The sequence below is a fragment of the Opisthocomus hoazin genome, chromosome 1 (assembly GCF_030867145.1).
Source record: "Opisthocomus hoazin isolate bOpiHoa1 chromosome 1, bOpiHoa1.hap1, whole genome shotgun sequence".
NCBI lineage: Eukaryota > Metazoa > Chordata > Aves > Opisthocomiformes > Opisthocomidae > Opisthocomus > Opisthocomus hoazin.
In genome coordinates, this window is record NC_134414.1 from 21,009,497 (window position 1) to 21,138,896 (window position 129,400).

At 41.4% G+C, this 129,400-nt stretch overlaps 1 protein-coding gene across 2 annotated transcripts; it reads right to left on the reverse strand.

Annotated features, from left to right (window-relative positions):
• Positions 1–16,334: 16,334 nt before the first annotated feature.
• Positions 16,335–113,793, reverse strand: CWF19L2 (CWF19 like cell cycle control factor 2). Of its 2 annotated transcripts, XM_075418271.1 has the most exons (18): positions 113,720–113,792; positions 93,304–93,405; positions 92,478–92,597; positions 90,964–91,071; positions 88,442–88,561; positions 86,153–86,246; positions 84,897–85,012; positions 82,607–83,325; positions 77,538–77,634; positions 74,491–74,580; positions 50,570–50,695; positions 49,214–49,351; positions 28,855–29,067; positions 27,608–27,724; positions 23,261–23,416; positions 21,808–21,888; positions 17,792–17,893; positions 16,335–16,873 (listed from the first exon to the last, which is right to left on the reverse strand). In XM_075418271.1, the coding sequence occupies exons 1-18, from the start codon at positions 113,783–113,785 to the stop codon at positions 16,733–16,735; spliced, it is 2,706 nt and encodes a 901-aa protein (XP_075274386.1). In that variant the 5' UTR covers positions 113,786–113,792; the 3' UTR covers positions 16,335–16,732. The 2 variants fall into 2 exon arrangements, with proteins under 2 accessions (XP_075274386.1, XP_075274394.1); XM_075418279.1 differs by lacking the exons at positions 90,964–91,071; positions 92,478–92,597; positions 93,304–93,405 and having other exon boundaries at positions 113,720–113,793.
• Between the last annotated feature and the right edge of the window lie 15,607 nt (positions 113,794–129,400).

The following is a 129,400-nucleotide window of genomic DNA, read 5'->3' on the forward strand; positions in this document are numbered from 1 at the left end:
ATTTTTCCAGTTAAAAAAAAAAATCTTTGCTGGGTGTTTAAGATTGCTGACAATTTTTTCCCCATAATAATCATACTGAATTTGGCCTCCTCTGGTGTAAAACTGATTCCTGGATTATTTCTTCACTTTCTCATGAAATGCCAGAGCACAGGATGTTCTGTACAAGTAAGTGACACTGGAAACTCTTACAGATGCTTTTTTGCCCCCACATTCATGGCTGGCTGTTATCTGACTTCTCGCCTCTTTGTATCATGAGTCATACTCTATTCCCAAGCAGCATCCATTCTCGCTCCTGCTAAAAAAACCCAAAAACTAACTTGATGCCACTTTTATTTTCTCTTGTTTCCTGTAAAAATGCAATTGTTTATAGCCTTTCTGGATATCTGCTAATCACTTTTTCTTTAGACTTACAAGTTGTAAGTAAGTGTAAGAAAGTGGCTTGTAATATGGACAGTCAAGACCAATGTTTGTGGATTGGACCCCTGGAATATGTGACAAAAATATCCCTTTCCTAATCCTATGCTCCTGTGACAAAACAACGGAACTGTCAAGCAAAGGAGGTGTGAAAATTACCCAGAAACCAGAGGCCACGGGCAACGAGGGACTCTGAGGGTGATTTAGTGCACTCTGCTCCAAAACAGAGTCACCCCACTGGTGCCACTCCCAAAAAACACTCTTCAGCCTGTTCTCAAAACCCCCAGGCCCCAGAGCTGTGGAGCCCAGAGCAGGGTGTGCTATTCCTGCTCAGGCACTGCCACCACTGGCTAGAGAAGACGTGTCACATACGTCCAGATATGCTAATACAACATATACTAAGCAAATGTGGATGAAGGAAAGGCTCTGGATGTCATCTACCTGGACTTTAGTAAGGCCTTTGACACTGTTGCCCACAGCAGCCTCCTGGAGAAACTAGCTGCCCATGGTTTGGATGGGTACACTCTCTGCTGAGTGGCTGAATGGCCGAGCGCAGGGAGTGGTGGTGAATGGAGTTAAATCTATCTGGCGACCAGTCACATGTGGTGTTCCCCAGGGCTCAGTTTTGGGTCTGGTCTTGTTTAACATCTTTATCAATGATCTGGATGAGGGGATTGAGTGCTTCCTCTGTAAGTTTGCAGATGACACCAAGCTGGGTGGAAGTGTCGATCTGCTTGAGGGTAGGAAGGCTCTGCAGAGGGATCTGGACAGGCTGGATCGATGGGCTGAGGCCATCTGTATGAGGTTCAACAAGGCCAAATGCCAGGTCCTGCACTTGGGTCACAACAACCCCATGCAGCGCTACAGGGTTGGGGAGGAGTGCCTGGAAAGCTGCCCATTGGAAAAGGGCCTTGGGGTGTTGGTCGACAGCCAGCTGAACATGAGCCAGCAGTGTGCCCAGGTGGACAAGAAGGCCAATGGCATCCTGGCTTGTATCAGGAATAGTGTGGCCAGAAGGAGCAGGGAGGTGACGGTGCCCCGGTACTCGGCACTGGTGAGGCCACACCTGGAGTACTGTGTTCAGTTTTGGGTCCCTCACTACAAGAAGGACATTGAGGTGCTGGAGCATGTCCAGAGAAGGGCAAAGAGGCTGGTGAGGGGTCTGGACAACAAGTCTTACAAGGAGCGGCTGAGGGAGCTGGGGCTGTTCAGTCTGGAGAAGAGGAGGCTGAGGGGGAAATTTATTGCTCTCTACAACTACCTGAAAGGAGGTTGTAGCGAGGCAGGTGTTGTTCTCTTCTGCTGGGTAGATGAGGGGAGAGCTGTGGCTGTTGTCTACCTAGACTTCAGCAAGGCTTTCGACACAGTCTCCCATAATATCCTCCTAGGGAAGCTCAGGAAGTGTGGGCTGGATGAGTGGTTGGTGAGGTGGATTGAGAACTGGCTGAATGGCAGAACTCAGAGGGTTGTCATCAGCAGCGCTGAGTCTAGTTGGAGGCCGGTAACTAGTGGTGTCCCCCAGGGGTCAGTACTGGGCCCAGTCTTGTTTGACTTCATCAACGACCTAGATGAAGAGTTAGAATGTACCCTCAGCAAGTTTGCTGATGACACAAAACTGGGAGGTGTGGTAGATACACCAGAAGGCTGTGCTGCCATTCAGCGTGACCTCGACAGGCTGGAAAGTTGGGCAGAGAGGAACCTGATGAGGTTCAGCAAAGGCAAATGCAGGGTCCTGGACCTGGGGAGGAACAACCCCATGCATCAGTACAGGCTTGGGGCGGATCTGCTGGAGAGCGGCTCTGTGGAGAGGGACCTGGGTGTCCTAGTGGACGACAGGTTGACTATGAGCCAGCAGTGTGCCCTGGCTGCCAAGAAGGCAGTAGGTCAAGGGAGGTTCTCCTTCCCCTCTACTCTGCCCTAGGGAGGCCCTATCTGGAGTACTGTGTCCAGTTCTGGGCTCCCCACTTCAAGAAAGATGAGGAGCTACTGCAAAGAGTCCAGCAGAGGGCTACAAGGATGGTGAGGGGACTGGAACATCTCTCCTATGAGGAGAGGCTGAGGGAGCTGGGCTTGTTCAGCCTGAAGAAGAGAAGGCTGCGAGGGACCTTATAAATGCTTACAAATATCTGAAGGGTGGGTGTCAGGAGGATGGGGCCAGACTCTTTTCACTGGTGCCCAGTGACAGGACAAGGGGCAATGGGCACAAACTGAGGCACAGGAAGTTCCACCTGAACATGAGGAAGAACTTCTTCCCTCTGAGGGTGGCGGAGCACTGGAACAGGCTGCCCAGGGAGATTGTGGAGTCTCCTTCCCTGGAGATATTCAAGACCCACCTGGACAAGGTCCTCTGCGGCCTGCTGTAGGTGACCCTGCTTCGGCAGGGGAGTTGGACTAGATGATCCACAGAGGTCCGTTTCAACCCCTAACATTCTGTGATTCTCCCAGGTAACTAGCGATAGGACAAGAGGCAATGGCCTCAAGTTGCGTCAGGGGAGGTTTATATTAGATATTGGGAAAAATTTCTTTACTGAAAGAGTGGTCAGGCATTGGAACAGGCTGCCCAGTGAGGTGGTTGAGTCACCATCCCTGGAGGTATTTAAAAAACATGTAGGTGTGGCACTTCCGGATATGATTTAGTAGGCATGGTGGTGTTGGGTGGATGGTTGGACTTGATGATCTTAGAATCATGGGTTGGAAAAGACTTCTATATTCTATGATTCAAATGAAACAAGGAAACAAGCTGCAACCACTGTCAGCACTACCTGCCTGGGTTACCACACGCCACGTATTTGCAACATGGATGTGTTTTGCTCATCTTTCAGCATCTTTCTTCCAGCCTCTCTGAGTACTTGGGGGGGGGGGGGGGGGGGGGGGGGAAATGTCTTTTTCAGGGACTCCTGAGCCTCTTTGAATGCAAATGTGTCCCATACTAATTTCAATCTCTTTCTGCTTTTTGTGCTTCTCCATGTAGAGCCCTTGCAGACTAGGGTTGCAGGTACCAGTGGGAATGCAAAGGAAGACACTGATGCCTGACCTCTTATACAAATGAAGCCAAGATTCTGCCACCAGATTGCCAAACACCTCAGGAACTAGTCCGTTCCTCTTAGTTTAGAATAAACCCTTATCATCATATTTTCACATCTCTCATACCTCAAAAATAATTATTCATGTTTAAATCACAGCAGCTTACAGAAACCAAATATAAAGAGGCTCAAAGATGGATGGGAGGAGTGAGCATCCTCGCTGCACAGCAGACTTGCTTCCTATGAAAGAGGTGGCAGATCTTTAAGGATGCTTTCCACAGAGCGCAAGAGCTCTCGATCCCCAGGTGTAAGGAACCAGGAGAGAAAGGCAAGAGAAAAGCCTGGTATGGCTGAGTTGAGACCTGCTGGTCAAACTAAAGTGCAAGAGAGAACCGAGAACTCCAAGAACTCCACAGACAGTGGAAGCAGGGACAGGTATCTTAGGAAGAGTATAGGGACGCTGCAGGGTTGTGTAGGGATGGTGTCATGAAGGCCAAGGCACCGATGGACCTGAACTTCCCAAGGGACCCAAAGAATCATAAGGGCTTCTATGGGTATGTTCACCAGAAAAGGAAGGTCAAAGAATGCGTGCCCTCCATGATGAGTAAGACTGGCAAACTGAAAACAGACAAGGAGAAGGCTGAGGTACTCAACATTTTTGCCTCAGTCTTCACTGGCAATATCTCTTCCCACAGCTCTCGAGTCGATGGACCACAAGACAGGGACTGAGGGAGCAAAGTCCCTCTCACTGTAAGAGATCAGGTTCATGACCACCTGAGCAACTTGAACATACCTAAGTCTATAGGACCTGATGAGATGCACCCCAGAATCCTGACGGAACTGGCTGATGTCATTGTCAAGCCATTCTCCATAATATTTGAAAAGTCATGGCAGTCAGGCAAAGTCCCTGGTGGCTGGAAGAAGGGAAACATTGAGCTCATTTTTAAAAAGGGTAGAAAGGAGGACCCAGGGAACTACCGACCTGTCAGCCTCACCTCTGTGCCTGGGAAGATCATGGAACAGGTCCTCCTAGAAGCTATGCTAAGGCACATGGAGGCCAGGGAGGTGATTCGAGACAGCCAGCAGGGCTTCACCAAGGGCAAGTCCTGCCTGACCAACCGAGTGGCTTTCTATGATGGAGTGACTATGTCTGTGGACAAGGGAAGAGCTATGGATGTGATGTGTCTGGACTTCTGTAAAGCCTTTGACACAGACCCCCACCACATCCTTCTCTCTAAATTGGAGAAATACAGATCTCATGGGTGAACTGTTCAGTGGCTAAGAAATTGGTTGGAAGGTCACAGCCAGAGGGTAGTGGTCAAAGCCTCCATGTCCAAATGAACACTGGTGACAAGTGGTGTCCCTCAGGGGTCTGTACTGGGACCAGTGCTGTTTAACATTTTCATCAATGACATAGACAGCGAGGTCAAGTGCACTCTCAGCAAGTTTGCAGATGACACCAAGCTGAGTGGTGCAACTGACATGGCAGAAGGACAGAATGCCATCCAGAGGGACCTGGGCAAGCTCGAGAAATGGGCCTGTGTGAACCTCACAGGGTTCAACAAGGCCAAGTGAAAGGTCCTGCATGTGGGTCCGGGCAACCCCAGCTATCACTACAGGCTGAGGGATGAAGGGACTGAGAGCAGCCCTGCCGAGAAGGACTTGGGGGTACCAGGGGATGAAAAGCTGGACATGACCCAGCAGTGTGCACTTGCAGCCCAGAAGGCCAACGATATCCTGGGCCGCATCAAAAGCAGTGTGGCCAGCAGGTCGAGGGAGGGGATTCTGTCCCTCTACTCTGCTCCGGTGAGACCCCACCCAGAGTCCTGTGTGCAGCTCTGGAGCCCCCAGCACAAGAAGGACATGAACCTGTTGGAGTGGGTCCAGAGGAGGGTCACAAAGATGATCTGAGGGTGGGAGCACCTCTGCTATGAGGAAAGGCTGAGAGAGTTGGGGTTGTTCAGCCTGGAGAAGAGAAGGCTCTGTCCTCGCCAGCCTTTCAGTATTTAAAGAGGGCTTATAAGAAAGATGGGGAAAAACTTTTTAGCAAGGCCTGTTGCTATAGGACAAGGAGTAACGGTTTTAAACTAAGGGAGGGTAGATTTAAGCTAGATATAAGGAAGAATTTTTTACCATGAGGGTGGTAAAACACTGGCACAGAATGCCCAAAGAGGTGGTAGATGTCCCATCCCTGGAAACGTTCAAGGCCAGGTTGGACGGGGTTCTCATCAACCTGATCTAGTTGAAGATGTCCCTGCTCACTGCAGGGGCGTTGTACTAGATGACCTTTAAAGGTCCTTCCAACCCAAACTATTCTCTGATTCTGCGAATACTGCACAACTTTTCTGTGAATCAAGAGCAAGAAAATGGTGAATTGGAGTCCTGAAAACCCGCTTGCATGTCCTCTCTTCCCATCATTAAAAGACAATGCAGGCTTTCTAGCACTGCTCTTTTGTTAGGCAGGGACTCACTAACCTTTTGAAATTTAATTATTTAATACGCCACAATCGTATCACTGTTCTCATCTACCTGCATTCCCAATTGATTTGTATAAAAATGTACTAAGACAGACAACTGCACCACTTAACTGCAAGACTGAACTTGTTTTTCATTAGTGGAGAGGAAGACAATGACATTATCACAGACAGCAGTTCCCACCAAGATTTGATTTGGAAGCTTTGCACAGAAGCTAAAAATAAAAGACTGTACAGTCATAAATCACTGGACAAGGAGAACTTCAAGCAGGATTTGATCAACCAAAGTGAAAGGGAATTATGGGGTGCACAAGGAGCTGGGATCTGAGGACCTTCTGGGCACTCTCAGCAACCCCAAGCCCAAGCGCTGGGTTGGGGCATGGGGGCAAACTCCCCTGGTCCAAAGGGACAGCGGTTTCACAGCTGTCAGAGGAAGCTATGTTGGTGAAAGCCTTCAGACATATAGAGTTTATGCTTGTAAAGAGCTACGAAGATGAAAGCCCTGAGCATTAAGATTTTCTTGGAGGGCTTTACTCTTTTTTTTCAGTTTTGAACAAAGTTTTTAAAAGGTTTTGTATACCTTAGGAAATAGAAATGCTATATAGCTAGTCTGAAAGACTGTGTGGATAAATAAGAGACATGAATTGCTCACACAGAAGCGAGGTGAATTCCATATCATCTGCTTATGTTCTGATACTGGCCAAAATCTTCTTGCTTGAAAGAGAAAAAAAAACCCAAAAGCTTCCCACAAAAGAATACACATCAGGAAAAGTGGAGCGCTCATTAACAGAAATAGCTCAAGAAGCATGTGCTGTTTGTAAAAAGAGACAACAGCCAAATTTTCTGTCCACTGTCTGCCTTCAAAAGGGTATTAAGTTGTTTTGGGCTTTTAAAATCCTGAATCTACGTTGTAATTACAGGTAACATTTTCCCTGGACTTCTCAGGAATGGCCAGCAGTATATGCTTTTAAATTCAACCAACCTGTTTGGAAATCACTGCAAGTACTCATGGCGCACAACTTCTGTCAAGTTTCTCAAAACTTCTGCTGGGTGGTGGTCCTCTCTCTTTGCCCTTTGCTGTCAGGAGAGAGCAAATAGATACTTGGCCCTGATACAGGTATGGGCCAAACTAGGACCCACCTCAAGCTTTTCAGATGAGTTTTAGATGGACAGTCGCTTTCCACTCACTACAAATGCAGTTGGATAAAAATTCTAAATACTAAAAATACTAAATATCAGAATACCCCATTAATTTTCAATTCATAATAAGCAAAGAGAGAGAACTGCTGAGAACACCAGCCACGAAATTTAATCCAGTAAATTGTTTCAATAAAGCTGAGCCGTTTCACTGAAACACATTGATTTTGATGAAGTTTTCTTTGCTGACGGACTATGGTTCAGTGCTCTGATCACTTCTGATTAGAGAGAACTCAAGCAAAAGAAACCTCGGATTTCTGACTAAAAAAATCACTATTTGTCATAGCGGTACCCTGCAACATTCGAAAGACCCTTGCATCTGCGTGGAACAAAGACCAATACCATACAGAGATAGCTGCACTGCTGGCTAAACCTCTCAAAGTGCTTCTCGTGGCGAAGACTCAGACGTTTGCCAAATTTAGACTACTTCGACATAATTAAGGACATGGAGGTGCTGGAGCATATCCAGAGAAGGGCAGGGAGGCTGGTGAGGGGTCTAGAGAACAAGTCCTATGAGGAGCGGCTGAGGGAGCTGGGGCTGTTTAGTCTGGAGAAGAGGAGGCTGAGGGGGGGACCTCATTGCTCTCTACCACTACCTGAAAGGAGGGTGTAGTGAGGCAGGTGTTGGTCTCTCCTCCCAGGTAACTAGCGGTAGGATGAGAGGCAATGGCCTCAAGTTGCACCAGGGGAGGTTTAGATTGGATATTAGGAAAAAATTCTTTACTGAAAGAGTGGTCAGGCACTGGAACAGGCTGCCCAGGGAGGTGGTGGAGTCCCCATCCCTGGAGGTGTTTAGAAAACGTGTAGATGTGGCACTTCGGGGCATGGTTTAGCAGGCATGGTGGTGTTGGGTTGATGGTTGGACTTGATCTTAGAGGTCTTTTCCAACCTATGATCCTATGATTCTATAATAATAGGTACTGGTCCCTAACCAACAGTCACTGGAGCCTTGTGAATGATTCTATTAACCCATCTGGTCACCTACAGCAGCGTAAGAGGAATCACTCCCTAAGGCTTCACTGCCTAGGCCAACACTGTTCTGTGAACTTAAGCGACACAGCTCACAGGTGGACATGTTCAAGCATTCTAACGTTGGGCAGTGTGTAAAAAGGAGCTCTTCCCATTTCAAGAATATTCACAAACCGCAATAGACGGAAACAGCAGAAGTGTCGCTTTGCAGCAAAGAGGCACTCACTTAAGTCTGAGATAGACAATCCAGGGCATCCTAAATCTGCTGAAACATAGCGATAGGCTTTCAAGGGAGCAAACCAGCTCAGGAATTAGAGCTCTTCCACCTTATCTTCTGATCCTGTAAAATTACCAGACAGTCAAACTATGTAAAAGTCTGAGTAGAACCGTTTGTTCTTCTCATAGAGCCCTGCAAAAAATACATGTATCTGTATCACATTTGGCTGGGATGGAGTTAATTTTCTTCACAGCACCTCATGTGGTGCTGTGTTTTAGATTTGTTACCGAAACAATGCTAATAACACACTGTTTTAGCTATTGCTGAGGAGTGTTTGCACAGCACCAAGGCCTCCTCCTGTTTATCCCTCTGCCCCCCCAGTTTATTCACTGGAGGTGCACAAGAGGTTGGGAGTGGACAGCCAGGCAGATGACCCAAACAGCAATGATATTACAGGAACATTTGACTTTCAGCCCATTTCTTCCCCATGGAAATACACAACATAATCCTAGAGTTCTATTCTACCTCACCTTTCCCAGATGATATCATTTTCTGACTCTTCTAAAGCCAACAACCTTCCTATTGTTTTTGCCACTTGTGATGCCCACAGCTTCCACACCCATAGTAAGAATAATACTAACAGCAGTTGCAGCAAGTCCATCTGCAATGATAAGAAGTGATCGAAGGGAAACAGTTCTACCAGTGTACACAAACACTGCAGGGCACACATGGATGTGGCATCAATTTCTAGTTGCCACAGTATTCTGCTTAGTTTTGTAGATGACTCAAAGGACTCTCAAAAAAAAATTCATTTAAGAGCAGAAGTAGAATTCAAATTTATCTCAACAAAATGGAAAAATGGTCTATGAAAAAAAGTCATCAAAGGTAAGAGCAAAAACCTAAACTTGGGCAAAAATATCCAGTTCTAACAGAAAACTATTGACTTCAGAGCAGGAGGGGATCTGGAGATTGCAGGGAGTCCTGGGCTTCAGTATGCCATACTCTTATGAGAAAGGCAAACACTGCAGGGAGGGAACAGGAGGGTATGCCACCAAGAATGGCTGTAACCCTTTCACATCAGGCACACAGACAACCCCTCACTATCATACCCACTCTGGAGACTTCCATCACATCACATCTTTACGAACCAGAGAGACTCCAGAACACAAAAGAATCATAAGAAAAATAGAAAAAAAAAACCCTACAAGAAATACTGAAAGAATATGCACAGTTTAACCTGAAGACTAAAATTTGGAAAAATTACTTAATTGCAGTCTTCAAACATAGGAAAGAAAGCTCCGAAGAATGAAATAATGTTTCACGCATTCATAACAGACAAGATAATAAATACTGGACTTGAATCATGGACAATTCAGATTAAAGAGTAGGAAGACAAATGTTTAATGATGAAAAGAGTGAATAGTGGAATAGGGTCTCCAGTAAGGCTGTGGATTTTCCCTCCTCAGAGATTTTCATAGAGAAAACAGATCTAGGAATGCCACAAATGTACCTGATCTTGTCTTGGGATCAACTAGATAAAATTATCTCCTGGCCTCCTCCTCTGATTCTATGGATGTCACAAACCACTTATGAAAGGCTTAAGGTTTACTTAATACATTTCACAAATCCAGTGTTAGCAGACTAAGTGCATGAATAAGTAAAGTTGCAATTCCTTTCATGTACTTAAAACTACCTCCTCCTCATAAGGGACATTCTGACATTTTTAATTGTGTAAAGCCCACTGTAACTGTAGTGAAACCATACTAAGTCTCAGCAGCTGGTCAATAAATGTGATCAATACATATCCTAATATACACAGTCGCATGGAGAAACGGAGTGCTGGTACTACTCCAACAAACAGCTGGCACGCCAGTTTTTATACCTTTTTTACTATGTAGCAGTAGCAAACCTTCAGTACTGTCAGCCACGGGAGAGGGTGATTCAGGCCCAGACCCAGTATTTAGTACAGACTGGTCAATCTTAGCAGCTGACTGGCTGAACCAGCCATTCCTGGCAAATACTTGCTAAGTCTTAGTATAACTACGATGATCTACCTAACGAAAGAGCAGCTTGGATAAGACAACGTAAAACTAATTCCTGCAACAGCAGCCAGGAAAGAAGAGAAAGGGACTAACAGAGCACAAGGTCACCATTTCTGATAGAATTTGCCCATGTTAACTCTAAACTAAGAGCCTACACACTCATTCCAGCTGGAGATGCCATCATCCACAAAGCCACTGTTACTGTCGGTTGTCGTCTTCCACCTCACAGGCAAGTTCTTGGACCTACTGAACTTGGGCTGCACATTCAAAGAGTTGTTCAACACAAAGGGAGAACGTTGGAAGAGCTGGAAGAGCTATAATGCTTTCCAAAAACTACAAAGCACACGCCTGGGGCTGGCTATAAAAAGCATCCAGAGACACGAGGAATCAGTTGGCATCCCCAAATGGAGCCCTGTAAACCTGTGACAACAGCAATGAGGAAGCTGTGCAGTGGTAACTGTGTATTTATGCCACATTAAATGCATGTCAGCTCTGTTAGCTGCTCATATCTTGTCTTACAAGTGCTGCTCCAAGCCATTTTCACATAAAATATCAGAATTAAATAAGATCTTAACATCACAGAGGAAAGAGCTGGGAGAGATTCTGAAAAGTCATCTCGTCCTGTCTCAAGACCAGACAAACTGTACCTACCTATCATTCCAGATTGACAGGTGACCAGCGGTTGTGCATCGATGACCAGAAATCACAAACCAGAAAATCTTGGATAAACATGTCGCGCTCAGACACACTGGTGCATGAAGAATGCCTCCAACTTTACTCAAAAACGTTAATCACGGTTGAATTTTTTGCTAAATTCTTGGGTTTACTGCATGTATGCTCCAAGATACTCAATTTACAAGAGCCAAAAACTGAAAAAGAATGAATTGATGGATTTTCAAGAAAGAACTTCAAGGAAGTTCAGCAGAGCCATTTCAGGCCACCAGCTGCCCTCAGACCATAGGTACAAAGGTTCACAGAGCTTTGGCACTATGGAATGTTCTTTTTACATCTACTCACACACAAAGAGCTCAGACTGTGCTTTCTCTGATGCCACCAACACACTCATTCCATGTTGCACAATGTGCCTCTGGGCTCTCTGTGTATAGTGCTTAGGTCATGCCTAGAAGGCAGGACACCAGGGAGAGTAAAGATGCTTGTAGTTAAAGATGTCCTGCAACTACACAGTCCTTTTAAAACCTAGTTCTATTACTTCACAGATGCTTGATCATCAGTCTCAGAATAAACACAAACAGCTGGGCAGTTGTGCAAGGTTCATCACTGAGGAGGATACAATGTTTAAAACTACAAAGCCTTCAACTTCTACAGCAATAGATAACTCTTTTCCAAGGATTTCCCTGGGACAATCCTGGGATTGTATTATTCGCTTTGAAATCTGGGCCCCAAGGAAAGATTTAATCTTCTTTTGGAACCAGCTTCCATCGGTTCTTAACTTCAGGGTTAAATTTACACCAGCTTCCCTACAAAGGGTGGAGCAGCACAACTTTTTGAAGGAACTATGTTACCTTTCCTTCTCACTTCAACTACATCAATAAATGCAACATGTAGAAAAATAACGTTACCACACAGCTACATCAATAAGCACATGAAAATTACAGTGTTAGTAAGCTTGGATTTCTAAAGTCTGTTCCTTCATGCTGGATTAGGTTGCCTTGATTTATAAGGGCTAGAAACGACACTTTTAGCTAGGATATTAAGGATCTTGTTTCCAAAATAGCTACGCTTAAAGCAAGAGTATAGCAGCCTGCGTTTCCAAATCTCTCCATCCAGCAGTCCAGCTGGAATTAGAGAAAACACGCTTTACTGATAAAAATACAGATGCAGAAGTCAGAAAATGCTGAAGAAATTTCGACCAAAGATAGAACCCTTAAGGCACCCATCAAAATGTTTCTTTCATAGATCGCAAGAGATTTGTGATCTCTTGCCACAAGAGTTACTATTTATTTTAACATGTTATTTTCCAATCAGAACTCGTATGAAATTTAAAACAAGTTGGTTGAACTCAATATGTAAAATCCCACTAAATCACATTTGATTATGACTCTGGGAATAACTCATTGTTTGGATTCATGAACTGAAAATAATCAGCCCACACAGACCTAAGACTGAATGTTGCTATATTGATTTTGTATCAAAGCAACAAAAATCTACATCATTCTTTTCCAGGTAATTTAACTAGCACAAAGCAACAATCCACCACTATTTCACCAAAACTACACTAAATGCAACATCTCACTGTCTTACTCTAAAGGAAAACACAAAAGTGGAGGGAAAAGCAAGTGGAATATGGACATATATGAGAATTATCTATCTGGAAGAACACCAGTAACTAGCAGAAAGCCTTGCTTTCCATTTTAGCTGAGTTTACTTCAGCTTACACCAACCTCATTTTACATTACCTCAGTTTACATCAATGGATGACCTCAGGCAATCACCTTGACATCAACCAGCTGCTGGTTATGGATCAGCATAATGACACCATGGCAGCTTTTGCACTTTATTTTGCAGCTAATGGTGTGGTACAAATTCATAGTGTTTTCCCTCAATGTGAGCAAAAATAACCGCCTCAAAGTGTGGGTCCTTAATATGAAGACAACTGCCTCACGCATCAGGCAGCTTTCTACCGCAACTGCATGGGCCTGAGGAATAGCTGGTTCAACAGCACAGCCTGAGAAAAAGCAAAAAAGAAAGTGAACACCTCACAGGAGCCTGTTTAGCTGATTTTCCCCAAGGCAGACCTAGGCTGGGAATCTTCAAGGTATCTAGGCCTGAGGCAGATGATCTGCTTGACTGTAACACCCATCCTGGCTCTCTAGACAACTTAACAGCAAACATAATTGAGTAAAAAGCTCTGGAGTCCAAGTTGCTGCTCAGACCTCACATGGGGCTTGAGCGAGTAGCAGCAATGGTGCTGTGCTGGTGCCGCACACCTTCCCTGAAACCACCGCAGGACCTGGAAAGCAGGCGAGAGGACACAAATCCTCCAGCACAGCAAGGAAATACACAGGAGGGGAGCACTCGGAGTTGGAAAAAGCTAACTTGACAGCAGCAAATCATTGCATTCTATGCCAGGCACTCAACAGAAGAGTAGTAGCGCATATGACGCATAAGAATCTTCCTGTCTGACAGGGCAGGACATGACTATGCTCCAACACCTGTTAAATCGCACACATAGATTCACTTGAAGAGATAAAGCCCCTTTCCTCCCCACTTACACCAAAGAGTACATAGGAGCACATTTATAGCAATGTAAGAAATCCAGCTTCCGATTCATGTTCTCCCTAAGGACACATGAATTTGCATTTTCCACCTCTTAGTGACAAAATAATTTAGGTATTGGGTATTCTTCCAGATGAAGGAGGTCTATTTAAAATATTTTAATATTTATAAGAGTAAGGACTGAAGTTTAAGCGTACTATGCCTTCCACATAAGTGCCCTAACAAGCTGTGTTCACTCTCATGACCTCATGAATATTTAAAGATACTTTATGAAGAGGAACAGCTTAACCTGAAGAAATGCATCTGGTCTGTGACCAATTACAACAAGATATGATTCTTAGTGTATGTGGTAAGCTCAGTCTCTCATTGTGAAAACTTCTAATGGGGTAAAACACATTTTCCTGTATCACTAGCTTGAGATTGTTACCCTTACTCCATATTTAAGGGTCCTTTCTAGTCAAAAGAATATCAGTAGCTTTGCTGATACCAGAGTATTAAAATGTGCACAGACCACGAGTCAGAGAGGAAGACTTTTCTACGTACAAGTTAGATATCCTATGGGAAACACAGCACTTCCCTTGAGGAACACAAACTTTGAGAGAAGTGGTAACATTTAGAAAAACTGCATCTCCAGCACAGCATTGGATAAAGACTTTTCAGCAGCCTTAAAAGCCAGTCACCTCTGCCGCTTCCCGGCTATCTCCCTGGGGGGCCAATGGCACCTTCACCATGAGGGTGATGAAACACTGGCACAGGGTGCCCAGAGAAGCTCTGGATGCCCCCCTCCCTGGCAGTCTTCAAGGCCAGGTTGGATGGAGCTCTGAGCAACCTGGTCTAGTGGAAGATGTCCCTGCTCATGGCATGGGGGTTGGAACCAGATGATCTTTAAGGTCCCTTCCAGTCCTTACCGTTCTACGATTCTATGATAACGCCTTCAGAGAAAACGATTTCTAATCGTGCTTTACACCACTAAAGACTGCACCTTACCTAAATTTGTTTCAGTGTTAGCAGATTCTAAGTAACTACCAGCAGCTACTGTTTCATCTCGTACTTGCTCTGTAATCTCCCCAGCAGCTTCAGGAAGATCAAAACTTACTGAAGAACAGTAGAACTGCCCCTTTTATCCACAGCTCACTGGTGAAAAATAGTACAAATCACACATTAAATCACTAAAATTTTCATGACAGCTTATTTTTAAGTTATTTCTCTTGCAGTGACACAAATTTATAAAGATCCTATAAAAAATATTCACAACACAGTAGATTTCTACCTCTAAAAGATATCTATGCCAAAAAGGAAAAAAAAAAAAACCACCAAAACAAAACCAAAAAACCCGAAGTACTAGCTCTTCAGGAAAGCTGCAAAAGATCACCAAGGGACTAGAAATGAACACTTACTCAACCCTGTAAAATATTTAGTGATCAATTTCTTACTGTGAGCAGTTCACCACAGGTAACAGAGCCATACAGGGCAACGGCTCTCAACCCCTGCTGTGCTAAGGGCCTTCCCCTGGCCGCTCGGAGCCCTTCCCTGCAGTACCGCAGCCTTTTGTTTGCAAGTCTGCACCCCTTCCCCTATCCTCTGGCAGGACGCTGCGGCAATGTTTTCATCCTTGTCCTTTAGTCCTTTTTCTCCCATTTTGGGTTATATTACCTACAGAAATACAAGTCGTCTTTTACCCTGTAAAAGTTGTTTTACTGCCTACTTTAACCTGCATTCAAATACTTTCCAGAAGTGTTTTAACTAATCTGACATGTGTGAATAATTTCCTCATCCACTCTCCAGAATAATTTGTGTGTGCAACACAGAAATTAGTTTCCTGTTAGATATAAAAATGCTGTTGTTACTGAAAATTCCCTTTACACAGTAAGAGGGATGTGGGATGTTCTGCAGCGATCCACGCAAGCTGGGGACTTGAGCTGCGCTCCCAGCTCTGCACCAGCAAAGCCCGAGCCTGCTACAGCAGGTTTCCCATGTAAAGTGATTGACATTGATGTGAGAATCTCCCTTTTCCCCCCCTCACCGTTTCCCACCCCTATTTTTATACAAGAGAAGAAACAAAACCTAGTGAACAACACAGCAGAGAGTAGTCCTTTGAATAGCAGACAGGCATTTCCCAGTGACATCCACACACAAAGCTTAACAAGCAATTAATGCGCAACTCGTGCCCCTGATCAGAGCGCGCTCCAACCAGCGCTAACAGCACCACAAGCAGGAACAACCAGCAGGGAGTCTGAGCGAGTCCTGACGAAAACAACACTGTTGTCATCAGAAAAGCACTGTGGCAGGCTGCCCGCTGCACTAGAGAGGATGCCCGGGGAGCAGAGTCACCTGGAGAGATCCATGAGACTATTTTCTTCTTTTCTGGCCACCGGAGAATGGTTTTCCTTAAGGTTCTTCACCACTCCTCTCTTTCTTTAGTGTTTTTTTTTGTTGTTTGTTTGTTTTTTTACTGTCATCATAAGTAACTGTTACCATTAAAGCTGTCATTTACCACCAGCTATGGACTGTCTCATAATCCTTCCTGCAACAGGTCAGCTTGAAAATACTACTTCATATTGAAAGAAAGTACGGAAAATGGCATTAACTCTTGTGCAGGGGGCAGCAGCAGGTTTAGCAATCACATCATACTTGAACATTCGTATTACTGCAGTGACCTCAACATAAAGAACACAAGGACTCAAAATCAGAAAATAATTTTCTGTACAGTTTCCTTCTGCAACAATGTATTTGTATTCATCAAAATGTTCTTAAAATTTACACCATTTTCTACAGAAAAGTCACCGTGATAATTAAGCACTGGCTCCATGCTAAATACAATATAAAAAAAAAAAAAAAAACAGTTGCCTCAAAGATTATAAAAACTCCAAAAGCAGAGGCTACATTTTGAAGAATTCCAACAGCCACATGGATATTATTCTTTTGGCTCAGCTAAAATATAAAAAAACTAAAACCACTATACACTCCTGGTTTGTCACGCTTGCAGGTTCACGTGATCCACACAGCATCTAAACCAGAAACAGGGAATCAGCAATTAAACAAGACCCTTAGTTTTAAAATATATTAGCAATACATAACACACCGGTGTTATTCTTAACACATGAAATATCCTTTTAATATAATTTATGGCTTATATAATCCTTGACTGCAGGCATGTAGTCATTCTTTCTTTTTGGTAAAGTCATACGGTTTCCACCACTGTGCAAACTGCAACACCTTCTTCCTGTGTTCCTCAAAATTCTGTCGGATTCCTTTTCTCCAGAGCTGCGGTTCCAAGTCCAGCATGCCACCAATGATTTCCTTGGCAAGCAGAACAAAAACACATAATGATAAATGCAAAATTACCATATTACTTAACACTATTTTAAAATAGAATATGGAAATATATTTTTTCAAATGATGAGATTATTTGTCATTGCTTTCTTCTAGTGCTAGCTGTTAAAACTGGAAATTCTGAAAAATACACCAATTCAAAAATTAGAACTGTAGTTGTTAAATGGTTGCCTCAGCAAAATTCTTTTAAGTACAGCATGGCAATGCACTCCATATATATCCTAACATTGCAAGACTGCTAATATATTAGTAAATTTGTGACTAAAAAGAGAAAAGTTCAGGTAACAGAAAACTGCTCACTTTGCTCTTAAATCTTCTTGAAATAAATGTATTTCTCCCCTCTCACTGTTAATGTTTTTACAATATCGACTCTTTCAATAAATGACTGCTATGACATAATAAAAATAGGAAGCTTTTATTGCAGCTCTTCCTGTATATACTATACCCTCTATAGAACATGCAGTTATTTAAGCACACATGTACTGTGCTAGGACTTGTGAGTTTGAGTTTGTATGCATCCTAATTTATACAAGCAGAGCCAGTGCACCTATATGAGAACACTATGGCTGTGAAAAACTTGGGTGTTTTTCCTTCTTAAATAGATGCAAGTATTTTCCATCTATTAGACTACATGCCAAATACCTAGAGTTCCTATTAATTCCAAAGAAACATGCATCTAGAATCACATTCTGACTATCAGCCAGTGAAGAAATCAATTATTCCTTTATTCAACAAGCTAAGTTACAATGAGTCACCAAGAAAAAAGCCAGCTAATAAATTGGCATAAGGTACATCAAAGTGACTCCTCTGGCAGCATCTGTTTTACTTACTTAAATTTTACAAAATACAGTAAAATTGATAAACTGATCTTTTACGTGACAATACCTTTCCAAAGTAATGAGGGAACTTGTGTTGATCTTCAATGACATGAGCAAATCCTCCTTGCAGGCCAAAGTCCACAGAAAAGTATGGTAATCCTTTAGGAACCTGCACACACAAACCCACATTTTTAGATATCTAACAGACTGTAGGCGTTTAGTTAACCTCCCCACAACTTCAGGAATTTGAAAGTGGTTTTACAGTTGACAGTACCACATTTTCTTTTAAACCACCATGTTGATACTCAGGGGAGGAAGGGGAAGCACCTCTATGGAGAACACACTACCAGAATACCCCACTACGTGCCTGGAAGTTATCAGTAACTTGCTGAATCGGGTAATCTAGTAATGCAGCCAGCCTACAGCGGAGACGCTGGTTATCCTGCGACAAGGAAAGACCCTTCAGTCTGACACAGTAAGAAGTGACTTGAAATCAGATTCGTTTATTGCTACAGAATTGCAAACAATTTCTTCTGCAGGAAGTTATTTCCCACTCTAATTGTTGAGGATGTTTTTGTACAGTTAAGATTTACGAAACCCCAAATTCAAAAGCATTTCCTCTGCTAAAGTCCAAACAACTGCAATTTTCGCATGGCATGTTTCATACACTGCTTCAAAATTCACTCTAAAAATAAAAAATTAATATGGATGGGCAATGTAGTATAGCAAAAAACACAACACATTTTAAACGAACTAAAACAAAAATCATTAAACACGGAAAAAATGGGTCAGCAAGTAACACCTTAAGGAAAATGGCAGCTTTCTCTTATTTGTGTCTAGCAATGTATTAGGTCTGGCTGGGATGGAGTTAATTTTCTTCACTGCAGCTCCTATGGTGCTGTGTTTTGGACTGGTGACTAAACCAGTGCTGATAACATGCCAGTGTTTTGGCTGTTGCTGAACAGCGCTTGCCGCCGGGGCAGCCCTTCTGGCTGTGTGCCCCCAGCCCATTGCGCACCCACAGATTCCTCACTGCAGGGAGCAGAGAGGGCCCCGACGCTGTGCCAGGGCTGGGTGCTTAGGCTCTGCCCCTGCACACCATAGTCCCAATTTCTGCAGACAGTCCGCCCATTAGATGATGTCTCAGCCATGTCTGACCCTCCTTCCAGGCACCACTATCTCCTAATACAACTGTCCAACTTCCCAAACCTCTGCTCAGTCTCTGAACTATACTCTCCCATCTTTCTGAAGGCTACAGACATTTCTTTTACCCTAAAATCATGTTAAAATCACATAACTGTGTAATGATTTACACTCAGATGCATTTTATTAATTTAAAGAAGCGTCGTGACTTAATCTGAAACCTGTGTATATAATACAGTCACAGAAATGTATGGCTAAGAAGATTCTTTAAGAAATCAAATGTCCTAAAGTCCTACCGTGTGTCAAGAAAATTACACTTCATTTACTTGTGACATAGTTGGCTTTCCCTGTTCTGAAACACCAACAAGTCTGTTTTTGTTTTCTGTTTACATCCACCTTCAGTTTAAAGTCTTCCCTAAGTGCTTGCTACAAATTAACTGAATTCCTTCTTGTCTGCATCCAACAGTGCTAGTGAACAACTAAGTACCATCTTCTTTAAAAATATCTCCTACATACAAAACACTATCAGCACATCAAATTTCAGCCTTTTTTTTCCTAGACTGCACAACCACTAAACCAGGTTCTTTATTTAAGTTTTCTAACCTATGCTCTCCTCTTCTGCAACTGTCTTGAAACGCTGTACCCAAAACCAGACCCAAATTTTCCAGGTGAAGCCTCACCATAAGGTGACCAGACTGGTTAGACCAGGTGACCAGGTTGGTTGGAGGAACCAACAAGGAAACACACTCTGCTGGACCTTGTACTAACAAACAAGGAGGGACTGGTTGAGGATGTGAAGGTTGGAGGCAGACTTGGCTGCAGTGACCATAAAATGGTGGAGTTCAGGATCCTGTGTGGAGAGAGCAGGGCGAAAAGTAGGATCAAAACCTTGGACCTCAGCAGGGCTAACTTTGGCCTCTTCAAGGAGCTACTGGGAGGAAGCCCAGGAAGTGTGGGCTGGATGAGTGGTCAGTGGGGTGGATTGAGAACTGGCTGAATGGCAGAACTCAGAGGGTTGTCATGAGTGGCACTGAGTCTAGTTGGAGGCCGGTAACTAGTGGTGTCCCCCAGGGGTCAGTACTGGGCCCAGTCTTGTTTAACTTCTTCATCAATGACCTGGATGAAGAGTTAGAATGTACCCTCAGCAAGTTTGCTGATGACACCAAACCGGGAGGAGTGGTAGATACACCAGAAGGCTGTGCTGCCATTCAGCATGACCTGGACAGGCTGGAAAGTTGGGCAGAGAGGAACCTGATGAGGTTCAACAAGGGCAAGTGCAGGGTCCTGCATCTGGGGAGGAACAACCCCATGCACCAGTACAGGCTTGGGGTGGACCTGCTGGAGTGCAGCTCTGTGGAGAGGAACCTGGGTGTCCTGGTGGATGACAAGACGACCATGAGCCAGCAGTGTGCCCTGGTTGCCAAGAAGGCCAGTGGTCTCCTGGGATTCATCAAGAGGAGTGTGGCCAGCAGGTCGAGGGAGGTTCTCCTTCCCCTCTACTCTGCCCTAGGGAGGCCTCATCTGGAGTACTGTGTCCAGTTCTAGGCTCCCCACTTCAAGAAAAATGAGGAGCTACTGGAGAGAGTCCAGCGGAGGGCTACAAGGATGATGAGGGGACTGGAACATCTCTCCTACAAGGAGAGGCTGAGGGAGCTGGGCTTGTTTAGCCTGAAGAAGAGAAGGCTGAGAGGGGACGTTATAAATGCTTATAAATATCTCAAGGGTAGGTGTCAGGAGGATGGGGCCAGACTCTTTTCACTGGTGCCCAGTGACAGGACAAGGGGCAATGGGCACAAACTAAAGCACAGGAAGTTCCATCTGAACATGAGGAAGAACTTCTTCCCTCTGAGGGTGGCGGAGCACTGGAACAGGCTGCCCAGGGAGGTTGTGGAGTCTCCTTCCCTGGAGATATTCAAGACCCGCCCGGACAAGGTCCTGTGCAGCCTGCTGTAGGTGACCCTGCTTCAGCAGGGGGGTTGGACTAGATGATCCCCAGAGGTGCCTTCCAACCCTGAACATTCTGTGATTCTGTGACCCATAACTGACTCCCATTATATTTACGTGACATTTCAGCTTACGTGGCAGAATAAATTTTGTCTTTTTGCTACAGTTGCTACCACTGTTGGTTTAGTTCAAGAATCATCACAATATACAAAACATCTTCTGCTATACAGCCATCCAAACCCTTATTCTTCTGCATTTAACTTCTGCCTCTGTCATATCAGGTTTCATTTCTCATCATTAAAACCCATCTCCTCTTTCTCCTAAACTAGGATTTTTTTAGTGCAAAGGAGCTGTATTTACCAAAAGACACTTCCAGAAATTAAGTATTATTGCTACATAGTAGTAAACTACTTGTGGTAAAGTCTATATACCACACATCTTTCACTTTAATATTAAAAAGATGGAAAAATCTTAGAACCTAACAGCTTCAATATTATTCCTTTAAGATTTGTATATACAAAGATGTTTCAGTTTAGTATCCAGAAGACAGACAGTGTACTGTTCCCTTGTTTTAGGAAAAAAGTCTTACAATACTATTTATATTTTCGCTTCATAAACTTAGCAACACAAAAGGCTGTTCCAGGTCAATGAAAAAGACACATCGTATTTTTTCCAGGAAAGTAATTTGCAAATCTTTGATCTACCTTAATTCTTAAAGTTAATCAAGAAAATTATGCTGGTACACATCCTCAAGGCGCCAGCTTTGTTCTCAACCAATGCTTGCAGCTCAGTCCCCCAGCTGTTGAAATAAATGGGAAGTTTTTCCCTAATATCAGTAAGGAGTTCAGACAGACTCATTCTCATCATACTTCTGCCATCTTCTGATACACTAATCTAATTGTCTTCCCTTTCTTCTTTCTTTGAAACAGTTAATAATGAAAAAACATAAAAAGAATCTGCTGAGAAATTCAGTGTTCAATACATTTCATTACTTACAGACTTCCGAACATCCTTTGATGAAAGATCAATTAACTTCTTGTTCATGGACCACTCTTCATCAGACTCCATTATAGCTTTCTGTAAAATCATTTTATCTAAATGTGAATTTAGTCCTTCACAGAGCAAGCAAAAAACTAACTTTTCAATGTAGTGAAGTACATTGAACTGCAAGTATCAATTCTTTCTTAACAAAGTAACTTCATTTTTGGCAACCTTTCTGATTTCCAGAACTTAGGTACTTTATAATGCATCATATAATATCTTTAAACTCACTTAATTATGTTCCTCTTTTTTTTTTTTTAATTTACCTTTTGCCTGACAGAAATTTTCTCTAACAAGTTTCAACTAGAAGGTCATATTCTCTTTTTACTAAGCTCACACAAAACCTCTTATGAATTCATTACACTATATTAGCCTTTCTTCTTTATCTTCTTTTTTAAACACCCAGAGGAGAATCCAGCTTAGAAGGTTGATTGTACTTAAAAACCTTGAAAACTGCCTCTGTATCCTCCATAGTATGGAAGTGGGTATCATGTAGTATAGCATAGGTAACTTCTAAATTTCATTTGCTGTGTATTTTAATTGTGGAAACTTCTGAAAGAACTTTTATGCAAATGATATTGCATGAAATCTTGTACTTCATCATTCCATCCTTCAGACAAAACACAAGTTTTACCAGCAGCTGAAGCACAACAATGAAACCAACCAGGTGGAGAGTTTCAAACGTAGCAGCAGTTACTGCATTGCTGTTTGTCATACCACCTGCTCCACTTCATCAGAAACCAACCACAGAAAATAAAAATAACATTTCAAAGAACAAATAAAACAATTCACTTATAAAAGGCAAATCATGATCCAGTTGCTGAAAGCCAAAAGGCCTCAGTTCCAGGCAGAAGTTTCAATGAGCCTTTCCTTACAGGATCAGTGGAAAGAGACCAGAAAAGCTACAGAAGAAATGCCTATCATGCTGTCAAATGTTCATCAGAGATTTAAGACACATGTAAAATTTCAGCCTACTGAAATAACATGGGGGTGGAACATCATACATTGGTATTGCTTAAAACAGTTCACAATATTTTCTCATTTTATGCTTGCCAAGGCACATGTACAAGGTTTAAAGTTTATACTACAGGACTTAAGTGAGAAGTACTGGAATTCTGCAGCACTCACGAAACTATGGCGCTCTCGTGTTCTTCCAGTATTTGTCAGTGCAGTCATACCTAAGGCAACTGCACACTGACATACAGCTCATCCACTGACTACCTGAAAACCAGAATCACCTCACAGGGCTTGTTTGAAGATCAAGGAATAGGATCAAAGAATGGATCGAGAGGTAGGATCAAAGAATCCATCTTTTCAAAAATAGTACTTGAATATCAAAAATTTTCCAGAAATAGATGAATGACGATAAATACATTCAAATAACCTCCGAAAAAACATTTTTGTGTACCTTAAAGTAAATTGGAGCCATATCTCCTACTTCTTTTGGAACAGGAATACATTCGTATACCATGTGATACCGTTTCTTCACACTCGTGTTTGTTTCTAGGAACACACAGTCCAAGTCTTTAGCTTCAAACATTTTCACCAACGCATTTCGGAACATCTGTTTCAAGCAAACAAAAAAGTATAATTTGAATTAACTTTTCAAAGCTTTCAGATATAATATTTTATATTATTTCACTAACATTATATTCAGAATAAACTCATAGTAAAAATGGATAACAGCAGCGATCATACTAGGAAAATTCCACATTATTCCACAACTTAGTATGAACTATATCTTCTACAATATGAACACACAAAGTCTAGAGAACTATTGTGAAATACGCCTTATAATTAACACTACAAACTCAAATTTTAATAAATACTGCATATTTTTACCGTGGAAATTAAAACTACGTTGAACTTCATAACTGTGATGCTCCATAAAACAACATGGCTTTAACAGTAGGTCCCAAGCTTGCAATTTCTAAGAAGGTAATCTCTTGGCTTGTATTGACTGCAGATCTCGTTATACTTTCACTACTCCTTCCAATTATACATTTCAAAAAAAAAAAAAAAAAAAAAAAGACTAGGCGTGCTTGACCTTTAAGGAAAATATTAATATTGCCTCATAAGCAAGCCACAGCTATAACCATCCTCGCTGTACGGAAGCTGACCAAATGCAATAGTGTAATACATCTGGCCTCACCTATTCACAGTGTGTTTCAGCTTATAATTCCACCAGCTCCAGCACCAGGGCCCTGCCCACGGCCCTGGCTGCCCGTGCAGATGGGCAGCTCTGACATGCTGCAGCTGTAAACTGGGATCAGACGCAGCAGAGAGAGATTGGGGAAAAAAAAAAAAAGAGCTGTAAGAAGTGGGGGTCTGCCCCCCCTTCACTCAGGAGCTGCAGTTCAGCTCAGGCTCTCACTTTTGGTCCTTGCCTGAGCTAAGTTTCAGGGATGCTTGTGCTCAGCCATGTACCTGGCAGATCCTGTCCCTGAGTTGCTGACTTGACCTTGAACCTAAGTCATCACTGCAGACTTGTCTGGCCATCACTGGGCCGTGGCTGTTTACCGTCATGGGACCTGCTCTCTTCTCCTGGCTTGGGCACCATGGGACTGTGCCTTGGCAGCGAGGTGACTTTCCCCACCTGCCTTGCCTGTCACCTTCTGCCCTTGACTTGTCTTCCTGCGGAGCAGCCACTCTTGTTGGGCCCTGACTCCCGGCAGTTGGTATTCGCACCCAAGAAACGCAACAAGTGCATCATTCTACAGCTTACAATGCAGATGCTGAACTCAACTATCAAGCACAAGGGATGACTTCTGAGACATTCAGGCTCATTTTCAAATGCACAAAAGATCTGGCTTTGTGGCAGGGTGAGCATTTCCCAAAGTGTCTCAAGATCTTGGAAAGTGATTTTTTTAAAATTAAGATCTTTGTTTTATACATGCTCTCTACACCATTTCCACTTCGTAAGCTAAGAAATCACTGAAACTGCATGAGCCTCACAGACCACAGGTACTCACACAGTACTCTAGGCTGTCCTTTTTGCACTGATCTTTTTTTTTCAATTAGCAATGCTTAGAAGTACAAACAACACCATTAAAAAGCTAATCCCATCTAAGGGTTTAAGCGTTCCTATCTTAATGCAAATGAGCTGATGAATAAGCTAACACACATATTCACAAACATCAGCAAGTACTGAAGTAAAACAGATGCAAAGCAAATCACCGCCAGGACCTCAATGCAACAGGAATAGAAACTGAGCTCTCTTCTCCCCACTCCTTTGTCATCTTGCACAGTATGAATCAAACCAAAATGCTAAGAAACTTGGCCAAATACACGTATCTTAACCACATATTTAAGCTCTCCAGAGCAGGCCCTTGTGTCCCGAATTCCTCCTCACAAACAAGCTGCTCCATGCGTGACAAGAAAACGCTACCACTCGCCTCACACACGCACAACTGGTGAAACACACAGCTGGAAGATACTGCCTGGTGAACAGATCGCTGTACCGCGACTGATAAGGGACCTGGCTGCGCAGAGCAACAGACAGCTCTGAATTAATACCTTGTTGTCTTCTCCCCCTCACCCTGGCCCCCCAACCTCTACTTCTGAAACACACCAAAGCAAGCAACTGCGGTGAGATCCGAGGCTGGCAACCACAGGTTGGGAACAACTGTTACTTACAGTTGCTACCCTGCAAGATCAACCGAAATACAAATCCACTGAAAAGCCTTTGTCTCTGCCCATGGCAGGGGGTTGGAACGAAATGTTCTATAAGGTTCCCTTCCAACCCAAACCATTCTACGATTTTGTATCTACAGATGTTTGCTAACATTTCCCAGACTGCAGTTTCTCATTTTTAAATACACTGCACTTTTTCTCCAAATTCTGAGTGGGCCAAAACATCAAGGATAATTAGCATTGGAAAGTACAAAAGCACTCATGTGAGCAAATAAGAGGGCTTGGCTTATGCTTGGATGCACAGAACATCGATACATATAACAGTTCAGGCAATACAGAACACGTAAAGATTCATATCTTTTTGTATTAAAAAAGTGACATGCATATTTACTTTGGCAATTGAACACATCAGTCTAAAACACACAACATGCTAAATTCAAGTGCCTGAAGGCATACAGTATAAAAGAACCCTTCTTGCTTTATTCCAATACATCTTAACAAAAAATAGTCCAGCAAAAATAGTTAACTAAAACATGTGCACAAGACAACGTTTTATGGATATTTGAAGTATGATAATTTTTTTTTTTCCCTCAACAGCAGTACAAAATATGGCTCTGGCATCAGAAAGGCAGTTTAGTCACTGAGTATGTGTATGCTTATACTCCTGCTAAAGCCTTCCAGACTCCTCCTACTGAATTACATAGAAGCTGAAAAGAACAAAAAAAAAATATCGGTGTCCATCACCTCCCAAAGTACTTTGTTGCAAATGAATGCTTAAACTGAATATGAATATATTCACAGGGTCAATGGACAACTGTTTTTACCAACTAGCTGCATTGTCTAGCAAGGAATGGACTAGTGTTGAATACAGCAACTACATTTGCTTACCTTTTATTCATCCTATTTTCCTTCTCATACAAATTTAGAAAAAAATATCATCAATTTAGTTAAAAGAGGTTAAGATACATAGAAGATATAGAATAAACAATATTGTCACTTTTCCCCATGCTCTGTTGTTCCTCCTGATCCTACTTGTTGCTCTTATTTGCTTCTTATCCACCTTTATCAGGTATTTCTGTCATATGCAAAAAACTCCTTTCCCTTCCTGCTTGGGAGGAGCATAATTTACTAGGAAACACCATACAAAAATTAGATCAGCCATGAGAATCAATGCGGGGAGAAAATTTGGAAAGTCAGAGAGTCCATCCATCACGCCTGAGGCAAGACCAATGTTACTTAAATAATTTCAAACTTGTGAATTAACCTATTTTTAAAGCTAAGCCACTGCAAGCAACGAAGCCTTTCTCTAGTCTGAAACAGTATCCAATATTCTGAGATAAGAGATTGCAAGTTGTTTTCCCCTGGTAATAATCCTGATGGGGGGAGGGGAAAACCAATCCCTGTCAATCTCTTTGGCAGAATCTTGTTACATTCTTTCCTTGATTTTCCTTTTCCAAAGAAAACAGAACTCAAAACCCTCAAAATGTCTTCATAAGAGAATTGGAAAGCATGACCCATCATGCTTGGCACTTTATTCAAACAATTCTTTTCAAAAAAGTAGGAAACTGGATTCTAACTAGGACCTCCCTGATTTGAAGAAGAATGAGGTAGTTCTCACTCAACTGACATCCACCCAAAACCCAGATTAGTTTAAAAGAGCTGAAGATACGTAAACAACGTATTTTCAGCCTACTTTTTATTACTAGTGATCTTTGTGCCCTGATAATCCTTTTCTTTTCCTTGGCACTCCCAAGGAAATCCAAAGCGCCAAGCCAGTTACTCCACTTCGTGTAAGGGATCAGCTATACCTACGTCACCCCGAGAGATGTTCCTCTAACCTGGTTTCAAAGACCTCCAACAACAGAGGTTCTGCAGCATTCCAGGCAACTGTTTCTAATTCTTATAAATGAGAACTTTTCTTCAGTGTTCAGCCTGCATCTCCCTTTTTCAATTTTTGACCACTACTTTTCATCCACAGTGCTAGAATGTTCTTCCCCTTAGTGGAATAAGACAAGAGCTGCCAGTCTGGAAATTATGAAAACAGGTATTCATGACAAGTGTATTATTCAAAACAACATTATTTTACAAAAATGTTAGAACATGCAACAGTTTCTCAGCTGACCTGGATTTCTTCCCAGATGTCTTCATCCAAAAGAGTGGCTGCAGTATGGTGCTGTAGAGGGGCTATCAGGCAGTGACCTTCAGTAAGGGACTGGTGCCTTGGTAGAGACAAGTATACCTACAAATAGCAAACAAAAACTGAAGCGTCCATTTTTCTAGTGTTAAAAACCTTCCCATTGCTAATGCTAAGAAATATATCACTTACTAAAATTCAAACCAATAGAAGCCATTACCTTCTAATTTCAGCATGGTATTAGTGATATTAATGTTTTTAAAAAGGTCCCATTATCCATCAGCAGCTCAAATGAGCTAGTAGTATCCAGGCAGCAGCTCCACCACCAAGGCAGTAATATCAGCCTTATAGACCAACAGGTATCCTAACTGTTATGAAATCACACCGTTTAGTCCATTACAATACTTTTTGTGTATATATATTTGCATTTATTTTAGTAGAATATAATATATATATTAAAATGCATATACAGATATAGATATATCTCTATATATATCTGTTAGATATATAAGCATATACACACAGATATATATAGACACAGAGATACACATCTGTATGTATTTTTATATGTATATATATATAATCTATCTATATAAAAAAATAAGTGCAATGTACCATAATACATATCTATGCATTTAATTCCTTGGCCTACAAAAAGTTTCAAATCATATGAAAAACATCAATAATAAATGAAAACTTTGGAGAAAGAATGACAAAAAAGCCTATATTGAAGCTTTTCATATGTTAAAAATCCAAATATTTGTGCAACTTTTCAAAGCATTAACAGAAACAAGGTTCCCCGTAGCAAACTTTTGTCTATTTCAAAGGATTTTAGGCTTAAAAATTGAATTTTCCACTTAATTTTATTTTATATCATTGAGATACAATTCTTCACCAGTTCATATTTCCTCCAGTGCACTGATTTAGTCTTCCACAAATCCACCTACAGCCTAATCTCTGCACTCAGAACTTTTGCTTCCATTTTCCACAAAACCACAAACTTAAAGTTCTGATATCAAAGATTACCTTTATAATTCGTGACAGATTTGTATCTTTCTCTCTCACCCTTGAGGAATTTGTGAAATCAATTGGAAGGGCAAGGAAAATAAGATGCAAAACAATAAATCATTTCACAGAAGCAATTTCGTTCTTAATCTTAGGCATTTGAACATTAACACTGCCCTCCTTTATTTCTTTTTTATTTTTATATTTGTGTTAAATTGCTATTTTCTTACCTTGGTGCCAATTGCAATAATAAGATGTTTAGAAAGTTCACTGCTATCAAAGCAGTATGGGCACTTTTCCATGCGTGCAGCAAGCTGCTGGTGTTCGTGGATTGCTTTTCTTCTTTGCATTTCTTCCTCTTCCCCACTGCGTGCTCTTTTGGCTGCTTTGGAAACAAACATGTCATCCAGAGTATAGTACTCTCTGTCGGTTTTTTCCATGAGCTGAAAAGATACACAGAAAAATTGTGTATCTATATAAATAAGCAAGAAAAACTACTTGGCTCTTTGTAGGACCCTTTATTGAGAAAAGCATAAAGCACACAAGCAGTAGCACTGGTTTCTTCCATATGGCATTTGCAGCACATGCAATCATCAGGTACGTCCCCAAGAGCAGTCGTACACCATCTCAGCACAGATATTAAAATATAGACCTGCGATAGCAGTGAGAAGAGTATATTGCTATATTCTGTCTCAAGTTAAGGGGTATTTCAATATTATCTTGACATAAATTCAGCTTTAAATAGATGTACAATTTTTTAAATCATATATTATCATATATTTGATTTTGGTCTTCCCCCTCCTCCTCTCACATTACAACTATCGCTATCATCTTTTGTGAAATAACTAGACCATGCCTCCGCACCTCATATTTGTATTCTGTGAAAACATGCCAACAGTTATTCCTACCAAATGAAGAGTACTAACCCATTTTGTGAAGAAAACAGTCTTTGTCTTCAATACTTAGTCTTTCTTGAGTGCACCTCTTGCTAGATACAGATGATGAACCCAACTACCACATTAACAGAAACAAGGCTAAATGAGCCACAGGTTTTTTGTTTGCTCATTAATTTCTACATTTTAAGTAAACATGCCACATTTAAAAGGAAACTCTGAGAACACCAAACTTGTTATGAAAACATGCTTGAGGGTCAGTGGCATCTCAATAGTGGAAACCCACGCAAACTGGATACGACTCCCCTAGACAGTATTTTGGAGGGATGGAGTCTGTAGACAGGAACTGCAGGAACTGAAGGTGACACAAGGTGACAGAGGACATGGTAAGAAGGTGGGCTTACAGCAATAGCAGCAAGAGACAACGAATGGAAAGCAAGAAAAGTATGGGGGTCATGGGACCCAACCCAAGTGACAGAAGATTTCACTAAGCTTCATAAGTCACAGAACACTGTTTTTATAGAGATATAGCATTAGGCTTCATCAACATTTTTTTGATGACAAACAAATCCCATGACACCTTGCCTAAATCAAGACCTATCAAGTCTTAAGTGTAAAGATAAACTTTTTAAAGGACTTAGGAAAGTACTTCTCCATTTTCTGCTTTAGCTGCTCTATACAACTTTTAAATTATGTGCCATTAATACCCTAAACATGCAACACTTCTAGCTAAAGCAAATGTAAAAAGCATTCAAAATAATTTTTTTAACTTCTTCTCTTTAAATGAAATCCCACTGCTGCAATACTTATGCTATACTTGACTGTAATTCTACCTTGAATAGTTTCAGTAATCTCCTTATCAAAGTGACAGGGAGGAAAAAAACCAGCACACTAAATAGATTTCTTGATATTGGAGGTGCTGGTCCTTCAGAGTCTTGGCAGATTTACGTACGAGTAGGTTTGCTCCAAGAATTGCTAAGGAAATGGCAGCAGTGTCTTCGCAACAAGTCCTAATATATTTAGAATACTGACTGGGGCAGCCCTAGCAAAGTATTAAAGTTAGCTGGGAGCATTTTGAAGGCATACTGTCCTAATTGAAACACAGTCTCCAAGTAAAAGAAAATCTTCCAGATATTCCAGGTGTAGTTTGTGTAGACAATCTGATGTGAAAACAAATTAAGACTTTATTTTGTAGGTTAGATAAGTAACATTCCCCCCCTAAAACACAGACAACAGCTCTTGCTTCTCCTGAACACTGCAACTCTCTAACACAGACCAACAGCTTATTTTATATATGCTCAGTACTTTCATTACTAAACAACTGAGGAGCAGCCTCCTTAATATTACTTTATTTAGCTATAATACATTTAACTGCTTATGTGCATTTTCTACTGGAAGCCACCGCAGACTGAAATCAACAGTTCAATAGTTCAAATCTGTTCTTGTTTTACTACAATGCTATAAATCTGTATTTAAAATAAACAGGAGATTCCTGAACTGTAGAAAAAACATGAGTGGTTTGGGCACCAAAGATCAAGCCTCTGTTCTTCTGCCATATATGCATAAGAGAGGTAAAACTGGAGCTTCAGTAGAAAAAACACCAATAAGCACCACCTGCAGAACTGCACCATTTTGTTATTACCAAAAGTAAACGCGTATTTTTTTTTAAATTAAAAAAATCTGCCATAAGAATGCAAACACATGTGAAACAAGGCAGCTGGCAGACTACAAAGAAAAGAAGAATGGAAATCAAAACACCCTGGATATCAGGAATATCACATGCAGCACAGAATACCACTACTATTTTGGGTTGCTTGCACTTCGAAGTAGTCATGGAAATTCTGGTTTGCTATGCATGACTTCTTTTAAATGGTAGTAATTTTCAAAACACCTTAAAAATACTCTACAGATCCTCTTATGTCACAGGAACACAAGACAAGAATTCTGTCTAGTGCTGAAATAAACATTCATCTTATTAAAAGGACTGGATGATGCCTTTCTTCAACAGTGGATAAAGTGCTACACAAAATAAGACAACTGGGACCCAGAAGAGAATGTTCACCTAAAAAGTAGTAAAATTCAAAAAAAATGAATGGCTGTCTAAAGAACACATTTGGTTTCTCCTGGTACAGCCATGACCAACAGAAGATCACTACATTGCAAATGGTAATTCAAAGATGAAGAAGAAATGATGCTGCTGTTCTTCAGGAACTGTAATTTTCTGCATCATGTTTGACACAATTTGAAAAAACATTCATAGTTCAATAGCTCAAACCTAAGAACAGGTTTGAAGCACTAATTTCAACACATGACTGTGAGTGGAGTCAATGAAAATAAGCACAATTCAGGAGACTTAAACAAGGTATAAATGCAACAAAAAAAAAAAAAAAAGGAAAACAAAAAAACCAAACCAACCACCCAGCCACTGGCAAAAGTTGGAGTCACACAAGTCATCCAAAAGAACAACGAGAAAGATTTCCCAGTTGCACCAGAGAGTTCTCCTAGAGCTTCCTGGAAATCCAAAATTCAAAATTCAAAGTCCTCAAAGTGAAGGGAAACACTGTAAAAGATTAAATAGTAACTTCACTTCTAATATTACCAAACAGGCTATATACATAAGAGGAATCATGTGCATACATCACTTGTTCAATGTAAGCTCCTAGGGCAGCCTAGGTCTCTGCATCAGGCTAGAGTAAATCAGAGGAGAGTCTTAAACAAAATATTGGATTTTTCCTGGAAATAAAAAATTTTGTAGAAGACTGCTAGAGAACATGGGAGCCAGACAACATTGCACTTCCGGTTTAAGACATAATATATGTTGGTCAACAGAATTAGATGAAGCACATTGGGGAAGGAAGTAAAGTAAACAGAAGATTACTTCAGAAAAGTAAAGGAACAAGAAAGGTAGGTAGCAATGCAGCATTTCAGGGCAACAAACCGTAGTAAAGGGATATTTAGAGAAGTATTCACAGATGAGGTTCAGATTACCTCCACCACAGAGCCTCTGCCATCAACAAAATTCTAGATCCCATTGCAATACTAATGAGGAACAGAAGATAATAAGGAATGCAAGACAGTTCAAGAAATCAACACCTCAGCTTCAAAGACATTAAATAAGTGCTTGAAAGAAGCAGGGTCTAAGAAAAAAAAGTTATTTTAAACATTCCAACCTGCTCGTGCAATAAGAAAAGCCTAGTCACTAACAACTCATGCCCAATTGGATGCTCTTCAAGCACTACACCCTCCCCTTGCTGAAGAAAAAAACACAAGCACAAAGTGGAAAAATGAGGGGTTATTTTTTTCACCTTTTTCACACCTTTAAGGGGAAGTCTATGACACCTTTATTCAAGTTGTAAGTCTAGCACATCAATGCACCGTGCCATTATATTGCAGTTCTGAGACAAAGAGACCAAGTTACAGATGGTCACCCTGTCCCTGAATCTTCGTTTCATTTTTTGCTGTGTTTTATCACATCCTTTACATGACTTTAAAAGCATGTTAAAACAGGATATATTTTCACCTCTAAAAACACCAGTCATGAAAGGAATAAGATTTCTTTGCAACTCCTGCTTCACCACAGCGTCCTTTCAACATACCTCAAAACAGTTCAGGAAGTACAGAAACCTAAAAACAGGCAAAAATATTATCCAGCCAGAATTGTGTATTCCTACTGAAGTAAAATGTGATATGAATGTAAGTGGGAAAATCCATTCAGCGATATTTTCTGCCTCAAAAACAAACAGAAAACCACTAAAGACATTTAGTCTGCGATATTGGAATAACAGCAACGAACATCCGTGAAAGTGTTCATGGCCAGGCTGGATGGGGCTTTGAGCAACCCGGTCTAGTGGAAAGTGCCCCTGCCCATGGCAGAGGGGCTGAAACTAGATGATCTTCCAACCCAAACCACTCCAATCCAAACCATTCTATGACTCTATGCTTCTTTGCCAGTAGCAATGAAAAAAAATGTAAAGGGCATAATTCCTTAAATATGCTTATCCCTTGAATCCTACAAATGCCAAACATCAATGTGTCAGAACTGAAATAAACTAAAACGTAGCTTCTACCACAGACTAGACAGTACTCTTCAACTGCTTCTATAAATATTGGCTTTTTTGAAAAGTTATTTTAGAAGAAATTGAAATTCTCTTTCAAAAAATTTGTACTCTTACAGTAAGATGCCCAGTGTGTTCTGCCAATTGCATTATTTGGCTATAACAAAATCTCTCCAAACAAATCAAAGGAGAACTGAAAGAACAAGAAGAGAGTGTTCTCCAAAATGCCAGAAGGAAAGCAAGTAATCATTTAAAAACTGATTTCTTTCACACTTTTCTTCTTCCATACAAAAGACAGAGCTAGCACAAACGCAAAGCAGGAACTATGCTGATGTATTAGATTAACTGGAAAGCTGCTGTTCTGCACCAGCTGAAGTATCACACCTGTTAAACGTGAAAGCCCATGCATTCTGGAAGTTGGGAATTAAGTTCCCTCACTGTGCTGGACGCTGCACAGAGATTGGGAAGAAGCAGGTAATCACCTTCATCTACCAGTTTTAAGTTGGGATGTTCTAAAAAAACATCACTGAACTGCCTAAAGTTAATATAAGGAATTCAGACATCTATCAAGACAATGCACCTTACATCCTTGTTTCTACCAGACACTGGCCAAAACCAAGAGCTGACCTAAACTGATGCTCTCCTACAACAGATCATCTCCACAGCCCCTTGTCTTCTCTTTTCCATTTCACTTCTCTATTCTGGGCTCACCTGCCACATTCTTCCTTCGCACGCGTCCTCTATTTTCCAACTTTTCCTTCTCTTTTGGCAAGCACTGGTTAACCAGAGAATACACAGGACTCTTAGCACCATGTAAAGTGACATAGCCATTGTACAGCTGTGAGGTTTCTACCATCCACCTGACAGGGGATCCGTTTTCCACAACCAGGAGGCAGTTTTGGTTTAACCAACAGGGACAGCGCCACAGTTTTGCTTGCCCTGGCCAAGAAAGGCCTGTAACACACTAACATTCAAACAGCAGTCAGGGAAGGCATCCAAACTTCTTTCAGGAGCAGATTAAAAAAACATCCTTTGGGCTCTCTTTTGGACAGATATAATGTGTGCAAACGTGGCCAAAACCCAAACCAAGGAGACAGATCGCTAAGGTTTCAACACAGGAATTCAGAAAGAGATCAGCATCTGCCTATGTATAAACGAGAATGACTTGAGAGAGGGAAAGATTACAACATTGCACTTGCTGATGAAATCCTCAACATTATCATTAGCATGAATAATATGAATATATTACATTAATAATTTCATTATATAAGATTCTTTTCATAAAATAATGTCTTTTTCATTTTTTACATTACTGAAGCCATCAGGCACCTTGGCACGGGGCTACCTCCAAGAGCAACTCTTGCAGGTCTGTGTCAGGTACACTCCAGGGTCAGTCTCATTTTTCTGCCACGTGCTCAGATTGCTGGAACTGTATCTCATAGCTTAATTTTAAACTGATTCTGTTTTTCTTATTGCTACAGTGAACCCCCTGGAGTGTTATCCACTGCTGGCTGCCTACACACTCCACCCGAAGTGTGCTGCGTGTTGTGTCTCCTGACTCTCCCTCTGCTGCTATCACTTGCTCTTTGGATGTGCCCTGTGGAAAGCAAGCCCTACTAACGAAATTTAAATCTTTGTTATACTGAAAGGAAACCTCAAGAGACAAAACTAATCATCAGGGATTATTCCTACTTAACACCCTGAGTACACTTTTCTGCCCTCTTCAAATTTCCTCCAAAATTTGGGCATGAAACAGGAAATTCCATTAAACACATATTAGCATGGTAACAATATACTTGCATCTTTCTAGTGTGGGTTATTTTCAGCTTTTTTTGCATGCGTACTTTTCTGCTCATTTTCTTGTTCTATTTTATATGCAACTATTGAACTTCAGCTTTTCCTGTTTTCTCGCTAACACAATCATAGTTAAAGTTGCTTCCATATAAGCTAATCAAAGTGCATCTGCTTGGAAAATTTACAAAAAAACTCTATAGATCATATAAAACGAATTAGTTTGGTTTTAAATTGCCATGGCAACACTAACGTCTTCAACTTTAAATGACAGAGTTAGTATTTGTGGAATGTTGTACTCACAATATATTTTGGGAAGCTGTAATAAAGAAGAATAACCTATTATTTTAGAATAGAAACCTAAGTGACATATGAATACATCTCATCATATTTAAATTTATTCACCATCCAGAACTTACTGTTTAGAACAAAATCACCTCAGAAAACAGTCTTTGTGATCTCAAACAGCATTTACTCAAGCCAAATCAAGGCAGAATTTTATTATGTTTATTTTATTAGAACTCTGATCTCCCTACGACCACAGACATCTGAATTTATAGGTTTGATCCACCATGTAAATCAGCATATAGGCATTTCCCAAACCTATCATCCCAGTGAAATAAATACTATGTTAAACACATAGTATCAAAGGATTTTAACATACCAATGCACAGAGTGCTTTTACAGCCTATGCCACTGACAGGCAAACATTATGAAACACGTTGACGAGCAAAGTAGTTCAGGATTACCTCTGAGCAGCAGAAGTCAAGCAACAAGCAAACAGCAGAGTACTGCTCCATGGTTAAGGACCACGCTCCTTTTTGCTTCAGTTATTTGAAATGAAAACTGTAGAATTTTGCTGTAAGTAGTTATTAGGACGGATAAAACTATCTATGCAAGTCAAGAAATGAAATGTAAGAAAAAAAAAAACCTTCAGCCACAGAATTCTGATGTGAAAAGTGCGATTAGCATCTAACTTTACAGTTATCCCTGGCCATAACTTATATGCCTAGAAAAGACTGTCCTGCACTAGTCTATATTTGCAACATATCTTGTAATTTTAACATAATTAATGAAGAATGCCAAATGCTTATGCAGTCATTTAATATGGGCTGCTTCTATACTGTTCCTCCTGGTCCAAGGTTTTCTTTCCTAATCCAGCTGTTACTGCTGTTGATTTGTTTCCACATGCAGGAATAGCTTTAACTTTGTGTTAAGTAACACAATATGCACAGAAAGTTGTTTAGTGCATTGAACCGAAATGTAGCAGAACACAGAACAAGGTGTTGAAAATTATTTTCTCTTGGGTTTTCTTTTTTTTTTTTTTTTACAGCAAAACATGCACATGCTTAGATCTCTACGTAAATGTAAAGAGCAACCGCGCACCAGAGCTTTGTTAGTTCTATCACGCCAATTATATGCTGTGCTAGAATGGCTTCACCATGTGAAGAAAGAGAAGAAAAAGGTTTATTACACAATGCTAGCAGCAGCAAGATTCTGTGTTTTTCACTTCAGCTTTTTAAATGTTTCTACACTATTATTTTGGTTTATGGTGATGGAAATGTAAAGATGTGCAACAGGCACGTTTGCACAACCAGTAAAAATGACAAGGCTGAAGGCAATATTCCATCTTACAAACTTCAGCATCAAGGAAACGCAACTGCAAATTCCCTTTTTGCAAACCTGTAATACCAACATACCTCCTTACTAAATCCACAAATGAAGGTCAGCATTACTAATATGGTTCTGTGGTTTTCACTGCTTAAATTCATGTTGTGGATTACTGCAGAGATTTTGAAATAAAATGAGTTTATGGCCAAAATTTAAATGGTGTGATGAACCACACAAACTTTCTCACTTTCTTTTAGTAAAACATAATAGAAAAAAAAGTCTTAGTAGAACTTCTGCGTGCAAATGGAAGGTAATTTCTATTGAGGTAGTGTTCTAGAAATAAGTCTCTATACACCCACAAGCATCTATTGACATAAGTGAAAGAATTACATAAGTCTTAACAGCATGAATTTGGGAAAATTGAACACTTACAACAGTCAAGGGCAGAAGGAACTACAGACAGGGTACTTAAAGCTATCAGCGATGAAAAACTAAGACTTCACACATTTTTTACTCTGAAACTGGCATGGAAAAAAAACCCACGGTTTTCAAGTATTTTGTATTTTGTTGACTTTTTTGTATCCTATAGTCATGCTTCTGTAGCAGTGAAGAAAGTAAAAAGTAGAAATACAGTAACTTCAAACAGTCTGGGGTTTTTTTAGGTGTAACCATGAAATACGAAAGAATCAGGCTTTAAGGCCTGCTTTTTGTTGGGTTTTTAATTTCTGTTTTAAAAGCTTTTCCACCACTGAAAATTAAAGATTTGGGGCTTTGTCATGATGTTGGCAAGTCTGACATAATACAATGCATGGGATGGCTGGGGGAGAGGCTGTCTTTCAAACTGAGATAACGGACATCCACATCAGCCTGCTGTGAATAGAAGTCAAAAAGTAACAGGAGATAAGACCCTCAAGGACAACAAAAAGAAGAATGGACAAGAGGGGAATGATAAATCGGCATTTGCTTTTCATCTACATTTAAAATATAGGCTTAACAGGCAAACAAGGAGATGGCATTTTCCCTCCATCTGATCTCACTGAGCTCTTGAGAAAAGGAAACTTTACAGGTGGGAAAGAGACTTGTAAGGACAAGCATGACTTGATCACAACAGATGTTTAGTTTGTGAATCTGAGTGGGAGTCAGGCATGAGGTAACATCATATAAACCTTTATTTGCCAATGGGATTAGACAAGTTTCACGGACAGAGATTTTTGGGCCTACGTACTGACGTTTCTTCCAAGTCTCATTTAAGAAAGCAAATCCTTTTATGAATTATCTCTTTCCATTTCAACATCCCTATCTCCCTGTACAAAACTGCAATTACAACATTATCTTCAGAGATGCATAACAACTAGCCTATATATCATTTTAAATACCATTAAAACACTAAATGTCAGGGAAGTAACATTCATGTGGAGCTGAGCACTCAGCTTTGCAAAAGCTGGAAAATATGCTGGTCTGTCTTTCTCGTTTCATTCCCGTTCGTGAGAGCAGTGCCCATTTCCTCCATCCTCAACCGCTGTGTGGCTGGAATTTCCTTCTTGGCATAGTCTGGGAAAGTAATAAAAGCCCTGGGAAAATCCATGAAGGAAATCAAAAGTTCTGTAGTCTATGTACTTGGTGGTAACCACAGCTGGCCACAGCCACAACTGCATGGGGAATTACACCGCTGGCTGGTCCAACACGTCACAGGAGCAGGAGCAAACACGCTGCACAGGACTGAGGTGAGGAAGGCAGAGAAGGGTTGGGCTCCTCTGCTCACAAGGGTCAATTCACACTGGATTAAAGGTGGCAATAAGGGTGATCACACTGCAAAAGCGAAGAGTTGTAAGGACTGGAGAGCCACCTTGCTGCCATACACTGAACATTCACTGGACTGAACAAGATACAGACAATATGGAAAAATATAATCTGACCATAAGACAGAAGCTCTGAACAAAAAAACATGAGACATATAGACATATTTGGCTCTGTTATAGTAGCAGAAGCTTCTTAAGTTTGTAGTTTACATTTTCTTTCTACTTGCCTGAGCAGACAGCAATTTTAAGACAACTAACAAATGCAACAGATCAAAAAAAAATTATTTTTGGTAATCCAAACAAATTTTGGGTTGTTTTCCATTCTGCTGAAAAGAGGCATCCAACTGAACCTAAGGATGAGCCACCCAAACATCTGTTTTCCTGCAAATCATGCTGGCAACGGATTTGACATTAAAACTTATGGAAGCAAAACCAACACTGGAATTAGAAGCAATTGTAAAGTACAGATCCTTATAAGAAGGTTGTGGTAAAAATATACCCTACATTTCATTCTTCAAAAGCAACTGCCTTGTCTGCAGTGGCTAACTCCTCCTATCCCAGTAGCCACTCCTAGGAAATCACAACAATCACTCAACAAAAGCAGTTCAGACTGATATTCAACAGAATTTAAGTGGTAGGATTCTCCCTTCTCTTACCCTAGGTAAGATACGATTCATAGACTTTCAGCAGTTTCCTCCTACCGCTCTTCTGAAAGATGACAGATTCTTTTTTGCGGACAATATTTCCACTTGTCAAACGAAGGCACAAAGAGAAAGTAATTCGTATACATCAAATTTGTGTGTTACGTTATCAAGCTACTAAAACTGGCAAAAGAGGTTAGGTTGCCAGACTTCCTGCTGGACGTAAAACACCTTGCTGAATCCATTTAGGAGAGATGCAAGATTTGAAGATTGTCTCACTGAGCCCCACATCACAATGCAGATAACTCCACGTAGTATAGATTTATAAAGTACATAAAGAAACCATCTAGAATATCTGTGATCACACAAATTTTTGAGACTGCTGCCAACACTTCAGCACTAACACTGATCTTGTAACGCTGTGAACAAGAATGCGTTCAACAGACATGGAAAACTCAGGATGCCTAGGAGCCAGTTTCTTCATTCAGGATCAAGAAACAATCACCATCTGGGGAAGACCATCGCATTTCATGGTGACAAGACCTGGGAATCACAGAATCACAGAATGGTAGGGGTTGGAAAGGACCTCTGTGGGTCATCTAGTCCAACCCCCCTGCCGAATCAGGGTCACCTACAGTAGGCTGCACAGGATCTTGTGCAGGCGGGTCTTGAATATCTCCAGAGAAGGAGACTCCACAACCTCCCTGGGCAGCCTGTTCCAGTGCTCCGTCACCCTCAGAGGGAAGAAGTTCTTCCTCCTGTTCAGACGGAACTTCCTGTGCCCCAGTTTGTGCCCATTGCCCCTTGTCCTGTCACTGGGCACCAGTGAAAAGAGTCTGGCCCCATCCTCCTGACACCCACCCTTCAGATATTTGTAGGCATTTATAACGTCCCCTCGCAGCCTTCTCTTCTTCAGGCTGAACAAGCCCAGTTCCCTCAACCTCTCCTCGTAGGGGAGATGCTCCAGTCCCCTCACCATCCTTGTAGCCCTCCGCTGGACTCTCTCCAGTAGCTCTTCATCCTTCTTGAAGTGGGGAGCCCAGAACTGGACACAGTACTCCAGATGAGGCCTCACCAGGGCAGTGTAGAGGGGAAGGAGAACCTCCCTCGTCCTACTGGCCACACTCTTCTTGATGCACCCCAGGATCCCATTGGCTTTCTTGGCAGCCAGGGCACACTGCTGGCTCATGGTTAACCTGTCGTCCACCAGCACACCCAGGTCCCTCTCCGCAGAGCTGCTCTCCAGCAGGTCCACCCCAAGCCTGTACTGGTGCACGGGGTTGTTCCTCCCCAGGTGCAGGACCCTGCACTTGCCCTTGTTGAACCTCATCAGGTTCCTCTCTGCTCAGCTTTCCAGCCTATCCAGGTCACGCTGAATGGCAGCACAGCCTTCTGGTGTATCTACCACAGCTCCCAGTTTGGTGTCGTCAGCAAACTTGCTGAGGGTACATTCTAACTCTTCATCCAGGTCGTTGATGAAGAAGTTAAACAAGACTGGGCCCAGTACTGACCCCTGAGGGACACCACTTGTCACCAGCCTCCAACTAGACTCAGCGCCGCTGACGACAACCCTCTGAGTTCGGCCATTCAGCCAGTTCTCTATCCACTTCACCGACCACTCATCCAGCCCACACTTCCTCAGCTTCCCTAGGAGGATATCATGGGAGACTGTGTCGAAAGCCTTGCTGAAGTCAAGGTAGATAACATCCACGGCTCTCCCTTCATCTACCCAGCCAGTCATGCCATCGTAGAAAGCTATCAGATTGGTCAGGCATGATTTCCCCTTGGTGAATCCATGCTGACTATTCCTGATAACCTTCTTTTCTTCCACTTGCTTCATGATGGCCTCCAGGATAAGCTGCTCCATCACCTTACCCGGGATGGAGGTGAGGCTGACCGGCCTGTAGTTCCCTGGGTCCTCCTTCTTGCCCTTTTTCAAGATTGGAGTGACATTAGCCTTTCTCCAGTCCTCGGGCACCTCTCCTGTCCTCCAGGACCTCTCAAAGATGATGGAGAGTGGCTCAGCAATGACATCCGCCAGCTCCCTCAGCACTCGTGGGTGCATTCCATCGGGGCCCATGGATTTGTGGACATCCAGATCACTTAAGCGATCCCTCACACAGTCCTCCTCAACCAAGGGAAAGTCATCCTCTCTGTAGGCTTCTTCTCTTACCTCCGGGGCCTGGGATTCCTGAGGGCCAGTCTTAGCACTGAAGACTGAAGCAAAGAAGGCATTCAGTAGCTCTGCCTTCTCCGCATCCTCCGTCACCAGGACACCCGCCTCATTCAGCAGTGGCCCCACGTTGTCCCTAGCCTTCCTTTTGCTGCTGATGTAGTTGAAGAAGCCCTTCTTGTTGTTTTTGACATCCCTTGCCAGCTTCAATTCCAGGTGAGCCTTGGCCTTCCTCATTGCATCCCTGCATGCTCTCACTACGTTTCTGTACTCTTCTCAAGTGGCCTGTCCCTCTTTCCACATTCCATGGACCTTTCTCTTCTGCCTGATCTCTGCTAGAAGCTCCTTGTTTAACCATGCAGGTCTCCTGCCTCCTTTGCTAGATTTCTTTCTCAGGGGGATGCATTGCTCCTGTGCATGGAAGAAGTGTTGTTTAAAGAGCGACCAGCACTCATGGACCCCCCTGCCTTCGAGAGCCCTGGCCCACGGGATTCCTCCCAGTAGCTCCTTGAAGAGGGCAAAGTCAGCCCTCCTGAGGTCCAGGGTTTTGATCCTGCTTATCACCCTGCTTCCTTCACGCAGGATCCTGAACTCGACCATTTCATGGTCACTGCAGCCGAGTCTACCTCCAACCTTCACATCCTCCACCAGTCCCTCCTTGTTTGTTAACACGAGGTCCAGCAGTGCGCCTTTCCTTGTTGGTTCCTCCACCACTTGCATCAGAAAGTTATCATCGATGCTCTGTAGGAACCTCCTGGATTGCGCCTGCCTAGCTGTATGGTCTTTCCAGCTGATGTCAGGGTGGTTGAAGTCCCCCATGAGAACCAGGGCCTGTGACTGTGAGGCTGCTTGCAGCTGCCTGTAGAAGGCCTCATCAACCTCCTCCTCCTGGTCAGGTGGCCTGTAGTACACACCCACAGTAATGTCACCCTTATGAGCCTGTCCCTTAATTCTAACCCACAAGCTTTCAACTCGTTCCTCATTTGCCCCCAGGCCAAGCTCAATGCATTCCAGTTGCTCCCTCACATACAGAGCAACTCCCCCACCTCTCCTTGTTGGTCTGTCTTTCCTAAAGAGTCTGTAGCCATCTATGACAGCATGCCAGTCATGCGAGTTGTCCCACCACGTTTCTGTGATGGCAACCAAGTCGTAGCCGTCCTGCTGTATAATGGCTTCCAGCTCCTCCTGTTTATTGCCCATACTACGTGCATTGGTGTAAACACACTTGAGCTGGGCTGTCAATCTCACCCCTGGCCTTGGCACTCCAAGCCTAGGCTCATCCCTAGTGAGCTGGGCAATATCCCCTTCCCCCTTCGAACCTAGTTTAAAGCCCTCTCAATGAGCCCCGCCAGCTCGTGGCCAAGAATTCTTTTCCCCCTTTGTGATAGCTGAGCTCCACTTGTTGCCAGCAGGCCCGGTGCTGTGTATACCTCCCCATGATCAAAAAAGCCAAAATTTGACCGATGGCACCAGTCCCTGAGCCACCTGTTAACCAGGTGAGTTTTCCTGCCCCTTTCAGTGCTGTCCCCTGCCACTGATGGGATGGAGGAAAACACCACCTGCGCCCCTGATCCCTCAACCAGTCGCCCCAGTGCCCTGAAGTCCCTTTTGATGGCCTTGGGACTTCTTTCTGCTACCTCGTCCCCGCCAACCTGCATTACCAAGAGGGGGTAGTAATCAGAAGGCCGCACCAGACCAGGGAGTTTCTTCGCAACATCCCTAACCCGGGCCCCAGGGAGGCAGCAGACTTCCCTGTGGGATGGGTCCGGTCGGCAGATCGGGCCCTCTGTTCCCCTCAGAAGGGAATCACCTATGACAATGACCCTCCTTTTTTTCTTAGTTGAGGCAGTCGTAATTCTTGGGGCTGTCTGACTCGTTCTAGGCAACCCCCTGGATGGAGCCTCACCTTCACCCACATCCTCTGTGGCCGGTCCCTCACATTCCAGAGCCCCATATCTGTTGCTTAAGGGCAACTGGGCAGGTGAGGGAGGCCAGGGGGAGATTCGCTTGCCACCCCGAGCAGGGACCCGTTTCCATTCCCCCCCATCTCTTAGGCCCCCTCTTTCTGCTCGGTGGCAAGAGGGTTGGGGGTCATCTGCTTTCTGTGGAGCCGCCTCCTGCTGCCTGGGCCTCAGGGAGGGAAATCACCTGTACAGAAACTACAAAAAGCATTTCAGATTTTAACAGAGAAGAAGAACTGGCATCTATGATGCTTCTCTTTATGAAAGCCAAAGATACCTTCAAAACCTAAATGTGACATTGCACGGGACCGGAGGACTTCAGTACCATGAACTAAAATTCGGACAACTAAAAATCCATTGCAACAGTAATTGACAAAAACATCAACTTTGGCCACATGCTCCAGCACACTTAGCTAGTAAATTAATAATACGGCCCAATCTTAAAAGATTCATCAAGAGCTAGCTATTCATTCAAGAAGCTTGTTCTAATAAAATAATGTGATGTAGTGCATCTTTACTTAGTAACGAATACGAAACACAGTACACAGCGTCTGACCCAAAGCTTATTGAAATCAGCAGGAACTTCAGAGCCTTCCCAAAATGAAATAAAGCAATTGCATAAGCCAGGACACACAATACATTCTTGTAACATTATTACAAAATCTTATCCTTAAACAAAACAAAACCAAAAAAACAAAAAGCAAGAAATCTTTAGAATGAAACATACTAAACTGAGCTGCTTGCTCTAATCCAGCGTGATCACTTTGTGTTGCAGAATCAATCTCCAGCAATGGCTAAAGCATATGGGGAAAAGCATAAACAAAGCACACGGAACTGATACTTCTGCTACGCACTTGAAGCTCTCAGCATTTCACTATGGAAATCCTGAGTCAAAAGCCTATCTAGATCTCCCTATTTAACATTTACCAACTAAACTACACTTCACAAAGTTGCCGTATCTTTTTTCCTCCCACTCACAATTAAGGCCTCCATAGCATCTCATGCTCTACAGTACAAGTTCTACACTTTCCTTCTCGCTGAAAAAAAAAAAAAAATCACAAAACCCTCCTTCATGTTACAACTCTGCTCTTTAGCGGTGCGACCACTTTGCATATGAGAAGTGAAAATAGTTGTTTTCTATTCAAGCTTTCTTTATGCTAACCATGTGTTCTAGTCTATCAGCTGCCTTTCGCCCCAGCCCAGGCTGAAGAGATTTTGCATGCTTAGGTTTGCCCCAAACGGCCACCTTTCTGTGCCTTAGACCACAGGGGATGCTTTACGAGCTCGGGCAGCATTCAAGCTGTGGGTGCACCATGGGTGCACTGTAGTAGCTTTATGTGGTTTAAATTGGTCCTAAATCCTCTTTTTTTCCACAATCCCAAAAATTCTGCTTCTCTTTTTAATCACACCAGCACTGAGATGATGTCTGCAGACTCGCAATGACTCTCAAAGCAAGCAGTAACAGCCTCTTGCGGTTTACGCACAGTTATGGCTTCACTCGGCTTCACGATTACCATCATTCTGCATTCATCAGCCCCAACTCTCATCTGAATTTATTGCCTCGATACCTACGGTAGGATGTCTTTCTCCTTATTTGAAAGGTCTATAGCATAATCTCCTGTGTCTGAGCTAGACATCTTAATTTCTTTTATACCCATCATGTCTTTCAGACGGCATTCAAAATAGGACAGATGACTCACACCACTAAAATATGTACGTCTTTACAGCAACTCTCTAAAGTGAATCTTGGGAATCAGTTCAGATATAAGTTTCACAATGTTAGAAAAATCCCAGCTTTGTATTTTGAAATTCTACAATTCACAATGTACAGTGACCTCTATTTTTGACAGTGTTAAATAATTATGTCACAATAACCAACTGTCAGGTCATAAAGTATCCCTTTTATGCATGTGGTGAACAGAAGAGATTCCTGATGAATCCACTGGTAACCTCTTTTTATTATAAAAAATAACCATCTCCTCCTGCCCTCTGTTTTCCTTTTAAAGACTGCCATTATACTTGCCATCTTCCATTCCTCAGGATGAATAAAGATTACACTCAGCAGTTCAGAGTTCAGCAGGTCACACCTCACTTCTTTTAGACCACTTCAGTGAGGAGTGTTCGGCTCTACTCACTCATTATTCATGTCAAATTCAAGTTTCTTATTAACAGGTTTCTATAAATCTGAGCTAAAAATAATTTCACTGACACTGTTAACTTCAGTTAGTTTTTCATTTATTCCCTGTAAATAATGGCTCATGCAAAAGAATCACTCTGACCTCATTTATAGAAGATATTAACGCAAATAGTTCATTAGTTTTTCTGCCATGCACTTCATCTTTCCGAAATGCTCTAATTATACCTTGATCAGGTTTTTTCAACATCACAGTCCTACAAGGTTCTTGCTTCCAATGAGTTTAACTCCTAGTTTTATGCTTTAGTCAAACTCAAACTAATTATTTAAAGTAATTCCCTCCAGACAATTTTTCCGTCTTTCTTATCAAAGCTTACATGTAAGCCTGCTAGGTTCATGCTCTTTTCCATTCTCCTTACTTGGACATGCCGAGTACTATTTCAGTAATGGTTGGGTTCTGGATTTGACTTTTCTTTTAACCTTCAGAAGCTCTTTGTTCTTCTGTTCACCCACCCTTGGATTTATTTAAAAAAAACAAACAATTCAATAAAATTTTATCCCATTTTGGGAGGGTGTTCACTCTCTTAGAATCTTTTCATCAGTGGCATACATGTGCAATTCACACTGAGTACTCACAAATTGCAAGCATTTTCTCTTTATGTACTCATTTTATACTTTCACTAAACAGACTCCACATTAACTTCTATAAAGAGGCAGCTATGAAGAAAACACTATATTGCATTTTCCTCTACTCTATGGATGCAGCACTTCAGTTCCCAAAGGTCAACCTCATTTCTACAGAATCTTTGTTTTCAGAACAGCTCCATACTGAGCCAAGGCCATTTCTGCACCATTCCTAAATGGATCAAATGTCACCACTGTCCCAGAAATCCTTAGAATGCAAGTAACCAGCATCTTCGAGGAACTGGCTGCAGGTACAAGAACACTAACCAAAGATGTCATGCATACAGAATTTGGTTTTCCATTTTGTCCAAATTCAATAATTATAGCTCTGTACCTAAACTTATTTGTACCTTCTAGCAATAGGTACAGACGGTAGAATGGGAGATGAGGCGCCACAGAAAGGAAGTAATGGGATATTCAGTCCAGTTCCCAATTAACATAACTATCCATAAAGCAAAAGCAGAGAGAAACCCCCGGTAAGGTGGTACCATAAAAACGTCCAAATTGCTAAAGGCCAGGAAAGTACGCAAAGGCTGCATCATCAGAAACGTGACCTGTTCTTACACACTGTCTCCTAAGCACTCGCTGTTGAACACCAAATACTGTGCTGAGTGAATCTCTCGTATAGCTGTTGTTGCGTTAAGTGTCTCTGTCATCTAGAATTTGGATAATTCACAGCATTTCAAAATTGAATAGAGAAAAAAAAAGAACAGAATGAAAAAAATACACAGAAAAATTATCAGAATTTCCCTTTGAAAACTTACAGAACCAACGCATATAAAAACCTTTGATCTCCCTTCAAGGTTGCTTGTCTTCCTCGCATTAGTAATTATTTAATATAATGTCAAAAACACAAAAACTAAACCAAGGACCGCTGAACATGCTCCAAGAGTCAAACATTACTTCCAGTTTGAAGTGAAAAAGCTTGGAATCAATAAATACATAAATACACAAACAATACTTTTCACAAAGTTCAGAAATTTCAGGGGCAGGCCAAGTACATTACTGTATAAATGCACAAATTTTTCTCAGAAAAATCCAAATGGCCTTTCATTTGAGTTTGGAAAAATCAAAGCAAAAAACTATTTCCATTTTTTAAGAGCATTCTCCACTGTGTCTTCACACGGGCACTGCAAACATTTGCTATTACTAAACTCAGGAAGCTCAAATTAGCCTGGTTTTATTTTCACATTTCTGAAAAGAATCAGAGCACAAAATACACTCCTGTAAACTGTTTAGTGGAAGCAGTCACATGAAAACATCAGACTAAACACAGGACAAATTGAGTACATTAATAATAAATTTCATAAAGACATGTTAATATTGATTTACAAGCTCACCTTTGATGCCCAGATAAGTATTTTTTCTAAATTCTATTCCACTTCTGTTTTAATATAGACACTCGTACACCCACACCTCCCAACCACCATTTTTCACGAAAGTTACCTCTTCTAAAGAAAATATTTAGTGGAGACAAGACAATACAGGATCAATAAGGTCCCTGAGAAAATAGCAACCATTTCTCTTTGTTATGCTTACTGTCACGATGGGGACAGTACAAAGTTTTATTGTGTCTTTACATTTTCATTTACTTGTAAATGTCTGCATGACAGATACACTAGTTAATCAGTGCTAATACAGGTTTTGAAGCAAAGTGCTATGTGTTTGGATTTGAGTTTTTTTGATAGGAAGGTAAAAAAGGAAATAAAATACTAGCCACAAGATGTGTTTATCTAACTGAACCCCAAGGGCTTCATTCATCTAAGTATGGCAGTGGGAGAGAACAAGAACTTCTACCAGAAGCAGCTGAATGAGAAGATGCATAAACCACACTACTTTCTAAAGTTCTGACAATCTCTCCATAAGAACTTCCTGCCAGATGGCTTATAACACCAGGTTAAATATTTTCTACTGGGCACTGTCATGGCTTTCCCAGTTCTTTCAAGTATCACCTGAAGAAGGAGAGTTTTAAAAAAAAAAAAAAAACCAAACAAACTGAAAAAACAACCACCACCAAAACCTACTCTCCGGGATCTTGTCTGCCTTCTAGGTAAATGGAAAACCAAATTTTGTCTGAGATGATACTAATTCCACGCTAACAAGCTTTTTCAAAACCTGCTCAGCGGTGCCCAAAATACTGGAGCAGTAACGTAGTAAAATTTGAACCATGTCATAGAAATTATATGTCATAGCTACTGGAAATCACCTCTGTCAATCACTTCCATATCAAGCACAGAAAGTATCCTTTATTATTCAGTTTACATGACAAAAAATAATCACTCCATTTGCTCTGCAGTATCTGTCTGTGAGCTGGTCACCCTTTTAAGTGGAATCATTCATGGAACCATAATGTAACAAATCCGTGTGGCCTGTAAGCATAAATTATCTCATTATCCAGGACATCCCAATGGAATTTCAGGTAGTTTGCTTCAAATCTCACTGATTCTTGTAACTTCTAGATGGAAGAGACATTCTAAATAATAAGAAAATGCTGCTTTTATTGATCACTAATTCTGGGGAAACTGCTTTGTTGGGCATAAGTAACCTATTAATGTATGACACACTTTAAAAGTGTTCACCTCAAAAGTGTCAAATTCTACAGGCAGAGGAACAGCACAATCACCGCTATGAAGGAACTGAACGCCCCACATTTCCTGCATACCTACAGGTTTCCATTACTTTGAGAACATTTATCAGCACCATTTTACAACAGACTTGATTATTATTCAACACATTCAGAACTCCCAGCGAAAACCCAACATACCTAGAGCACTGAGGCCTCACACCCTCCTTGATATTTCTAATACTAAAATGCTTAATTAAAAAGCCATACACACGACACCTTACCTTTGACGCCATACGCATGAACAGTGAGTTTTGATCCTCTGCTGTTCTCATCTTCTCATTTTTGATCAAATCCTTCAGGTTCATACTATCATCATCCTGAAAATACCTTACTCTTTCTTTATCTATATGAGTAGGGACCTGGAAACAAACATATTGAAAATAAATACTAACCTAGTGAGAAAGTTCAACTATAAAATTCAGATCCTAATAATTTCAACAAGTTTAAAGAACCACAAATCAAGCTAAGCACATCTGAAACAACTGGACTTGCTGCTTCATTTGACCTCAGGAAAAGAGCATCTTCCTCTTTCTTCAACTGCATCAGTAGGTCTAAATAAAAATATAGCTTCTTCCCACAATTGTCATATCCTTTATACCCTTAAGCTGTTAGAGCTACAACATTACCACTCAGGGAAGATGTACAGTAATTCACTGAAACAGTTTATCAGCTCACGAAAATGGAATCTTCCAAAAGTAATCTTCATTATTTACAGAAGCTTTTGAATTGTCAAGTCACAGACACTACTGAAAACTTTTATACGAGTGCTACGTCTGCTGGGAAATGTTGCCATCTCAGAGTGCACAAGAGAACAGAGCTTGTCCTTTAGGGCAGGACTAAACTAAGGAGGAGAACGAGCAGAAGGAATGGCCATTAACGTAAAGCAAGATGGCATTTTCCAAAATGGAAACAGGAGGATGACAACTAATTCCTCACCCTCTTGTGCCTTTCACTCCTCCACAGCAGTGTTATACACTGATCTATCCTACTAATCACAAACATACTTGCTAGAAATATGAGGCATTGTTATCTCTTGTCTCAAGCAGATCAAAACATTTGTTTATTTCCTGTTGCAACCAAACATCCTCCAGCCTCCAAGCTTTTCACTGTTCTCCAAAGTACCTTGTTGCAAAGATTAGGTCATAATTTTTACTACCAACAGTAGCAGTATTTTTGATCAGGAGAAAAGGAAAATTAGGCCCCGATACCCAAGTATCTCGCCAAATTCTTTCCTATTTTGGAAAAATTCACCTCTGCTAATCTTCATTATTTATATAACTTTGTGTAATATAAACTACTTAGCTAAGAGACTGTGATAATTTGAAAAAACTTACTTTTCCTTGAATGTGCATTTAAATAAGCCCTAAAGTGATCCCCAGGGAAACACGGTCTGAAAATAAGCTTAATATATGCTTAATAAATATGTACTCTAACACTTAATTGTAATCATCTTCTGAAAGGAACTTTTTAACTACCTATTGACATTCTGATAAGACACTCAATTATGGCATCATAAAAGTAGAACTACAAAAATCATTTCAGAATTACACTTTAATACTCACATTTGTAAAACTTACCATCTGTCGCTTTCTCCGTCCTCCTTTTGGTTCCTGTGGTTCAGCTGGCGTGGTCACAGGCCATGCCCTTCCACTTTGATCTGTTCTCACAAGGACCACTTGTTCATCTTCTTGGCGGCTTGAAGCCTGTGTCAGGTTTTAAGACGTATTTTAAAACAGATGATACAGACAAAACCAAAAGAAATGCCTAATCTACACTAAATAAATCTTTAATATCCTAAAGATTAAATAACAGATTCTTTACATTTTGCTTTAAATTTCATTAAAATTCAAAGCACACAGTATTACCTTACACAAGGTATTCTTTTCCACCTTCAAAAAGAACAGAATATTAAAAACTTCCTCACCTAGTTAAGTGCAGAGATGACAAATCCTTTCCAAAAGGAACCAAGTTTGTATTCTTGGTTCTTTCTCATAAAGCTTCATCCCCAGAAGAAATACAATGCTTCTGAAGATTTACATAGATAATACTGAATTAATACACACCACCACCATTATAACGGTGTATTCCTGAAAGCCGTCTGAAAAGCTGTAACACATTAGCACTTCTCAGCTTTTTGTGAATTGGGGCTGTTGGGGCTTTTTGTGTTTGGTGTATTTTTTTCCTTTCAAAACTTGGCTCACAAACTAGCCAGAATACTGATCTAACATGATGTGTTGAAAAGCAATAACTAGACTTTTCTTTCCTACACTGCACCTACCACCTGTACAGATCACTTTTATCACAATGTAATACTGAAAGTTTTTTGATCTTGACTCTAGGATATGCAGAATAGGAGATACAAATCGCTCAACACAAGTGTGTGTCTCTATGGTGGAGAAGATTCAGAGGAGTAGATATACATTGATTATTTAGGTCAAATTAAATTATAGACTGAGGCAGAAATGACAACGTTTAAATCGTCTGTTAGTGTGTTGAAATATATGGAAACAAAACCAAGGATTTACCTGATATATACCAAATGAGTCACTTGCCTTTAGATGACAAACTCATTCCGTCTCACATAAACTACACCTTTATTTAATCACCGATTCTACATAACAAAAGAAATCTGGGAATCACGAGGAGGATATATTCCAAACCTGACCAAACCAAGCTGTCCAGGTGCTGGAAATGTGAGGTAAGAGGCACACACAGGACAGGGCAACAAGGGAAGCTTTCACACACACACCCTCGGTCCTCACGGTGGCACAGAACCACCAGTTCATGTGCTGGAAGAGCAACGCAGCACGGCACAAGCAATCCAAATTTTGAATACACTGAGAACAAGTACTGATATAAATGCTGAACAAACAGAATAGGAGAGTTGCTCTACTGAATTTTCTACTTGTAAATTCAAAAAAACCACTCTAATCAGGGATGTAGAAGTCAGTAGCTGCCTTGGCTGCAGCAGCCACGAGATATTGAAGTTTAAGGTTCTAAGGGAAGTGAGGAAGGCAAGTAACATAACAAAGAAAAAACCATGGATCATAGGAAAATGGACTTCAATTTATTCAGGGATCTGCTTGGCTGGGTCTCATGGGAGACGGTCATGAATGACAAAGATGCCCATGAGAGCTGGTTGGTCTTCAAGGACAACCTCCACAGAGGATGAGAAGTGTCCATTTGATCTGCAGTTTGGCTAAATTAGGAACTTCTAATGAAGCTCAAAAACAAAAAGGAAGCTTACAGAAGGTGGAACCTAAGACAAGCTGCCCATGCTCTCTAGGCACGCAGGGATAGAATTAGGAAAGCCCCATCTGAAGCTGAAACTAGCAAGAGATGTAAAGAACAAAAATAAGGGATTCCGTGAGCATACTGGATATCCTTCTACAAGCAAGGATAACACACGTCCACTTCTGAAAGAGAGGAAAGACCCTGTGACAAAGAATGTGAAAGAGGCTAAGACACTCAATACCTTGCCAGTCTTGACCAGCAAGGTCTGCTCTCAGGCTTCTCGGGCCCCAGTGCCTAGCAGTAGAGTTTGGAGCAGTACTACCTGCAAGAAAGAATGATAAACTAAAGCACCACCTAAGCAAACTGGAGACATGCTAGTTTATGGATCTAGATGGTATGCATATAAAGCTGGACAAGAGGTTTCTACCTATCACACCTGAAAAGTAGTGGTGATTGGTGGATCCCACTGGAAAAAGGTAAATGTATACAGTCACATTCAAAAAGGTGATGAAGAAAGACCTGGGGAACAGGATGACCATCCTTACCTCAGTCCCCAGAAAAATTACAGAACAAGTCCTCATGGAAGCCCCTTCTAAGAACAAGCACAACAGGAAGGTGAGTGGAAACAGCCAACACAGATTTGCAAATGGCAAATCATGCGTGACAAATCCGCCCTCTGCAGTAAGATGACTAGTTCAGTGCACAAGGAAAGTACGGGGAATGTTGTTTACCTCAAAGTTTGCAGGTTTCCAATGCAGTCTCATAGTATTTTTGTTGCTAAATTGGCAGGATATGTAGACTGCAAGATGGGTGGGAAATTGTCTGGATTACCAGGCTCAAGGAGTAGTTGTCAAACTTCAAAGTCTCACTGGCACTCCTCATAGTTCAACTAGCACATTGTTACAGAAATCATTCCTCAGGGGTTGACAGAGGGATCAGCACAACTTAGCTTCAACACCTTGGACAATGGAACAGAATCCGCTCTCAGCAAGTTTGTTTGCTGAGACACCAAATAGGTGGGATGGGGACACGGTTGCTAGACTTGAGGATAGGGATGCCATTCAGAGGGAGCTCAACAAACTGAACAAATAAGCTGACAGGAACCTCAAACAAATGCTAAGAATGGCACCTGGGGACAAACTCAGGCACTGGCAAGGGTTGAAGACAGACAAGGGGGCAACTCTGCAGAAAAAAGACTTGGGATCCTTGGTTGACAGCAAGTCAAAACACAAGTTTGTGAGCCAGCTAATCACATCTTGAGCTGCACTTTTCATCTTGTAGATTATACGAAGTAGTAAGAATTCTAGAGGCCAAAATGCTGCCCTTAAACATGCATATGCAACTTATTACACCAATTTACTACCCACAGAAGAACTGCAAAAAAAGTAATTTTCAAAAGATCCCATAAACTAGTAAGATTACAGAGCAAAATGGGCAACTGAAAGAAGCTCAAAGCATTCACTCTCCCCAATCTGCTCTAGCTCTGGACAAAATAAAGTAGAAAAATATTCTGAAATAACTCTTTTTTTTCAATGATATAAGTATGTGGCGTTCAAACATGCTTGAGTGAAATAATCAGTTTTTTCAAATGCTAAAAAAATACATAAAGTTAAAATTTCCCCCCTCCATAAAACTAAACAGAAATTAATTTCTTCTAAATGTATTCTCAGATTAACTTCTTTGGTATTATCAGCTAGAAGTTTTTCAGCAATTTTCTACTCTGTATTTTCATATTTAACATTGTTACAGATACCAAACACTCTAAGCAGACTTCTTGTGTTCTCTATATAAAACATAACACAACTGCTTATTTACAATGGATATAGAGCGTTGCAAGTCTCCACATTGCCTTTGCTTTCCTTGTAATCAACAGGTATCAGCAAGAAATCTTTTATTCTTAGCAAAACCTGGTTTGTTTACTGTTACTATTGCAGTCAACAACTTCTAACCTGTTCTCTTTAATGAGACAAATAGAGCTAAATGCACATCCTACCAGCTACTTCACAACTACTATAACTTGACAAAGCATGGAGACATTTTTATGACCTATAATCTAAAAAAGTTGACTATGTATTTTTTTCAATACGCTTATTATAACTGGGGTAAGAGTTCAAAACTTCTAAACAGGAGCTACCGGATCTAGAAATACTGCAATCAGTCAACTGAATCCTTTGACATACATACATCTTTTATTTAAACTGAATAAAAACCAATAGGAAACTAAAGGTAAACATTTCGTCATTTTCCTTTCATTCTGTCTGTCATCATTCTGAACACAATTATTAGGGGCAATACTGGAGTTCACAAAGCACCATGTCCCAGAACTAACAGAAGACAGGACCCAGAATTAGTCCTCTGGTTTGAAATGCAAGTTTAAAAAAACTGAAACTTGAAAGGCAGATCACTACTATAAAAAAAAGCGCATGCCCTTTCTGCTTTATGCTCCTAACTTCTACTTCAGTTGAAGAGAGAAAGAGGAAAACACACCAACAAATACCGTATTAGCTATGACTGACAGTTCTTCTGACATTATTTTTTACAAAGAAAACCAGAGTAGCTGTGAACCCATTAAATGTCAGATATCAGAAAGAATTTCACAGAGTGGTCCTTACCATTAGACATAGATACATATATAGAAGGTTAATATTAAAGCTACTGGTAATATTGATTTTTCCTTATCAGAACCCAATCAGCAAGCCGTCAACTGCCTGGCTTCAGTTCAATCTGTCAGCCAATGACAGATGACTGGATAATAAAATCACTACCACTCGTATGAGCACAGAGGAAACCCCTCAATTTCCTTGTACAACAGGAACATATTGCCAGATAATGTAAATCCTTATTAAACCAGGCACCTTCAGAACTGTAAGGCCACAAGCAAACACTTGCCTCAAGGAATTACCTTCAAGTGAGGCCATCTTCGTTGGGACAGAAAAGTGTAATCCTAGAACTCCTAGTCTACCCTTCAGCACTTAAGGTCTTGGGGGCACCGAAGTTTTTCTCAGTGGAGTTCTGGAGTCATATTGCATTATTCTTCTGAGCATGCCCAAACCTGCTCCCATTTTGCCAGAGATGGGATGGCTTAACATCTATTCCATATCCAAACCCAATCAGAATGCCTGGACTAAGCACTCTTATCCCGAAGTTTTATCCCTGGTTGATTTAGTTCAGCTCCAGCGCTCATTAAGACTCTTGAGTTGGTTACAAAGGGCTGCGATCACAGATTTAATTCAGAAAAATAGACTCTTTTGTAAAAATATTCTAGAGGAATATCATTCACTCATTTAACGTCAATGCAGCTCAGGAAGATTACAAATCTATCTCCCACGACTCCTCTACCCACCAAGCAGAGAGAGGAGAAGGAGGGGGCCTGGAATACCTGTACAGCAGGAGTGAAGAATAAACATGGAGCACAAATTAAGCCGGACAGAATTTATCAGCATGGACAAAAAATGGAGTATTATCACATAGCTCAGTGATGAAGGCTATCCCATGGATTCCAGTCCTTCAGACAAAACACCAGGGAGCAGAATGACTATATCTATTTCCCAGATGACTGCTTACATACTTCATTACACTTTAGCTACTCCAAACTCCAGTTCTAGGTACTTACAGTTGCAGCTTACACTACCGTTGCCAGGTGCCTACAAGTAAAGCACAGGAGTGCTAAGTGCCATTCCATATCACTCCTTTTTTGCACCTAGCCGTCAGTCTTCCCACACCTTCATCTGCTCCCACCAACTATGTTCTCATTTGGAATGGAAGTTACTACCCTTCCAGCTGACAGACGTCCGTTTAGATGACAGACGTCCTGTCAAGTGTAAGGTCAGCTCGGTTACCTCCAAACAGGGACAACAGTACATTCCTACTTCATAGGGGTATTCTCAGACTTCAATAAAGATATATATATACACATACATAAAAATTTTAAAAGGCAGAAATTCTTCACCAGAAAAATAAGTATTAAACTTTCTGAAAAGATTAAGAATAAAAAAAATAAAAAGCCTGAGAGCTTCTTGATTACACTACAAAGATGTTTAGTTAAATCAGTTGATAAAATTAGAGCAAATAATGGGGAGATCACTAAATCTGGTCATATTACGACAGCCTTTGTCAAATTTTATAAACAACTTTATTAATCTCAATTTGAAGCTGTCTTCCACCAAACAACTGATGTCTGCTTTGCATCTGCCATCCTTGCCTAACGAAAGTTTGTCCCAGAAACCTCAAATAAGTCTGAAAATTCTCTAGATACTGAAGTACGCTAGCTTCAATGGCTTAATTATATTTTACCAAGAAAAGTCACACAAAGGTAGAAGTTACGGACCAAAAAGCTGTCTAGATAAGCCAAACTTCTCTCTTCTGTATCACCAAAGGCAAATCTCATTTTGCAAAGCAAACCAAGATGTCCAACACTGGTCTGGCTCCAGTAACAATAATGCTATTTTCAGAGAATATACATACAACACTACTTATTGCCAGCACCAGCCAGATACCTGCCTCAGCTGTTACTTTTTCACAAGCTAAGGGGTTTTCTCACTATTGGGAGGGGGAGACAAGGTGATTCATCGTAACAGGAGAAAAAAGGTGTGTGCCTTCACCCCACACTTGCCATGTTAAAGGTCAAACCTGGCTAGAGACAATCAGATGGGACACTGTTTTCATGTCAACACTATTCTGTTCAGCCAGGTGTGAGACCTAGTTATCGCTACAACATTAAAAGCACTGTTAATTTGAGAACATAACAACAACAACAAACCCCACTCAGCATTAGATGAGCAAAGACAAAGGACAACAGGGTGGAGAAAGAATACAACATGAAGGAAAAGCAGCAGGATGTTCAGCACAGTTTTAAATGGGATATAAATGCAAATAGAGCATTCTGGTCATAATAACCAAGAGGTAACTGATACAAGTTGCTAGGGCACTGGTCATTTCCTTCTGCCTGTAAAAAACCCCGAACAAAACAGGCAGACATTTGTGAATACTGTAACGCTTAAACAACCTATGACTTAGCTAAGCTCCGTACTGTGACAAAGAGTAGAAACAACTTCCAACCGTTGAAGGAGCTGGGAAAAAGTCAAAGAAAAAGTGAAGGTTTAAAAAACAGAATGCAGGGTGGGGGGGAAGCTTCCTAAGGAGTACTTCATTTGACAACAAGAAATACATCCATCTGCAACTTTTGGTTGAAATAAGCATAAAATTGGTAAGACAAAAATGGTGGAAAAGATAAATACACTCACAGGCTAAATACTTTAGACTTAACACAAGATAATCATGTAGAGGAAGATCATAAAAGAGCAGTACAAAAATGCAGAAAGGAGTACAAAAAGGTAGAAAGGAAACACAGAATATTTTTTAAAATTTATACACGGCAGACAGGGAAAGTAAAGACGAAGTTAACACCAAAAGAATGTATCACAGAAAACACGACAAATGCCCTAGTTCTTTCAAGACTTGGATAACTCTACAAGTTTGGAAGCTGAAGACATAGCCACAGATGTTGCAGTGAAAACTCAAAAAAAAAATAAAATCCAGAGTGCTGCTAATTAGTCTGAAATGAAACAGACCTTTGCAGAGTTAAAAAACCACCTTGTCCCCAACCTACCAAGCCCACGTGGCCAAGCAGGGATTTGGCAGCTCTCCCAAGAGGATGCGTTGAATCCACATGCAGAAGGGGTGACAAGTAACAGGAGCTGAATGAGTGAAGAGATGCACCTGGCTGGGGATTTCACACAAACAGGACCATTCAGAAATGGTTACTTGTTAAATTATTCACTGAAAACTGTGACAGGGCCAGCTGCCCCTACGGAGTCTCCAAAAAGATGCTGACTTCAGGTGAATCGGATCCCTCCCACCCCACATCTTTGTGTTTCTGAGACAAGAAAAGGGATGGAAATTTTCCACAAGGAATCACTGCACCTTTTCCATTCCCAGTCTCTAAATTTTCACCTCATTCTATACATGACTTTTCATAAAGATAAATCACTAAAAACAGCAGACATTACAACAGCAATGCTGCTTTGCTCAGCAACTGCACAGAACGGTAAATGTCAGAGTCTCATGTCAACTTACAAGCATCTAATTCCTTTTTAAAACATCCATCCCAAGTCCTCAGTATCTTCACTAAAATTTATAAAATATAGACATTTCAAAAAGATGCCATTGAAAAACAGACTTTATGTGCCTTTGAAGACAGGCTCCACAATGTTCGATCCTAACAACAGTTGCACTTTCTTTCGTCTTCTTGTTTCCGCATGCCAACACACTAACATACAAGCAGCAGCAGAGTATCTTCTGGATCTGAACCACGGAATGGGTTGGGGCAGAGGCAGAAACCGCGTAAAACAGAGCTGCCTCTGTGCCCACTCCAATGTTTCCCCTTTCTCTTAATGCATCTGATAATCAAATTCTTCACTAAGTTTTCATCCTCCGGAGGGTCAACTGTTTCATTTCAAATACCACACCCCCTGTTGGCTGCTACAAAACTTAAAACATCTGGCTCAAGATCAAGCAAAAATAAAATACAGTAATTGAACACCTAAATCCTATTTTTTTTTGTAAAAAGGCCTTTTACAGACTGAGAGAAGTAAAACTACCAAAGCTGCCCATAAATGATGATGAACTTCTGACTCAGAAGTATGATTTCGGACATCCTTCTGGAATGTTTTTAAGTATCATGTTGATACAGATACCAATGTTTATTTCCATGTTTAATGATCATCCACATAAATAGCCATGTTTCCTTCTCATCTTCTTACTGTTTACAGGCACTCTAGTTCTGCCTCAAAAATCACTTTCTCAGCTTCCTGATAAATGTTGTCCTGTGATGTCTTTCAAAGTTGTCTATTTATTCTACCAATAAGCAATCCACAATTGAACATATCACTAGAACATTTTGTTATTTTAGTATGATATAAAACTCAGTAGCTGCCACTAAATACTAAGCTGCTGTTAAGCTTCTGATTTAGAAGTAGTCCTCTCCAGATATGATCTTTTCTCCAGGTGAATCCCCTGATCCTGGAGATGCAGAATGGTTCAGAAACCAAGTAAACTTATGGTTTCGGGGGCAGGGGGAAGCCTAACACTGGAACATACACACAAGATGTATACCAGTATAAGCTGACTTTCATGGGAATACTTCCATTTTTCCACATACAAGACTTCAGATAGCCTAACACCCTGTTTGGGGCATTACACTTCAAGAAAGATGCAAACTTACGAGGAGACAAATTGGAAAAAAGCAAGAATGACGACTAAAGGACAAGAAAAATTTATTAAAAAAAAAAAAAGACTTGGAAGAGAAGGCAAAATTAGGGAACACATGTTGGTAGGTTGCAAAAACTCAAAAGGGTTTGGCAAACAGAATATGTGATGAGCAGGAGGAAAACAAAATGGTTTAAATTGCAGAAGAAATGCAAGGTAGGTATTAGAAAGGTTCTTCCAACATTAAGGACTGTAGAACAAGAGTATAGTTGCCTACGAAAAATATGGAATCATCTTCATATTTTCATTTTTTTAGAAACCAAGAAGGGCTAGAAAACTACTAAGAACCATAGATGTGTACAATGAAACTACAGAGGAAGACAGCAGGGCATTAGCAAGTTCTAAAGAGAGTTATCAGCAGGCTGCTGTTTACACAAGATGAAATGATAAACATTTAGATATAATACATCCTGAATTCTTTGAGTTGGAATCCTCCAGCTGACAGGTTTTTGTGCCTTTTGTGAGGTGATTTGTTGGGATTTTTTTTAATTTCAAGGAGTCCAGAGGCCTGACACCAGGCATATGAGACTGACCATAACATATTTAGACTTAATATTCCAAAGAAAGGGAAAAGGCAAAAAAACTACAGCGATGCTTAGCTTATAGAAGACAAAGTACAAATAAAGAAGTGGTCCATCAAACAGAAATTAAAAAGAACAGATAAAAGGATAACATAATTATAGACAGCACGAAGACTAATGTGCAGTCACGTTAGAGACTAGAACTAAATGCATACAACGAACCAGGATGAACGCAATAGATCAAATACGCCAGGCATGATTCAGAAGATTAAAGATCTTATTAGAGATAAAGACATCTTTCAGAAGTCAAAATCATGTCTAAACAGAACTGAATTAAAAACAGCATAAATATAGAAAGTTCATTCTATTAACATAAAAAGGCAAGGCAAAAACTGATACTGAGAAGGATCTTACAACAAATACTAAAGCTATTTCTAAACACATCAGAAGCAGAAATCTTTCTGGCAGAAAAAAAAAAGATGATCAAATGATTATAGCAGTATCAAAAGATGACATCTGAATAATAAATTAATTGTTTGCATCCTACATATAAGACTTTCCCATTCAACTTTTTTGTTTGTTTTAAAAACAGAATAAACTTTAGGAATCACCTTTAAATTGAAATACCAGTAAAAGGAGTTATCAAGCAAGCTGCTTTGAAGAGATTTTCACTAGAAAATAAAAGAATTACAATACGTAATGTCCTTATCCTTCAGCATGCATTAGGTCACTTAAATAAGTCAGTACAAAAACAATGGAGCGTGGCAAGTACAACATAAACTTTTTAAATGTGCCAAAGGCTGATTCTGGGAATTGCGGGGCGATGCATCTAACTTTTGTAATGGACAAACTCACACAAGTGTAATAAAGAACAGAATTCATCCACACTTCAGCAAACGTGGCGTACTGGGAAAGACCCTTTGCAGGGAAAAGGCATGACGCACAGAAGTATTAAGACTATTCTAAAGGATTTAAAGGAGTGTGGATACCCATCTAACTGAAAGACTGTACTTAAAACTCATTTTATCTGCTGGTGTTTTCTTCACACATTTATAGAGTTGCATTCCTACGACTATATGACATGGTATACAGTAACACCTGTGCACCATTCAGCATAGCACAAGAATGCAGTAACTACTTTCCTACCAACAAACTGTCAAATCGTCCAGGAAACCTTACAGATATTCCCAGGAACTGTTACCATTTTTTGTAAAAGAGGCAGTAACTATCTTTCAGCATCTGATGCATAGATTCACTGAGTCTGGGTTTTTGCTTCTGTTTTAACTTGCTTTTAATAATTGGAGAGTATATTATTTCTTCACACAGTGGCATGGCATTACATAGCTTACTTTAAATCTCTGAAGTTTCTGAATTGACTTATTAAATAAATGTTAATAAGTATTAAACATATTAACCTGTATTATAAACAGAAATGTTGGTAGATCATAATAATTATTAACAATTATATATTTATCTGATGATAAGTACAACATAGGATTGAAAATATACATTAAGTACATATTATACTACAGTACATATTATTAAATGTCAAAATTGAAACTGGAGAAGGGGCTCAGTCACTATCCCTGAATCTTGTGATGACTGATACACAAACAATACAATTTACAGTCTGAAAAGAACAAAGATAGTGTGTATTTACAGAAGAAAAGGGGAATTGTTTGTTGCCATTAACCAAGGAACATGAATTTTCACTTCAGGCCAATTAAATATGCAAAGTACATAGTTGTTCTCACCAAACGTACAAACCACCATACAGTGATAACACCGAACTGAACAAAACAAAGCAGACAAGTCTGGTTTTGAATGATAAATGCTTCAAATTAAATACATAAATAAACAAAATTAAGTTTTAAATAAGATTTCTGCACTCCCCAGAGATGATGTCTGTTCCATAATCCAGGAGGAGGAAATGGAAAAGCTCTGCCACAGGTGCACAGCTTAATTCCGGGAACAGACACTGGAGTAGCTGAACAAAGCCAGTAAGCAAGCCAAGCATCCGAGATAGGATCTACTCAATTGGAACTGGTTTTCAATGTTAATATCTGAAGAGAATAAAATGTATTTTAACAATCGGTATATTGTGGGATAGGGAGCAACTTGAGCTAGGAAAAACAAACATGTTTTTTTTAATTACTGAGCCAACAAAAAGCTGCATGCTGCGTGAGTTGAGAGCTGGCTGCAATGATCTACCGAGAGCTACACTGAAGTGGTACAAGCACAGTGTAATGAAGGAACAACAAAGCTCAGCAATAGTCTTCAGCAAGGAACAAACCTCTACAAGCAAACACTACAGACAAATTGGATACTGGACTAAGCATACAACCTGTTTCTTTTCTCTTACAGTCTGCGGTTAATACAAATGCTTTGAATATTGCCTTATTCCTCTACTGGAAAAGTCTGTCCTTATATTCTAATATCAAACGAGTGGCTAGAAAACATCTAGCACGTCTCAGTGTGCTGGACACAGCTATTTGTTCCATCTGCTGTCTCTTATTCTTTAAAATTACTCTTTCTTATCTCATTTCAGTGACCCTTTTGTTCAGTTCTGAGTCTGTGTTTACACACGATCACCACAGTTATCAGAAGGATGAGTCAATCCCAGTCAGAAGGAGCAGTCTGCCTCTGAGTGCTGGCTACTTGTAAGAGCACCTCTCCCCACCGAGGAGCTCCACATAGTCACTACCTGGAGCCCCCATGCAACGTAAGGGCCAAAGCATCGAAGCTACCCTTCAGGGTCTGTCATTTACTGTGAATAATCGAACTGTCCACCTCAAGGTAATGCCTATAACATCAGCAGGTAGACTACTCTCTATAGCAAGACCAAAGCTTGGATCTCACAGTAAGATGAAACTAAACCAGTCACAGGTCTGTAACAGCAGTCCACTGTATAAAACTTATATCTTTGATTTGGATTTCTTACAGCAGAAAAAAAATAAGATTAAGGGAAAGAGCAGCATGAAGGTAAGCAAAAGCAAACTTCAACCTAGGTTAAAATATTAGTATTTCAAGAAAGACTCAGTAAACATAGTAATAAGAATCACTATTACAACTTCAAAACGGATTAAGATAATAGAGAAATAGGATTAAGAAAAAGTTTTACAAGATCAAAAAGCTGTTCTGCCATGATCAGGACCTTGCACTTAAGAGTGAGGAGAAGCATCAGAATATCTAATACAGGCTGTAACACAGAAATGCACTAGCCTACAAAAGAGTATATTCATCAGGTAGTGCTAAGTTTATGTATAAAGCATAAGACAAAAAAAAACCCCACACAACTAAAAAACCCCGTAGCTCCCACTTATAAACTAAAACATTCATTATTATAATAGGATTAGGTACTTGGATAATCACTAATTGATTGGTCTCTATCCTTTCTTTCAGGTTACTAACATGTTATATAAAAACATAATTTCATCTTATTGCTAAAAAAATCAGTTGCCCTTTAAATTCAATAATTCTTTGTTCTTATAATATGAAAAAGGGTATTTTAGCTAAACTGTTTATTACTCAGAATAACTAACCTGACCTTCTTATTCATCTCCTCTTTACACTGAATGCCTCCAATCATCCCAGCATTCAAAAATTTTTCTGTTCACTCTCAGTACTTGTTTTCTTAGAGCACCTCTGAGACAGGGAGATCAGAATAGTATCTCGTGAGTAGAAAGGAAATGCATACAAACCTCCAATCAAATTCAGTAAGAGTCGTAGTGCCGGATTGTGGAAGTAAGATTGGAACTAGTAATGTGTAAGTTACAGCAGCTTGCAATGTGTCCAGTGATGTACCTACTAATGGGGAAAACTACAGTGATTAAGTCTAACTTAACAATAATATTGGATGTCAGCAAGCCATATTACAATGCAAATACAACCTTAAAAAAAGGTCCAAAGATGCAGTTTGGTATTTTAAATTGTTAGCTACACTCTGAAATGGTTAGGCAGTTAACCATTGCATCAGTGAGTCACTATAGGTAATGGGATGTCACAAAATATTAAAAAATGCAATTATTAGAAGGCTTGCTTCTATAGCAAGAACATCTGATACAAAACATATACACTCACACCCTAAAAAAGAAAGGTATTGCAGCAGATCTACTCTTAATATGAAGCAAGAATCTGTGGACTTATCAATGTCAAATGTAATACAAGAACAAGAAGGTGAGAAGCAGAAATTTGGTACATGTAAATAAAAATAGCATTTACTCAAGTAAATACAAAAATTTAGTAACAAGTAAGTATGAAACTCCAGTAAAAATACTGCAAGAGATTTCAAAAATGTTCTGGTCTCAGTATTCACTATCTAGAAAAGAAATACACCCTAGTTCTGGTATATGAGGCATTTTCAGAGAGTGCAGTACCAGAAAAGATAATATTCAAACTGAAAGCAACAGATTAACCCAAGCAAAAATAGTAATTCAGGCATATAAGGGAGCTTAATCATGCATTTTTATTAGAAAGAGAAGCAGTCCAATCTAAAAAATTATTATTAAAGGAGTACATGTAGAAAAGGGCCTTGAAAAAAAAAAAAAAGGTAGAGAAAGAATGCAGACAATTAGGTGTTGCAGACAAAGGTTCAACTCTGCATCCTTTTAAGCTTTTACTCAAGTACATCCATACCCTCAAGCCATTATCACTGCTGTTACTTTGGGAGACTTCAGAAAAAAGCCAAAGACTCAAAAAAGCAATGAGACTGTAACATCATCCTACCGAGAGGCAACTTCTCCCAGCCAAAAGGCAGAAGCGAAAGGGAAAGCTAACACAGACCTTGGCAGCGGCGCACCCATTGCAGACACAGGTGGAGAGCCCCACTCTCCACAGCTGCTAGTGCTGCGCCCGCGAAGAACCTCTGCAAAAACCCCACATGTACAAATACACAAACCACGCCAGCTGAAAGTGTGTCGTTATCCAGATGTGCTGGCCAAAAGCCAAGTGTCTTCACCCTTTTCAGAAAGATGGGTGCATAGTTTAATTGCTCCTCTTAAACAGCCTGTTTCTAGAAAATGTTTCTGCTTCATGGCGGCAGCAATGGCTAATGAGACCTAATCTGTGGTTACACTAAAGACCAGGTGGTCCCGACAGTCACTGGCTGATCAAATTCCCCTTTCAAGACCTCATTTTGAACACAATAGTTGTGCTTCACTGCTATAAACATCCCAAATACATTATTTATTAATGGTTCACACCATTATAACTGGTTTTACACATAAATTGTTTGAAATCCAAAAAGGTGTATTACCATGTGTCTATTAAGGATGTGCAAGGACCAAGAGCAGCATCAGTGAGGTTCTACCTTTCCATTTCAACTATGAAGTATCTACTACACCAGAAAGGCTTTCCAGGAATGTTTTTGTTTATGTGTTTTCTTGGTGTAGGGGTGTCAAACTTGTTAAAAACTGAATTCACTCTGAGCAAATAGAGTGACAGGGTAGAAACAGCCATTAAACTATGCAGAAATTCTACTTGGTGTTAGAAGACAAGCAGAGCCGAAAAAACTGGAACATCAACTACAAGTGCTGCATGGGGCCTGGAAAGGCCTTTTGCTTCCAGTGTCAAAAGCATACTCCAGAGCTTCTGTATTATCAGTTTAAACTCTTAAGAAGCTTTACTTGCTCTGCCCTTTTATACCTGTTATGTGTATTGGAAACAGTAAGATATTTTACATCATTTAATTGCTGATACAATTTATCCAGTACTTTTTAATTGCAAAAAACAATTTCCTATAAATTAAATTCAGGAAGTTGAGATAGTTTGTCTTAATACGCTTTTGTCCTATAAATAATTGCATAATCTTCTCTTACTGGAATCAACAAGTGTTCAGGAAATACACTCACCAGAAACTGCATATACCTATTATTTTTAAAAAGTATGCACTAATGATATTGAAGTTGTTCTGCAAAAGTACGCCCACTTTATTATTCCCTCTTCCAGTTAGAGCTAGTCAAGTCTTTGTATGGAAAACACAAACTTCTCCTGAAGAAAGAATGGCACAGCCATCCTACAGATGAGATTCAAGTGTGATGGAACAGCAGGAATTAGAAATTATGATGAGCTGAAAACGTCTGAGAGTAAACAGGCCAAGAGCCATCTGTTGCTGCATCTCCCCACCATCTGAAGCTCCAACTGAAATCACAGATTTTTTTATTGTGCATTTAGGGAGGATCATTAATCCCAAGCATTCTATTTTTTATACAAGTGTCTCAGTTACATTTTTCAAGAACCAGTTTTAAATATTTTTTTAAATTATTATTTTACATATTATAATTCTAAAAGTATTACTACAACTGTGTTTAATTCTGCATTTGATGTGTCACAATGAAAGGCTACTCAACCATGTGTTATTAAAACATGTTACCGGTAAATTTTGACAACCACATGTTTTTATTGCAGGAAAATATCTGTGTTTATAGTTTCGATTCTCAAATTAAAATTAAACATACCGGCACACCTGCAATTTATAATGTTAATTTTCTGGGTGATTTAGGGGTTTTTGGGGGGTTGGTGTTGGGTTTAGGTTTTTTTTAAAGAAAAAAAAAACACATCAGAAGCACTGATTATTTTTCTTCTTTCCTTTGCTTTCTATTTCAAAGTATTAATCACTACCTAAATTTTACATGTATACACACATATACACAAACACTGACGTACATACACAAACACATCATTTTACTTGTAGACAACTGGCTCTTTTTCCAAGGAATCACTGCCTTTTTTAAGCTATTTTTGAAAGGCCAATCTTGAAAACACATGAAATAAATAAACATTGCATTTTTCCCTGTTATCATTGTGGGAACCAAAAAAAACATTATTTCAGGTTTGTTCCACAACTGATTCCTCTCAGCTACTCCTAATGTCATATGGTTTACTTGCCTCAGGATGACAACTGTGCTGAAAATAATTTCCATGAGTAACGACCCAGCATGTACCATCCTGTCTCTCTTAATGCTGAACTATATATAAAGGTATGCAATGGATGCTATTTTATTCTAAATAGGATTTGAGGTATAAGCCAAGCTGTTGTATTCAGTTTCCTTTCCAAAAGTGGTGTTCATTCTTCAAAACGAAAAAAACAAAAAAAAACCAAAAAAAACCCCACCTTTTACTGAGCTAGGTGCCCCAGAATTCTGTCTCAGTCTGAACTCTATGCATCTTGGGGACTCAAATTAACCATCAGACCTTTCAATACATCAAAATCTGTGCTCAGATGTAGTTTATAAGAGGCAGTGTTGGAGAATAATCATCCTTCTTATTTATACACAGGAAGAATAATTAAACAATAAAAGCAGAAGCATTTAAAGTACATGAAGCTCTTGATATTGTGCAGGTTTTCACTAAAAGATGAGCCCTACTTGTGCCATAAAACTAGTTAAATTCACTTCTTGCACTATAAACCTTCTCCACCTGAGATGCACAAGCAATAGGCTGGAGAATGGTATTCTTACACAGCCAACAGGTAGTCTAGAAAAAGCTTTCTCTTTCAAAGCAGCATCATGTCAATCAGATGCCTACTGTAAAGTGAAACACAGTGCCTACCAGAATTGAAGACTACTGCTCTACAGAAACCTTTCATGCCCAAGAGGCTTCACAGAAGCACCAAATATCTTTTATCAGAAAAACTTTGGAAGATTTTTTTCCAAGTATTTTGCTCTGTCTTGAGGAATATATACATCTTGCAGAATATATATATTTATATATATATTTATATTTTATATATAGTGTGTGTGTATATATATATATATACTCAACCACTGTTTTATTCCTTATGCTTTAAATATATTTATTAAATGAATCATACTAGACCTGATGGACTTTCATAGAAAATTCAGTTATTCAAATGAAGATTTTCTATGCTGAAATAACTCATGTTTTCCTTACAATTTCTCAAATGTATGACAGAAAAGCCTGTGTTTCTACTCTTTCAGAACTTCACTCCTTTCTTTTAGATGCTCTACAATAGTATATCCTCTACCATGTCATTTTGCTTAATGTACCACCTTCTACCTTTCATTCAATTCTGTATTAATTTTGTATTTTAAACACAATCATTATTAAGAACTGTCTCTAGCAACTGCTCAGCAGAGACTACTGTCTGTTCCCTGCATACAGATTAAGTGCTATGGAACACAGTAACAGGCTTAGCATTGAGGAAGTTTTTTTCTCAGAGGCCACACTTAGTTGGGAATTGAAAATAGTTTTAAAAGATGCATACGCTTATACTTCATTCATCCATCACCATGAACTGAGTCTAGATTTATCTGATTTTGTATCATGTCGATATATTTCCTGATTAAAAACCACAAACACAATTAAGTCAGTTGGTAGCAACACAAAAGCAAACTTGTTTTCATTTAGCAGATTTGACTCTAATTCTTATGCAGGAACTATTATTCATGGAAGTATGACAAAAGATCGGAAAAAGCCTAAAAAAATCAAAAATGCAAAGCACACAAATAATGCAAATCTTCAATTATTTAGAACTGTCATAAAGAACTCTTCCTACATGCGGATTGAAACATAAAAGTAGCTATACTGGATCAAACCAAAGCCCAACATGCCTTCTTCAGCAGTCACCAAAAGTAAATGCCTAACGAAGAGTACAAAAAGAAAAAATGCCTCCAAACCTTTGCGACTCAGCCATGAAGAGCCAGACATCATTTCTGTATAGTCCTCAAGGGTTTTATTTTTCATGAATTTGTACAGTCTCTCCTTGAATCTCCTTAATGTTCCAATCTCCACAACATCCTGGAGCAATCATGCTGTGAAGAATCACCTTTTCTCCCTTTGTTTTCAGTCTGCCTCTTGCTCATTTAACTTTTTACCTCACAATTTTTGTACCACCAAACGCCACTGAAAATGACGTGCCTCAAAGAAACACTAATATTCCAGATATACTTTGTTAAATAGAACTACAAAATAAAAGCATAAATTACATCAGTAATTAATACTGGTAATGACACTGGCAGAGGTAACATCCTCATAACCAGCGCACTCACATCAAGAGTTGTGTAGCACTTTCAAGTAACAGATACAAACTCTACTTAGAGGTAAACCATGAACACCCGAAGTTATTTTTCTAATGCTGAAGTCTCCACAATTTTCTGCTGTCTCCTTACATTCAATAAGCACCCATTTTCATCACCTGTCCTAACTGAGAAACTCTATGGTCCAGCAGCCTTCTCTTACACAGTTTCACTAGGGCTCAAAGTGCAACTTTGTTTTTCTCAAAATGCTCATGACATTTAGACGTAAGCATCTGAACATGAGCATCATTTAATTCTATCACAAATGAAATTAAAATATTTAATTCAGGGTTAGTCCCTTCATACAGCCCAAACGCCACTTTTGCGTGTTCACCCAGTTTTTGGATTTCCATAGACTCTGAAAGTTGCCTCCTGCTCAAATGTAAAGACAAAACAAGCACAATCTACATCTGAATTCATCCTTTTAAAAAGGGTCTCTGCATATGCAGGCATTGTAATTGTATATACGTGAGTCACATATTTAAGCACGATAGCCTGTAAGGCCCCAGATCTCACTTTACAGATGCCCCAATTTAACTGTAATCCTACTAAAATGTATAAGCTTAAGGCAACCTGCAGTGAACAACCGAGGGGCTCTGCCCAAGCTGGGGCACCCGCACCGCGTGTGACAGACACACCACACAGGTAACGTCCCTCTACGGCCTTCCAGGATGTTACATTCAGACACACCAACGTCTCTCTCACTGAAGCTGAGCACACAAAACCAGCTGAGACACCTAGGCATTTTGCGCTTTTAGGCATCCTGTGCTTTTCGGCACAGACTTTCCATTTACGCCACACACACGGTCTCTACCCCATGAGAGCTATCTAATCCCATGTGGCAAAAGTCAGGCTTGTCCAGTGTCTAGAGTGCTTAAACTGTTATTTTGATCCAATTTCACATTTCAAACTGGAAAAAATTAGGATCAGAACGTTTATTTAATGTTACCAAGACAGAAAATATTCGTCATGAACTTAAGGATATCAGATATTGACTTATTTAGAGGTGCAAAGAGAAGAAATATTAATAAATCTATCTTTTACCTCCAACTATGTTCCTGTCTAGTCTGGTGTTTTGTTTCACAAAGCCTTGCTACTAAGGAGGTTTCCCAACTTACAGCAGCCTGATACAGGCGGTGTCCTCTCACAGTCCTTCTGTGTACTGTATAGCAAAAAACTCGTATTTTCTTAACTGCATTCTTCAGGCATTAAGCCGAAAACAGCAATGCTTCTTAGCCCTTCTACCACAACTAACTAGAAAAATACAATAGCACACTACTTCAATGACTACTAAAAAGAAACTTATCCTCTATTTAGGTTTCACATACATATATGTATTTTATTTATTTATTTATAGATTAGGTATTTTATCAAATAAATTAACTACAGGAAAGAAGTAGGAAAAAGTGAAATTGAGAAATTAAATATTTAAAATGATGTGAAAATGATGTAGGGGAAAAAAAAATGTGGAAAAAAAATGAAACAACTTCAGTGAACCAACATCCCCAAACAACATCATAGAATCATTAAGGTTGGAAAAGACCTCTAAGATCATCAAGTCCAACCATCAAACCAACACCACCACGTCTGCTAAACCATGTCCTGAAGTGCCGTATCTACACGTTTTTTGAACGCCTCCAGGGATGGTGACTCCACCACTTCCCTGGGCAGCCTCTTCCAACTCTTTCAGTAAAGAAATTTTTCCTAATATCCAATCTAAACCTCCCCTGACACAACTTGAGGCCATTTTGTCAAGTCCTATCACTAGTTACTCGGGAGAAGAGACGAACACCCACTCATTGTATCTGTAAAACTGCATAACACACTGAAATGAGAGGTGGAAAAAGTACCCTAATATTTTTCCTGAAGTACCAAAAAAAGCAAGATAACAGCTACTCATGCCTTCAGGAGGAATATATTTAAAAACGACCCTCTTCAGCCACTTAAGTTTTCTTGGAAAAATCATATCTCAATTCAAGCAAAAAAAATCCATTTAAAGCTACTCAAAAGCCACAAACAATTTAAGACTGGCTCAATTAATAAATTTTCATCTTTTCTGCACTTTGGACACATGGAAGTCTAGCAGTTGAAAACAAATCAAATGTTAGACAAGCAAAATAAGAGCCAGTAGTGCATAAAAGAAACACTTCAATACTGTTAAAAAATGGTTTAAGAGAAAGTTACTGTTGTTTTGGGTCTTTTTATTTTATATCAAGAGAATCCAAAAATGTTTTCGCCTGTACTGAATTTTACTCTGGGATACCTTCATACACAGAAAACCTGTAACGTTGTGGTTGTTCACCTTATGAAAGCTTAAAAATGCCACAATAACCAAGAACAAAGAAAAAACTGAACAAGAAAACAACAACAATCCTCTTCCCCAGGATACATTTTGGCTATAAACTTACCCAAGTGGGCTTACTCAGGACTTTTATTCTTCAGTATCTTGTACAATTTTCTTGCTATTCTACGTTTGGAAAGACATACATTCATGCTTTTTGGCTTCTCTCAGCTGGCAATCTCTACTTGCAGTGCCCAAATGCATTACAAACAGCGGGTCTTAAAACTACAGATAACTTTGGCCAAAAGGAAAACCAGCAGCAAAATGGTCTTACCAGGACCTTTATGCTTGGTAAAATACATCAGCTGATGTACTCAAGGTTTTTAAACATCGAACATGAGTACTGTAATTCTGGGGTTGCCTATGGTAGAATTCTTGTCCAAATCAAACAAACTATAAAAGCTAGGTTTGCCTCTATTCTCACTTATAAACAAAAAAATAAAACCAGGATTTAAGCTACCACTTCACAGTGCCTTCAGTCTCTAGTTTCTTGATCCCTTTAAGGCAGAATAAACCAGCGCTGCTTGAAGCAAAATGCTTTGTGTTTGTTACTGGTAGTCGAGGCAAAGCTATCAAGCTTTGAGATCAATGGGACATCCATTTGGAAAACCACTTCTGTGGAAACTGCTGCAGGTATCTTACTTGGAATACAGCTGGTTGAACTGCTTGAGGCTGTCACTTTGGTGGTCAACGTTATAGCAGGACTGATTCTTACAGTATCAAATACACTTTCACAGATAAGCTGCTCTCGCGTGACAGGATGGTTTCTGAACACCCCGGTTGTTTGTAGCCGCAATGTGATACAGCTGGCCCTTGACACACAGGAGTACCCATTCTGCTTGCATCCCAACAGTCCAAAATCAGTTTGATGCTGTAAAACCAGTAAGACTACCCTGGCAACTATCACAGGGACAGGACTTAGGACAGCAACTGTCAGCTTTGCTGAACTCCTCACACGCGAAAGCATCATAATACAGGCTAGAAGTAGCCATGAAACAGGCCCAGGCAAGGCATATTCACAAGACAGCAAGCCTCTAAAATGCACAGGAAGATCTTCACCCTCTAGAAAGCAAGCACTGGCAGTAATTAAAACCTAAGTGACTTGAAGTAAACTTCAAGGTTTTCACCATGGTTTGGGGAGTTGCCAATTTCTGGCAAGCCTAAGAAGTTGAGCAACTTTACAGCAAGTTGTGAAGAGGTTGATATTGTTCTGGCACGATGAAGTTCAAGAACTAACCATTTGCAGAATTACAGACGTCAGACCTGTTGTATCTGTAAGGGATTCTATGCATTGGCAAACCATGGAAAGCCCAAAACAGCAGCACTGTCAACAGTCCTGGTTCCCATCAACTAAAGATCGTTTCTGCAAAACAGATGGACTCTAGCATAAAAATACACATTCTGAGATGAATACACCTAAAAGCCAAGCTCCTATGCCTAGAAATATGTAAGCTGATCCTGAGCTTCAGAGAAAGCCAACACGGAACTCATGAGGGTAGGCGTACTTCAGAGAGGAAAGAGCCCTGGTTTTAAATCCTTTCAGTCTTCCAAAGCAGCTTATATCAACCACAACAGTAAAGTGGTCAGTGGGGGCTTAGTCAAACTTCCACAGGAGAGGAAAATAAAAAGAGGGGAGACCAAGGATATTCACATCTTTATCCACCATGTTTAAAAGGAACGCATGACAAGCAGTGGACACGCCCTGTAAATCCCCAGACCCAGCCTGAGTAAATACGCACACAAGAGTGCAAAACTGAGTATGGATACGCACACAAAAGATAAAAAGAAAAATCGTAACTACCTTATAGCATATTCACGAATAGAAATTACTAAGTCAAGCCTTTTGAGACTTTAGGGCAGCAAGATGGTATTTCCAATCTAGCCAAGTCTATAAAACACCTTTCTTTTTCAGCAAGGCTCCTCCTGTACTATTCGTGCATTTTCTAGATGTCAGCCCAGTGACAGATTAGGACCTGTGTCAGGCCAGAAGGATGCAGACTATTTCTTGTTTGTCAGTTTATCCTACTGAATGCCCAAACTCTTGCATCACTGAGCTTGGCGCTTCTCCATGTAGTGAGGAATCTCCCTGTTGCAGAGCAACCTACCACTTGGTAAAAGCACAAGCTGTGGGATCAACGGCCATCAGGACAAAGAGAGCTAGAAAGAGAGGCCTCATGCTAAATATGTTTTCACTTTTTTTTTTTTTAATTTTGCTTTTCTGAAAATTCAAGTAGTATTTACATTTGGTACTCGTGCAATGACTACACACTGTTAGTTTTAAAAATCCTTTAATTAAAAATTAAGATAAAAATCAGACTATTTTTAAGACTAAGGCTGACCAAAGTTGTTATTCATATTCAGAACTCAATTTATAAGGAACTGATTTTTATCAACATTTGATGACCACCGATAACATATCCTCTACTTTCCAATTTTAAAATCTGAACGGGTGTTTTCCTACATAATTACACAATCCCTGTCTGGACTTGGGGTCAAACTGGACAAGAACATTAGTCTTTGCCTGAAAGTCTCCTCTCCATCATGAGGACAGAGCATATAAATGAAGATATTGACACTGTTTCCCTGTAGCTATATCAAAGTCAGTATGGAAGAAGATTACTATCTATTTCTTGAACACCACCCTTCAAAAAGAACATCTGAAGTGCCAGCTTCTTCAGAGACTTAACAGCCAGCACCAAATCGTGGCAAGCTAAGCAAGATGCAGATCACCTGCTTTGGTGCCTATGTCAGTCACTGCAGAGCTTGAAAGGCAAGACTGCCTAGATTACAGATGACAAGGTCTAGACCTCCTGGGCAAACAGTCAGCAACCTGACACATATCAGTTATTTTCCACGGAAGATGATACATCATTGCAGAGAAAATATTACCAGTAAAAAAAAAAAATCCTATGGAAGTTGCTAAAGTACTATGGAGAAAGTTCTGTTTACCACCAAAAAGTACAATTTAATTTGAACAATAACTCATGTAAAGTCACACCTTGTAATCTTCCTAAGTAAATTTCATGTTCTCTATAATTGAGCTGCTACCTGTATGAGACCATCATGTTAGCACAAAGGAAAGAAGAATATTTTCCTCTTACCTCTCTGCCAGACTTTGCTGGAATCTGTCCTTGGGTCTCTCTCAATTTGCGTGCATTCTCAAGTTCTTCTTGAAGTTTCGAAGCTAACTCCTTCAAAGAAAGTGGTAGTACTCTATTAGTTTAATTATTTTAAACTTTAGAGACCTTTATATCAGAATTAACTGTTCATTCCATTTCTTCATGTTTTGATAATATTTTTTAAACTAATGACACAAAAGACTAAAGAAAATATCTATAATTCACACAATTCTTTATTGGAGATAAATTACCAATAAAAAATTGTTCAGAACAGAGGCATCTGAAGTATAGACACATATATCGTCATAAAAACATCACAAAAATTATGCTTAAACGTTATTCAGTTATTCTAATAAATGCTTTGTGTAGCTAATCATAGATGCTACCTTATGTATAGGAAGCTAAACAAGGAAGCCTGAACACATAAAGTGTATAACCATTCCAGATTATGCTACATATCCTTTTATTTATTTAAATATTTATACATACACACACATGCACGCACACAATGGGTCTAGTGAAATACCTCTCAGACACTTTTGCTATGCAGTTTCACATCTCTACACTGCATGTCCAACTTTAGCACTTAAGAACTTACTCTGGGTATTTAAATGGACAAGACGTGGAAAATGAGAACTGTTTACAGTCTTATGTAAATTGTTTTTGATGCTCCCACTCTCTCATTCATCCATTTATTAAACAAATACAAGCATTTTAGGATATCTTGGTTTGCTAAGAATTGCCAGATGACAAAATATCAACCTATTAGAAATACAACCATTTATACTCTGACCAATTTGCCAGTTTCATTGATTGGACTCCAACAATCATGCCTACAGTTGCTGCCCCAAAATGAAGTCATTTGATCAACATCAAGCAGCAAGTCAGCAACAAAAACAGATTCAGAATTCACTTGTCCCACATGGTCAACCTTGAGCTCTGGCCACCAGGACATGCTGTTACACAATCATCGGTTCTGGTGTGTGGGATGAACTTGTTCAAACAAGCTGCATTGTCAATCTGGTCAGAGAAAGTCCATGAAAAAATATTTAACGAGCAATAAGGCAAAGATTAGTTATTATTTATACAGTGGTGGTTGTTGTTGTTTTTTTTTTTTAAACTAGGCTAATTCAGAGTTCGTATGTAGAAAAATGTGTATATAAAATTAACAGTAAAATTGTAACGTTGGCTTCTGTTGTATGATTTTGGTCAAAACAAAACAAAATGGTAGAATAATAAAAGAATCACACTCTCCCCACAGAACACCTGTATATTTTCACTCAAATTACTCTTATTCAGACACTGTCAGGCTGAAAAGAAAAAACCCACACTTGTGTCCAAACTTTTATTTGGACAATGCTATTGAAGCTGAGCAGTAGAAAAAACAAAGTTTTAAAATTTCTGCTGCTCTTGAACTTTCACCTCCTCAGTACTTTACAGCAACTAGTGTATATATAGCTTCAGTCATTTTCCCCTGTAGGAAAACGTCCTAAAATATCTTAAGTGAGTCCTAAAATATCTTAAGTGAATAACACCAGTGTCTCACAAACCTATCATATAATTACTTTCATGAACATCTTTTCTCCTCGCTAGTGTATCTTTTTGTATATTAACTAGGAAACCTACAGATCAAAACACGGAGGCATCTATTTAAATCATGAACACTCCTTATATCTTAGTAGAAAATACACTGAAGTTACTTTTAACCCACTTTTGAAGTTGATAAGATTTCCAGTGGACAGGATTTCTAGAAAAGGGTGTATTTGTTCAGATTTTGTAAAGCTACATACACACATCTGTGTCTAAAGTCTGGGGAAAAAGAATGCATAATATAAAATTGGTTTGAAAAGAAAGTATTTATAAAATGGACACTTATTCCTAACAAAACTTAAACTACGTGATAGGGGCTTTGACAAAGACCAATGCCATGTCCTAGTCCAGCAATAAATTCATATGCCAAATATCCTAAACCTTCCCCCAAATCAAGGAATCAATGGCTCTCAGGAAATATTAATTTGGTACTTGAAGTCATAAGGTCTTATTTATTACTTCTTAGTGATGGCAGATTGTGGTGCAAATATTCTGTCACAAGAGGCAAGGTAGACGTGCACTAAAAAGTAATCTTTAAAAGAAGAAAAAAAAAAGGTCCATAGTGGTAGGATTCACTTCTAAAAAAATGTTATTTTATTATATCCTTCAACAAATTTCAGCACTACTTCCTTAAGAGCAGCTCTTCAGAGCAAGCACTTGTAAAGCATAGCTTAAAAACTAACAGACTATGACCTTGTTACAACTGAAACTTCCAGGCAGTACTATTGAATGAAATTAACTCGGTATAGCCACACTCCATGTAATTAAAAATATATACATCCAGAGTTTAGAGTGTTCCAAAAGAGTGAAACTCTTGATCCTTCAGGTTTCTGCCTGAAAGAAGCCTCCTAAACCAACGTTACACACGCAGCTGTTTGTCTCAGCTCCACGGACCCAGCCTCTTTCAGGGCAGGCTTTCTACGGAGCTGACCACAAAGCATTACACAGTTGTTCTCACTGCAGAGCTGGATGCCATGGCCTACGCAGTTCCTTTCAGTTTTATATTTCCATATTGTAAGTAATAAATCATGCTTATAAAGCAGAGCTACGGACCACAAGCATCTCCTTGTTACAAAATTGATGAATAACAAACTCCAGACACTGTCTACCTTGTAACAGGCTAGAAGCTTTGTAGTTTTCACCTGCTCCCTGCTTAATACAAAGACATGAAATCCTACAAGAGAGCAGAGAACAACTGGGTGTGGATATGCTGCCTAGCCTACAAAACCTGGGGGCCCAAATCCTCTACTCTAGTCTATGAACCATTGCCTTTAAAGCAGAAGTTACAGTAAAAGTAGCATCTTCAAATCCTACCTGATCAATTTTTGCAGGACTTAATTTGCTTGAATCAGTAACTTTTTCTTTTTTTTAACAACTAAATCACTATGAGCTTTAAAGGAAAATTGCAGTAAATCATAACAATTTTTCAAAGACATTACCATGTCTCCCATGAGTTCCGCTTTCACAATCCTCGCTCCCAGTCTGTTCATCTCCTCTTCACTAAGGACCCGAGGTGGCTCATCCTTTGATGTCTGTCTGTAAAACAGCAGCAGCACTAAACCCATAGAAAAACAATGTAGTATTCACCTGTGTAACAAGTATTACACGCCTACTGCACTGGTACATATGCTCCTAGTGTCAAAATAATTGATAACAACATACTATAAAAATATATTTTCAGTCAAAACTTGCCAAGGACTCTGAAACCAAAAAGCTTAAATAAATTTTTTGAGATATGTTTCCTTTTACATTTGACATCAATTAAAATGAAAAGCACTATCTATGAACACTTTCTCAGCACAAAAAAAAAACAGTCAAGAGCCAGTGGCAGGTATAAGCAGACAAAAAGCAAGAAAGAGAGGAGCAGAAAGAGTAATTTAAACCCACTCTGTAACTGTCCTTTCTGGTTTTGGTCACGATTTTACTTCTCAGCTCCAGCAAAATCACCTGTACACCAAGTGGCCTTCCATCTCCTGAAAACTACTTATACACCCATACTTACCTGTTCACAGGACAAGCTTTGCTTCTAAAGACGTTATGGCTGATACGGTAGAGTTTCCATGGAAAATTACCTAGTACGATTTTTAAAACACAAAGTGTCCCTAGAGAAGCGACAGCTAGTAATAAATAGCACTGTATTATAATTTCAGTATTAAAAGGTCAGTATATGAGTTCTAATGACAATACGTAAGGTCTCTAAGAACTATTGCAAAGAGGCATCAAACAAGTTGGCTCTTTTTCTCTAACTCTGGGAAAGACTAAAACCAACTAGTTCTGAAAATAAGATATCTAACATAAAAGCAACGTAAGAATACAGTTATTATATTGGTCCCTGCTATTAAAGGAGAGAGAGAATTCGCTCCTTACTCAAAATGGTTAAACCCTGTAGGATTTGAAGAATGGGAGAACTTTGAAGATGGTGCCATCTTTAACTGCCAGATCCTCCCAGCCCTGAGGAAATTACCAAACTAACTTTTATCTGTTTTGAAGATGCCCAATCCAAAACCCAGAAACTCAGCATAAACATTTGCATTAACTTCATCTGAAACAGAACTTTCAAAGATGAAGTTCTCACTTCTCCTTAACCTGTATTTTTCAAAACATGGCAGGCCATTTCAGTAGAGGGAGCAAGAGATGTTTATTACTTCCTACATGCTTTTTTTAAGTGGTGTTAGTGCTTGAATCATCATCTGAACTTTGAGACATTGTTTGGTTTTGTTTTCTATTTTGTCTCAAATTAAACTCTGAAGCAGTCACATTATTAAGTGTGATGTTCAGCAAATGCAACCTGGATGGACTTTTCCTCTGGGGAGATCCCTTGGACATCCAATCAGCACTTCTAATTAACCTGTGTCATAACTGTCCAAAACATTTTGATTTATAGGCTGAAGAAGCTCTCTCTATGTTTTAGAAGGGATAAACTTGAAAGGTACATTGTCAGCGTGAGAGACAAGGAACTCAACCAGCAACACCTATTAATTCAAGCCTTCGGGTCAATGAAGATGTACTTTTTGTGACTGACTGAACACCACTGAAAGAGTACATGTATTGCAAGACTTGAAATTTCACGAAGAAGAAAACAGTAGCAGCATATAAATTATTCCCAACAGATAACTACCTCACATATACTAACCTGAAATGTTCCAAGAGCCAGAATTCTCTACAAAATTCTACAAAAAAAAGACATTTCCCACTGAAGGAAGCAGGAAGACAGGTCATACACTATCTCAAACACGCAGAAGCTTAGGAGTTAAGAGTCAGCTTAAAAGAACTTGGAAATAATTAAGTCAATAAGCAGAGGCTATATGGTTTTCCAGGCCTAAGTAATTTCCACTTTACTAATAAATCAGCTCAGTAATTTTATTGGCGAAGAAATAGAATTAAAATATCAAAGACCATGTAAAATCAAGTTTAACAGTACTGAAACAGAAAACACATGCAAAAGAAAACATCAGCTAAATAGTTTCTAAGCTTAGTTCTCTTCTGTGAGGAAAAGAATTATCTTTTCTACCACAATAATTGAATTCTTTGACCTTGAATAAGCAAACCACTTCCATGCACAATGTGGTTTCCCAAAATTGGCAGCTCTGTCCAGTCACAATCAGCATTGCACTTACTGCATGTGGTAAGCAAAAGCTAAAAGCTACAGTTTTTGTATTGCAATTAAAAAAAAAAAAATTATTCACCATTATTTAGCAAAAAAAAAAAAAAATAAGACTGTAAAGGAGTAGTTGCATCTTTGAAGATAACAATAATGAGGCAATGGTATCATTAACTTCTACACAATAATTACATGCTTTACTAGGTCTGGCTGGGATGGAGTTTACGTTCTTCACACTGGCCTGGACGGTGCTGTGCTTTGGAGTTAACTGGTGACAGTGTTGATAACACACCAGTGGTTCGGCTGTTGCTGAACAGTGCTTACACAGCCTCAAGGCTTCCTCCAGTTCTCACCCTGCACCCCCAGCGCACAGGCTGGGAGGGGACACAGCCAAAGGGCTATGCCATGCCACACAACGTCATGCTCAGCAGTGGAAACTGGGCAGCGCAGTCTTCCCAAAGCAGTTGCTGCTCAGAGACTGGCTGGGCATCAGTCCGCTCGCAGGAGGTGGTGAGTGACTGCCTTTGTATCACTTGGTTTTGTCTCTTTCCTTCGCTTGTTAAACTGTCTTTACCCAACACATGAGTTTCTCTCCCTTTTGCTCTTCTGGTTCCCTCTGCAGGAGGGAGAATGAGCAGGCAGCTGGGTACGTGCTCAGTTGCTTGGTGGGGTCAACACACCACACACAAAGCAACACCCAGCTCCACACCTCCTCCCTCCCCCCCCAGAAAAAAAACGACAAAAAACAAGGTTCACGGTCTTCACACAGTCTCTCTCACTCAGTCTCTGTGTTTTGGACAATCACCAGTCCAAACCAGTAGTTCACTACAGATACAGTATACTGGATGTCAGAACTCCTATTTGCCATCAGCTGTATGACACAGCTGTTAGATATTACTTTCTCCTTCTGGAAGTCATGGAGGAAACACAACTGAGAATGAAGGTAGACTTACTAAAGGATTGCATGTCATTTACACAGATGGTTTGCTGCTAATCAGTGAAGTATTTGTTTTGTTTTTTTTTAAAAAGTGCATGATATTTAAGATGACAGATAACACTCTAACCACACGCAATCGTGCCTTTTTATGTGTGCAAAAAAGAAGCTTCTTAACAGGGTGGGTTTTTTGCAGACACATAGTTCTGAGTGTGGATCTTCATGGAGTCCGTGCCTGAACTGCAGAGCAGACACCCTCTCCCAGCTGACCATAGCATCCCTCCTTGCACGAATGCCTATGTTCCCTTATGGAAACCAACGTGCTACCCAAGGCAGGCAGAAAACAACTGGGGATTGTGTAGACCTTGTACCTGAACAGCCATGAATAAACCAGGACTCAAGAGCTGAAGAAGTCTCGTAGGCTTCAGCTCAGACACGCCATGAATCATTCTAATCAACAGTTTATAAACTGCATGCTACAAGATCCTTTTTTCACAGTAACTAAAACAACTATAAAGATATATTTCTCATTTTCCAGCAAAATAACACCTAGGCAAATATCAAAATAAACAATAAAACAAGATATGACAAACACTTCCGAGTGGGACTTCCCATAGTGCATACAAACTATTTGTGCCAGAATCGGGAACTACTCCTGCCATGACGTCTATTCAAACTCACACTTTTTCAAAAAAATATATAAATTAGATTAAATGAACGTCATGCAAACAATTTATCTTCCTGCTACCAAAGAAAATGTAAATTTCATTGGCTCCTATCAAAGTAGAAAATATAGCAAGTAAAATCTGGAAAAAATACCCAACCTATACAATATAAAGAATTGTGTGGACTAAGCTGCCTGTTTCTGGTTAGTCATGCAGTACGTATGTAAGGTACAATTTTTCTTTGCAAATACACAGTGAGATATCTGCAAATACTACACACAGGAACAGTTACAAATAAAACAAATACATTTAGGGTATTATTAGAATCCAACAATTAAAAGTAAATTCATAACCCTGCTATAAGAAGTTTTTTTCTGGAAGTAACTGACATAAGCATATAAGAATGAAGGAATTACACTTGATCGTATTTGATCAAATGCCGTTTCCAACTAAATCATATCATCCTTCTTACATACTCCAACCAAAAACATTTACTTGTCCAGCTTTCCCAAGCAATTAAATAACACCATCCTGATTCTAAAATACTTCTGCACATGCCTACCTATTATTGGAAAGATCTGCAGGAAAGCATTCACTGTAATAACCACGCTATCATATCACTGGAAGAACCAACAACCTGGTAATACTGGAAAACAGCTGACCTCGAGTAGAGCAAAAGCTCGGTTGTCTACTACTTACCTTTCTGACCACACTTCTTCCTACTGTCTGTTGTCTTTCACTAAAGCAAGTCAGGCAAACTGAAATTCCTACCACATATCAGTTTGTGCCTCCCTTTCCACTCCCTTTCATCTTTCCTCTTTTCCACAGAAAACGCACTTTTCTAATCAATACCTCCTACTATTTTTCACATGCTCCTACTTTAGCATATGAGTTCATCTCACAGGTGGCAAACCTATCCCCACAGTCTTAATTATTTTTGCTTTTAGTCAACATTTTCTATTATTACAAAGTTGTCTTTATAAATTCAACAACAGTTAAGGTATTTTGCACGTTTTTTTCCTAAGAGGTCAATTTTACTGCAGTGTGAACTAACGTTAGAAAAAAGCAAAAAATAATCTGCCATTAGCAATTCTTAAATATGCTGAGCAGACAGGACAAGTAGGGGGTGTTCGTTACTCCTACGGCAGTCGGTTTTAGCTGCCCCTAGCTGGGAGGCTAGCCTCCTCCTAACTAAAGAGATCTGACAGGATCAGATCCAACACCGTCAGAAAGACGACAGAGTTTCCAGTATGCTTTGCCATGAAAAATACAGCAAATAAAAGACAAGTAAAGATGTTTGTAAAATACCTAGAACATGATGTTTTACTGTCAGATAACACTTGTTTCTTCTCAGAGATATCGCTTGGGCACTCCTGTCGCAACTTCTGCTTTTCATCACTTGGAGTTCTTTCCCAGCTATTGTCATCAATTTTTTCCCTTGTACCTGGTGATTTTTGATCAGACATTAATTTCTCATTGCTGTCTTTCGCATGTGTTTTGGTCCACAGTGCAGTATCCTCACTAGGTTTCTGGAAACGGCTGCTCAAAGAGCTATGAACTGGCAGTTTGGAAGAGGACTGCTTCGACTTGGAGTCTCTAGGTGCACTGTAAGATGATGAATCATCTTCAGAGGGTTTCAGAAATTTCTGTTTCATGTTGCTCAGAGATGAACTCTTTTCCTGACCTCGTTTTTCATCAGAGTGTTTTTCTGCTTTGGAGCTGCAGCCTCTCAATACGGAGTCCATGATACTATGTCCACATTCTTGGTCTTCTCTTGACGTATCTCTTTTGTAACCTTTGTCTTCTTGCGCCCATCCCTTGCCATACTTCTCTCTCGCATAGCCCCCAAATGCATTCCTGTTTCTAGCATCTTCATCTCGTGTCTCCTTTTTCATATGCTGTTCTTTCTTCTCTTTCTCAATTTCAGAATTGTCATTTTTCTTCCATCTTCCACCTCTACAGTAATTTTCCTTTCTGGATGCAACTTTTTCAGCTTCTTCTAATCGTGACTGAAATACCTCCATTGACTATAAGGAAGAATGAAAAAAAAATAAAAGTCATACTGCTTTTAAGATCATGGGGTATTGTGAAGCTCCCTAGGAAGTATTACAGGAAAGGCACCATTCCGTGAAAATGAATCACTGTGTAAAGGGCAAGGCATGAGCCATGAAGTGGAATGGAAGACCACTAAAAGGGAACTTACAGCCTCATGTCTGAGATGCTCTGTTGGGAAGGCTTTCTGATCCCTTCTCTTGGACTATTTCTAATTTTCATTCTATGGCTCTAAAGTAAAGTGCTACAGCACTCCCAGGAACAGAGACCAGAGCCTCAGAACTGTCTCCTCCTGGCAACCTGGCGATTAGGGGCTTGAGCTAGGGCGAAAGGCTTCTTTCTTACTCATGAACTTTGAATTTATGCTCACCAGATGCTCAGCTTCTACAGAACCAACTGACGTTCCCACTAAACCATTTTACAATCTAGTTAAACTCTTAAAAACACAGGAGAGTGAGTTCAAAATCTTTAGCTTGAAATACGTTTTGAACCCCTGTCTCTGGCTTTCTGGACAAATACTCTGTCCATTAGGCAATTATGCAAAATGTGGACCATTCCTATTCCATCAATCACCAATTACTTTCTTTTTTTTTTTTCTCAAAACATTACATACTGAAAACAAAATCAGGCAGGGATATCTTTCAATCACTATCCTACACTTCAGCAGCCAGAGTGGTTCATGCTATTTGAACTCTAGTTTCTTGAGAAAGACTCTTAAAAATAACAATCTTTACAATCACTTAGAGTGAATAATTTCTACCAGCACTGACCACATTGCTTTCATCACTCAGGAGTAACTACAATTCAGTTCAAAGACAACAGAATGAAGTCATACTGTCTTATGAAGTCATACTGTCTTATCCAAGATACCCACAACCAAACCATCCTAACCAAAAAACCCACAGAAAACTCAAATATAACACAATCACCAAGATTTAACACCCTACACCTTTGACCAATGCTTTGAAAGACAATAATACCATAGGAAGAGAGGGAGGGTAGGCTTTAAAGACTTACTATTGTTCTGGCAGACTGTTTTCTTAAAAATCAATTTTGAAGACTTTTAAACCCGTCAGAAGTAAGCAGCTTTCTCAATGTATCTGGACTGAGCAGATCACAAGTGGCCAGAAAATTCATATTTGGTAAAACTTGACACAGCTCTCCAACTTATCTTGACATTATTATTATCCACAATGTGGATTATCTACCACATGCAGGAGAACAAAATGTATTTTCTAGTATACATCATCATCATTTTGGAAGTACTCAGGTACTTTGTAACTGGGATCATCTGAACCTCCTGATGTAGAAGATTAGTATTTTAAATTTGCTACAGGATCCCATATATTAAAGTTATTTAACAAAAAAGATACAAAAGCCTGAGTAGCTTTAAACTCCTCATCACTCGAGAGAAGCCTCAGAGCCAGTTTTTTCCTGCTTCTTTACTTACGTCTTACACTACACATTAAGTATTTGTGCCTTTACAGGAAAGTAATCTTTTCCAAGCATTTATTAGAACGAAAAAAATGTAATTGAAGAGCCTTACCCCATATCTCTCAGCTACAATTTCCTCAAAATTTCGTTTCTCTCTCTCAGCCTGCTCCTTCATCCTTTGGTATGATTTTCGTAACCAACTTAATCCAGCATCTTCTACCACTGTAACTAAAGTAGAAAACAATGAGAAGTCATCATTTTGTATCTCAGTAGTTTTCCTATTTAACCTTACTCTGTATGTGACATTAAACCTTCATCTAAACTTAATGTAAAATTGAAAGGGTGCAAAAGAAAAATAGAAAGAATATACTAATACAATCAATGTTTTTATAAGTTAATGCTGGATATATCTCAGTAATACCACTGATTTAATTTAGTCTTCTCCATTTTATCATAGAACACAACAAGCAGTTTTCAAGACAGGAGTGGCATATGAGAAGCTGTAAGGGGTTTTATGAAATTGAAGAACCTTCTTATTGTTTCCAATTTCTGTGTCCAATCTTTGGCATACCCCTCACACAAATAAGTGCCTTCCCCTTCTCAGAAGATTAATGAGCAACCCACTGCTCTCCATTTGAGAAGCTAGCAGAGGCCTTAACATTCAGGACACATACTCACTGATGCCTGTCGCCTCTTACAGATCACTGATCTCTGCAACTCTTAAATGTGGCATGAGGCTAATGCTTTGCAGGACAGACTGTCCACAGGGAAAGGCTCCCATAGAGAAAAGCCAGGGACCCTATTGTTCCCTGTCGACAGAATAGAAGGACCCTTCTTATCACATAATAAATGCTTCATCACATTATGAAAAATGTTTTTCTAACTGCTCTTGCTGGAAATAGGCAGGATAACCCTAGGGTAAGGAAAGAAGTGAAAAGGTTACAGAAATAATATTTTTCACAAACTGCATCTGTAATGTACTTCATTTTAATGTGACTCAGGCTTCTGTGGTTGAATATTTTAAAACTACAATTTGTGTAATGGAATGAAAGGAATCAAATGAGATGACAACAATTTATCTTGTCTTGGTTAAATCATGCTTTCACTTAATTAGTTCAAAACGAAGAATTTCTGTAAAGATACTGAAGGTCAAACCACTCAAGATCAAAAACCAGTGAAGAGAAATTCGGCAAAACAACATGCTATGATATTAACCCAATATTCACTACTGAATTTTCATCCAAATTTTACTTTATTACATGCTTTTCATAATGCCTTTACATCAACATTAGTAGTAACTTGTCAGCAACAAAGAGACCAGAGACTGGGGACAGAAATTTAAGATTATCACTAGAAGTTGCCGTTTACCTTTCTTAACTGAAGCTGTTTCTTCCTTCTCTGGTGGCAAACCTGTACCACCATCTTTCCAATAGGGATTGAGTTCTCTCTCAGACAGCATGGCCTGAAACAGAAATAATTTTAATGTCTGCATAGTATATGGTTTGTATTTTCTATAATATTTGATAAATTTTGTGATACTTGTGTGGGAATAGAACAGCTTACTCATAACTTGTGCTATCTAAAGACAGGTAGAAATAAACACCACTCTCCATCCCCAGTCAAAGCTCTCAAACATGTGCTTAGCTGGCACCCTGATTATACAGAAGTGGTTTTACTGTTTGGCTGCATTGCCAGTATATCAATAATATGCCTTTGCAGCCGAAGCACTGGGGGGCTTCTCAGTTTTACCTCAGCTTACTGCTTTTCACCCTCAAACTAGATCGCTTACTGCGATTCTGTCAAATGACTTCTCTGGAAGCAGGCAAGAAGTCCAATGGAGATAAGAGTTGATTAGGCATTCCAGCACTGACAAAATTTTGAATTTGTCTATGTTATATCGTCAGCTCACCACCATCACTGGCATGTTGTATGCACCTGTTGTACACATTGTTACGGATGTCAAAGAAAGATCAGACATTCTGGTATAGAAAACATAGAACTACAAACATGCACGGAGAGCAAGGGGTTGGTGGGATCTATAAAAAATCATCAGCCAGATGATTTTTAAAATAATTACAATCCATCATAAAAATCATCAGCCAGATAGTTTTTATGATGGATTATAGTTATTTTAAAAATAATCAGCCCAGAAAGTCAACCATATCCTGGGCTGCAGCAAAAGAAGTGTGGCCAGCAGGTCGAGGGAGGTGATTCTGCCCCTCTACTCTGGTGAGACCCCACCTGGAGTCCTGTGTCCAGCTCTGGAGCCCCCGGCACAGGAAGGACATGGAGTTGTTGGAGCAGGTCCAGAGGAGGCCACAAAAATGATCTGAGGGCTGGAGCACCCCTCCTATGAGGAAAGCCTGAGAGTTGGAGTCGTTCAGCCTGGAGAAGAGCAGGCTGCGGGAACATCTTCTAGCAGCCTTCCAGTACCTGAAGGGGGCCTACAGGAAAGCTGGGGACAAACTTTTTAGCAGGGCCTGTTGTGATAGGACAAGGAGTAATGGCTTTAAACTCAAAGAGGGTAGATTTAGACTGGATATAAGGAAGAAACTTTTTACAATGAGAGTGGTGAAACACTGGCACAGGTTGCCCAGAGAGGCGGTAGATGCCCCATCCCAGGAAACATCCAAGGCCAGGTTGGACGAGGCTCTGAGCAACCTGATCAAACTGAAGATACCCCTGCTCACTGCAGGGAGATTGGGCTACATGACCTCTAAAGGTCCCTTCCAACCCAAAGCATTCCATGATTCTATGATCATTTAAATTGAACTCATAAATTATTAACTATATAATATATGGAGACATTCTGGTAATTTAAAATCTCGACATTAAATGGTTCTTCAACAGTTCAGAAAAAACGTTCAGCAACAAATTATGTGGGGAAAAAACAAAAAAGAAGATTAATCCATTCTCAAAAGACAATAACCGAAGTGCCACACGCTACAGAAGAACAGCGCTCCAGGTCAGCCTGGTTCCTAGCCACAACACAACCAACTGGAAAACCTAACAGCAACAAATGGCCTACTGTGAGATATGAGGACAAATAAATATCAGACAGTGATCAGCAACTACGATTTCAGATCAGACTACCTTGCATTTAAGCAGCTCAATGAATAAATGAAGCAGCCAGCAACTGTATGTAAACACAACTAATTTAACCCCTTCCCCAGCCAGACTCTGATCCACCTCACGTGTTCATGCACAACTGCAGCATGAAAGGCACAGCAACTGCTCTGAATTCTTTCTTCAGGAAAAAACAAGCCTCAGCACCCTATGCTTTAACACAGTAACTTCGGTAAGCTTTTATCACACAAAACAATGGTGCTCCTCTCACATATCCCATGGGGAAGAAGGCCAGACCAACAGTATGCCACTGCTATTAAGTAAAATACCTCAGAAGCACTTCAAATATTACAGAACTTAGTACTAATAAAACTGGCTTTTTTCCACAACGTCAGCCTGCTGTATGACCCCTTCCCATCCCAAACAGAACAAATAACAGACTAATTTAATTAAAATCACTGTCACACAATGTATCAGGCATTAGTTTAAAAACTATACAAAGACTTCTGTATTTGAACCAATGCATTGGTTCATTCATCACACAAAATATAGTAAGATTCAGAAAAAAGATGATATATTAATTCCTCCTACCTGCTCACGTTCTTGAACTTTCTGTCGTTCCAATACTTTGTCTTTGTGTCTTTCACCTCTGACAGCAGCTGCTGACATGGTTTTCAATGACATGAAGTCTAAATTCATCCATTCTTCTCTCTTTAAAATAAACACAAAGAATCAGTGTTCATACTTCCAACAAAAACATGGCTCAGGTACAAACCAAACCAGCACAACTACTGACAAATGTTACTTACAATAAAGAGTATAGGCTTTACAAACACATATGAAGCACTTTAATGAAAAGCAAAAACGCTTTTAAGAACCCTAATCTTTCAGTTTTTTAATATTCACTTACACAAATAAATTTCAAAAATGTCTTTCTGTAATTTGAAATACATCTTCACAATGTATTTAAGACACTAGTAAACATGCGAACTGTGTAAACTGCTTATTATTTGCTTAAATGAACACTGTACATCTAGACCAATTCCTTTTCATCTTGCTAATTCTGACTTCATGACATCTTACATCTCCTCCAGCATATACAATATCTGCAATCAGTAGCTGAGCATAGTTCATAACTTGGATATCTCGGCACTAACTGCACCCTCAAACTAAACAGCTACACATCTAAAACCTCTGAACTGTACCCACAATAACAGGTAGAAAACTGCATTTACAAAACCTAGGCCAGACCAAGGCCATTTTAAAATTGAGGACTACTGTCTAAAGAAAAGCAGCATATAAAAAGCTTAGATACACCAACTACCTTTACACATGCAAAACCTGAAGCCTCAAAAGAAAGCAGTGACATATGCATTATAAACAACTACTCTACAAAAACAAGTATTTGGAATGCTTCTGTGTACAGTACAGCAACCAAAATTACAAGATTACACCTATTTTGAAACATGTCCTTGCAGAAAGGTCTTCATATCTTCAGTACGGTTCTAGTCTGAGTTGTCAATCTGAACAGAAGCTGTGTGTCACACTTTATCTGTTATTTAACAGTTATATTAGGCAACATACCAGAGAGCTTCAGAGGTGAAACACAACATTCCGCTTCTCAGATCTCCTCTAAGAAAGTGAAGGAACTGAAAAATAATCTATCTTCAAGTGATTCAATACTATCTATGTCCACATTAGCAAGCAACGTGGATCAACAGAAGTGGATGTGCGTGGGACCTCTGGAGGTCATGTGGTCCAGCCCCCCTGCTCAAGTAGGGCCATGCATAGTTAGTTGCCCAGGATCACGTCCTGATGGCTTCTGATATCTCCAAGGACAGAGGCTCCACAACTTCTCCAGTTAACCTGTGCCAGTGCCTGGTCATTCTCACAGTAAAAACTATTTCCTGATGTTCAGACAGAAACTCTCATGTGTCAGTTTGTGCCTCTTGCCTCTCGTCCTGTCACTAGGCACCACTGAAAAAAGGCTGGCTCCGTCTTTTAAATAAGCTTCAGATCCGCGGTTTGGGGATTTTTTTTGTTGTTGTTTCTGTTTTTTTGGTTGTTTTATGTTTTTTTTGTTGTTATTTGTTTGTTTGTTTTTTTAAGTAAGCACTTCTGGTCTAGTCTGAGACTGGCCCCGTGGAGCATCTCAGGTGCACTTTGAGAATATATCTTCTAATTTAGTTTAATCCAACAGGAAATGGGTTTACATGCTCCAAGACTTCTTCATAATGTGAGCCAAAATACAAAAAGTAGGGATGACCAGGAAATTCCTTTCAAATGCACACTCTTCATCCAAAAATAGACAAGCCCATGGCACACATTCTACAAGAAATGCTTGGAAAAAAATGGTTTTGCAGGATAAATTATCATGACATACGTAAGGATTTATATTTCATTACTTTAAACTCTTCCAAGAAGATAGATATAATTCAGTGATCCTTTTTATTTCTATTACCAAGATGCACAAATTCAGAATGAGAAAGAGGGACATTTTTTCCAGGAGTGGAATTAGACACTAAATTGAGAATCATCATTTTCACACAACTGAGGAGGTTGTGATATGTGACTACTATGCTACTAAAATCACAACAGTTCATTTCAGAATGACTCAATTTTCCAGAATAAACACTGCTTACTGGGCACAGAATTCACCTAGGCAGATCAAAAGAGGCATCGATGCCATAAATATTGTTGCTGAAAAGTTCTACACCTCTCTCCCTTATATCTACTTAAGCATCACAGAAGCAAAAATTCATTCAACTGTAGAAGATCTGCCTAAATTATGCAGAAAAAAATACCAATTCTAGTCAAGAACTTTGAGTTGACCTCTTCAAGAAAATCCAATGAAGTCACTAGACCCTGAAAACATGATTAAAGGAATTAGTGCTAGCCAACTTTAAGTGTAGTGCCTTGTTAAATACTAAGCATCTATCAGGTAGAGAAGTCTTCCAATGAATGAAATGTAGTATTTACCTAGCTAAACAAAGACATCTGTCCGTAAAATAGGTTTTGTTCAACACATTGCAAAAGAGCTGTCAAGAAACCCAAGCACATTTCACATTTGGTCATGCTGAATTTATTTCTGGAGTAGTTATCAGACTGCTCACCTGCAGGGAGGGTTCTTTCACAGCATCTGATTCCTTGTTGACTTTCCAAGCCTTTTCTGTGTTATCTGACTGTGACACATTTGACTCAACCCACTCAACTGAAGAATCCTAAAAATGCAGTTTAATGTGAAGAAGAATAGTAACATCTTAAAATACTATTACACATTGATAAAATGCAATACTGACCAAGCATATTGATAATTAAAATTGATCCTTATTAGCATTACTAATATAATACTGTTTATTACTTCAAAATCCCGATAATCAAAATAGAATATTGATATTCCCATAGGAGATTGTTCCTTCATGATACAAACAGTCCACCATACTTGACGAGCACATCCCAGTATGTAACTCTAGTTCATATTGGCAGTTTACTAGCATAACACTGCTAAAGTTAAAACTGTCAGAATAAAAACAAAACCATATGTTTTTATGGCATTACAAAAACAAAATTTAAAAAACCTAAATTTATTACTAAGGATGTTTTACATTAAAAAAGTAAAATCAGTAACAGTGCAATATACAGCACTGTACATGCCATCTTCTCCTATTTTCATAACCAACTTTCAACATCTGCACTTGCAAACAGCGTACTGAGGTTTTACATTTGAAGCAAATAGGACTTCATTGAACAGAGTTTCTTTGCTATTTACATGAACCTGACATGGGGATAACAGATTTTGGATTGAAGGTATCAGCCAGGACTGTGCTGTATCATAGGACTCACTGGTGTGATCTGAGGGGTTTTGATGACTCCCGTGAGAAATGTGGGACATTTGTGCCTTAGGTTACTTCCCACACTAAAAAGCATAGTTCACCTCTGATTCCACTCCCCAGAAAATAAATTTCATCATACTGCATGTTCTTTCACTCAATAAAAGAGACATTCTGAAAAGAAAAAAATCACAGCGCTACCTGACTTCCACCAAAATGCTGGGAGGATGTTTCACACAATGTGGCCAGAAAGCGGCACCCAAACTTCTAATACACTTTCTGTACTGTTTTGCCAGAGTGCCCCTCAATGTGAAGACATGTTTACGGACTCAAATGCACAAGTTTGAGCCTTCCTTCAGAACCACATACAACTCCCACATTGTTGGGAGTTTCCATGGTTGAACATCCATGGAAAAAGGCAGCAGTAACTCATGCTTAAATTCAACATCAAGTATTCGCAATTTCAGACACGACTCTACCATAAACCACTGACTACAGGGAACCTATGAATTTTTTCCACTCTCTCCTACAATGAGGATTTTTTTTTCAGTTTCTCTGTGCTGAAAAACTATAAATCATTTGTCCCTAATGAGTGAATTCAATATTATAAAATTCACATCCATTCACATATCATCTTTTAAATTGATACTCTGTACATTAAAAAGACAAACTTTGCCACAGCTTTTCCCAAATGATAAGAACGAGTCTTAATTTTACTAATCATGTGCACCCACAGAGACTAAAATGGAGCAGGTTTTAAAAATGTCATTTGAAGCATTTTAGAGTTTCTTACTTACTGAAGAACTATCAAGTAAGTCATCCTTCTTTTCAGATTTTTGTTTCTTATTTTTCTTCTTTTCTTTCTTAGCTTTTTTTGAATGCTTATCCTTTTTCTTTTTTTTCTGCACGGAATGTTCCTACAAGTAAATGTTTGTAAATGAGATCCAGTAAACCAAAGGACCCACTTACAAGAAAAACAATCACAACCTACTTAACCAAACCACACTGGAAAAGGTAAAACACACACAGACGGACACAGCTACATTTTACTTCTACTACCCTCTCTTTCTTTTATTCAGGGAAGCATGCCTCACATGCACAATCGAGTTTTCTTCCCCATCTCAATACCTTTTTCACTGGAACTTACGCACTATAACTATACACAGAATACCTTCTACACTATATTTATTTCAGTCAATTCTGTTTCCTCGGGAACCACTGCATCATCAATACACATCTGTCCTTTGCTGAAATATCTGTACGGATTTCTACACTAAAAGGATGTGATATTCAGAGGTTCCATTAACGCTTCTCCTGGTAATGACCACAAACAGAGCCGCGACAAAGTCTTGGCTCCTCCAGATTTCTTCCTGTGGAACTATTCTTGTCTGGCAGAGCTTGCTCTTCTGCATTTGGTAGAAATTAAAGCCAGAATTGAATAACAGAAGTTTTTCCTCTTGTGAGTAAAAGATTATTTCCACTTAAAAAAAGCTAATATCAAAATATAAATAATTCAGAAATCAGGAGATTTTTAAAGATCCTCTTAAAGCCCTCAAAGCCTTCTGTTCATAGGAACATGCTGTAAAGCTAACAAGACAATTCAATGATTTACAGTTCTGTCACCTTTTCCACACGTTCATTCACATCAGAAAGCATCCACGTATCTTCACCTCGTAGATGCTTTACCAGCTGGTGCTTCTGCTCCTTTTCATAACTATATTTGGCCTAAGACAAGCAGAGAAGAAAAATAACCAGGCAGAGTTCAATAGCATTTTCTTACAGACACACCTTTGTAAGCCATGCTGACACACCCATACACAATGTTGAGAACTCTGCTTGAGAACTTGTCCTTTCAGAGTACTGCAAAAAAAATACTTTTGGATTACATGTTAAAGAGGAAACGCAGCTAAAACATATTATGCACCCTCCTTCCTCAAGCTACCGCTTTGCAGCTACTCCAGCATTGATTTCATCCTATCATTCTAAACAAAAGTGACACGAAGACATTCAACTTGCATTCTTCATTCTCAGAAGTCTTCTGTTCTTACAGTCTTCCTGAACTGCATATCACAGAATCACAGAATGTTCGGGGTTGGAAGGGACCTCTGGGGATCATCTAGTCCAACCCTCCTGCCGAAGCAGGGTCACCTACAGCAGGCTGAACAGGACCTTGTCCAGGTGGGTCTTGAATATCTCCATAGAAGGAGACTCCACAACCTCCCTGGGCAGCCTGTTCCAGTGCTCCATCACCCTCAGAGGGAAGAAGTTCTTCCTCATGTTCAAGTGGAACTTCCTGTGCTTCAGTTTGTGCCTGTTGCCCCTTGTCCTGTTGCTGGGCACCAATACGCTATGATGTAGTGGACCTCCAATTTTCTCCTTCAAAAAATTCCCTGGGCAATTACTCCACTGCAAAGCACAGCTCACTAACCATTAATTTGAGACTTTAGCAAACCTATCTTTGTGCACATTCAATTTTGAAAATATCTCAGCCAGGTGCAAAACCTGGAACAGCAGAAGTCTGTGCTCTCAAGGAATACACAAGTATATAAGAATTAGCATTTTGTGTTTCCTAGTTATGGAGATAAACCTAGAAATACTTTTACTACTACTTCTAAGAAAATAATAATCACTGCAGACAGTTTAAATTCCTGAAAAGGACTTTTATAAACCATATCAATAAAATGATGACCTTTACAGCCTCTGAAGTTCCCTCTAGTGCTTCAAGCAGGAAAATGACTTTCACAGACAAGTTTACTTAAATATAACTTGCCATTAGAAAACTCCGAAGTCAAGAAGGAAATCTGCAGCTTTTGTACTGATAGAAAGCAAGGCTTGCAGGAGGATGACCAGTACACCATAAGGGTTCAATGAACAGAAATACATGCTAGAAAATAAGATTGAAAGTGTAAAAATAAAAAAGCTAACTCATAAGGTAGGAGTGCTGTTGTGTTTTTAAATATTGTCATTAGTAATACTGAAAGAGGCACAAAGAACAACCAAAAATTAAAAAAAAAAAAAAAAAAAAATCAAAACTACCCATCTGTGCCCAAACAAAGCACCCTTTTAAACATCTCCTTTCTTAGAAGTCCCAGGTGACAAATTTGCTAGTGCACTTTAATGGAAGCAAAGCAAAGCTGCTACCAAGACTTCTTAACTCTAAAAGAAGGAACTTTGTAAAGCCAAAAAAAAAAAGGAGGGAAAAAAAAAAGATTAAGTGCTCAAGTAAAAAGGCCAAGACTGGAACTTCCATCTCTAAAATGAAGCTGACAGTCTACAAAGGTGAATACTACATCTTAAAATTCAAAAGGTAGGGTTAAAGAAAGAATGAGTTAAGAGCACATTGAGACATTTATTCCAATATCAAAACAGTTTTCCAGTTTATAAATAAAAAAAACAGCGAAAGAATAAGCTGGACTATAATTCAGTGAGAGTGAAACAGCTGTTAAGCATAACACAGGGTCACCAAAACCACCCAGGACTCCAAAAAATGTAGCTATGTTTCCTGCTACCTCTGCTAGACCCAGAGAGCTCGCTGGCTAACCCCGGCCACCCTACGACATCTACTCGTCCGGGACAACACCCTTGAAAGTTCGCACAGAAATCACTTACTAATTTTCTGTTCTAGTCCACACAGACAATGATGGTCCTTCTGTCTTAAAAACATATTCATCTGATTAAAGTAATTAAGCATGCCACATTTGTGGACAAGAGAAGGATAACAACCTCAGCTATGCAACTCACAAAATGTCAACAAGCCACACACACAAAACTCATCCTTGTAACTGGGCAGAGGTGAAACAGAGGAGATTAAGGGAACTTGAATATAGTTCTAGAGGGGAAAAGCACAACAAAAACAGAATCCAAACTTGCTTGTTTCACCAGTAAACATGAAACAGGTTGCCAATATTTAGACGGGGAAAGGGACAGGCTTTCTGCACACTCCATTTCACTTTTAGCTGAGAAAGACTCGCAGCTGGAGTCAACAGTTCCCTTCTACCCCTTCAGCAGCTCTTGGGCATATAAATCTATAAACACCTCAGATAAAGGCCAGTCAAGATCAGCTTGTCAAGATGTCTTCATTTAATATGCTCTTTGCCTGTCTAGAAAGATTTAGCTTCTTAGCCACCTCTATAATAAAACGTTTATTTCAAATAAAATTACTATGTCCTTCACGTTAGCAAAGTTACAAATACACACTGCATAAAATGAAGTTAACATTCTAAATCAGGTACAAAAGGAGCTTTTAAACTTTTTATTAGATCTAAGAACAAACAAAAAAAATACAAGCAAGTACGTAGGTAATTGAGATACATGATCCTCATTTTGGCTGAAGCATACAAATGCATATTCAGAACAGAGAATGACTAGAAATCCTCAAACTGCAGACTGTTGTCTCCTGAATACTAAATGAAACAAGACTGGGCAAGATGAATCTGTAGTGGCAATACCACCAGACTGTTAAACAGAGAGAGACAGATACAAAAGCATCAGGTGAAAGTTTGCTTTTTCTTAGACAAAGATACAAAAATAGAGAAGATTCTTAACAATATCTGTATGTAAAATAAAAAAAGAGGAACCTGCCTAGAGATTTAAAAAGATGAAAGAAGTTGTATTTTCACTTGAATTATCATTTTAACATAAGACTAGAAAGTTAGCAGCAACACCCTGTGATTCTTTCTATCTCTAAAAACCGTCTAGCTCCCTCTACCATTAAATTATAACATTCATTTTTATTACTGGTGAATGCTTCCCCACACACACACACGCATGTTTATTTCAAGGGGTGGAGGGGACAAGGAAAACTTGTCTACACTACTTTATTAGCTTCAAATCTTACCCTTCTACTCGTCTTTTATAATGACACAGGGCTTACTAGCATCTTACGAAATGTAGAAAAGAAAGAAAAACTAGTTAAGTTCCCTGTCAGATTTATCATTCTGTGCTACAAAGGCCAACTCTAATAGCTTCACATCTCTCAACCACAGGAGTTCAAGCATTTAATTCACATTAAAATTCATAAATACTTTATGATAGCACAAAAATACCCATCAATTTACTCTCTCTGCTTTACAAATTAGTACTTAATATTAGGTACATTTTAGGTCACCACTGCAATATTTTAAAGTTTATTCTCCATAAATCTAGGATCCTACATTTCTGAAATACCTGTATTTCAAAGTAATGTATTAATTATGCAAGCGACTGTGCATGCTACACACAAACACAGAGGACCATCACGAGCAACAAGCTGTCAAGCAGGGCAAGCGTTGTGCTACATTACAGACCCCTGCGACACCCAAATGAAGTTGCTCAGAGTCTCCTTTGCAACAAGCACAGGGTGCGGCATCACGCTGGCAAAGCACTCTGAAAGGTCTGTTGGTAAGGTGCTATAAAAACGAAAATCAACTCTACACGCTACTTTAGCAATGTTTGCCAAGGTGAACTTGGTCACAAGCAGGCCAAAGGGTCCTGGGTTTCACAGCCCCACGTGAACAAGGGAGGAAATCACTCTCAGGGAAAATGCTTTCTCATTTTCATTAGTCAGGCGATTACAGCCAGCCTGCACGGTTGCTGACAACAGTACCTGCTAAAAGAGGAATAAAACTTGCTCCAAAGAGCCTGTAATACGCTGCAGACACAAACACCAAAAGCCGTAACAATTACTGTAGGACTATATACGGAGGAGTTCGACCTTGACGAAACAGCCCTGTACCCTTAAAGAAAGAGACAAACAACTTCTGAGGAAGTCGTAGTCAAAGCACGAGGAAGTTGCAGTGGCGAACAGGATGAAGATGGACGGTTGACGTGGCCCATGAAGGAGAGGTTTAAAGCCCAGCTGAACGAGAAAAGCAGCAGAACGTGAGAGCTGCAGTCCAGACGACAAATCACCAAGAAAAAGGTGAGCAGCTGGGAACGTAGGAAGATGGGGTCGCAAATGTCTTCTGAGGAGAGGTCGATCCTATCTATTTATATGAAAATTCTACAGAAAGGAGGAATTGGATACGATGAGACTAATTTACGCCTGTTGCTGGCTTGGCTAAAAAGCAAAGGCGTTGTAGCAGATTTGCAAACGGCATTTCAATTATCTACATGGGAGAAAGCCGGAGAAGTTTTACAGGAGGCTGCAACAGGGGGGGAGCCGATCGCCACAAAGGTCCTTACGACCTGGAGGCTGGTCAAGGAATCGCTGCAACAGCTCAAGTCCAATCGAGCAGTTTCCGCGGCCGCGGCAACTGCACCCGGAGGTACTTGTGGGGAATCAGAAGCGGAGCTGTGGGGAGGGAGCGCTGGGATGGACACTCCACAGTCGTCTGCCCCCTCCTCGGGCCCACTGTTAGAAGTGCCATCATCCACGCCGCGGCTCCCCGGGTTTGCACCCCCCCCTCAAGAACCGACAAATCTGTTTGAAAAGGACTTGATTTGCTGGGAAGAGCCAGCACGCGATCAAGCAGCAGCCGCCGGCTATGACCCTGCAGCACACTGGCGAAACTTGCGAAAGCAGGCATTGCTGGAGGGGGAGGTTGAAATGGCCGCTGCTCTCTCCTGTCCGGTGATAACAAGAAATCAGGGACCGAACGAATGGCAGCCCTTGCCATGGGACCTAGTAAAGGAACTGCGAAAGACGGTCATGCAGCACGGTCTCACTTCACCATATGCGCAAAGCTTGCTGCAGAATGTGATGAGAGGACACCTTTTGACTCCTTTTGATCTGCGCTCACTGGCAGACCTGATTTTTACCCCTACGCAGAGGGTGTTGTGGGAGTCGCACTGGAGAACGCTTTGCCACACAGCCGCCTTAGACAACCTGGGAAGGCAGAGCGGGGATCCACTGCAGCTGGCCGGAATTCCCCAGCTGATGGGGGAGGCACCAACAGCTACCCCGCAGCTGCAGGCACAGTCAGCGCCGGAAATACTGAGACAGTCGGCAGAGCTCGCTTATCAGGCGATGCTGAAGGTGCCGGACACTGGCAAGGCATTTAAATCCTTTACAAGCATTAAGCAAGACCCGAGTGAATCATATACACAGTTTATCGACAGATTACAGGAAGCTATACAAAAGCAGGTAGAAAACAAACAAGACAAGGAGGCACTGATGTTGAAGCTGGCAGTGGAGAATGCAAATGCCGATTGCAAGAAACTGCTGCAATCCTTAAGGAATCCCACATTGACAGATACGATTGAAACCTGTAACAGGGTGGGATCAGTAACTTATAACACTGAGGCGTTTGCTGCCGCCTTTGCCGCTGCCTTTGCCTCTGCAGTTCAAGTTACAAACAAGCTGTGCTTTCAGTGTGGCAAACCAGGACATTTTAAAAGGGTTTGCCCCCAAAGACAAAGGGGAGAATCCGGTAACGGTGACCCTCCAGGCATTTGTCCTCGGTGTGGCAAGGGAAGGCATTTTGCTAATCGATGTAGATCAAAATTCGACAAGAATGGGCAACCACTGTCGGGAAACGGGAGGTCCAGCACGAGACAGGGGCGCGCCCGGACACAAATACCCCTGGATCAGAGGCCCCAGACACAGCAATCGTCACAGGTCTGGGCAGCCTCCGAGCAAGAACAGCTGGGAGTGCCGACGCGCATGTCTCCACAACCGCCGGCATCACAACAGGAGACCAAGCTGTACACACAGTTGCTCTCTCCGTGAAGAAACCCTTGGGGGAAGAGCTGAGTGCCCTCTCCTTGGGACGCTCCAACACGACCTCTCAAGGACTCTTTGTTTTACTGGGAGTGACTGACGCGGGTTTTACAGGGCAAATACACACCATGATATGGACACCTTCCCCGCCTGTGTCGGTACCAGCAGGGAGTCGTATCGCCCAGCTGATCCCCTTTAAGGGCCAGGTGCCCCAAGCTGAACAAGTGGAGCAAGGACATGGAAGCTTCGGGTCCACTGGAACACCGGAGATCAGTTGGGTGCAGCAGGTACATTCAGCGCGACCAATCTTGACATGTCAAGTGTGTAATGCGGGCCAACAACCCAAACAGATAAACATCAAAGGAATGATTGACACGGGGGCAGATGTAACCATCATCTCAACAGGTCGTTTGCCCCGGAAATGGGCGACCATGCAAATGCACACAGGAATAGCAGGAACAGGAGGGCTATCAGCCTCTCAGCAAAGTGCACAGGTCGTGCAGGTGATTAGCCCAGAAGGACAGGTAGCCAATGTCCGTCCATTTGTGGTAAACGTTCCACTCAGTTTATGGGGACAAAACATCCTTGGGTCCTGGGGAGTTATCATCGGGACGAACAACTCATTCGCGCCTTTTTAGGAGGGGTCCCTGCAGTGCGGCCTGTCATACGCCTGACTTGGCTCACCAAAAAGCCAGTTTGGGTGGATCCGTGGCCCCTCACGACAGAAAAGGCCGATGCTTTGCGAACATTAGTACAAGAACAATTACAGAAAGGACACATAGCACCCACCACTAACGCATGGAACACTCCAGTGTTTGTAATTAAGAAAAAGAGTGGAAAGTGGTGAATGCTACACGATCTACGCCAAGTGAATGCGGTGATCGGGGGCATGGGGGCATTGCAACCAGGCATACCATGTCCAACCATGTTACCTCGCGACTGGGACAACATTGTCATGGACTTAAAGGACTGTTTTTTCACAATTCCATTAGCACGTGAAGATGCGCCGAAGTTTGCCTTTTCAGTGCCGACTATTAATCACCAAGAACCTATGCCAAGATACCATTGGACAGTACGGCCTCAGGGAATGGATGCCCAGCCCTGTGTCAAATGTATGTAGCGGGAGCATTGTCTGAGGTTCGACAAAAACGTCCATGCATTATTTGTTATCATTACATGGATGACATTTTGTTGGCAGGGCAAACACCCGAGCTCTTAGCACCCCTGGTGCAAGACACAATTTCTAGTCTTGCTACGTATGGGTTGGAAATAGCCCCAGAAAAGGTACAAAAGGAGGCCCCTTGGACATACTTGGGGTGGAAAATTCTCGAACACACTGTAGAACCTCAGTCAATGGCCCTGCAAACACCAGTGAAGACTCTGAATGACTTACAGAAATTGCTGGGAGCAATCAGTTGGGTGCGGACGTTGCTAGGGATCAGTAACGAGAAATTGGCACCACTGTTTGTGTTGTTAAAAGGAAACCCTGACCTCACTTCTCAACACGTGCTGATCCCCAAGGCTCAAGAGGCACTGGCACAGTTATCACATGCGTAGCAGCAGCATCAAGCGCCTCCATTGATAGAGGATCGTGCTTTGCAATTGTATATTATCAATCAGGATAGACAACCCATGGGCCTTGTAGCCCAATGGGCTCCAAGTGAAAAGAGTGATTTGCTGGTCGTAAGAGAATGGATCTTCTTGTCACATCAGCCACAAAAAACAATAGTAGCACGAGTAAAAATGATCTCAATTCTGATCCGAAAAGGCCACAAACAAACAGTGGAATTAAGCAGCAAGGAGATACAGACCTTGTTCTTACCTCTCACACAAGACTACCTGGAATGGGGTCAGGCAAATAGCCTGGCGCTTCAGGTAGCCCTCGAAGGGTTTTCAGGACGGCTTTCCATTCATTTGCCAGCTCACAAACTCTTCTCCTTTTGTAGAGAAGTTTCTCTTGTATGTAAACCTCTATGTCAAGCCACTCTTGTTCCCGGTCGGACTGTGTTCACAGATGAGTCGGGAAAAACCGGCAAAGCAGTCATGGTCTGGCATGAAAATGGTAACTGGCAACATTGAATTTGTACAGCAAAAGGATCACTGCAGATAGTGGAACTATATGCAGTGGTCCAAGTGTTCCAAATGTGGCAAGAACCTCTAAATTTAGTAACAGACTCTCAGTATGTTGCAGGGGTAGTAAGGAGATTGGAAAAGGAATGGTTGAAACATGTAGATAATGAAACTTTATTTACGCTGTTTAAGAAACTGTGGGTCCTGCTAAGTCACAGAACAACTGCTTACTACATATGGCACATACGCAGTCACACAGAATTACCTGGTTTTTTAACAGAAGGAAACACTCGTGCTGACCACCTTGCTGCACCAGCGTGGTCAGCTCCAGTCCCAGGGATTGTAGAACAGGCCCAACTTTCCCATGCATTTTTTCACCAATCGGCAAAAATGCTGAAAAGACAGTTTCAACTCTCATAGTCTGCAGCAAGAGCAATCATGCAGACTTGCCTGGAATGTCAATAAATTACCTTGCCACAAGTCACAGGGGTCAACCCCTGGGGACTGCAAGCACTGCAGATTTGGCAAACAGATGTGACACATTTGCCAGAATTTGGCCGACACAAGTATATTCATGTATCTGTCGACACATTTTCTACAGCCGTTTGGGCAACCGCAGAAACAGGTGAAAAGAGCAAGGACATTATTAGACATTGGCACGGAGCCTTTACAGCTCTAGGCATCCCACACAAAATAAAAACTGACAATGGCCCAGGATATGTCAGTGCAAAAACACAGCAATTTTTGTCACTATGGGGGATTCAGCATATCACAGACATTCCACATTCCCCCCAAAGGTCAGGGGATTGTGGAAAGAGCACATCGTACCTTGAAAAACACCCGTGAAAAACAAAAAGGGGGGAATGATAGGGGAATTCCCACAGGCACAGCTGCAAAAAGCCCTGTATCTCCTAAATAATCTAACATTAGGAGAGAACACAGAAGAACCAGTTACTTTGAAACATTTCCTATCGATGAAAAAAATCAGAAGGTACACAACCAGGGAAACAGGCTAAAGTATGGGTTAAATCCCTATTAACTCACAAATGGGAAGGCCCATTCACATTAATCACTTGGGGGAGAGGATACGCTTGTGTCTCCACAGGAGATGGCACTCAGTGGGTTCCGGCAAGGTTCGTGCGCCCTGCAATGGATCCTGCTCGGAACAGCCCTGACAGCCACGTCAGCGCTGGGGAAGATACACAATCCGCATCACCTGACGCCATGGAACAGTTCGAACGTACGGGTAACGCTAGCTCAAGCTCTGAATCAAACCACATTCTGCGCGTCCATGGCATCAGCTGGACAGGCATTTCACACGTGTCTGGTAGGAGTACTTATCACATACGTGAATCTAAATTTGTCTGGAAACAAAAATATACATATTCGGTAGAGACAAATGCACAAGCACAAAAGGCTGTGTAGAAAGTTGGGCACAAGGCTAGGACATCTCACTGCCTTTCGCTCAACAAGAACCACAGGAAGTGGACATCTTAGGCATTGTTAAAGTGCCTGCATGTATATCTTTCGAAAAAAATACAAGAGCACAGGAGGAACTACAGACAGATGTTACACCCTACAAACAAACCTATCAAAATGCACCTTTGTGGTGCAATGAAACACTGAATGAAACAAAGGCAGTGAGCTCGGCATGAAAGCTACCCCCGGGGGCATTTGATTTGTTGGGATAGAGCATGGCCAGGCATTCCAAGTAACACGACAGGGGGACCTTGCACGTTAGCTCGACTAACATCGCTGACACCAAATATAACAATGACATTAAATCATACCCATCTGAGCAAAAGTCGCCGCAAACATGCATTGTCTGAAGATTGCGAGGACAATGTTGATCTGTGGAATAGGGGAGAAACCACAGCTGCTAGCCTCTTTTTGCCTGGAGTGGCAGCAGCAAAAGCATTAATGCAGTTGAGTGAATTAGCTTGTTGGCTAGAGAAACAGAGTAATCTGATAGCAGAAGTTTTAGGTAGTTTAGCAAATGATGTAGATTCGGTAAGGCATGCAACATTGCAAAATCGAGCAGCCATTGATTTTTTGTTGTTAACTAGTGGGCATGGATGCAAGGACTTTGACGGGATGTGTTGCATGAATTTGTCCCATCATTCGGAATCGATTCATGCCAGCATCCACAAGCTGATGGAACAGACACAGAAATTGAAAGAGGAAGATGGGTTTTTTGGATTGGGAAATCTCCTTCAGGGATGGGGCCTAAGGGAGTGGTGGTTGTCCTTAGCTAAAGGAGCAATATTATTGCTGGGAGTGTTCGTATGTATAATGTTGATTGTACCCTGTCTGATATCATGTTTACAAAACATGATGCAGAAGATGATCCATCAAGTGATGGTCGTAGAACAACAAAAAGGGGGAGCTGTAGGACTATATGAGGAAGAGTATGACCTTGACAAAACAGCCCTGTACCCTTGAAGAAAGAGACAAACAACTTCCAAGGAAGTTGTGGTCGAAGCACAAGGAAGTTGCGGTGGCGAACAGGATGAAGATGGACGGTTGACGTGGCCCATGAAGGAGAGGTTTAACCAATCAACTTTAAGCAGAGACGCATGATCGCAAGGCTTTACCCTACCAGTAACTGACTGGTAGCGCGTGCACAAGGAGAAATGCTATAAAGCTTGAGAAGCAATGGTAATAAAGGTCTTTAGTCTACACCCCGCCAGAGTCCACGTCGTAAATCTCCACAAATTATACCACACCACACCAGGAAGTGGCAGAAAAGATCAAAGACACTGCCAATGGCCAAGGTCTAGCTCACACAACAAGTGGAAGTTGTTACACGACAGTTCCCAGAGATGTCCAGAAGGGATGGAGGGATGTCACCTATGGAAGGAGGCTAAAACATTCCCCCTCCAGCTCACAGAAACCCTGACCAGCACTCTTTCCAGACCCCAACTTTGTTTACCATTTCAGATCTCACCAAGGCCAGAAAAAATTTTCCATACCACCATCTTTAACTGCAGTCAGCCTCTAGTTCTTCAGATTATAAACACCACCACTCAGTCAAGTTCTCCATCCAAAAGAAGAACAATTCCCTTTTTCTCCAACAAGCAGTCAGAAGAAACTCTATGGCACAAAGATCAACACAGCATGACAAAAACATCCAACAGAGAGCAACAGCTAAGCTGCTCTAATGGCTACCTGCAACCAAAGGGCTGGGCTCTGGTCCCACACCTCTCCTCTCTGCACTGTCCCTCACGTGTTCCCACCACCCTGCCTGCACAGGCCTGTCCCTGCACCCCAGCCTCAGGGCAAGCCCCTTCAAAGACCACCCTGACACAGAATGAATCCCATCAAGAACAGGGGGCAGCTTCCTGCAGATCAAGCTTCCAAGCTGCCCCTCTGGTAAGGTCATCAAGGCTACCAGTTTAAGCACAAGGAACAAGGTAAAAAATGTGCACTTCAGGGGGGAAGAAGTGTGGCAAAAACACAAACCAACAGCTTTCTGTTAGACAAGTTCAAAAGATCTTAACACCTAGCCCAGTCCTTCAGACATCAACATAAGGCACCCAAAACCTAAACAATGAGGTTTCCTTTCTAATTTCAGGACCACCTGCCATCCCGTCATACAAAGTATTCCAATCATTTACCAGTTCTGATATTCAGCTATCAGAAACGTTGCTGTGGCCTACATTACTGTAATGGGTTTGCATGGCAAGGTTTTGGTAGCAGGGGGGCTGCAGGGGTGGCTTCTGTGAGAAGGTGCCAGAAGCTTCCCCTATGTCCAACAGAGCCAACGCCAGCCGGCTCCAAGACAGACCCGCTGCTGGCCAAGGCCGAGCCCACCAGTGACAGTGGCAGCACCTCTGGGATAACAGAGTTAAGCAGGGGAAAAAAGCCTGCGCAACGGCAATTGCAGCCGGAGAGAGGAGTGAGAAAACATGAGAGAAACAACCCTGCAGCCACCAAGGTCAGTGAAGGAGGAGTGGGAGGAGCTGCCCCAGGCACAAGAGCAGAGATTCCCCTGCAGTCTATGGAGAAGACCATGGTGAGGGAGGATGTACCCCTGCAGCCCATGGAGGTCCATGCTGGAGGAGATATCCACCTGCAGCCCCGGGAAGAGCCCACACCAGAACAGGTGGATGCCTGAAGGAGGCTGTGACCCCATAGGGAACCCCATGCTGGAGCAGGCTCCTGTCAGGACCTGTGGACCCATGGAGAGAGGAGCCCATGCTGGAGCAGGCTGGCTGGCAAGACTTGTGAGCCCGTGGGGGACCCATGCTGGAGCAGCCTGTTCCTGAAGGACTGCAGCCTGTGGGAAGGACCCACGCTGGAGCAGTTCATGGAGGACTGCACCCTATGGGAGGGATCCCACGCTGGATCAGGGGCAGAGTGTGAGGAGTCTTCCCCCTGAAGAGGAAGGAACAGCAGAGACAACATGTGATGAACTGACCGCAGCCCCCATTCCCCATCCCCCTGCGCTGCTCAGGGGGAGGAGGGAGAGAAAATCAGGGGTGAAGTTGAGCCTGCGAAGAAAGGAGGGATGGGGGGAAGGTGTTTTTAGGATTTGGTTTTACTTCTCATTATCCTACTCTGATTTTGATTGGCAATAAATTAAATTAATTTTTTCTCAAGTTGAGTCTGGTTTGCCTGTGATGGTAACTAGCGAGTGATTTCTCCCTGTCCTTATCTTGATCCACAAGCCTTTCGTATTTTCTCTCCCCTGTCCAGTTGAAGGTGCGGACTGATAGAGCGGCCTTGGTGGGCACCTGGTATCCAGTCAGGGTCAATCCACTACAATTAACCTCCCAGCTTCCATCACCCCAAAGCTCAGTGCTGGAGAGCCCTGGTTACACGCGTGCTTACCTTCCAGGCACCTGAACGTACCCTTCCTTGCATTTCTGACATTCTTACACCAATTCTCTACCTGAATAACACACTTCTACTTGTGAATGCTGACTATTTTTCTACCCTCAATATTCCAATTATTGTTACATCCACGAAATTTTCCCAAGGAGGACAGCAGTGGAAACACAAGAAAGGGCTTAGCTGCCACCCCAACCTGCCAAATCACAACGGAGTCCGAGTGCTGCCTGTATCTCCACCTCACCCAGACACAGCCGTGCCAGCTGGAAATGTCAGCACTCTGTCATTTTTGCCTGCCTAACGGCACAGAAGACAGGTCACTGCAACAACCATCACCGGATTCATTTAAGTCTCTTGTGATCAGCAGTCAGTTGGACAGGCAACTTAAAGAGCGACTGCAGATGTCAACCTTCAGTCAGAATCATGTGGGAGTCCATGACTCTTTCTGCTGGTACAGCTGCAGACACAGCAGACAAACAGATGCACCACTGTAGCTACTACTGCTAGGAAACTGAAGGCAGATACTTCACATTAACGTTAGCACCTCTGCACTCCTGTGGCAGAGCAAGCTCTAGAGGAAGGACTTACAGAATATAACAACAAGGACATCCGTCTACATCACTCGCCTTCTAAAACGACCTCTCTGTTAAATCAAAGATGTTGCTTGCAAAAATGCATATAGAGGTGCTTTGTCAAAAGTCTGAAAACTTTTCGTGAAAAGGCAGCATTCATTTCTCAGTGCTGGTACTCTCCTAATACCACTCAAAGATTTAAGCGAGTATAGTAATACTGACACGCTTATGTCCTTCGACAGAGAGAATCAGGGATGTAAGGTTTCATAAAGGATTTTACAAGGAAAGAAGAAAAAGTAGGTGCTTAGTATTACAGCACAGTAGAAACTTTCAGCAAATAACAGCTCTACCACCCCTAATAGCGATATGTTTTGCTATTCATTTCTGTCTAAGGAAAAATTTCTGTAATTTTCCACTGAAAACTGAAGTGTAAAACACTGCCAAAGCATTCCATCACCTCAGCTAATACTAATCACTGCAACAACCCAACAGGCAGGCTTTTATGAAGAAATACCTGATCATACTTCACCAGGAAAAACCCACTGATTTCACAGCTTGTTTAGAGCTCACACACAGTGAACTCAATGATACTGCTACACATTGGGGTTTTTTTAAATTTTAGGTTGTATTTTAAAGAAAATAAATCAAAAAATGTAAACAAAAAATAAAGGTAGAGGTCCAAGTGAAAATCATCAAACAAGATGTTTCCAAAAATAATGGCTTGCCCATCTTAAATAATTTTTTTCCAAAACCTAAATAAGTACAACTAAACACACAATTTCTTGTTTGTGCAATGAACCTGCTTCAAGGTATCATTTTATTTATGTTGTTTCAAGAATATATCTTCTTTGTTTGAAATACCGAGGTCTTATTTACCTACACTTAACTTTTATTTTTACATCAACATGTACCACTATCAAGAGAAACTTGTAATCTGTCAGTAGTCCTTAACGATTAAAAGAGGACTTTCTGCACAAAAAATGGTCAGATCACATCACCCTCGGAGACCAGAGGGTGAAAGACTCAAAGTCCATAAAAAAAAAAAAACAAGTAACAGAAGAGCAACCCTGAAGTAAAGAAATACCATGTCATAGAACAGATGCAAAAATAATTCAAAATTGCATTACTGCTAGTATTCACAAAAAAAGTGCTCACGTCTAGGAAAAGTACACAATCCCGCACTGACCAAAACACCCATCAGGTTATTTTCGCATTCTCAGCTTACAAACTAAAACAGTAGTGTCATGAACCGTTGCACTCATCAAAACAAGATGCTGTTTCTGGAGTTTAATAACAATTTGCATGTCAACACTTAATTATTTGATTACTGATTATTATCATAAATATTACCAGCTGCTGGATTTTACCAATGCAGTTGGGAAGACAGACTACACAAATAAAAGAATACGTTTCCAAAATTTAAAAGAGAAATCTCAACCAGTGAGTTGGGTGGTATTTTGGTTCTTCAAAAGAAGCATAAGTTCATAAGCAGCAAAACCACGAAACACTAAATAAATTTTTAAATATAAAAAAAAAAATCAACAAGAAGCAACTTCTATTCAGCTTGTTTTAAAAGTAAAAGGTACTAAAGAAACCTATTTCTATGACTGTTTCAAAATCTACTATATATTTGATCTCTTGATTATTGTGGATATGGAATCTGCAAGAGTGAGCTAATCCCAGATTCGTCTCCTGAGCTTGGTGATTTGGGTAGAATTATTTCTGAAGAGACAGTGAAGGTTCTCTCAGACGCCTCACTGCCCTGACTATCAAGGACTAGAGCTAAAGAGCTCCCTTTTATCTTAGCCCCAACTACACCCTCTATAGAACAGAAGACAGACTAATAATTTCCAATATTTTATAACCAAAAGCTCCTTAAGGTGAGTTGGTTGAACATCTTATCTTTCCAGAAACAGAACTGCTGAAGTACAGTCAGTTCTGCAAACTTCTCGGATTATCAGAAGTAAAGACCTATGCAGCTTCCCAAGTGTCTTTGCCAAAGGAAAAAGCAGGAGCTTCCAAGGCTGTAACCACCAAATTACTGTCTTGACTACATTAGCCACATGTGAAAAGTCCCTGCGCATCTCTTTTGGCCTCTGCAAGCAAGACAGTCAAAATGCACCGAGATAAAGCCTTGCTCTAGTTTTCTCCCAGTTATTTTCCACCACTACAGCAGCAGGCAGTCTAACCATAATCCAGGTAACCTAAGTAAAGCAGAGAAAGTCAATACACTTGAGACATTAATCTGTTCTCACTCACCGATATTATCAATAATACACGTATTTTATTGAACAGATGAACATCTTAAGGAGCTCACAAACTTCAGAAATACTTCACTTTCTTCAAACGAGGACTGGTTTTCCTTTCCCAGTAAGAAGTAGGGAAGGAAAAAAATGCTACCAACTAATTTGCCATTTACAACTTTTTTCCTGCATAAAACTTCAGACAGAGCACCCCCAAGGGGAAGTCAGATTTTTTCATTTGTCTGTTCTCTGCTTTCCTCTTTTTCAGAGAGAGGAAAAGAGATTTTCACACCTGCTCGTGACAAAACCTGTTTTTAACTTCATTCAAAAGAAAGCTTATTAAGAAAAGTTCAAAACATAAAAAACAAAAATGGAGTTCAAACTTAGCAAAGTACTAACTACTGCTAGATGTGTGATACTTAGTGGGGACAACATCAACTACTTCAGCTAAATATAGAAGATTTAACCACTTGATCAATGCTGTTTTTAATGGTACTACGTCACCACACATCTGAAGTACTAGTACATAGTACATACACAGATATATCCTGTACACATATATTTTTATGTATATATTCATCTCCAGGCTTTGCAAGCTACAGTCTCTCAACTTCAAGGAAGACATAAATGTTATCCTATCAGCAAAAAAGGTGGCAGCACGTCAGTTCCATTTCTGAAAAGCAGACAGCAGAGTACTGCAGGAGCTCTCAGTTCCAAGGTGTCAGAAGTCAGGCAACGAAGGGAAAAGACCAGCATGGCTGAGTCGAGACCTGCTGGTCAAACTAAAGAGCGAGAGGGAACTGCACAGGCAGTGGAAGCAGGGACAGGTATCTTGGGAGAAGTATAGGGATGCTGCCCGGTTGTGTAGGGATGAGGTCAGGAAGGCCAAGGCAAAGCTGGAGCTGAACTTGGCAAGGAATGCTAAGAGTGACAAGAAAGGCTTCTACAGGTATGTCAGCCAGAAAAGGAAGGTTAAAGAAAGTGCACCCTCCTGATGAGCAAGAATGGCAAACTCATATCAACAGATGAGGAGAAGGCTGAGGTACTCAACAACTTTACTGTCTCAGTCTGCACTGGCAACCTCCCTCCTCGCCCCTCCCCGGTAGATGGACTGCAAGAGGATCAAAGCCCTTCCCACAGTAACGGAACACCAGGTTCATGACCACCTGAGGAACCTGAACATACATAAATCTATGGGACCTGATGAGATGCATTCCAGAGTCCTGAGGGAACTGGCTGATCTCATTGCCAAGCCACTCTCCAGGTCAAAGGTCACGGCAGTCAGGCAAAGTCCCTGGTGGCTGGAAGAAGGGAAACATTGGGCCCATTTTTATAAAGGGTAGAAAGGAGGACCCTGGGAACTACAAACCTGTCAGCCTCACCTCTGTGCCTGGGAAGATCATGGAGCAGATCCTCCTAGAAGCTATGCTAAGGCACACGGGGGACAGGGAGGTGATTCGAGACAGCCAGCATGGCTTCACCAAGCACAAGTCCTGCCTCACCAACCTAGTGGCTTTCTATGATGGAGTGACTAGATCAGTGCACAAGGGAAGAGCTACGGATGTGATGTGTCCAGACTTCTGTAAAGCCTCCAACACAGTCCCCCACCACATCCTTCTCTCTAAATTGGAGAGCCATTGATTTGATGGGTGGACTGTTTGGTGGCAAAGGAATTGGTCGGAAGGTCGCAGCCAGAGGGCAGTGGTCAATGGCTCGATGTCCAAATGGACACCAGTGACAAGCGGTGTCCCTCACGGGTCCGTACTGGGACCGGTGCTGTTTAACATTCTCATCAGTGACCTAGACAGTGAGATCGAGTGCACCCTCACCAAGACTGCAGATGACACCAAGCTGAGTGGTGTGGTTAACACACCTGAGGGACAGGATGCCATGCAGAGGGACCTCAGCAAGCTGGAGAAATGGGCGTGTGTGAACCTCATGAGGTTCAACAAGGCAAGTGCAAGGTCCTGCACGTGGGTCGGGGCAGCCCCCACTATCAGTACAGGCTGAGGGATGAAGGGACTGAGAGCAGCCCTGCCAAGAACGACTTGGGGGTACCGGGGGATGAAAAGCTGGACATCAGCCACCAATGTGCACTCGCAGCCCAGAAGACCAACCATATCCTGGGCTGCACCAAATGCAGCGTGGCCAGCAGGTCGAGGGAGGGGATTCTGCCCCCCTGCTCTGCTCTGGTGAGAGCCCACCTCAAATCCTGTGTCCAGCTCTGGGGCCCCCAGCACAAGAAGGACATGGAGCTATTGGAGTGGGTCCAGAGGAGGGTCACAAAGATGATCTGAGGCTGGAGCACCTCTCCTAGGAGTAAAGACTGAGAGAGTTGGGGCTGTTCAGCCCAGAGAAGAAAAGGCTGCAGAAAGACCTTATAGCAGCCTTTCAGTACCTGAAGGGGCCTATAGGAAAGATCGGGAAAATATTTTCAGCAGGGCTTGCTGCGACAGGACAGGAAGCAATGGCTTTAAACTAAGGGAGGGTAGATTTAGACTGGATATAAGGAAGACTGATGAGGGTGGTGAAACACTGGCACAGATTGCCCAGAGAAGCAGTGGAGGCCTCATCCCTGGAAACGTTCAAGGCCAGGTTGGATGCGGCTCTGAGCAACCTGATCGAGTTGGAGATGTCCCTGCTCACTGCAGAGGGGTTGGGCTAGATGAACTCTAAAGGTCCCTTCCAACCCAAAGCATTCTCTATACTGACATGGCAACTACAACATCCTTGTGCTTCCATGTTACAAAAAGCTAAATTCATTTGGCACGGAAATAACAGAGTGGCTACACGAGAAGTCTTAAAAACGTTGCCATTTTACATAGCTTAATGTTAGTTTATCCAGTCTATAAAGGGGAAGAGGAAACATGCAATATGCAATGAGTGTTTTTTTAAAAAAAAGAGTCTCATTCCTAAATTTCTCTATCAGCCAAAATAGTGATAAGGGAAACTCTGTAGTGTCCTTTGACCCACATTGACTTCAATAGGATAAAATGATCACTATACACTTCTGCTAACACATTTTAAAACTCTGGTACAGAAAGATGGGATGCGAGAAAACTACCAACCTTCAACATGTCCCCTTCTTACTTGCTTGGCAAAACTAGGAAGCACACAGTGCAGCAGGATCACCCCACACTTGGGAAGTCACTGAAGGGAGATTCTAGTGCCTAGAAATGGTTCCACAACTGTGCAAGGGAGACACCCAGACTCTATATTAACTGAAATACTCTCTGTCTTCCTACTTGGCATCGAGACAAGACATCACTACCGCGCAAGCCTCAGGCTATTCAGACCATTTTCCCCACTATTTTTTTTTCTGAAAGTATCTCTGCCCAGTAAGATTTGGCTCCTGCTTACTTTGGCCTTCCATCTCTTCAAAGCCCATCATCATAACCTCATACTTTTTCCATACTCTGTCCTTCTTTTACACTTTTCTTTCCATACAGTTACCCCCCTCTCCTTAAACTTCAAAACAACCCATGTCATCTTGATGTGCCATTTACTATTTTATCATTCACTCTGCCTACAAGTTACAAGAACCAGCAACTTACTGCACAAGTACCAAACACAGCACATAAGCAGATTTTGAACAAAATGCCTCAGGATTAGCAGAGATCTCCAAGTCACAACTCTACCAAAGCACCCACGAGTGGGAGCCTCCTAGTTCTCGGCTACCACTACAGCCAAGCATAACTAAGCAAGTAATATCCTGGCTCCACGAAAACAGGCTGTCCCATGGTTGATCAAGTTATTACTACTCAATGACCAGAGTGTTGTAATGGAGGTGTAGCGACACTTTCAGAAAGACAGGCCAGAAAGAGAAGGAGGCAGAGTTGCTTTTATGTCTAATTTAAGGAAAAGCTGAGGGCTGGGACAGTTTAACCTAAAGAAGAGAAGGCTAGGGAGTGTGGGTGGTGTCACAAACGTATAAAAATATCTGAAGAGAAGGTGTAAAAAAGACTGACCCTGGCTCACTCTTTTCAAAGGTGTAAGCACATAAACACATTATACTGTGTGCTTATAAGTGATTCTGTATGTTTATAACTATCTGAAGGGTGGGTGTCAGGAGGATGGAGCCAAACTCTTTTCACTGGTGCCCAGTGACAGGACAAGGGGCAATGGGCACAAACTGAGGCACAGGAAGTTCCGTCTGAACATGAGGAAGAACTTCTTCCCTCTGAGGGTGACAGAGCACTGGAACAGGCTGCCCAGGGAGGTTGTGGAGTCTCCTTCTCTGGAGATATTCAAGACCCGCCTGGACAAGGTCCTGTGCAGCCTGCTGTAGGTGACCCTGCTTCGGCAGGGGGGTTGGACTAGATGACCCACAGAGGTCCCTTCCAACCCCTACCATTCTGTGATTCTGTGAATGAAACACCAAGAGACTCAACACCACTACAAGTGGCAAAACACATGAATTCAGGTGGCTATCACTCAAAAAAAAAAGTTCGCGGTTGCCTTCTGCCGCTCCCGGCAGCGCAGCCCAGCTCCCCTCGGGGCAGAAGGGGCTCTCCCCAGGGCGTCCCCCTCCTCCAGCTGCCGCCAGCGGGTGAGAGGCCGCGGCCAGGGCCGCCCTCCGTAGCCCACCGACGCCGCGCAAGGCGAGGCCTCCCCAACACCCGTCCCGGGGAGGTGAGGGGACTCAACGGCCACCGGAGTAAACGCCAGGCCGGGCACCCCACCTGATCCAGCAGCCGCTGCTCCGTGCGCTCCGCCAAGCCCCGCTCGCTCTCAAACCCGGACGCCATTTCCAATCGCCGCCGGAAACTGAGAGTCATGATGCAAACCCCGCCGTACGGCGAGGCCGGGGGAATGTCGTAAATAGCGTCCCTGGCAACGGCGAGCGGGGCGGGGCGCTTCCTTCGCTTCGCCCCGCCCCCGCCCGGCCCCGCTCCGGGCGGAGCGGAGCCGGGCGGGGGCGGGGCGGAGCGAGGGTGGCTCCTCCCAAGGGTGACGCCCCCTTTGCGGGCGGTTCGGTGGCGCGGTGCAGTTGTGGACCTTCAACACCCAGCTAGCCCAGCCCTCCCGCGGTGAGAAGGGACATCTGCAGCCGGAGCAGGTTGCTCAGAGCCCCGTCCGACCTGGCCTTGGATGTTTCCAGGGATGGGGCATCTGCCACCTCTCTGGGCAACCTGTGCCGGTGTTTCACCACCCTCATCGCAAAAAAATTCGTTATCTAGCGTAAATCTGCCCTCGTTTAGTTTAAAACCATTAATCCTTGTCCTATCGCATCAGGCTGGCTTGGTTTGGCTTGGATGAATGCCAGGTGCCCACCAAAACCGCTCTGTCACTGCCTCTCCTCAGCTGGACAGGGGAGAGGAAATATGATGAAAGGCTCAAGGATCGAGACAAGGACAGGGAGAGATCACTCACAAGTTACCATCACAGGCAAAACAGACTGAACTTGGGGAGAAAAGGGAGTTGAATACATCACCAGTCAAATCAGAGTGGGATAATGGAAAATAAAACCAAATCTTAAAACACCCTCCCCCCACCCCTCCCTTCTTCCCAGGCACAACTTCACTCCCGTTTCTCTCCCTCCTCCCCCCGAGCAGCACAGGGGGACGGGGAATGGGGGTTGTGGTCAGTTCATCACACGTTGTCTCTGCTGCTCCTTCCTCTGCACAGGGAGAACTCCTTACACTCTGCCCCTGATTCAGCATGGGATCCATCCCACGGGAGACAGTGCTCTACAGACTTCTCCAACGTGAGTCCTTCCCACGGGCTGCAGCTCTTCACAAACTGCCCCAGCGTGGGTCCCTCCCACGGAAGCGCAGTCCTTCAGGAACAGGCTGCTCCAGTGTGGGACCCCCACGGGCTCACGAGTCCTGCCAGCAGACCTGCTCTGGCGTGGGCTCCTCTCTCCATGGATCCGCAGGTCCTGCCAGGAGCCTGCTCCAGCACGGGCTTTCCATGGGGTCAAAGCCTTCTTCAAGGCACATCCACCTGCTCCAGCGTGGGGTCCCTTCCACGGGCTACAGGTGGAGATCTGATCCACCGTGGACCTCCATGGGCTGCAGGGGGACAGCCTGCCTTACCATGGTCTTCATCACAGGCTGGAAGGCAAGGCTGTCTGCTCCGACATTTCGGGCACCTCCTCCCCCCTCCTTCTTCACTGACCTTGGTGTCTGCAGAGTTGTTTCTCTCACACTGTCACATCGTCTCACTCCCCTCTATACACTGCCATTTCTCCTGCAGAGTTTTTTTTCCGTTTCTTAAATATGTGATCACAGAGGCTCTACCACCATCACTGATTGGCTTGGCCTTGGCCAGCAGCGGGTCCATCTTAGAGCCGGCTGGCACTGGCTTTATCAGACATGGTCCCTTCTCATAGCTTCTCACAGAAGCCACCGCTATAGCCCCCCTGCTACCAAAACCTTGCCATGCAAACCCGTAACACAGGCCCTGCTAAAAAGCCTGTCCCCATCTTCTTTAGAAGCCCCTTTTAAGTACTGGAAGGCTGCTCGAAGGTCTCCCCGCAGCCTTCTCTCCTCCAGGCTGAACAACCCCAACTCTCTCAGCCTTTCCTCATAGGAGAGGTGCTCCAGCCCCCGGATCATTTTCGTGGCCTTCTCTGGACCCGCTCCAGTGGGTCCATCTCAGGTGAAGAAAATGTTTATCTGAGACATAAATTCTTTGGGATGAGATCAGAGCATTATTACTGTGCCTGACACCAAATGTGTTCACAGTTGCCAGGTAAGAACATGATTTATGGAAAGGTCTCAGCAAAGTGCTGCAGTAATTTGTTAGCTATTTGCATGGGATGGTATGCGTTCAAAGTGATAACAGTAATTTAATCATCATCTCTGTGGTGGTATTAAATGTGTAAATTGTATTTGCACTGTTGTTCAATTTACAGTATGACAGTTAACAACACCTCAAGAAAAACCCGTTGTGGGTCACGGCTAGGTAGAGAACGATAACTGATAAGAGCTCCACAGGCACCATTTGGCAAAGCGGCACATGAACCCCCTTTGGGGAGCCATTTACAAAGCAAAGAGATGGATACAGAAGATGTTCCAGCAGGACTGACTACCGCTGTGCCCAGTCCTTAGCTGTACGCAGCGAAGTACGCTGGTTGAGAGAGGAGAAGCAAGAAAAGCGCATGTTTGGCCCAGTAAGGAAAATCTCTTCTCTGATCATGATGTGCTCTTCTTACCAACAAACCGGTTTCTTTCCATCCCAGTGTCACCACTTGCTCCAGGGAGCCTGCCCAGCATCTCAGGTGGGTGCTCCCTCATTCGCTCAGCACACAGCCAGGCGTATTGGCTGAACCGATTGATATTAAACCCAAACAGCAACTCGACAGGCCAAGAGCTGACCCGACTAGTTGTGACCAAATCAGTTTAGGAAATGTTTGGAATTGCTGGGGGAGAACAGAAAGCCTGGCAGCGGTCGCAGAGCGTGAGTAGTGGCAGCTGGGGGTGATTTCTTCAGCCAGTACAGGAGCGAGAACAGGGAATGTGCTTTCAACAGCGGGAAGTTACAGAGAAGAGAACTCCAAGCAGGGTGTGAGCATCTGCAGCATTTGGTGTTTTTCTTGGTATGTGTAACCCTCCGCATCATTAATAAGGCAGTACTGTAAATTTTCATTTAAAGACACATTTACAGTACTCCTGGTTTTAGGAGGGAAACAATGATGCAAGTACACTCTAGAATCCTAAAAACTGAAGAACAATAAAAACTAGGAAGCTATTTTAGAAATATGACCATTCTGCTGTTGGGGTTTTTGAAAGCTGACTTTAATTTTGAAGTCAGCAGTTAGGGAAAGGATGACACAATGTAATCTTATTTCCTCTCCTCATCCAAGAAAAGGATTTTCTCAGAGGAAGCACGCGAAACCAAAAGTTTAGTCTTAGTTCTTTCAAGATATTAGTGTGCTTGAGAGCTCCTTATATGCTCAGAAATCTCCTGTGAGCTAGAGAAGTCATCCTTGGTACACCACTCTTAATGCTCAGCTGGACACCTCTGTTTAATCATCTCATTCTCAGTGCCAAAATTAAACAGGCGAATGAAACAATAATGCTTCGGAGATACTGATCTTTGCTGAACTCCCACAGGGAGGTGCTGACCTTGCAGAGTGATTATTATTTCCCATTTAATGGCACATTTTACACTTCCTCTGAAAGATGCTGGTGAGTCTCCAATGGACCGGTGTTACAAACCTCCATGCTGCTAACCTTCACGGCTTGCCTTCAGCACACTGCTTGGTGTTTCATTTCAATGTGAAAAAGGTTAAAAAAAATTCTCTCTGCTCAGTGTGATCCTGTGCAGTTGTCGTTAAGCGAAAGGCAATGTTTCACTAGGGAAAGGGGGTTCTTTACTCTGAGAATATGAAACTTCTTTCCTGCAGTGCCGCTGGAGAGAGTTTCTTACCTCAATTTTAACAACACATTTTGAAGTCTTCATACTAAAGAAGCACAATATCCAGCTGGATACTAGGGAGAGGACAGAGAAGGGGTACACCCAAGTCGAAATGTACTTCGTTTCAGTTAATTCTCGTTCGGTTCATTTTTAAAACCACATGGTTTTCACGTGCCGCTGGTGATGCTGAGCAGTCATTTACATTCGATCCTGGGAATTTTCAGCGACTTGTCTAAGAAATAAAAATGTTAGTCCTGGGAGAAATTGCAGGGGGGGCAAACAAAGACTGATGCAATTATGGGCAAAAGCATATTTCTTTCATAGAAATTTCATTATGTTTCCTCAGGAGAAAATTAAAGCAACTGTGTCTAAACTTGGTGCCATAAAATGACAGAACACTTTGCCCAAAAATCAATGCAGTAGCAATGCCCGGGTTATTCGCTGCTTGTGCCTGAACTGTGCAGTGAGCACCTGAATTGAAAAAACAGACAGTTCTCTACTGTCCATCAAAAAGAGCTCTCCTGGCAGCAATGAAAGAACCCCTGCAACACGGAGGATGCTGACAGCCTGCCTTGGACACAAGAGCTCAGTTTGCAATGAAAACAAACGAGGAGACCGCAGCGGATCGAAGAATGATTCACCCATTGCTCCATATTCGATAGCAAATTGTGTGTTGTCTGCCCCTGAGAGAGAGTTATTTTGTTAATTTGCTCAGCTCTTTTGAAAACAAGCGATCTTTTCAGCCGTAGTTCGGCAGACCAGGGGGATGGGGCTTACAAACATCCATTTCCCCTCTCCCCACCTCACCTTCATGACTGCAGTAAAGAGAATCAGTCATCTGGGAAATTCTTTAGTGACAACTACTACTAAGAAATGTTTTGTGAAGAAGCTGTTACACAGGTGAAATGAGAACTAATGCAGTTCATTTCCTGTGGGGCTTTTGCATGCTTTTTCTTCCTTTGAGAAGTTGAAAACAAAGACTTTAATCAGACAGGAAGCTCACAGCAGTGATAACGCCCATCCTGTCCTTGATTGCCCCAGTCTGGTAACAGACCTTTTTAGAAATTATTTCTTTGAGAGAAATGGGTAAGTCTTTTCCTGGTGCCTGCTCGACTTGGAGAGGTCCAGAGGTGCATGTGTCAGGGAGCTTCAAATCAGCTGCTGTCAAACTGGGACATAAATACTGACTCAGGTCACCTGGCCGGGGCAGGAATTAAAACCCTGGGGCTTTAGCTTGTCCACCCTTACGCATCAGACCAGCGCAATAATAACTCCAACAATCTCGGGCAGAGCTTCAATGCAGCGCAATAGGTTGGTTTTGTTTCTAAAGTGAGCTTAAAGTGTATTTTTGCTTTTTAAAGCTAGGTCAGTTCCAGAAGCCAGGTTGCAGCCTAGTCCCACAGACAGTTTTATCAGCCCGTTAGTTACAAGAGCAGCAGCACCTTAAGCTGATATTGCAGACACTCTGTACAGAGAAACCACAGCATCTGGCTGCTCCAGAGACCTTGTCTCTGCCCTTTTCTCCTGCAATGCTGTTGCTCAGTCCCACGCACACTCACGTGGGCAGCACCCAGCAAACTAACAGAAGCTGCTGCAACACTCCCAGCTGGGCTTGGCACATGGACTATTGTAGGAGAGTCTCCTCCTTTCATTGCAATAGAAAATCAAACAACACACGGGGATGGGAGTATGTCTTTTGCTAATGAAATGGTGAACGGTCATGGAAAGGAAAATTGTTGAGACCAGTGAGGCCTTGCTCCGTGGAAAGGGCTCCAAGGCACTACAACACTGTAATGATAATTGTGAAGAGAACTTGACTGCCACAGAGAGTGTCCATAATTGTCTCTTTTGGGAGAGGCTTGAACAATTTACTTCTCTCCAATTTTCACTCCACAATTCCTGAAATTGCTTTTCATTTTTCTTTATTTTACAGTACTGTCTTAAGAGGCAAGGGTAATTTCACATCCAATTCTTGTCTCAGCCCTTGACCCAGAAATAGCTGTAAATACCGAGTAATGTGCCTGACAGCCCAAGCCACTGTCTTTGTCATTGTTCTTGACAGCACACCCTCTGCGGAGTGCAACGCTACCAGCTTGTCTTGCCACTCCCCTCATTTTTAAGCACAAATGCGCCTCCAGGCCCCTGTTACTGCAAACACACAGGCAACACCAAGCAAGCATATCTTCAAGCAAATTTCACGGTGTTGGGTACCACCAAGTCGGAAAAGAGACCGTGCAGCAGGAGGACCTTGGATTTCTTTTAGTGTGTGCTTTGGCCTCTTCTGTCCTAGGAGTTTTGGAGTGGGAAAGACCAAACACAGTATCTTTCGTAGCCAAGATCCACTCGATACTTCTCCGTGATGTAGTTTCAAGCTCTCACCCTACCTGTGAGAAGCATCCTAGGGAGCTGCTGACACAGGCGGAGATACACACATCCCTGCAGGGTATCCCGCTTGCATGGTAGATTCAGAAAGGGGTCGGTCACACAGGAATAATGCCTTATTATAAGGCCTTTATGCCTTATAAAGCCAAGCCCATATCAGACAGGGTTGATGGGTGAGAAGTGATTTTCTCCTGCCTGCTCCCCCAGGAGACCACCTGGCATGTCGGCCTGGCCAAGTGGACTGACTCAGCTGAGGATTATTTGAGAAGAGCAGAGGTGAGGCAAGAGCTCTGGCCATCCTAACACTGCTCCTACTAGGGATCCTGGTGTGATAAATGCAACTGTGGCCTGCAAGCTGTCTCCATGTCTGTCAGGTTATGTAAAAGAAATAAGGGAGAACAGGAACAGTGCCATAGATTGCAGAATTATGTTTATTTAATCTGCAAGGTATCAACAGAAGGAGACAGGTTAGTCACAGTAATTCCTCTAACTCAAAGCATACAGGTGAGCTAGATCTTCATAATCAGCATTCCTTCATTAAAAGGAATTGGTGCAAATGTGTTTCACTACAGATCACCTTCTAATTTACATCCTTGGCACATACAGCCTGAGACCCAAGAAAAGTGCACGATAAACAAACATGGGTTTTTTACTACCTCCTTAGTGGCACTGCCTCAGAGAGAAGGGTTAGAATCTTTTATAGTAAAAACAAGAAAGAAAACTCAAGCCCAGGTTCAAAAATGTGCCTCCTATAAGTTCTGCAAGGAAAGGTTCAGCTTTAATGACTGGCATGGTAAATCAGTGCTTTCACTGAACATGCTTGCAGTGCAGCATAAGGTGATACGGGCTAGAGATATCTTAGTATGCATTTCAGTCTCTTTTAATTTAATTTTAACTGAATACAGACAACGTGATGCTCTGACTCCCTTAGAGACTTTGTTCCTTTGTCTGAGGCTTAAGTTAACCTAGGTGAAGAGGAGACCATGTTACTTTGTGAGGAAGCAGAGGGGAAAGTACTGTAACAGTAGTTCTCCTCTGGTCTACATAACCACGAAACCCAGTCGAGCCCAGGGGCAGGATTCCTGCATCCCTCTCCCATCTTAGGTACCACCAGAAGCACTGGCTGCGCGTAGCCAGAAGCAGTAACCATTTGCTTTCTAACAGGAACCTGGCACGGTGACAGGGCTTCCCCTAGCCTCCACCATGGAGGCTTGAAACAGGCACTGCCTTTAGGCCCACATGAAGGGTTAAGCGCTGCAGGTGATAGCCCTCTCTTGCCAGTGCCACAGGAGGTCTTAAACCAAACCACCTGCCAGAACCGGATCCCTTCTAATGCGCTATCGGAGGCTCTCTCTGCAAATCCCAGTTCACAAAGGCCAGAGTGGAGAGCTCGGATGCTAAAGGAGAGTCAAATTCCTTTCTCTTTAATCAAAAAAGTTATTAGACTGGTTGGAGGACTCAGAAATATTTCTTATGCTCTGAATATGGATGCTAGTTTCCAGTGTCTTTGCAGTAATTTAACTTCAAGGCAATTTGAGAGGAAGCAATCTGAAGGACGGGGAACCAAGCAATTGGGCCAGATGAAATATATTCTCTCATTCTGTTGGCCTGGTGAGAGGCAGTGATGAACTCCAAATAAAACATCCTCTGATCCTTCCTCAGAATATGGAATGCAGAGTGATGAAAGTGAGATGCGAAGTGAGTACCCGCGACAGAAATCGTTAGAATAGCAAAAAAAATAAAAAGAGATAAGAAGCATTCCTCAAAGAAACCATCTCTCCTGAAGGGCATAACCCTTCGAGAAAAGGGTCATGTTAGAAACTGCTACAAACTGGTTCTTATGGTAAATTAAAAACAGCATGAGGCTAGTTACCACACAGGCTATTTACTAAGGGGCTTTATGTCAGAATTTCCCAGCCTGAGATGCCTAAAAAGAATCTATTTTTCAGGAACCAAAAATTTCTATCAGAAAATCCATGTAGACCTAAAGCTTAATCATTACATTCTACAACTAATTCCTTTAAGCTCTATGGAAATGTGGTCTGGCTGTAGGACTCATCCAACAAGCGAGCAGGCAGCTTTTGGCCAGTGTCAAGGCTCGTGAGGAAGCCAGCCCCCAGCAGAGTGCAGACCGGTGATGAGATGGCCTTCTCCAAGCCTCGAGGGTTTGCAACCCGCCCCGCCACCCCCCCACCCCTCCCACCCCCAATTCCTTCACACAGAGCCCTCCCCAGGATGGCAAATATCCTTTTAAAAGCCAGCACTTGGCTGAAAAAAAGAGCCATAGAAAGGAGATGGTTAGAAGTAAAAAAAAAAAAAAATGCAGATCCGTGAAAGATTGCATAGTGTCCTGCAGTAAGGAGCAAATAATCTGAGGAGAGTATTTGAATGGGAAATATAAAGTATTAGGATTTTCAAGGGACTCAGGCACGGCATTACTTGTGAGTCAAGGGATTATTTCAGTATTGGTATATTAGGAAATCTGATGTGTGTGAGAATTTAGAGGCCATGAGGCCAGAGAGAGGAAACATATATGTTAACAACAGTGAAAAGATGGACAGTGCACACAAACAAGGCCTCAGAAAGGAATGTTGTGCGCAGAAGATTGATTTAGAAAGGAAGAAACAGGGAAAGAAAAACAGCAGACTTGTGTTGCTAGATTTAGAGAGAACAAAAGAACGTATTAAGACTATCTACTGTGCAAATCACTTTTGGAAAAAAAGCAAAAGCCAAGGGGAAAAAAAGAATGAACAACCTCTTCTCTGTTTCTCATCCCTGCCATCTTCAACTAGAGGAATAAGGCAGTGTGAAAAGCTAGGAAGCTTTGAAAAAGGGAAACTGAAGGCAGAATTTGCCTTCCAATAGCAGGCGTGCAGGATTCACTAACAGAGCTTTAGAGACTGTCAGACTGCAACTTGAATGACCGCTGAATACTGCAAAGGATCCTGCCTCCGTGAGATAAATGCTTTAGCAGTTCCTTGGTTGAAAGTTTATACTTTGCATTCATCCAAGGGTATGAGAAGTCTGACATTAAGGAATGATGCGTGTTTGAGCAGTTGAATGGGATGAGACATGTGCTTCTCCATCTTCTGCTCTGCACAAGGCATCAGATGAACTAGCTGGGGAGACAGGATGGCTCAGCAACACACTATGAGCTATTATTCATGTTAATAATTTCTAAACTGTCTAGGCCTTGGAATCACTATTTCAGTTTTGATCTAGATTCTGAACAAGACATCACATGAAGAAGCATAAAAAAATTTACAGAAATACATATTTCACACTAACTTACTGTCTTATGCTTTGGTTCAGTAGTTTTCCTTTTAATTTACATTTCAGTAGGAATAGAAGACAAAGACACAGCTAAGAATAAATACATTGATATCATTAGTTGTTGAGATAAAAGTTTTATTTTCTTTTTATTTTTTATATAAAGGGCATTAGCTTTACAAGCAAAGTAAGCTTGCCATCATGTTAGAGTGATAATACAGAGTGTTTCTGCATTGGAAGGAGAAATTTACTAATATTGCAGTGACACTTCTCCACCTTATTTGCTGGTGAATTGGAAATTGCTTGCCTTTGCTTTTGTAAAATCAAAGGAAAAACTACTGCTGTCATTGGGGTTGTTGTTTTGTAATGGTAAAGCGTAGGCACATCCTGCTTAAGGGTGAAGAGACAAATTTCACCTCAGAGAGCTGTCTCTGACCTGGTCAGTGCCCAGATGTACCTCCATAAAGCTGCCTATATGGAGGGACTGCCTGCAGCGAGGTCCTGGTGACCTCAGACCTGTAAGTACCTCCCCTCCTCTCTCATGCTATGTCAGACCAGGCGCATCTAGTCCTGCTGGCTCAGCCTCCTTCCCCAGAGCCTCATCCAGGGCTCGCAGATGCCAGAGGGGCAATGCTCCATCAGCTCCTAGGAGGCTTCAGGGAAAGTCCTAAAATAAACTGCTTAGACCACTTTGTTTACTGGAAGCAAAGGGAAGAATCATAGAACAGAATCATACAATCATTAAGATTGGAAAAGACCTTGAAGATCATCAAGCCCAACCATCAGCTCAACACCACCATGCCTACTAAACCATGGCCCGAAGTGCCACATCTACGTGCTTTTTGAACACTTCCAGGGATGGTGACTCCACCACTTAACTGGGCAGCCTGTTCCAATGCCTGACCACTCTTTCAGTAAAGAAAGTTTTCCTAATATCCAATCTAAACCTCCCCTGATGCAACTTGAGGCTGTTGCCTCTCATCCTATCACTAGTTACCTGGGAGAAGAGACCAACACCTGCCTCACTACAACCTCCTTTCAGGTAGCTGTAGAGAGCAGTAAGGCCTCCCCTCAGCCTCCTCTTTTCCAGAAGAAAGAAGGAGAAACAGACAGGACAAGAAATCCCACTGGATTTTCTCTAGCTTCCTCTTTGTGTTATCCTCAGCTCTTCAAAGCCACAGCTATGGTTGACAGGAAAAATGTCTAGTTTTGAGAGTCAACTCACACAATACCAGATACTTGATATTATGACAAAGTCTCAGGTTAGACTAATTTAAACAAGGCTACCTTTAAAATAGCTTAAAATCATTGCAAAGTTTCTAACAGTTTTACAGTATTTATACCCCAGTAGTGGCTTGCTGCAAGTGCAGAAGTACAACAGGGATATTGCAACCTTAAACCCCCTCTTCCTTTGAACAAATAAAGAACCAATTATATTTTGTGTAAGGTCTTAATTTTGCTTGCAGCCCATGATTTTAATTATGACTTTTATCCCTGGTTACACTAGCTCAGCTCTCTGTTAACCACAGCAACCCATCTGTGTGCAAAAACTTGCCACTAAAATAAAAGCAAGCTACAAATCCAGAGTTTCAGTGACCAAATGCACTGACACGAATGACTATAATCTGCGCAACTCGCTGGAGTAACAGAACTGGGCCTTTGATGACCTGTGCAGAAATTATACCGGTATTTCACTGTAGCTCAGTGTCTTGGTTTTGGTTGAAACAGAATCAATTTTCTCTTAGTGAATCTTCCTTACAGCTAAGCTCCTCTAAGTAACTGCATTTTTCTGAAGCTGGCCACATATTGTACAGACAGTGTCCGCTCCAAAGCTGATAACACCTAGTGATTATAATTATACTGAGCTAATGGTAGGAAAGCAATGCAGAAGAAGGCCCCTGTTTATAATTATTACTGTAGCAGCCAAGGTCACCGATAGACCTTCTAGTTTTCACAAGTGAGGAGTCGGAAGGGATCGTACTTGTGGGGAGGGGCAGACAGGACAGGTGACCCGATATTGACCAACGCGGTATTCCATGCCGTGCACGTCATACTCAGTTTAAAGGTGGGGGATCATGAGGGTCTCATTCTTTGTCCATGGCTGCCTTCTGAAGAGGACGCTGCTCGTTATTCTGTCTGCGATCCTGACCCAGATTCCAATCTGTGCACTCCTGAGTCCAGCTCCCATCTACTGCTGGTGTTGCTAGCTGTTGCATCACACACACTGTTTTATTTTCACTTCCAGGACTTCTCATGGCCTCCTTTATCTTTCACTTAACACTGTGATTCACAACACATCCCAAAGACCTTGAACAACGGAAAACCAGGATGTGACAAAGAAGGGATCAGAGAAGGAACAGAGAGTGGCAAAACAGCGAAAGTGAGAAGCTAGGAAGATAACCTCTGCAGTAGCACACTGGATATAGGTCTCTAACCGGATATAAATGTCATTGAGATTACATTGCCGAGGCCAAAGGAAAAATTTTGTGGCAAGCTAGCCATAAAAACCTACAGCTGGAGAAAGGCTAGCAAACCTTGTTTTAGCCACTGTGAGCTGTGTCTGCCAAACAGCCAAGGGAAAGAACCACGATATTAATCTGTCATAAGGAAACAAGCCTGGAATGGAGAGCTTGACTTGCTGTCTGTATACCAATGGTAATTAATTCTGTATTTGTGGATGAGACTACATGAAGATAAGGAGAAGAATGGAACAAGGGCAGAGCCTTATGGGGTCTATCAGGGAGGAGGGAAGACTCACTCAAGGACATGCACAAAGCAATTACAGACACAGGAAACTCCAGAAGGAAAAGCATCACAGGAGCAAGGGGAGGACAAGATTTCAAATGAACAGCTGGCATTCTCAAAGGTAAAATGAACATCAGTGAAGATGAGGCTCCAAAATCTTGGCTAAGAAGAAGTCTTCATTCTGTAACCATCTGACAGGAGGCATATTAAACATTTTGTACAAAATGAAGTCAGATAAATAACACTATGAAGTCCCTATTTGTCTCCGGTAACTATTTAGAGAGTTTTTCTGCTGACCTGAGATGCAGGCATCAACACCGATGTCTTTTAAAGTTAGGTTAGGTGAAGTGGCTCAGCCTAGAAATCTGTATCTAGCATGTGGACGAGAGCACCATCGGGCACAGGAACAAGTTGTCTGCATTCAGCAAGCGTCTCTCTAGCAAATACCTGGTGAGGAGGCAAGAGAAGGAAAATGATTCATTTGTGGCTACTTGCCATGTCAGGTACGGCCTTTCAGAGCAGATTGGACAAAGCCACGCAGCCCCAGGAGGACACATATTAGTTAATGCAGGGCAAGTTATTTGCATAATAAATTAGGGTCCAAATGCTGCTGATGTCAGTGTAATCACTTCATATAAAGTGCATTAACACACATAAAAGAGATTTGCAATGATGAATGAAATGTCTTTCCTTCTTTTCTCCCCAATAAATTACAGAAAACCATGGTGACACACAGAAAGTGATCATGACAAGAAATCCTTAATTGTAGCGGCAAGAAGAATACACAAAACAAAGCACACTGGAGACAATAACTATTAATCTTCTTTAGTATTTCTAGACAAATCTTTACCGTTTTCCCTTTGCAAATGGAAACCGTTTCTGTGATATTTACAGGTATAACGTATCTGAACCAAAATTCTGAAACTAAAACTCATCCAGATTCTGGTAAACCTGAAAATCTTGTAATGTATGGAAAATGTTATCACTCTGAATCTCTCACTGTTGGCGTTTGGGATAGCTCCCCATCCACCCAGTATTTCCCATGCTGTGTCAGAGGAATATTTTTAATAATTCAGAATATTTGTTGTATGCAGTGACAGCTGCATGACAGAAGTTTCTGGCGCACGGTTCCCCAAATGTGCTCACTGCCGTTCACTTTATATGGAGCCTGAGTTCTGCTCAGAAGAGACTCACCTACACAGCTGACTTTCTGTACTGTTTTTCAGAAGTTCTCTTCATCCTGCATGCACACCTGCATGCAGCTTGCTATCACTCAGACTGATTGCCATTTTTCTAGCCTATATTTAATATCTCTGACAGACGTTTACTTTAATTGTTCCCACTGGGATCATGACATTTAACTGATCACTATTTGTCTCCACTCTGCTGTCACGCTCTGTTGATATTAAGTTGTATTTTCTATTCACCAAGCTCTTCCCTATAAGTTGTTCTCATCTCTCTGCTCTTCCATCCCTTAACACATTAATGCAACTTCCTGACTTCCTACACTGCCTTATAACTCTTGAAGACTGAAATGTTAGTTACCGATACCCAGTATCAACATGGATGAGATACAGATCAACTCTCTCAGTCAAAAGCCAGTATTGAGATGCACACTTTAATCTCACTTGTACATATGAAGTACATCTGTATTTGTATTTATATGGACTATTAGATTCAGCACATGGAAAATTTTCATATTCTATATGGTTCTGCCAAGGGAAGGACATGCCTAGTCCTGGCATAAGAACAGGACATCACCATTTCCCAAGGCATGAAGACAGAGGAATAAATATTACAAGTCAGGGAAATAAAAAAAAAAAAAAAAGTAAGAGTCCAGTGAGTAAAGGGAGGAAGATTATTCCACTGAAGACCAAAGCAAGTCCCAAATAAGATTTGGGGCATAAAAGCTAGCATTTTTTTTTCATGGTTCTTTCGTCAAAAGGAAAACTTAGAACTCCTCAAGTGGTCCATGGCCACGTGGGTGAGGTAAACGCTTCTAAGAGACGAGGACAGAAGTCTTTCAGGTCTGAATTTGGGAAAGTGCATCAAATGTGGTTTCTTCCTTCTGGCATTAACACCTTCATTGTTTAGATTTTATAACTAAACACCTAACATTTGGGTTTTTTCCTTAATGCTGTTTGAGTTAGGGGTGACTTCAATGTAGATAGCTAACATCAACTTAGTGCATTCTATTTGAATCTTCAGACAAGGGAACAGGAACATTTTCACAATGCCCAGCGCTAGCCACCCTTTAGAATATTTAGCAATGTACCAGAACATGCTTCCTCTGAGCTGCATGGATGACTTCGAAACTGGTAGTACAAAGGCCTCCATGGAGGAAGTTTCTTACTGACAATCAGCACTAGCAAAAAGAACCCTCTTTGACCTGCATCAAGGTTAGTGGTGAAACGCACACAGAAGTTGTGGAATCACAATCTTAAAATAAATATTTTAAGCTATTTCGACAAAGCCGTGAGCATCTTGCTCTAACTTTGAAATTAAGCCTGGTTTGAGCAGTAGGTTGGACTACATGACTCCAAAGGTCCCTTCCAACCTGATTCTGTGATCCCAGGCCTGACCCTCGGGCACTTTGTGATACCCCTCCATCAGCCACTTGCACTGCTTTGCTGTTTCTACCTTCCCAGCTACACAAGATTTGTTCCTGTCTCCGACTCAAGAGTTTTCACCCCCATCTACTTTCCATCCCCCACCTCCCCTTTGTCACACCCTTGGGCAAGAAGAGACTGGTAATGTGTTCAGCATTGCTCTTCGTGCCCTGACCGACAGCTTCCTTCTTTCCAATCTCCGACTTGCAGCTTTTCAAGTTCAAAGTGCCCACCGCGCTTAAGACAACGTTGTAGATCTTTCCACCTCAGCAACTCCATTGCTCATCAATTTTCAAGGGAGCCTCTGCAGATACCTTCTTTAAACACACTTGCTTACTCTTAATCTCCTTCTTGACATCATTCCTCCTACCCGGGCCTATTTTGCTCTTTTGTATTCTCCAAGCACAGGAACCTCGCTAGTAAACAGCATGTGAAACAATTTCTCCATTGGATCCTCTCCTAAATTGTTTTTTTCTGTAAGGTCTATCGAACATCGCCTCCCTTCCCCACCTTTCTTTGCGTTCTCGTGTCCCCCGTAGACAGCTGATCAAGCAACGCCCAACCTTTATAAAGTTACTGTATTGTACAGGAAACAGCCTGAACTGGGCATGCCTTCCAACATACTGGGGGTCTGTGGTGGGGCTCAGCTGTGAGGGATACTGCTATGTCATCTATCAGTCAAGCTGCTGAAAAGAAATCCCCTCTTTTTTCACCAGAAAAAATATGATTTCTCTACACCCAGCTGTCCAACACATGGGAGAGGCGCCTGGGGTGACACACGTGTAGTCCATGCTCTGGACAGCGTGAGGACATGTCACTTGCAGAAAGACCACCTCTTCTGTGTAAAGTGGCAGAGATCTCCTACTCCTACCAAAGCCACATTTAAGTGTTCTGGTATCGAGAGATCCCAAAACCTAGTTGTATATATAGCCCAGAGTTTCAGCAGAAGAGGAAAATCCTTGGCTATCCTACAGGTTGCTGTAGGGCAGGGAT

Coding starts and splice junctions, on each gene's coding strand:
- CWF19L2 (XM_075418271.1), bottom strand. CDS start 113,785: ATGGCGTCCGGGTTTGAGAGCGAGCGGGGCTTGGCGGAGCGCACGGAG. Junction 88,562..90,963: donor TGAAAGAACCCTCCCTGCAG/GTGAGCAGTCTG, acceptor TTTATTTTAAAG/AGAGAAGAATGGATGAATTT. Junction 50,696..74,490: donor CAGCAAAGTCTGGCAGAGAG/GTAAGAGGAAAA, acceptor AACCTGACACAG/GCTTCAAGCCGCCAAGAAGA.